Below are 122608 nucleotides of genomic sequence, written 5' to 3' on the forward strand. Positions count from 1 at the left end.
GATATACATGCCGTGTCGCCAAAGAACCAAGTATGTAATAATGTTTGGTGAAACATCAAATGCGTTTAAGGGTTAATTCATCTGCTGCTGTGGTTTGAGTCTGATGTTGAAACATTTTTTTCACTCTAGCTTTGCCATCTCTGCTGCCAAACATGTATTAACATGTAACAACGTCTTCAATGTTTAATTCTACATGTCATATGTAATTATACAGTGGTGGCCAAAAATATTGGCACCCTTGGTAAATATGAGCAAAGAAGGTTGTGAAAAAAAATATGAATTGTTTATCCATTTAATCTTTCATTCAAAACATTCATTAAAATCTACCCTTTAAATATCTCATTTTTAAATATTTTTCTCCAAAACATGTTGACCATAATTATTGTCACCCCATAATTCAAATATATCTGTAGTATGTTCCCATACATATTTGTTTTTTTTTTGTTTTTTTTGAGCACCTGGGTGACTAGGAATTTGAAAGTGTTCAGCCATGACTTCCTGTTTCACAGGGGTATAAATATGAGGTAAAACACAGGGCTAATTCCCTTAATCATCAATCAGAGTGGGTTAGACTAAAGAATACAATTCTGATGTGCAGTAAAAGGTTGTTGAGCTTCACAAAATTGCAATGGAAGAGGCTATAAGAAAATATCCAAAGCATTGAAAATGCCCATTTCCACCATCAGGGCAATAAACAACAAGTTCCAATCAGCTGAAGATTTTAAGAATCAGCCTGGAAGAGGACATGTGCCTATATTGTCTCCACGCACAGTGAGGAGGATGTTCAAGTGACCAAAGAATCTGCAAGGTTCACAGCTGGAGAATTGCAGAAATAAGTTGGGTCTTGGGGTCAGAAAATCTAAAAAAAAGTATCAGACATCACCAAAAGTTGTTTGGGAGGGTTTATAATAAAACATTTAAAAAAAAGCCTCATCCAACAACAAACTTAAGCTCTTTATATACACAGCATGTTTTTAAGACATTTCCCCCAAAATATGTATTTGTACTCATTACATTATTACTTATGTATAACCCCATTTAAGAGCTTTACAGATATAAATTCATACATGCATCATGCCATTTTCTTCAATTCTGAGAAGCAAAGGATGGGCTTTCGGTCACCGGTTTAGTCATGCGGTCAACTTTTGGGCCATGTGTAATGTTCTCACAAGCAGCATCAAAGACTTGTTCACAGAGTTAAAGATTTAATTATTGACTGAATATAGTCAAGCATGAATTCCTGAGAGAGGAGACCTTGCCACTAAATCGTTTGTGATGTGTAATATACAGTAGTTGGATATTAGGCCTGCTCTATTGACTAAGAGTGTGGATATAAACATAACATTAGACAATACGAAAGACCAAAACTGACTGATACTCAAAGCACAGAAAGAAAATGCCTGTAGGCTACAGAAATGAGAAATGTAACGGGGGTGTTATGAGGATAACCATTTTAAATCGTAATTTTCAGCCTGCAGCAAAACAGCTCTGAAAATAACAATAGGCATGGTGATCTTGCTCCTTTTCATACCAAATGCCATTGTCATGTCGAATTAAATGTTTACACGTTGAAACATGACCTTATTAAACGTACTGTACACTTACATTTTGGATACTGAGCAGCAAATGATTTCCAGCCACATGTATAACCAGGGTTTAACAATGGTTATTAGGTTTAATTCAGCGCTTCATCTCTAAAAGGCGAAATAATGACCCATTGAGAGTGCGCTTGCATGTTAAACCGTGTCTATGCTGCAAGGAGAGAGATATGAGAAATCCACGGAGAGAGATAGACAGTCCAACAAACATAACCAGTTGATTTCTTGTGTTCCAATGTGCGGATTACTCGTATTCACCAAAATGTTAAATAAAAAAATGTGGGAATTTTACACACTGTGAATAATGTGCGGGGATCCTTAAAATGTAGCTCAAGACGTGCGACCCCACTGCGAAATTCCTGAAGTGGGTTTTTTCCCCCTGCTATTTTGGAAGTGAGGACAGTTCTAGGGAAGCGTGCTCTGTGACTGCCAAGTATGTCACACTCGCGTGACTGTGCCTCTCCACGTCCAGTATATTATGCGCTCACGCATCTTTGCAAGCTAAATAGAATCATGATCTCTCATCTCAGAGTTCTCTTAATGCTTGGAAGACTTTGTTCACTCCATATATTTTTTGTACTCTCTCACTCGCTGTCTGCCAACACTAATGTTATACATGCAGTAAGTAACAGTTCTTGCAACTGGCCTGAACCCCTCTCACACTGGCTCCAGGCACTTTCAGCTACTCCTAATAAAAGCCATAAAAATTTTTTTTTTTAAAAAAAGGTAAATCAAACAAGAGAAACTGTTGACAATACGACAGATTTTATTTCCATCTTCTTTAATAATTGGAAACATTAAATAGAACTTTCAGGATGACCAGCAATAATATAAAGATACAATTTGTATTTGAATGTGACGTTACAAACCAAGTGTTCCTCCCTCTCATTCAGCCCATCCCTTACACATTAAAACAGACTATTACGAATGCTCCTCGGCCAGTTTCTCTGCCTTCTGGACGACCTCCTCGATGGGTCCCACCATGTAGAATGCCTGCTCGGGCAATGCATCGTACTCACCTAGGGAAAGAGAGAAGCAAAATGAGCAACAATGAACAAAGGCAAGAAAGAGATAGATCTAGACCATTATGTAACTATTACAAGTCAGAGTAAATGCTAGATATTATAGAAACAACAACAATACAAAATTAGAATATAAGACCAAGACTTACCACCAAGAATAGCCTTGAAGCCTTTGATGGTGTCTTTTAGGGGCACCAGCTTGCCCATGTGTCCAGTGAAGACTTCAGCAACCTGGAAGGGCTGGGACAGGAACCTCTGAATCTTACGGGCACGAGCCACAGTCAGCTTGTCCTCCTCAGACAACTCGTCCATACCCAGAATAGCAATGATATCTTGCAGGGACTTGTAGTCCTACAACAGACAATTAAAATTACGTACGTAAATTTTGAAATTGTACTTCAAAAATAGGGAAAATAAACTAGAGGAATCCCATCGTTTTGGCTCACCTGGAGGATCTTCTGGACACCACGTGCTACGTCATAATGCTCAGATCCAACAATATTGGGGTCCATGATACGGGAGGTGGAATCCAGTGGGTCCACAGCGGGGTAGATACCCAGCTCGGCAATGGCTCGAGACAACACAGTGGTGGCATCCAAGTGAGCAAAAGTGGTAGCAGGGGCAGGATCAGTCAAGTCATCAGCTGGCACATAGATGGCCTATTAAAAGACAACAGCATTCTCATGTCAATCTTTGACAATTGATTGACATTGATGCAATCTTAGAGCTTCCACAAACAGCATTACTAGTAAAGACAACAAGTGGGAGCTTGTTCAAAATGAAATATATACCTGCACAGATGTGATTGAGCCTTTCTTGGTTGTGGTAATTCTCTCCTGCATGGTACCCATGTCAGTGGCCAGAGTTGGCTGATAACCCACAGCAGAGGGGATACGGCCCAACAGGGCAGACACCTACAGATCAGAATTGGAAAGAAACCAATTAAACCCTCAACACAGATAAAGCAAAACAAAAAACACAAAATTAGACTTGCAAAGTATGCATTAGTCACTTGCCTCAGATCCAGCCTGGGTAAAGCGGAAAATGTTGTCTATGAACAGCAGCACATCCTGTCCCTCCTGGTCACGGAAGTATTCGGCAACGGTCAGTCCAGTCAGAGCCACACGGGCACGGGCACCTGGGGGCTCGTTCATCTGTCCGTACACCAGCGCTACCTAATGGAAACAATAAGGACCTGATAACTTCCATTCCAAAAGGTTGAGGAATTTTAAACTAGCATATTTTAAAAGAATATTGCACAAAACAAAATGTAAATTTTCTCAGGATTTACTCACCTTCATGCTATCCAAAATGTGTATGACTTTCATCAATGAAGCGGAGAAGTACCTCTACTGGTCCATTCAATGCAAGTGAATGGTGGCTAGAACCTTGAAGCTCCAAAAAAAAAAAAAAAAACACAAAGGCAGCATAAAAGCAATCCATACAACTCCAGTGGTTAAATCCATATCTTCAGAAGCAATAAGAAACAGATCAATAAAGACCTTTTTTTTTCTTTTCTTTACTATAAATTGCCCTCCCTGCGCAGCCGGTAGGCAATATGGAAGAATGATAATTGACAAAAACAATATCAGAATGTGAAAGTGAAGATTGACAGTTATAAAGGACTTGAATATTGATAGTTTCTTACCCACATCTTTAATATTGCTTCTGATGACAGATTTAAAATCACTGGAGTCAAATGTATTACATTTTTGTTACATTTATCGAATTCACTTGCATTGAATGGACCTAGAGTGCAGATATTCTTCTAAAAATCTTTGTGTTCTAAAGTCAGTCAGTCAGTCAGTCAGTCAGTCAGTCAGTCATACACATCTGGGATGGCATGAGGTGTACATTTTTTGGGGTGAACCATTCCTTTAAATGTGACTTAAGAATGAAGTACAACTAGGTACAAATGTCAAATGAGTTTTAGTCTTGGGTAAATGGAAATTGCAGGCGTAAGTTACCTTTGAGGTGGTGTCCTTCAGGTTGATGACACCAGACTCAATCATCTCGTGGTAAAGATCATTTCCCTCACGGGTTCTTTCTCCCACACCAGCGAACACAGAGTAACCACCATGAGCCTTGGCCACATTGTTGATCAGCTCCATAATCAACACAGTCTTTCCCACACCAGCTCCACCGAAAAGACCTAAAAATAAATGAAGGGGAAGGCGGTGCCACCAGTTAATTTGTAGCCATGATTGCTACAATCACCACAGATTTAAGAGTTCAGCAATAAAATGTTATGTGTGTAGAACAACATCCCAACCCTTTATTAGACAAGGATACACAAGTCTTTCTGTATATTGTTGAAAAGCCGTAACTTGTCAGAAATGTACAAATAGAAAAGCCTGCAGGTTGATTACGTACCGATTTTACCACCCTTGGCATAAGGAGCCAACAGGTCTACGACCTTTATTCCCGTCACCAGAATCTCCTGCTCAACACTCATGTCTGTGAATTCTGGGGCCTCAGCATGGATAGGAGCAGTCCTGTGGAAAAGATCACACTAGTCATTCACAATAGTCAACCAACAGTAACCGTTCGGTGCACAGTATACTTTGGTTAAACGCAAATGTAGGTGTCTACAGAAAGGACACATATACACGCATTTATCTAAGCATGCATACTCTGAACTTGACTTGCCACGATATCGTAATTTTCACACCGGTACAGTGTTCACGTTCAAACCGACTAACACTGGTTTTGCTGCAGGTTGGACACAAAGTGGTACAATGGGGTAATTTTCATTAAGCATTAGCCTATACAATAATGCAAGGCAGCTTGATTTCAAACTTGGGACTTTATTTTTAATTTATTTTAACTAAAAATTCATATGAAACTGGAAAAAGATGAAGAGCAGTTCAAAGTGTGGCGTTCAACTTTTTGAAAGATGGCTTTTCAACAGTTGTGAAGGGCAACATCTCTTTGGCAACAAGCCTAATTCTCTCCATCATGGACTACCGGTCAGGTATTTAGTTGTATGGGCAAACATCACTTATTGTGGGTTGTTGCGGGATTATGTTGGTGTTTTATTACCTTTCATCCCAGGACCCAGTTTAGCTGCTTCGGAAGGGCAATGACTTTGTGTGTGAATACATTTGTTTTGTTCCCTCCTGGGCCTGGGAGATATGCAAGAAATACGTTCACGATATTTTTATAAAAAATAAATCTCTCAATATCTAATTACATCGTCAACACCCCGGCTGATCAGGATCGGAGAATATTCTTGCTTTAGTGATTTTGCATTGAAAATTTTATTCATTTATAAAAATAAAAAAAAAGGAAAAAATTAAACCAAAAAGGCATTTCTAAATTCTAATAATGTGTGAAAAAGCTAATGAAATAAGTATCAGTCTATGACAACAGGAGGAAAATTACGAATACAAATTAAGATCTAAAAACATTATAATTATGATAATCATTGAAATATAAATCATGGTTCGAGGTGAACGTGTGTTTGTATTTAAATCACAGATAGAGATGTGAGTGTATGCATGTACGTACATATATATATATATATATATATATATATACATACACACACACACACACACACACACACACACACAGTACTGTGCAAAACTTTTAGGCACTTGTGAAAAATGTTGCATAGAGAGCACCTCTTCAAAAATAATGACAAATAGTTTTCATTTATCACTAAAATGTCATACAAAGTCCAGTAAACTTAAAGCTAAATCAATATCCGGTGTGACCACCTTTGCTTTAAAACAGCACCAATTCTCCTACGTACACCTGGACAGTTTCACTTGGTTGTTGGCAGATGGGATGTTCCAAGCTTCTTGGAGAATTTGCCACAGTTCTTCTATCTATTTAGGCGGTCTCAATTGCTTCCATCTCTTTATGTAAACTCAGACTGACATGATGTTCAGTGGGGGGCACTGTGGGGGCCAATTTCACAACAGTGTTGTCCCTTGTACGGAGTAAAACCGGTAACACTGTGGCAACCCTATTCTGAGCGCAAGAATGTGAATGCACCTGGAATTATTTGCACTAATTTGTTGGTCCACAAGGTGGCAACACAAACAGTAGAGCCATTGCTGTAAAGCTCTAGATGATGTAATCGCCACCACACAACAGGAGATGAAGGTGGCAACAACAACAGTGGATGTGCACGTCAAGAGCGCGTGTAAGGAGGTCAGTAGATACCTGCATTTTTACAACTTAAGTCTGAAGGAATATAAAGACATCTTTATTGGTCCAAACTCCTGAAGATAAAGAGTCCAGTATCACATGGAAGTCATAGCGCACATGGGTTAAATCAAGATCAATGAAGTATACTTTTGAAAGGCTAGAATTTGACTGTACACAGACGCCAAGCATTCACGTCCTAACTTTGTGCTTTACAACTATGCATCAGTTGGTATCTCAGAAGAGCAATGGTTTACTTTACAACTGGTTTAGTGATAATATTTGACTTTTGAAAGATTGTGAACTCACTGTTTTGTAGAAATTGGTCCCCTCTCATCAATGGGCTCACCGATGACATTCATGATCCTGCCAAGTGTCTCAGGGCCCACAGGGATTCGGATAGGGGCACCAGTGTCAAGAACCTTCTGTCCACGCACCAGACCCTCTGTACCATCCATAGCAATTGTGCGGACTGTGTTCTCCCCTATAGAAAAGCACAGAGATGACCATTATTGCAAGATCTATGCACAGCCTAAAAAGTTACATAATGACTTTCAATTGTAAACGTTCAGAGGCTAAGTGTTACCTAGATGCTGAGCCACCTCCAGGACTAGCCTGCTGTCACGACCAGCAACTTCCAGGGCATTGAGAATGGGGGGCAGATCCTCGTCGAACTGGACGTCCACGACGGCACCGATGACTGCGACGATACGTCCGCTGGCGGCGGCGACTGCTGCGGCAGGAGCGGCATAATCCCTGCCTGAGGAACAAACACAGCTCGCTGAATATCACAAGCAATTAGCACATTAGCCCATGATCTGTTTGAAACTAATAACTTAAAAACCTTTAAGAGACATAAATAATGAAACTGGAAAACCTTCAGGTTATATCAACAAATTGTTCATTCAAACTGTCTTGACTGATCAAGTAATCTTTCAAACAACAAACCAAGCAATGTTGTAGACAGTCATTCAAACTCTAAACGCGTCTGCATACAATATTTGCATTATATGTTTGTAGTTTAAGGGGGTAAAGAATCATTTATGAGCATAAATATCCCTAAAAGGTCCTTGCATTAACTTGTGATCTTATTCCACAAGTTTATCTGCACCATGACCTCGCGAGCTCAGAACACTGATTGCAGCGCTTGCCTTTTCTCCATGACACATAAAGGTCATTGCTATTTTATAACAAAACAGAAAATGTTGTCATTACATAATTGAGAAAATCGTTATGGTAATGCATTTAAAATTACGAATCAGCTTGCATCAAGTCATCACGCCGAAAATAATTATTGAAAATAGTGACGTTAAAACTTTGCGGCCTGTTCACGCTATCCGCATGCTGCCATTCTCGCGCCGGCGGTGACGTTGCTGTCAGAAGAGTGGCGTTAAACCCAACGATTTTAAAATCCAACGAATTCTACTTACGAGAAAACAATGCTGCTGGAGCTCCATTTAGAGCCTTCAGGGGGGTCACCCCGGGCTTGAGAACCTGCAGAGCACCGGTGCAGCAGCGTCCCACTGCTCCTAACATTGTTACAATGGCTGAAGGTGGAACGGGCCGTGGCTCTTTGGCGATATATAGTGCCGGTCGAGTTCAGCACTGCGCATGCGTGTCAGACATGGCGATACCGTAACTGAGCGTCTGCGCATGCGTCAATATTGAAGGACAGACTCTGCTCTGGACTGGACTAAGCATCGTTTAAAGTAGAGTGAACTGAGAAAGCATGTGTGCTGTGTGTATACGTTAAACTTAAACAATGAACCTAAACTATGACCTCGTGTATTTTGGTCAAAAGTATCTCGTTGATTCAAATATAATATTGCATTTACATAATATGAAACGCAACGAATCAATCGCAATGGCTCAGTATATTATAAAGCAGAACACGTTTCTTTTAGATGGCTACAGGTGATATTATTGTATGGTTACTATATATTAATTAAAACCGGAAATAATTTCAAGTGCAAACGATCTTATCACGTAACATTCAATAAAAATAATTCTCTTAAAATCCATAGGGTTATCATTGTCAGTGGCAATACCCAGCCTGTTTTGCATGGCTGTGACCACTAGGTGTCGTTGTTGTATATACTGATAACTCCGCTTTGGCAAAATGGCATTATGTTACAAAGGATATATCAGTACACTTATGTGTGACAGTTGTTGACCAGTTGCTGTTTCCATCAAGAAACTTTTTTCTTAATGTAAAACAGATGATTAATATACAGATTTTAGTACAATGTTGTGATTACTGTAACGATGGTCCACTATGATCTTAGAAGAATATAAACAGACATTTCTCTGATTGTGCACCCAGCCCTTAAATAAATATTCTTTTAGTGTAAAAATGTACTGTAAATTTAAACGGTATGTTGCATATCACACTTCCTGCTGACACCTATAAATTATCTGCCTTTGTAGATTAATGCTTTGAAGTGCAAGTGCAGTCTCATTAAGGCTATTTAATGATTCTGAAAGATCAATTAATAGGCAGTGAATTGGAATGAATGACATCTATGTGGCTGTGTACATGAATGTACAATGTCCATACACCCCAGATAAAGGACCACATACTGTATACTGTATATGTACAAAAATCTCTACTAAATTGGTTGTAAAATGTAAGATTTTGGATGATAATTACATGATAAGAGGGTTCATTTGCTGTTGTATGCTGGTAGGTCTTCACAAGAATTCAATGCATTGTTTATTTATGGGGACTCGCTAACTTTGAATGAACTGTCAGAAAATGTACTGTACATATCTATAACTGATAAAACAATATAAGTATGATTAGAATGAATATTGTGGCTCATACACACAATTTATTGAAAGCCTGTCAAAATCCACAACAGGAATATGACACAAATACATCACAGAGTATCACACCCTATTTTTTGTAAGCTTAAAGGGATAGTTCATCCAAAAATAGATATACTCTCATCATTTACTCATCCTCATACCATCCCAGATGTGCATGGGCATTTCTCTCTTCTGCAGAACACAAATGACAACTTTTAGAAGAATATTTCAGCTCTGTATATGACAGTTAACGCCCACTTTTATGATTGTCTCTCTGATCTTGACTGACCTGCTCTCTCCTTGCCATCTCACTTCTCACCACCACCAGGCCTACAGAAGTAATAAGGTAAAGTATGTGTTGATATGTTGTTGTGGAGGTGGTCAGATGCAAATGTCTACCACAGTGTGACATCACAATGTGGAGGAAGTAGAGACTGAGTCGTTTTGTCAGCTTGGTTTCAACAAATGCTCTTTTTGCAGTGAGGTGGAAGTTTTGAATTATGAAATATACAGTAAGATTTGATAGTAAAATGGCAAAAAAAAAAAATTATTCCTCATTTCATGACCCCTTGAAGTTTGTTATATTGGCTTCATCCTGATGCAGAGTAATGAAGGTGTAGCAAATGTTCAAGCATCTCAGAGACATCAGAAATTATGCTGTGTACACAGATGGTGCAGCAGTGCAACTGAACAAACAGGCCTGAACTGTACATATTTGCCCTGCACATACTCCTGTATGATAAGAGATCTCTCTTTTCTGTATGATATATATCCAATATGGACATGATCAGGGAGGTTTGATTTGATAAATCACTTATGCATCTGACAAAAAGGACACAAGCCTGCTTATACAGTTGTTTATATTCAGGTAGTAGTAACATCAGTCTCACACTCCACACCCAATCTGAACTTCACTTCACACAAACATCAACGCCTCCAGCGACCCCCCCTCCTCACCTCTCCTGCTACTCTACCCGCACTTAAGATATGTGACCCGATGTGTGGCAGGTCTTCTGGAAACTGAAGACAAGGACAGGCACAGGACCCAGACAGTGTTTCACCAACTTATCTAAAATCCTGTGCTGACCAGCAGACTATTGGTGCTCCCCTACCCACCCTGCTAGAACTGTATATACATCCAGAGTGATGAAAAGGGCTGTTAAAATCATTCTTGACCCCATTCACCCAGCACACTTCCTTTTCAAACTGTTGCCCTCTGGCCGGTGCAACAGAGCACTAAGAACCAGAACAGCCAAGCATAGGAACAGTTTTATCCTCAGGCCATCCACCTCATGGACAGTTAAAACTGCCCCCAAATACTTTCCTTTTGTCAGTAAAACCATGTGAAAAAATTAAATCCATATGTTCATACTTATATCCATATTTAATTTATATTTTTTAACATATCCTACCTCTTCTTCAATACATCACCTGCATATAACTGTATACCTGTGTAAGGGGGGTCCACCTATTGGTTCAATGGCGGCTTCCAACAGCGTGGATGAAGGTCTCCTGCGTGTTCTGTCTTATCAAGCACGTTCAGTTTGTTATTTCATTCCAATTACACAACAATATTATTCATTTTAAGATCCTCGTTTATTTTATCTGACTCCAATTATAAAAGTTTCTAAGGATATATTAATATTCTAATCTTAGTTATTACTATTAAATTTGATTTAATATTGAATCATCATATTTAACTCTATTTTATATTGTTCTCGTTCATTCGGATTCCTGTCGCTTAGAGAGTCTCGCGCCGGCCGTGAACGCGGATCTCATGGTCACAAATATGCCAGTTTTGGTCATTAAAACAGTAATTGACTAAATACTAATTAGATGGCTGCTCCTGCTTGCCCTTTTATCTACAAGTACTTTGTTTAGTCCCCTTAGATAGTAAACACTTGATTAGAGTAACATTTCTACCCCAGAGGTCACGACCACCACATTTACACAGATAGACCAACATACCCAAGTTAAAGTAGTTTTATATGATCATGCCATAGTTTCCTATGTACACTTTGCTAGAAAATATTACAATAACCAGAGGTTTAGGCTTCACCCTATTTAGGCTTGGTCGACACTAAACGGAAATTCCCTATTGAGCCTGTACACACTAAGTACACTAGAAATAATGCCTATTAGTTAGTGGGAGCTCTAAAGTCTCAGTCGGTGTGCCCCATGCTCCACTCAACCGGCTTTAGTCCGCTGCTAACCTGGTCAGAGATTTGCGGAAACAAGGACTTAACGTCATCTACTAGAGACAATAGTTTAAGAATCAATCATAATAAATTCAAATGTAACAGTTTATTTACCAGGTGACATAATACATTCATCAATCCAATTAGACAATAATAAGACGAATTTAAACAATTTATCAAGACATAAGTAATAAGGTTTGCATACCTGGTAGAGAGCCTACATAACAGTGTTGTGGGAGATCTGAATGCAGATTCCCTGAGCTACTTGCCAACCCTCCTTATGTACCAAACAATTCGATTGTTCTTTCAGGTGTGTGTGTTTCATGTTATTCAGAGTTGTATAGACCTTTGATTCTTGTGATTGATTAGGTCCTTTGATGTTTAAAAACAATCTACCTAATCTGCATACAGCATGTGGTCCCTGTGGGAAATTTGGGAGGGACATGTCTCTATTAGAGTGCAGGATTTTGCTAAGTTCTAAAATCTTAATGGAGATTTGTTTTTACTGAAAGGGAATGAGACCACTTTACCAGTTGCATTAAGACCTCTTGAATGACACCAAACATGTATGAACTGAAAACCTCTTACAGTACAGAAAAGGATTGGTCATTCTAACTTGCCCTTAGGTGAGATAGAGGTAAAATCTGGGATTTGCTTTTTATGGTCCTTCGCATGTAGGGAGTGTTATCTTGGATGGAGATGTTCATCTGTGTGAGAGTCTTTATGATGTTGGTTCTCGCAGAGTTCTTTGCTTTTCCCGGAGGTGATGCAGACAATTTGGTGCCAGTCTTACAACCTGTATATAAAATATTCAAACAACATTATTGCTCTATTGTATATTTATCGTTTTTCATCTGTTATATCTTATTTATTTATGTCTTATTTCATATGTCACTATATGTACATATGTTTAAATGTACGTTTGTATGTATACATGGTAGCATTTGCACTGGAAGCTTCAGTCACCATGACAAATTCCGTGAAATTATTCTGTTTGGAAAGTGTTGGCAGGAAGCTGTCATGTCTTCTTTCCTTATGTAACATTACAAATGCTTGAAATCATTTTTAATTTGCTAATGATTTTCATTATTTCCCTCATTACAGATTATTCAATCAGATAGTGGAATTCAATTTTGCTGTTGATGTCCCAAATGAGACTCATTTCCCTCAATTATTGAAGTCATCTGATAGTCAGGAAGGACAGTGGATGTAACTTGATGACATTGAGAAACACTGTAAAAACAACATGAAACAAACTACATCACATTTAGCAGTTGAGATTATAAGATTGTAAGGTAGGAGTGCAGCACCAGCAACCATTTGTTAACATTAGTTAATGCATCAATGAGTGGTGGTGGCGTAGTGGCTAAAGCACAGGGCTGGTAATCAGAAGGTCACAGGTTCTAACCCCATGGCCACCACCATTGTGTCCTTGAGCAAGGCACTTAACTCCAGGTTGCTCGGGGATGCATAAATGTAATGCATAAATGTAAAATGTAAATGCATTATATATAATGAACAAACAATTGTATATATTACAGCTTTTATTAAATGTTGTTAATGTTATTTAATAAAAATACAATTGTTCATTATTAGTTAACGTTAGTTCATAGTGTATTAATGTTAACAAATACAACTTTAGATTTTAAAAATATGTAAGTATATGTTGAAATTATCTACTAAATGCTGTAAAAGTATTTTTCATTGTTAGTTCATATTAACTAATGTTGTTAACTAATGTGAACAAATGGAAACTTATTGTAAAATGTTACCAAAACATCTGCTGTTTAAACATAAAAATGCATAACATACACAACGAAAACGTTTTTAAATATCACATATCTACAAATTTGAGATTTAAATACTTTATAAATTGTTCTTATCCATAGGATGTGCAGCAAAAAAAAAAAAGCAAAAGAAATTAACACTATATAAACACTAGTAAGCCTTTAAGTAATATTTATTGATAACATATTAAATGGCAAAACAAAAAAAAGAATATGAAATTTACATTATAAATTATTTGCATCTACAATATTCTTGTTTAAAGATTACTTATATATGCACATTTCATGAGTTTCAAGAGTCAAACAGCTTTATTTTATTATCTTCAAAAGCAAAACAATTCAATACATTCCACAATCACACATTTTTTAAGAGATTTTGCTAACCAATATAATAAATCATGTATAAATGTGGTATTCATGCCAAAAAAAAAAAAGTACATATTTGAGTGCTGGCTAAAATCAGTTAAAGCTGTACAACTGAACAAATCTATTCCCATAGCAATCTTTCAAATACGTCCAAATTTGTGTTATTTTTTTTTTCATAGAATCTGATTTCATCCCTTATTCTATCTGAAATTGTTCCTGATTTTCTAATACTGACGAGCTGACAGTCAATTTGCCATGTCAGAATGAAGGATAGGAGTGCAGGGTTAAAGGGATAGTTCACCCACACCAATTATATTTGAAGATGTAGATTTAACCACTGGAATCTTATGGATTACTTTAGTTTCCTTTATGTGATTTTTGGAGCTACAAAGGTCTGATCACCATTCATTTGCATTGTACCTACAGAGCTGAGATATTCTTCTGAAAAGTTTTGTTTGTGTTCTGCTTAAGAAAGTAATTTACATCTGGGATGGCATGAGGGTGAGTAAATTATTTGAGAAATTTCATTTTTGGGTGCTTCCCTTTATATACTTTAAAATGTATCCTCTAAAAATCCTCTCTTAGCCAGTCTTCCTTTTCATGCCCTTATCAGGCTAAAATGATAAAATTATGATAAGTTTTTCTTATTTTAACACCAATTTCTTCCTCCAAAGGTCAGACTGACCCTGAAAGCTGATAACACTGAATATAATTTGTTACTACCTCTTCTCAAATAATTAGCTCTGCTACATGTCTCATTTCAAGACCTTTGTGTGACTGTGGATGTTTTCAAAATCCAACGGACAGCTCCTTAATACTTGTTCAAGCTCTTTTGAGATTGTATTGGGGAGCTACAAGGGGCCACTAGATTTAGGACAAAGTGCACAGAGAGAAATTAAAGGTTTTCTTCAGCATGGCAGGGTCCAAACTCTGAGTTTAATTCATCCAGTATGGGGTTTAGTACATTCACATCATTTCTCTCTGTGGCTGACTGACAGTTGTAGGTTTGTAAAGGATGGGGTGGAGCAGCGGGAAGATGGGTGGGGCTACAGCGACGGGAGGAGCTTGGAGAGTTTGTTGGACTGAGATGAATGGCTGTGGTATCCAGTAGAGTGGGTTCACTAGTCTCCATCTCAAACATGGCTCCACCCATTCGCATTAATGGCCAGTGGTCCCGTCCTGTAGACAAGTGAGAGTCTTGGGCACTGGGTTGTCGACTGCAGATGCAACACGCTCCAAAAAATGAAAAGGCCACCAATAGGAGGATGGGTCCAATAATGATGGGAGGGTTGTTGAAAGGGAGGAGTTTAGTAAAGGCGAGAGCACCTACCAGGGTGATGTTAATGCCTGCCAGCATAATACAGAGACCGCAAGCACAGCAGAGCGCTGGGGAGGGCAACCCCTGCGAACGGACCACCCTCCTCTCACATGGCTTTTTCAGTACAGGCCGAGCATCCTCATTAGTGAAAATCATCCTCTCTAAATGGCACTGAACTTCTCACCCACCACAGAAAAACAGGGGGAAAAAGAAAGAGAATGAAAAGAGTCAAGAGAGGAGAAGAGTATGAGTGTTACGTTGATGTTCAGGAACAAAATTTGCCCCTCCTCAGATATCCGCCTGCCTGTTTGTGTGTGCCAATTTAACTAGTGCTGTCAAGACCAGATGATGATGTGAAAGCTTTGGGAGTGGGGAAATTATATCATCAGAGATTATTTAGCAGAGATGGGCCACTTCTGTTAAAATCAATGGGAGAAATTGGAACGCTCAACCAAGGAGCTTTGAGCACCCAACGGTCAAAGGATGTAGGAAGGAAGTCCCGCCTTACAGTTAAAAGGGCCAATCACATTTTAATTACAGACATCATCTCTCAATCAACTTTAGAACATGCATGCACATTAGCAGTAAAAGCCTGGAATTTTTTTTATTTTTTTATTTTTTGCATAATCTGATGTAAAGAATCACAATTTAGGATTTCAGTATTATCTATCTATCTATCTATCTATCTATCTATCTATCTATCTATCTATCTATCTATCTATCTATCTATCTATCTATCTATCTATCATTTACAGTTGAAGTCAGAAGTTTACCATGCACCATAGCCAAATACATTTAAACTCAGTTTTTCTGAATTCCAGACATTTAATCATAGAAAACATTCCCAGTCTTAGGTCTACTACTTTATTTTAAGAATGTGTCATGTCAGAATAATAGTAGAGAGAGTGATTTATTATTATTACTCTAACAATAAGCTGTTGTAATTTTTGCCCATTCCTCCTGACAGAAATTGTTTTACTGTGTCAGGTTTGTATGCCTCCTTGCTCGCACACACTTTTTCTATCGGATTGAGGTCACGGCTTGGTGATGGCCACTTCAATACCTTGACTTTATTGTCCTTAAGCCATTTTGCCACATCTTTGGAGGTATGCTTGGGGTCATTGTCCATTTGGAAGACCCATTTGTGACAGATCTTTAACTTCCTGGCTGATGTCTTGAGATGTTGCGTGCACCAGTCCATCCTGCAGCAAAGCACCACCACAACATAATGCTGCCACCCCAAAGCTTCACGGTTAAGATGGTGATCTGCGGCTTGCAAGCCTCACCGTTTTCCTTCCAAAAATAACAATGGTCATTATGGCCAAACAGTTCAATTTGTGTTTCATTAGACCAGAGGACATTTCTCCAAAAAGTAAAATCTTTGTGCCCATGTGCACTCGCAAACTGTTGTCTGGCTTTTTTATGTTGCTTTTGGAGCAGTGGCTTCTTCCTTGCTGAGCAGCTTTTTAGATTATGTCGATATAGGACTAGTTTTTTATTGTGGACATAGATACTTGTCTGCCTGTTTCCTCCAGCATCTTCAAAAGGTCCTTTGCTGTTGTTCTGGGATTGATTTGCACTTTTCGCACCGCACTATGTTCATCTCTAGGAGACAGAATGCGTCTCCTTCTTGAGCGGTAAGATGGCTGTGTGGTCCTGTGGTGTTTATACTTGTGTATTGTTTGTACAGATGAATGTGGTACCTTCAGGCATTTGGAAATTGCTCCCAAGGATGAACCAGAATTGTGGAGGTCCACAATTCTTGGCTGATTTCTTTTGATTTTCCCATGTCAAGCAAAGTGGTACTGAGTTTGAAGGTAGGCCTTAAAATACATCCACAGGTAGATAATTGTCTAAAGGGATTTTCTAGAATTTTCCAAGCTGCTTAACGGCACAGTTGACTAAGTGTATTTAAACTTCTGACCCACTGGAATTGTGATGTAGTCAATTAAATGTGAAACAATCTGTCTGTAAACAATTGATGATCTGTCATGGTAAATATATATATATATATATATATATATATATATATATATATATATATATATATATATATATATATATATATATATATAAAAATGTATCACCAACTACTCGTAAGACTATCTTAAGAATTAAAGGTTTAAGAAACTTAAGAAAGTTTTCATGACTCTCTAAAAACATTTTCTCCAGTGTAGATTGAATCAATGTTATCAATAAGAGCTTCAATCAATATTAATAATATCGAAAATCAATCACAAATTTATTTATTTGAGGGTAGCATCTTACTCTGATTGAACTATTATAAATAACATGCATTTAAACGATTCTTACCTAAAAAGGTTTGTCTGACTTTTAACTCACCTCAAGATGTGATTTCGAAGAGTTGACTGATGCCGTCTTTTTTTTTTCAATAAATCTCCAATTTGAGGAGAATTCAGCAGCTAGAAGAGCACATGAAGTCGAGGAGTGCACTAACTAAAAGAATGGCGCGACTGGTCCAGAACTCAACGCTTCACACCCATTATTCCCCTTCATGGAATTCAATTCACCTCAATACCGCATGGGGCGCTGTCCAGTTACTTTCAATTCGACATTTAGAGATCCATTGATGGTATGTTAAATGGCATAACAAAGAAAGTAGTCTATTTCAAGGATTGTCTGTCCTCTACTGACCAATGAAAAAGACTCGTCCTTGGACTGAATGTGTTCAAAAGTTCTAACGTTTGATTCAAGATAAAATCAATATTATGTTCGCTTTGAGCAAATAAGAAGCATTATGAAAGCTCTAATATAATGCATGGAAACCTTGAAAAATGGAATTAAATAGTTCACTCCTCATATATTGATCGTGGCTTACTCTCTTAGACCTATTCGTTGTTCTATTATCGTCCCTCTCTGAGAACTCACAGGACAGTATGTTGTGACAGCAGAAATAATTATCATCTTTTCAGTCTTTACAAGGCCTACATCTTAAGTTTACATTATGAGAATGGCCTAACATTGAATGGCCTAACATTAAATGGCTCAGTCAGATTATTTATTGAAGAGAATCATTTTCATTGTTTTGACCAGGGAGTAAAAGTGGAAAATAATGAGACTTTCTAATACTGTTCTTTGTCCTTTTTATAAACATAAAAGGATTATTCAGTTTATGTAAAGTATCTTCTACTTTATCTCCATTATTAAACGTTAATACCTTTGAGAGCTTAGTAGAAGGGAGAGAAAATTTTGCACCCTAACAGCTAAAATATAATAGACTTTTGGAGCCATCTTTGAATGCTCACATAATCGGAGAAGGCCTGGTTTAGTTGGCATGGGAATGAGGTGGCTGTGGCAAATGGAAATAATGTACAGTAAACATGGTTAAACTGTTAGTCATAAACTTACATCACAATGTTCAAATTCTAAAAAAGGAACCTGATTTTATAATACTGTAGATGATCATTATTTACTTTCTCCCTTTATTGGAACGAATCAAGCTTTCACCTAGTTTCAGTGCAAGTTTTAAGAAAACTGTATATCTTACCAAAACAAATAAGCAACACATAAGATGTAATGCCTTTATTCTTATTCCTGTAGGATGACATTCCTGAACCAAGACTGGGAAGCACTTTAGTTCATTAAAGGTATATCATACACACTCTGAGAACATAGACCATTTAAATGAGGTAGTGCGCTCTAGTTTCATCCCAGGTACATTGAATGTTTCCCAACACATGCTCATGAACGTACATACTGTAAAAAAATAAAATGTATTCTTCTCACCTCAAGCAGCATTTTGAGCAAGGGATAAGAGGAAAAATAACTTTAAGGAAGGTAATGTTTTATAATTTGTTAATACAAAAGGCAAATGTGAGGTCTTTTAGCAGCAAAGCTCCTTTAACAGTTGACCACCACATTTTAGGAGCTCTGCCCCAAATTCACTGAATGCAAAACATTTTAAATTTACAGCACCTATCAACTAGTCTATTAACAGAACATGCCCACTGCCCTGATTCATAGAAAATACTGCATGTTTGCAACAGAATATTCAACACTTTAAAAAAGACAGATATAATTCTACACAAAACAAAAGCATATAGTTTCATATATATATATATATATATATATATAAAATCAGAAACCTGAAAGACACAAAAATAATTACTGTACCATATTTACAAACCAGACAGTAATTGGTCAAATTTCTACCTCAGCACCTTACTGCATACATACCTCTTCAAGCTTTACACAGAGCATGCCACACAATATACATTTGTATAGATAGGCATGAAATTCTAAGGTTGATTAGTGTCAGGCAGCATGGCTTACATTGCTCAAATAAACAAAGACATTGTTTACTCAACAATAATGATGTACAGCTAGAAGTTTATAGGGCTAGATGGGTTAATATGTGTACATCTTGTTATAAATAAAAAGTAACAAAATGCAAGAGGTCCAGTAATTCACAGTAACTGAAATACCTTAAAGGAATAGTTTCAGTTCACCAGAAGTACATTTCTGGCATAATTTACTTACCCTCTATATGCCCTTCCATAGATCACAAAAGGAACACTTTGAAAAATCTTCATACTGCCAACCTGCACAGTAGTTGCCACATTTGATTTGGGCACTACTTTTGGAAGTTGATCAAAGCTTTAATTTAGGGGTGAATACCAACTCAAGTGATCTTATGGCTTTTGTATTATAGTCTGGAATCACTTTTCACTATACATTATATGGCAAGAAGACTTGGAAGACTTTCCAATCTTTTCCAATTGTGTTCCATGGAAGAAATAAAATCATACAGGTTTGGTGTGACATTGGGTTGAGTAAATTATGAAAGAATTCTCATTTTGTGTGAACTAACCCTTAAAAGAATGTTAAGTGAATTTAAAATTTTTAAAAATTAAGTTAAATCATTCCTAGAATAGAAATGCTAATGTTTAAAAGCTCCACTCAAAATCAATAGCTTTGCAAAATTCCCTTAGAGCTGGGCACCCTTTTTGTGACAGCAAAACACTTTGTCATAAATATTTGCTTATAAATATTTAAATATTATTAAAATACATATATATAGTTTTTGATACTTAAAAGACAAAACTCCATTACACTGAGAACTAGTTAAGGATGAACATGAACCTAAACCTGATGCTAATTTAAATGCAAAATAGAAATATCTGAGGTTTTTTTTTTTTGTGGTAAGCATACTTAAGGTTAGTAAGCACTGAGCTTGTGGTGTGCAATTGTGTTTGCCGAGGGTTAGTGCTTTAAGGCATCCTCAATAAGCTATTCTGTTAGGCAGAGAATGTATGCCTGTATGAAGCCTTAAAATGCACCATATGTGTTGTGTATGTGTGTTACTCAATTCCTGTGCTGTGGGCAGGTGTCAGGTATCCGTGCGTAGTGCATGCGACTGTGCTCTGCGACGGGCTAATCTTGAGTTAGAGGGAGGGGAGAGCCTCATAGAGCAGACAACGGCCCCAAATTCCTCCTGCTCTTCCTCCTGCTGAGACAGTTGTCGGTTGAATGCGATGGCTTCTGCTGCAAACTGTGTCAGGTCTTTAGTGCTGAAGTTTCTGCAGATTCAATAAGAGACGGTCAGAAACATGACAGAAAACAAAAGATTATGTAACGTCATCCACTGAATCAATATCAAATACCTTTGTAGAACACAAGGAGTTGGAAGAACTCTTTCGGGTGTATTCTGAAACACAAAATATATACACATTTCTAAATTCTGATTGAATGAGCTGTTCATTCAATAATAAAATGCCTAAAAGTTGCTGTGTTCCAAACTTCTACAGTTAGCATAATGAACTATATTACTTGGCAGAAGAACTGTTTTTTATGTTGGCTTAACAAAGCCAACATACTGTTAGTCTACAGACTGGTTTAGGATTTTTTTTCTAAATCCCTAAGACAAGACCAAAAATTCTGACTGCAACTCATCCTCAGGCATGGGGAGTAACGGAATACTTGTAATGGTGTTACGTAATCAGGATACAAAAAAAATATGTAACTGTAGTCTGTAAACTCATCAAATTCAGATGAAAGTTCCATTTGGTAAAAATTGGATTACAATTTTCAATATATAAAAATAAACAAAATATCCTCTTGACATAAAATTATAAAGACTGCTGCTTGCTTTATAGTGGTACATATATGAATAAATGCACGCTGGAGATCTCTTCTGGCTCTCTCTCGTAACGCACATGAATCTGGCACCACATACTATAATAACGCCTGTCTCAGACCAACATTGCACTCTCCAAACGAGGTCAAGCCATTAAAAGGTATGTTTCATAGCAATGGCCACTGAAGAAATTTGATTATTTTGGGGGAAATTCCAACATTCTTGTCACTTCAATGGATAAAAGGTAAACAACATTACAGTTCAGTGCAATTTATATCTTCCAGCAGTGAAGATGCAGTGTTTTTCCAAGGACCCAATATATTATTATAGAAGCATTTAAAAGGTAAGACCATAGGAAAATCATGTTAGCTAGAATAGTTCAAATTAGTCATAAGTGTTCCCTAATTTCGCCGCCAGGCCGTCTTTTGATTGTTTTCACAGGAGCAGGAATAGAAATGGAAAAACGACCTCTTTACATGAAAATAAAATGTATAATCAAATTAATTACATGATACGTTAATTACATGATATAGTTGAATTAATCGTATACATCATTATTTGTGGAGAAAGGCCCCCAAATAAAAATAAAGCCTTATTTGCATTATTCATGTAAATAATGCATAATAATTCAAATATGTATATAAAAACTGAACACTGAACTGAAATATGTCATTTCAAACTGAATTTAATCTTTATTATATATTATAATATATATATTATATTATAATAAATATATAATACAGATTAAATTCAGTTTGAAATTAATTGCATTACTATGGCAGGTGAAAAAAAGCATTGATTAAACAATACAAAAATCATCTTAAGAACTCAACATATTGTTTGTTTTATTTTAATATCATTGAACAAGCCTACAATTGACACCAATCTGTTTGCATTGAGTTTCTTACAGTAGCACTATGTACATGTGCATTTGTAGCATCGCACTGGTATTTAGAGTCATAAATGCCACATTTTAAGGATGCTTTCTCAAGCTAAAAGTAGTGGAAACTTTGAAAAAACATATCTCAAGAGTCCTGTATTCTGTTATGCTTCACCCATCTGTTGTGCTTCATCCTAAGAGAGCAGTTCTCATTCTGTGACTGCACTGCTATTGAGGTTTGTTGAGGCACGCTGCCACCTACTGACGCATCTCATAATAACAGATGTTACTTCAAGCTCGAATTGCTTATATGGTAGGAAGATCCATACTTTTATTACAGAATGTACATATGCATCAAGGGGACATGATTAATTGTTTACATTTAAAAAATAAATTATATAAATTATATAATAAATTGCACTAAATTATCACATTATATCGACAGCCCTATTAACTATATATCTGAATTTTTGTAGCCGCAAATTCAGAATAGTCTTAAGCCACTTGATGTGAAGGTTAAAAAAGATTGAAGAAAACTAAAGAGAGCAAAAGACTCACCCCTTGCACCCAGGGATGCTTTAGGACTTGAGCTGCACTCAGTCGTAAAGTGGCATCTCGCACCAGCAGCCGTGAGATCAGATCTTTAGCATCATCTGATATCTGAGCCCAGATTCCATCCCCAAATTCATACTTTCCCTCTTGAATCCTTTCAAACAGGTTGTTCTGAACAAAAGCGAACAGCTCAGGTCAGCAATGCTAAGTTCTCCAGGTGGATGAAGGGAATTTGGTGCATGTTTGAATTAGTGTGTGCCTTACCTGGCAGGCACGACAGGTCACTCCTCGTTCCCAGCCGCAGTTGGTGCCGCAGTGGCCAGTAAAGGGAGGGCTCCCGCTAAGAAGGATGTAGAGAATGACACCAAGGCTCCAGAGATCACAGCGCTTATCATAGAATGATGCTTCATCTGTAAAGACCTCGACAACCTCAGGAGCCATGTACTCTGCCGAGCCACACTAGAGTACAACAGAAGACACCTCTCAAACAATGCTACTTCATCCCAGTTATGGAGTGTGCCTGATGCATTGTGAATGCAAATCTAAGGTCGAGCTTACCGGTGTGGTGAGCTCAGGGGTAGTTATAGGGGTACAGGCACTGTTCAGCTTTACTCCACTGCCAAGGTCAAAATCACAGATCTTCACAGGAGACACCTGAACACAAGCGTATCACATTACATTACATTATGATTTAAGACTCCTAGATCTTAAAGGTCTTGTACTTACATACATGTGTTATCACTGACAAAGCAGATGCATTACCTTATCGGCATATTCACACAGGATATTTTCAGGCTTGAGGTCCCGATGAGCGATTCCTGTGGAGGGAGACGAATGTACATAAACATACTCTGAGCCATGGTTGGTAGCAATCAGAGTAAAGGCCCCTGCACACTTCATATGAAATCGAAGAACAAACGAGCGTGACGCTATTTTGAACATAATCTGGCCAAAACGAAGGTGTTTTTGAGTTTGCATCGGTGGTTGATTATGCTCCACCTACTTTGAGGCCAACAGCTAATTTCAGTTACGTTGTTTAGTTCAAATTAGTCAACATGAACACACCAGCATGTAGATTAATTAGCAAGCTGATGCAAACTTACCTACATCTGTATGATTTTCACATAGACACATTTTCAAATAACTTGTTATTTTTTTTATTAATTAGTCTAAAAAAGTAATGAGATCTACTTGAATACTTTTAAGTGCCCATTCACTCATTTGTTTGAAATGCTGCTTCACTCATGTGCCATCTGCAGCTGAAAGCCATTCAAACATCTGCCCAAATTAGGATATGCCTCTCTTATCACAATTCTTTTGTCTGTATTCTACCCATTAACTCTCTTTTGGGTGTAATCGCTGCATATTAGTGCATTAGTGCCATGAATGCAAAAGGTAAACATTGTAAATTACTCATTATCTACAGCATATATTACTTTTAATCTTCGAGTAGTTAAACAGCTTCTTTTACTGATCTTGTGTGAACTCTACTCATAGAATGAGTCATATAGTCATTGATAACACATTTTAATGTCACATTAGTTCACCCAAAAATGAAAATGTTCTCATAATTTACTCACCCATATGCAATTCTAGATGTGTGTGACCTTTTCTCTTCAGCAGAACACAAATGAAGATTTTTAGAACATCTGCTCTTTTGGTCCATACAATGCAAGTAAATGGGTGCCAAAATCTTGAGTCCATTGTATCTATAAATTCTCCTCCCTGCTCAGTCAGTCTCCTCTTTAATTTTCACTTTCACATTCTTCTTGTGCATATTCTTCCTGCATACGGGGTGATTACTACTGGGCAGGGAGAAGAATTTCTAGAAAAATTGACTTAAATTTTGATCTGTTTCTCACCCATACCTATCATATCACTTCGGAAGATATGGATTTAACCAATGTAGTCCTATGGATTACGTTGATGCTGCTCTTATGTGATTTTTGGAGTGTCAAAATGTTGGCACCCATTTACTTGTATCGTATAGACCTACAGAGCTGAAATAAAAATCTTCATTTGTGTTCTGCAGAAGAAAGTCACACATTTGGGATGGCATGAGGTTGAGTAAATTATGAGAGAAATTACATTTTTGGGTGAACAATTCCTTTAAACGCCTCCTCCTGCTGTGTGGTCAGTGTCTGAATGTTCGCAAACAGTATGTCATTGCTCAGCTCTTTCAAACTTCTTTTTGGCTCTGGGTGAAGAACAAAGCACTTCACTGTAAGTGTGCTGGGACCTTAAGTCTTGAGCATTTACCTTTGTTGTGCAGAAAGTTCAGCGCATGTGCTATATCTCTGACCACATGACTAGCCTCTCTCTCATCAAAGTATTTTCGACTCTGAATGTGTGTCAAAATGGAACCTGATAGAAAAAGAGATTTGAGGAAAATAAATAAAAATGCAAGAAACAAAGAAATAATCACAACAAATGATTCTAATTCTAAAAAGCATATGAGAGCATCTGTATTACAGCCCCTTACAAATGTACTGTACCTCCACGTAACTTCTCAAAAACAAGATAAAAACAGCTGTCATCTTCAAAAAACTGAATGAGTTCCAGAATGTTCCTACAGGAAAACACATAATAGTAGATGCAGGTAAAAGTGCATCAATCAATTACAGTAAATTCTATTATGATTTTATGGAGCACAATGATTAGGGAAAAAGATCATACTTATTTCCTTGACACTGATAAAGTGTCTCCACCTCTCTGAAAACTCTACTGCGACTGTGACCAGTGTTCTTCTCTATTATCTGAAAAACATGAACAAAGATTACACACAGACATTCATTATGTTCATATGACAAAGAACTGATGAGATATTCAAAATATTTGGTTGATTTCCAAACATTTCGACTGTAAAAATAAACCACTTTGATATTACTATTACTACATTATGGATATAATCATACCTTTACAGCATACTCATTTCCATTCTGTAAACTCACACACCCCTGGACTTTAGCATAGGCTCCCTGACCCAGCAGCTCATCGGTCAGCCTGTACAGATCTACATCACACACAGCTGAATTTTACTCAATTTCCACAACCCTTGCAATCAGGAAATACATTTTGAAAGACTGTTGCATTGGCTTTCAGAGAAGACCTCTAAATCGGATTATACATTTTAAATAATAAAGAGAGTAAAACAAACACAGAAAATGTTATGAGGTGTAATACAACAATTCCATGTTCTAAATTGTTGAGTACCACAAAATTTTCCAGTGAAACTGTCTGCGGCCCGAGATCTGCGTTTCTTCTTCCGACGTGTACTTGGATCGGTGATGTTGACTGGTTGACTGCTCTCCATTCCTAATACCAAAATAATAATAGACTATATGAGATCACATTTTCAATATTTTAAATCAGACATTCAGCGGTCATTAGACTCTATACACCTTTGCCCAATTTTTATTTGGTTTCAATCTTAGGCATGAACTGAATAGAGGGTTTAAAGCAGACATACCAGAGGGAGTTTGGGAGGCACTGTGGGGGGCATGAGAGAGAGGACCACGGCTCTCCACCTGGCCAGATGCAAGACTGCTAATGGTTATCTGCGAAAAAGAGAGAAAATTAAACAAACACAAAAAAGTGTTGGGATCAGAGGACAAAAGCATTGTTCTAGAGGCCCATATGGCAAGCTGTTGTAGATAAACACAGAGGATGTTGAGCAATTACAAAGTGATGTTTATATGATCCTTTCTAAAAATAGATTTACCAATGGGGTGAACAAACAGCCAGATGGTCACGTACATTGACTGAAGGAAAACCTATTCTAACAAACTATCCTGCTATTAAAAAAAACAATTCCATAAACAACTTTAAAAAAAATTACACTCCATAAAACGCTTGTTTGTATTATCAAAAATTAGCAGAGCACTATCAATGTTCTGTCTAAAAACATAGACTCCTACCAGAGAAAGAGGAGGCTTGCATCTACGAGTCTGGAATGCACTGTGAACTTAGCAGATAAAGCTGTGATCTCATCCTGATAAAGCCTTGCATGTATGCGTTTCTAAACGGCTTGGTCGTTTTACAACTTTTACAGTTTTGCCAGTACCTGGCGTGAGCAGTGAAGCGCCTGAAGGTCCGCGAGCTGAATAACACAACAGATACACACGAACACTCCAGAATCCGCGCGAGACGGATGAGTGACAGCTCGCGCGGCTCAAGGACAGCTCGTGACGTGACATGAGATCAGTTATCAGCAGTCACCTCAGCTTATTCAGAGCATGACGCATGCAGTTTCCTTCAAAGTAGGTTGAGTAAAATCTTGTGGAGGTTATTTAATGCACTAGTTTCCGTTTAGAGCGCGTTTATTACTGTCATGATTCATGACGTGCTTTACAAGTTATCAACCGAGAGGGGAAATCCACACAATATGTGTAATACCACTGTACAGATTAGGTAGATTTGTACTACATATGATATATTACTCTAGTTGTATTGCAAATGGAGTATAAACATTGGTCAGTGGTTGACGAGTCAATGGATGTGGGCGGGAATATTGGTTAGCGTCGCGGACTAGGACTGAACTGCAGAATTAACATTTAAAACAGCAGTACAAGTCAATACAATGTGTTAAGAGGACATTAACGGCAAAATAACAAGCAGTAAGTGTCACATAACTCAGTTAGATTTACATTGTCAGCAGCAGCAGTTATAGTGCTAACCGAATAGCTACAAGTGATTCAGTGGTAGCTGGGAAGACTTGTTTTACATTAAACATATGACAACGAGCGACCTGTGAATCTACTAACATTGGTAGAGACTCGGGAGATCTATTTAAGCGAATGTAAATACAAACGATATTCTAGTCAATCATATTTAAAAAAAAAATAAATAAATAAACAAACCTTGAAATTACTTCCGAATGAATCTAGCTGTGCCGTGACTGCCTCCGCCATCCTTGAAGTGAAGAGGAACAGTGAGTGAGGAGAACACAGAAAGACAACACGCCATCATTAACGCGCCAAAACCCCTCCTACTGAATACACTAGGGGTAACCCTTCTACGGTGAAATCTTGGGTCATTAATATTAATTCGTTTGCGTGACTGGACGCACGAGGACGTTTTCTAAGTAACGTAAAGATAAACTAATTCATATTCATGATTAGCTAATACTTCTTGCGGTCTCTGGAATGCTGCTTTTCTGGTGAGGAGTTTGGTTAACGAAGCAATTCAGCAATTGATGGTGGGAATTTAAATTTTAGGATTAACACATAAAGTAAAACTTGGTCTCTAAATGTTATGACTACAGTGTTCACGGTGGAGGGTGGTCTTTCAGAGAACCAAATGATAGTTACGCAATGGTTGGGTGAGGTGGAGTTGGTGTGTTTTTAATAGAGTATTAATATGATTTCACTGTATTCTCTTGCCTCTAACATATTCAGAATGTATTGCTTCCTTTTAACAGTTTTAATTTTCTATTAAAGGAATAGTTCACCCAAAAAAGAAAAATCTCATAATTTACCCTTATGCTATCCATCTCAGCTGTGGAGGTCCTCACAATGCAAGTGAATGGTGGCTAGAACATTGAAGGTCCAAAAAGCACACAAAGGTAGCAAAAAAAAAGAAAGAAAAAGGGATAGATTATTTTATGCTGCCTTTATGTGCTTTTTTTGACCTTCAATGTTCTAGCCACCAGTCACTTGCACTGAAGAAACCAACAGAGCTGAGATATTTTTCTAAAAATATTTGTTTGTGTTCAGCAGTAGAAAGAAAGTCACACATCTGAGATGGCAGGAGGGAGTAAATGATGAGATCATTTACAATTTTGGTTGAACTATTCCTGACAATTACGTTCACAGTTTCAGTTTACAAAAAATAATTACTCCTGGAAAGTGACATTTTACCTTTATGAAAAACAAGTAGTTTAATTTTTCCAAGTTTCCATCCAAAGATAAAATTTCTTAAAAACAGACAAGAGAAATGTATTTCAAACTTATTTGCATGCAAAATACAACAGGAAATGTGACACATTGTCAGAAAAAATCAATATCTAAAATGAGAATAATAGTACTATCCATCATCATCATCATCATCATCATCAGTTAATCGCTGTGGTCATTGTTACTGCATATTCCCTGCTTAAATAGAAGTACTAGCACTGGATTTGGCAGACACAAAAAGCAAGAATGCCACATCTCAAACTTGTTCAGGAATCTCAGCCGTTACAGACATTTTAGACATGCCATTTCAAGACCAGTTCCCCTGAGGGAAAAATATTTTAAAAGTATCTATATGTGGTCATTCTTGCATAAATAGTATTTGGAGCTATATGAGAGATCTATGGTTAAAAATTTACCAGTACTGCCCTTTTAGAATTATTGAACACAAAATACTTAAAAAACATACAAAAGTTTTATAGCGACTTTTAGCTCATTTGTGTCACTGTCTGTTCTCAGATCAGACATCAAATACACATTCATTTGGCATGAGAATATTTAAAGTGATTGGTCCACTGGCAAGTTTTATTTGTGCTTTTGGAGGCACATCCATTCTCCACATCCTTTCAGTGACAGATCCTCTCTGTCATTTCTTTCTGTGAAGATAAGAGAAGACTTTATTATTAATTGCATAATAAGTTTTCAATCTGCTGTCAGCATTTAGCTGTTCATATGAACTTGCTAGTTAGGTAAGGTGGTGTGCAGACACCCTGAGTATTTCATTATTTTGCCTCTAAGTGTCAGAATGTGTCAATCAAAATCAGTCTCCTTGTATTACCCTCCCCATTCCCGTCCTCATTGACACATGCCATTCTGATCCATAAATGTAATGAAAAAATATTACTCTCACCAGAGGCTCCAGCTCTGAGTGGTCGATGAGGCAAAACTCAGAAATAAAGAAATAGTAGTGTTTGTAGCAGGTGTTGATGTGAGCTTCAGCCCCCATACTACAGACAATGTCAAAGTGATGAATGTACACATGTACAAACACCCGAAACAACCGGCTCAGAATCTTCTTGCACACCTGCTGAAAGTTCTTAGGAAAGGGGACCCCTAAAAATAGAAGAGCAATTGAGTCATCATTTTTGTATTACATCATATGTATACAGATTTTAAGATATGCTTGTGCTTTATGCATGTTTTGATCATGCTATAATTCAAATGCTATTTCAAGAGAAAACATCTACTGAGTATTGCAAAAACGTTTCCTTGAATAGTTTAGCCTGTGGAATTATGAATTGTTGGCAATGCTTAAGTATTGCTTCTGTAACTCTACCCAGTAAGAAGACAGTAATCAAATCTAATATTACCTGTCTCCACAAATTATACAGAAATCATGTGAAATATTAGATAATCTCTAACCCATTTATCTTCCATTTATTATTATTTCTGATGCTGAAAGTTGTGCATTAACCTTTTCCAAACTTGCAAGATGGCATGCCAGTGCTCTTATATTACTAGACTAGCTTTTGTGAGGCCTGTTACTGTCAAACAAATAGCTTCAGCTGCACTAGTAGCTCTATCACAGCAGCACAATTTCCATAGTTGGTTGGAAGTTGGCAGAGGTTGACCGATCTATCGGTTTTGCAAATCAATCAGTGCCAATAGCTACTTTTGGAAAGATCATTTATCGGTAGTAATTAAAGCAGATAGTTTGCAGATAGGTTTTGTGTTGAATGGTCTTGTAAGACTGAAGTCTCTGGAGGTAAAATATTAACGATCACCAACACATCTTTGCTGTGTCTACAATTTTTGTTTTGTCTTCCTTGACAATATTCATCCATATTTATATCCTCACTTTCATGCACATTTTGTAGTTTTGACTTGATAATGGTCAAGTGTTCTAGTTTGAAGCTAGGGCATACTGTATGCACAGACAAATGTGAGTATATGGAAAATTGCCACATCTGCACATACATCGTGTCTCAACTACCAATCTGGTGAATAATAATACAAAAATGTATCTGGTGAATGTAAATGTATATAAAAACCCTTCATTTGGAAAATGCTTACATGAAGTGCATTTTTTGTCACCGTTATGAACTACTCGTGCTTGATTATTAAGACGAAATCACATTATAGAAAAGCCACTGAAGCATGGACACTATTTAACATGTATACATATCACCATTATTGATTGCTGAGTTCATGTTGGTTTTGATAGACAATGACCTTAGAGAAAAAATTAAGAAGTCTGTGTTATAAGAGCACCCCTTATATTTTGCAAAATCCAACTGTTGACCTCTAGTAGCACCCGTATGCTAGAAGTTTAACTTGATTGAGTGGCATCAACAGAAGAACCTGTCTAAGAAAACATTTTGGACTTCACACACACCTACTCGTGTAGGAAAGATGTCCTCATTGTTGATGAGTGACTCAATCCATTTCATCATAAGGTTCATGTATGTAAGAGCAGGCAGCTTGGTGGGCTTCTTGAACTGATCACCATCCTGCCACCTGTATTCATAACGTGGCCCACCAGACATGATGGGACAGCTCTTCTCAGTGCAGAACTCGCTTACTGTCCCATAGATGAGATTAATACGATTGAAGAAATCGACCACATGCACAGCTATCCAATCATTAATGTTCTCCCCCTCTGGCAGTTGCACAACTTTCCTAAGGTCCAGGCCAGATTTCAGAGAGGCTTGGGCTCTTTTGTACAGCTCAAAGCGTTGTGTTCCAGGTTCAAATCGCTTTCTAGGTCGAAATGTCTTGTCTTTGCTGAAAACCTGCCCCAAGCACAGAGCCATTACTGAACCGAGGAGGCAAATGGAGGAGTTAGCAACCAGTCAGGATTAGTATGGCTGTGATTGTTCACAGTTATGATTCCCTGGGCCTCAGTCCCATCAAATGGGGAAGTTTCTAGAGGGTAGAAAAAATCCATCAGAACATTGACCATAAGTAGTGCAGCACATTTAAGGGGCTCAGTTTTAAAGTACTGATTTGCACCATGAGTGTGTATAACAAATAGAACATTAATAAAGTGAAAATTCTCTTATCATTTACTCACCCTCATGCCATCCCTGATGTGTATGACTTTCTTTCTTCAGTAGAACACAAACTAAGATTTTTAGAAGAATATCTCAGCTCTGTAGGTCCATACAATGCAAGTGAATGGTGACCAGACCTTTGTAACTCCAAAAATAACCTAAAGGAAATATAAAAGTAATCCATATAACTCCAATGTTTAAATCTATATCTTCAGAGCCAATATACAGTAATAGGTGTGGGTGAGAAACAGAACAATATTTAAGGCCTTTTTCACTCTAAATCTACATTTTAAAAATGTAGCTTTCACTTTCAGATGTGGAAATAGAAACTTAACTTAGGCACCGCATGTGGCTTTCAGATGTGAAAGTGAAGATTTAGAGCAAAAGGAGCACTTACAATTTTTTCTCACCCACACCTACTATATTATATCGCTTCTGAACATATGACCACTGGAGTCTTATGGAATACTTATGGTTTCATTTATGTGATTTTTGGAGCTACAAGGGTCTGATCACCATTTAAATGCATTGTGAGGACCTACAGAGCTATATAGAAATATTAGTTTAAAAATATTTGTGTTCTGCTGAAGAAATAAAGTCACACATATCTGACATGGCATGAAGGTGAGTAAATGTTGAGAGAATTTTCATTTTTGGATGAACTATCCCTTTAAATATCTGTACACTATTGTCATGAGACTTGGAGCAACACTGAATGACTATTACATGCACCCCCCCAAAAAAACATTTAGCAATGCTAATTAAATTCAGGTGACTTTGAAACTAAGCAGATTATTGCCAGAAGAGATTTATCAGATCTGTGATTTGAAGAAAAAAAAGAATTAAAGCACAAGAATAAGAGTGAAAAAAAAAGGCAATAAACAAATATTTGAAAAATATTCAAAAGGAACATACATCTCAGGTGATTAAGCTTTGGGTTCTGCGCTAGTATTTTAGATGTCCATTTTTTTGTGGCAACACTGGTAAGTTTATGCCCCAATCTTGCCACTATATCATCCTGCAAATAAAATGATCTGGATATCCATTTAGTGAAAAGCATTAGGATGGTTAGATTGGTTTCATGTGCAAATAAAACCTGCAAATGGATTTGACATTTTCCAGATGATGTCAACAGGTTGAGAGGTCTATATCATATACAGCATACAACATTAAGGTAGATATTATAGTACCAAACATTTATGATAATGATCATGATACACTTAATATGACAATTTGAGATTAGTTTCTGTTTAATTATGTCATTTAATAACTGAATGCACTAACATCTAGACAGGTGATGTATAAGAAAGTTTTTGGTTGGTTTGATTGAACAAAGAACCACCACAAACAAACCATTAATGATGCATTTTATCCACATTTGCCATTTTCATAACTTCCTGTGTTTGATCTGCACTCTTAAGCAGCTGAAATATTTTGGATTTTATTGAGTCTGTTTAGTATGGAGCCTCTTAAGTGGCCTTTGCGGGGAGAAACACCGAGATTTATGCACGAGAAAATTGTCGCGCGGGCACGAGAAAGGTCGGGTGACCCGCACAGGTCACGTAAAGGGCTCCATTCATTAGACCTGCAATCAAATCCTGCCTCTCTGTAATCTTTAAACGTCCTGGCAGTGTATCTGCGTTTGAGTCCGTCCTCTCTTTGTCTCGTGGAAAGAAAAACAAGACTTATCTATCTCTCTTTTTTCCTCCACCCTTAAATGTATTTACAGTGTGGGTACTAGAGAACCAAACGGGACTTTTAAATCACTCATTTACATGACCTCATAGACACTATAAATACATTAATGTATTATCCAGAAACATTTTGAAGTTCTAATATTGCTTCTAGCACTTTGTAGAAATACTGATAAGACATGCATGCCTTTAGTAGCACCTCACTGGTGTCAAAGACACTAAAAAGCAAATTCTTATGAATATCCTTCATTCACTTGTTCTCTTATATATATATATATATAAATTGTTTAATTCTCTAAAATCTTTAAATCACTTCAAACTGTTTAAACCAAAGTGTTCTATCATTTAAAATCCTATAATATCCTTCACTTTGGAGTTTAAAGTGCAGATTTTATAATCAACACAGTTATGGAGGTAGGATTTAACTGTTATATGCATGCAATATGAATGGAGCTGTGGGATAGAGGAGTTTTTTGTCCACCCCCTCCAACAGTTATGTCAAATACTGACATGTATGATCACGCTTTCTCGGGGCCCCCACATCACATGAGTTCCAATGTTACAGCAATGTGCAATATGAAAACAAAAGTGTCATCTCTTAAATGAGAGCACTCAGAGCAGATGAAAGAAAAGAGGTGTGAGAAAAAGGGGAGACCTTTAAAGAGATAATACTGTACCTGGCTTTATTCCTTGTAGACACTTGGAATGTTGGGGGATCTGTGGGGAAACCTGAAAAGAAGTCCTCTTTTTTTTCCAAGAGACACAAAGCAAATCCGAGCTATCCTTTGAAGATCCTTTCTCTTTCCCTCTCATCAGCCGAACTTACCTCACCAAAAGTCAGAAAAGAACAAAACAAAAGCAAAAAAAAAGTTATTGGCTTCCCTTCCTGTGAATGATGTCATATCCTGATTTTGTATGATAGGCCCTGTCGTCTGTTTTCTGTGTGTGCTTAGGGGCAGAAAGATTTCATCAGTGGTGGGAGGAGCAGCAGTTTGTGAAGTCCAATCCCTCACCAAGCCAAATCCTTTGCTCAGCCCAGCACCACACCCCCTCAAACTCCATTATGTTTAGCTTTCAGTATGAATATAAACTTTAGTTCAAAAAGTGCATTCTGTCCTTTGTGTCTGGAGTGTTATGTTCAAAGACTATAACTTCAAACTCACTTTTTCCCCCTCCTCAGTTATACTTCCCCTCTCTCAGAACAAACTTTGGAAGATTTGAAGCATGTTTTCCACCTCAACATTTGTGCTATATACAGCAGATGTTTTAAACTATTAACTAAACTACTAGTTTAAAAGCTAATTAAACTTATTAATAATTTCATATGAAAATAGTTTATAATACATTTTAAATTGTAGCCTATAATTCAAGCTCCCAAACTTACAAAATATTTGATCAAAATACATTTGCAGACAACATGTGCTAATGCTATTTTTGTCAATTAAGTGTAAAACACTTTTTTAAAATGAATCAATGCTCTGTTTAAAAGCACAATATACACAAAAAATATTTTTGCCTATTTTTAAGATTTACGCATTTCGATTTTCAAATAACAAAATTCCATCAAATTGAACTGTTTAATTATTTACCAATTTTGAATATATATATATATATATATATATATATATATATATATATATATATATATATATATATATATATATATATATATATTTTACATTTTTATATAGACTTTAATATGATTACCACCACTAACCACTAGATGGAAATATTTCGTTTCCTAAATATTGACTGTTCATAATCAATTGAGCCTGTTGTAAGTAAAAAAATAAAAATAAATATATATATATATATATATATATATATATTTTTATATATATTGTTTACTTACAACAGGCTCAATTGATTATGAATAATAATAATCAATATATAATTATATAAATTATATTATTATATAATTATATTATATAATAATATAATAATATAATAATATTATATAATTATATTATTATAATTATATAATTATATTATTATAATTATATATATATATATATATATATATATATATATATATATATATATATATATATATATATATATATATATATATATATATGTGTATATATATATATATATATATAATTATAATAATAAAAATAATTGTTTGCCAATATGCATCATTTTGATTATATCATTGACTGTTAAGGGCTAAAAAGGGCTACTCCTCTTTGCCTCTTTTCCAATTTTCTGTAAAAATGTGTTTTCCAAATTGTCTGTAAGCTCAGTAAGGTTGGCTAGGGTAAAATATTTCTCAAACTGTAAGAAACAAAATAAGTAGCAGAACTACTGTGCCTGAGGGGTGTGACAATTTTTCTTGAGTATTTTGTTCATCTGAAATCGTTCAGAATTTCGACTTTTCATGAGATCGTGTTGAAAATATTTGATTCTTAGGTTGCTATTCAAATTACTCACTTTTAAAAAAAAAATATGAAATTGAAATGCTTAAATATTAATATTTTGAGTGTATCTCTCAGAAAGACTTGTGGGATGATTAGTTCTGAATCTAACTAATTGTATCACCACTGAACAAGCACAAGTACAAACACTCTCACATTTATTGGCGAAACAATAAAAAAGGAATTGGATTTCAGAGGAAGCACTTATTTAAGCATGCCTAGTAAACTATGTCAACTATTGCCCCATACTAAGCTTGCCGGATCTGTGCTGGTTATCCTACCTGTCAAGTGTGTGTAACAATTTCCCTGTGTTTAAATATATCTCATTCTGGATGGTTTCACTTATGTAATAGGAATGACAATTACATGTGCTTGTGCAAAGACACGCGTCTTGTATAAACTTCGATAAACACCAATCCTATGGAAGGGATTTAATTTGTTGTGCAATTCCTTATATTTAATCAATCTAAGAAAAGGGATCATATTCTTGCAATCAGATTACGGACTAATCTCATGTTTCACTTTCATATCAGCTGCAGACTTTGGCATTCCACTGCTTGTATAGTAGAAACAGGAGTTCTCAAGAATGTGCAACAAAGCCTTAAGGACAGAATAGACGGACACAACAAGCAGGTAACGTAGATAGCCAGAATAGATAGGTAGGTAGATACATAGATAGATAGACACACGCACGCGCACACAGACAGAGCAGATTGTGAGAACAAATAGAGCATAGAAAGACAGACTATAGTGATCTACAGTAGTGTTGCCTAGTAGGCTACTGCATTTTCAGAAGAGCACCACTCAGACCGCGCCCATGCTTCCCAAAACTGCTGCACATGGCTATGATGCCCAAAATTGTGGTGTAGGAAGGCAGCTCACTACTGGGTATTTTATGGAAGTACATTCATGTCTAAAGTCTTTGAAGCATAAAAGCATGTTGAATTGCTCTAATCGAAAAAATAAATGCATTTTATTAACAGTGCTTGCATTTAAATACATTGCATTTACAGTGCTTGCATTTTGAAAGGCTGAATTTTAACAAAGTTGTTTTTTTAAGCATTGAATATTTCATTTGGAAACATTTCACAACTAATTTCATTATTAAAAATTCAATAATAAATATTCACCTTCCAACCCTTGTCAAAAAATCCTAAAGGATTACAATAAGAAAATTTTACAGGATTCCAATTGGAATTTCTATCATAATTTGGAACCATTCCTATAAGATCTTAAAGGGATTTTTTTCTTATAGGATCACACATGAAAAAACGAATAAGTCTAATCGGAAATCATATCCTGTAGGACCAGTTCAATGGGATTTATTTTTTCTTTTGTTCTACTTTTTTTTTTTTTTTTATGGAATTGAGCCTGATTTCTATACAGATACAGTTATGGGAATCCAATAAGTCTTGAAAAAAATCTTAATTTATTTTTTCCACTCTGAAATAGATTTGTCCCTAAAGAAATGAATACTTAAACAGATTTGTTTAAAATGATGTACACTCAGTGTTGGGGAAGCTTCTTTGAAACTGTAGTTTGACAAGCTACAAGCTACTCATACTTTTAAGTAGTTAAGCTACAGTCAAACTACTCTTTTGAAAGAGAAGTTAGCTACACCACAAGTTACTATCAAAAATTAGCTTACTACATATAAACTACTTAATGAGGCAATATTTTTTAATGTTACTATCAAACCAATAATATTAATAACAAAAAGTACACTAATGACATTTATTAATTAACTAAATATATTAAATGTATTTAATAAATGTAAAGAATAGTAACATGAATACAGTTAATAATAGCCATAAAATATATTACAACATTAAAAAATATTTTACACACTTTTCAGTCCTGCTGTGGGCAAGGTGTAGCCTACTTCCCTAAAGATCACATTTTTATGACAAACTCTGCTTGGGCTAGCATTTTTTGTTCTTGTCACATAATATTTTGTGTGGATAATATGTGAATAAAGACTCAGGGCTTAAAATAATAGTTAATATAATGCTAAGAAATCGAGAAATCAAACAGCTCTGCATGATAGTAATTATTATAATAATTAAACTATATTGTATATTTATAAATATTATAATAATTCACTCACTTTTCCAAATAACGCACAGATGATAAGTGAAATAAACATATTTAGAACAGAAACAAAATCCCTCAAAAGGCAATAATTACTTTTTGACTTATTTTATTTAAAATAGTAAAGGTAAATATGCTATTGTGTGATCTATTACGAACAAAGTGTCTGAAATATTCTTTGTTACATAGAATTATTATTATTTTTTTTATATAATTTTCCAGATATAGGCTACCGGCATTGTAAAAAGTATTGTAAAGGTAAGAAACCTGTGGTTGCTCACTTTACATAACTATCAGACAATCTCTTTTTATCCAAGTGAGCTGTAATAAGCTCTCCGTAGATGGCAGTAATTCACAATTGTTTTGTGATCTACCATTACAAAAGAAGATGCCTGATTCTGATCAGCAGAATATCCTGCCAGATCATCGGATCATCTATTAGTTATAATCTAACCAACATGATGTAGCGTTTGCACATGCTACACTGCTGCTTGCTTGAAAAAGTAGTTTGCTACTGGAAAAGCTTCTCTGTTTTAAAAGTGCAAACAACAACAGGCTTTGAATCACAGGGAAATTCTGCATTCTGGAAAAAGTTTGTTACAGAAAGTAAAGTGATTTCTGGGTTACTACATTGATTATTTCCTTTAATAATGATCAGAAATTCTAAAAATTAGTCTTGGGAGTGAGATATTGATAACTATTACAAACTTTATCATTGAGAAATCTTATGCTACATGAGGGTGAAACACTGTAACACTCAAATGCCAATTAATCTACACGAACAGAACGTAAACCCCAAAGTGTAGCAATAAATTCCTTAAAGAAATAGTGTATAAGTACATTTTTCTATTGATTATTCTATCATTTTTTTACTCACCCTAATGTCGTTCGTTCCAAACTTTTTCGAGGAACACAAAGGACAGGTAAGAAAAATCTTCACCCAGCTTTTCATCATGTAATGAAAGTTAACTGTGACTTCAAGCTGTGGGGGAGTAAAAGTTTTGGAAATACATGATAAAATGTATTTTTTTTTTCTTTTAATTTAATCACACAAATGTTAAACATAAGCAGCAAGGGAAAATGTGTAATATTTTCTTCAAATAAAACACATTATGTTAAAAAGATATGCATTAATGAGTACTGTATGTTGGAGTTTCATAGTATTTTATAGTATGCATGACATAGTTTTGTTGCAGAAAATGTGTAACTTTCTTTCATGCCCAGCGTAATCATAGATTGAACTTTGTCTTGCGTTGTGTGTGGTTGAATATTTGGAAGAATTTGACTCTTATCCTGCTGAACTTCTTTGCAGTGACTGGTTTAATCCATATTATCATTGCCACTGCATACATCAACAATCTAACCTACCTCAATTTCCTCACTGCTCTCTGAACCTGAGAAAGTTCTGGGGTTTTTCTGGTGCTGCCCCCTCCCTAATGCTCCATGCTTTCATGGACTTTTACTGTTGGACTGGCTGTTCTCTACACTATAAAGCCATTTCAGCATTGCAGATCTACCTCTTGGTATTATTTATTTATTTATTTTTTCTCCCCAATTTTGGGATGCCCAATTCCCAATGTGCTCCATGTCCTCATGATGGCATAGTGACTCGCCTCAATCCGGGTAGCAGAGGACGAATCAATCCATGCATCTTATCACATGGCTTGTTGAGCGCATTACCGCGGAGACCTAGCGTGTGTGGAGGCTCACGCTATACTCTGTGCCATCCACGCACAACTCACCACGCGCCCCACCAAGAGCGAGAACCACATTATAGTTACCATGAGGAGGTTAACCCAATGTGACTCTACCCACCCTAGCAACTGTGCCAATTGGTTGCTTAGGAAGCCTGACTGGAGTCACTCAGCATGCCCTGGATTCCGACTCCATGTGTGGTAATCAGCGTCTTTGCTTGCTGAGCTACACAGTCATACAAGTTTAAGATGGCATAAGTTGAGTAAAAGACAAGAGAATTACCATTTTTGGGTTCATTATTCCTTTAAAATAATAATTACCATGATATGTACAGTATACAATTCATAATTAATTTTAACTCTGCACACTAATGCACACTACACTACATTGCACATTTACCAATGTTTTAATTGCTGGGCTGGTTTCCTCTTTGTAAGACACATCGCATATACTTGTTTCATAGTGGCCGTTTAAAATGTTTGTTCAGAGCACATCTCATGTTGAGGGATACTCAATCCACTGGATCAACATGAACATTGTTTTTTTAAACAAGATGTATATATATATATATATATATATTTTATAAATGATGATAATTCACAGGTGTGTTAAACATGTGAGGATGTGCATTCATCAACCTGTTACATGTCTGACATGATCACACAGGCTCACTGAACCAATATACTTCTTAATTCTTTATTTTAAAAACCCACATACTTTCTTCACTGTAAACACAGATACTAATTTAAATTAACTTTTATTAACAATAAAATACATTTTTACATTCTATAAAGCTTAAAAGATTATTAAAGGTTCTATATATGTAAGATTGGCAATCAGCGTTTGAAACGTTTACTGCAGTCCAAATGCAAAATATTTTTGCATTTGTCTGCCCCGCCCCAGACTCGAAGCTCATGCGGGTTGCCTGAATGTTCACATGCAAATTTGCCAACTCAACATCCGTTTTAAAGGATTTCTGGGCTTTAAGCTGTCTCCATCTTCCAAAGCCATCTCCAATATTTATCAGCGTTTTACTACGCCTCTGGTTATGGTGGTTTTTAGACAGATGGCGAGGCTTTTTAGGTCAAGTGGAGTCTGTTATCTCCGATCCAGTTCGTTTGCTGGCATCCATGGCTGCAGCACACAGTGTTGTTTGCCTGCAAACTTGTTCCAATCTGGCAACCTGGCGGTGTCGAAATACTATTGGTGAGTGGGCAGTGGGCGGGATCACACAGGCCAAAACATAAACAGAAATTCCAGCCCGGAATGGAAATGTAAGAATATACTGACTCAAGGCTGGATTGGTAATCTGGCGCACAGGTAATTTCCCAGTGGGCCGATGCACTTTTGGGCCAAATGGGGCGGATTGGCCATCGGGAGAATGGGGCCGGCCGGGAAATGGGCCAAATTGGCCACGATAAACTGATATGCAGAACGGGCCACAAAATGGCGCTGTGATCTGCTGAAGGGGGCAGCGATATGCAGAAATGGACAGCGACAGTTTTAGGCACTTGTGAAAAATGTTGCATAGTGAGGATTTCTTCAAAAATAATGACAGAAATAGTTTTCATTTATCAATTAACATCATACAAAGTCCAGTAAACCTAAAAAGCTAAATCAATATTTGGTGTGACCACCTTTGCCTTTAAAACAGCCTAGGGACACCTGGACACTTGAATTCACCACAGTTCTTCTATCTATTTCTCAATTGCTTCTGTCACTTCATGTAATCCCAGACTGACATGTTCATGTTCAGTGGGGGGCTCTGTGGGGGCAATGCCATATATATATATATAATTGTTTTAAAATGTTGCTTTAGTCTTTCTTTACTGTTACCAAATGGACCAGACACGCAAGAGTGCAAATTGAATGAAATCACAAATGCAATTTATTGTGCTACCCCAATCCCAATCAATAATTACCCAAAGAAAAAAGTGGTACACTATACAGGACTTTTAATTATAAAGAAGCCCGAAATACACATGAGACTCTTATATTGAAATATCTGCACTCCCAGTTGTGAACACAATGACGGAATTATGATTTGCTGAGAAAGTGAATCTGATTTCAACTACTAACCTGAGCTGAGTTCAAACCATCAGTTATTTTCGGGTGATTCATGAAAAAGACCCGGTTCAGAAGAGTCAACTGGTCACGGCGAGCTCATCAGAAACAGAACGGGTGAAAAGCGGCATGAGACACACTAGTGCATGCGCTAAAGATGCATTCAATAACTCACGAGATGATATCTGACGAAACCGTATATGAACGCACACAACCCGACTGTCGCCAGTGGCGACTAGATTTTAAATTATTGTCGTAATCAATTACTTTTGGTTGCATTTGCAACCTTTTTAGTCGCAGTCTGGAGCCCTGACATATAGCACATTTAAAACTGCAGTCAAAAAAACCTGGAAACGTGGTTTACTGAGGGGTGATGTCAGAGTAATATCATCTGTAAACATCTAGTCAGAGGAGTTATGTTGATATGATGGCAGTCGACAAAATAAAGTTTATAAAATGACAATTAACCCATTTCTGTTTGTGTTGTAAGTATCTTACAAAGTTTACCCTATAAACAGTATGTGTATAATTCCTAAATACAAAAAACAAACATGATTATTGACGTGATAAGGACGTTACAGATCAAACAGACAAGATGTTTGCAGAAAATAAATAATACTTTACACACATTTACACATGAATATGTCTAGATTGTGTGAAATGAGTTGATATTTACAGAACCTATTGTTTGTTTTGTATGCCACTTCTCTTCGGAGTCTTTTCCAAACTCGTCTCCACCGTTACAAGTGAGAATGCATTCACACGCAAGTCAAATGATCCCGTCTTCAATGCGTGGTGCACGCACTCATATTATAGCAATTAATTTCCTAAATATTTATACATTTTTATTGATCATTGTTGTGGAAATAATAATAAGCATGTAAGATCCTTGCAAATGCATTTAATAGCACATGTCGTGATCCAACCTTTGAGATTAATTTAGGAAAAAGTGATTGTAAAAGTACGATGGCTTACAACTTTTGACCAATTAGTAGGGTTGGGCTGTTAGAAACTTGATGTGGTATCATCAGGACAGTGTTGCAATGACAAAGTTTCATGTCAGTGCAGATCCCTTTTGGCTTCTTGCAAATTAAATATTTAATGCTTAAAAATAAAATTTTGTTATAATTCAGCCTCTCAAAATGCAAGCACTGTAAATTCAATGCATTTAAATGAACGCACTGACAATACATAGCATTAATTTTTTCGATTAGAGCAATTCAACATGCTTTTATGCTTCAAATACTTTAGTCATAATTTTAGCTCCATAGTATTTAGCACTAGCCTGCGTCAAAGGGCTGGGCAGTCTACTAAAGATCTGAAAAGTTAACACGAAAATGCAATTGTATTCATTCATTCCCACATTAACTCACCTCGGGAGAGGTGCATGTGATAAAAGAAACGAACTGTTAAGAGTTTAGAAACGCGTGAACTACTTTCTTGTAGTATAGAGGTAGTTAACATTAGGAGTAGGCCTAGTAGGCTACATTTCCGATTGTTAACAACAACAAACCTAATTTAATCGTCAAACACCTAATTTATAAACAATGTGAAATCGGCCATAAATTAGTACCAAAAGTCAATTCATTCTTTCATTTTGTGCTCATGTGTAAACTATAAAGAATTTACGTTTCAGGTCACACGTGGATTTACACAGAAATGTGACATTTTGATTGAAGTACAGAGTGTCGTTTGCCCCGCCTCTGATCTCGGCTCACGAAATCCCTTTTGTTTCCCGACTCCCTCTCAGGTGTGTCGCAAGAAGTTGAGATCCGAGGAACCTGCAGTGTTTGAACGATCTGATACCTGAACACGAGCACTGGACTCTACTACACAGGTGAGTCCACAATAATGTCCCATCTTGTGTGACCCGTTCATCATTTATTCGGGATACGTCATACTTTCATGTCTCTTTCCAATTCTGCTAGAGATGGGACTATCCTTCAGGTCAGACTGATATACTTTTGTTCGTCAAATTCATAGGCCTGTTCCTTTCTGCACTTCAACATTCATGTATGGTTTTAAGCATCGCTTGATGTGAATTGTTTAGTATGAATATGCAGGGTACTTTATTCTGCATATTTTTTCAGGTGGCAAATTTACTTTACTCTTGTCTTGGGAGATTCTTGGCTCTTATCTTACCCCAAATCTTTGACCTGTGTTAAAGACGACTCTTCCCTTATAGTAACGTTTCAAATGAAACTTTAGTAACTCGTTTACTAAATTGTTTATAGTACAAACTAACTGAAGTGTGAACTATATGTAACAACTTTTACCGGGAAAAGTTGTGCTGTGTCTTCTAACACAAACAACTCACTCTTTCAGGCTGATTGTATGAAACGTTGAGATCACAGTTCTGTGAGTTAGATTTAGTGCATATGCAGTGCCACGTTCTCCATGGATCCTTAGAGTCACTAAAATGTTTAACCGAACCTGCAAGAAGAGATCGAGCACTGTTGTTAATGTGTTGATAAATTTGCTCGATACACTTGCTACGTGTATTGAGTTTCATCTTAACGGTTGTGTTCGCTTGTGCCAAATGGGTAGATCACATCTGAGACGCCAAGACGGTCAGGAAATACCCATAATCTATTAGAGGTGTTTCTCGATTGATTTTACACATCTCTTAACGGTTACTGCTCTCAAAACAATTAAAGGGATAGTTCACCCAAAAATGGTCATTTTCACACACCTGTGCCATCCCAGAAGTGTATGACTATCTTTTTTTCTGCAGAATACAAATATATATTTTTAGAAAATATCTCTGCTCTGTAGGTCCATACGATGCAAGTGAAAAGTGAGTGAAACTTTGAACTCCAAAAAGGCACATAAAAAGGCAGCATAAAATAATCCAGATGACTCCAGCAGTTAAATTCCATGTCTTCTGAAGTGATCCAACAAATTTTTCATTTATAAATCTTGATTTAAGCAGTCTTCTTGACGATCATGATTTCAAGCTTGATTACACTTCATAGTGCCACCTAGCGTTCTATGCATGCATCAAGCACTAGGAAGTGTAATCAAGCTTGAAGTCATGATCATGCCTTGAGACTGTGATGGCAAATTCTCACTCAAAACCATTTAGATCGCCTCAGAAGACATGGATTAAATCACCAGAGTTGTATGGATTACTTTTATGCTGCCTTTATGTGCCTTTTGGAACTTTTTGGAAGTTTTGCTCGCCATTAATTTGCAGTGGGTGGACCTACAGTGCTGAGATATTCTTCAAAAAGCTTTTGGGTTATACAGAAAAAAGGAAGTCGTATACATCTGGGATGGCATGAGGGTGAGTAAATGATGCGAGAATTTTCATTTGGGGTAAACTATTCCTTTAACACATCTGAACACTTTGCAATTGTCCTAAACATATTATAAGTTTTCATTATTTTCTTAAAAATGACACAATTCTCCAATGTTTTCACAACAGTTCATACAGCCAACCAAAACTTTAATATATATGGGGGAAAATACAGCTATTTTTATTGGATTTACAATTCACAAAAATTTATGTACCACTTTTCCAAACACAACAAACATAAAAAAAGAAGAAAAAAAAGACATTTGCTGGGTTAGTAGTACACACAGCACAGGAAATGGAGTTTTCCTAACTGCTTTACACAGCTATCAAAATTGCAATAACTTTAAAATGTAAAGTGGAATAAGAATGGGAAAAGGAAGAGGTGTAAGAGGAAGGAGTGGAATGAGATTGAGAGGAAAAGAGGTAGAAAGATACGTGGGGAGAGGAGAAGTGCAATAAAAGGGGAAGATGTAAGGAAAGGAGAGAGCATAAGAAGAGTAAATGGGAGAGGGAGAAAAGCTTAGAGTGGAGAGTACTGTGTAGTGGAAAGAGCAAGAGGAGAAATTGTAGGAAGATATGATCTGAGACATGGGGACAGCAGGGTGGAAGAGAAGGGAAAAGATGTAAAGGGATACGGTACAGACAATTGACCATGTAATAAATCATGGTCTCTTCTTAAAAGAAGCTGGGCAGAGAGTTAAGCCCAACATATACAGATCCACAATGGCTTCAATTAACCGGACAAAACAGAGGGAAAACCGGTAAGCATTTTACTTCTGTGTTTATCGGTATTGTTGATAGTGTACATATGTAGTTCTAGGACAGCCTTATAGTAGCTAGTTCTCTAAATGTACCTACTTGTCCAAACATTTTTCAGAATTGTGCTTCGAGAACATTCAGGTGGATGATCAAGGTTCTTTTCAATTGAACAAGAGCATGCCATTGTTGACAACATTGTCCCGAACAACACCCTCTGCCTCAAAGAAATTCATCAAAGAACAATACAGGACTAAACATTTTTCCATAATATTCACCAATGCATGTTTGCCACAATTGATTGTGTTGAAAGGAGAAATATCATCTGCATGAAGCAGTTACACAAAGTGCCCTTTTAGAGGACTCTACAGAGTGAGAGTTGTGATTCCAGTTTGTTCAAGTAAGTGTAAGCCACACAATTACTGTACATTACAATACTAAACTATTGTAATCTTGATTGTTATGTGTCTATATACCATTCCAATGTAAGTGCAAAAAAATGCAGGCCTCTCTATACCTAGTGCTGTTCAAAGAGTAAACCCGAACTGTTCCGCAACAGTTATCTTTACTTTGAAATCAATGCCATTACTGTAATAACAAAACAGTAACTTACTGTACCTTGTGTTCTTTTTACTCTAGAGGATTTTGGAGTTGGATGGCAGTGAAACACATTAGGAGTACTTGTAAATTGATTAAGCTTGTGTTAATCTTAACAAAAAAAGGAGAAGAGGGAGGAATGTGAATGGGCAGCGTGCTACAGTCAATGTCCCTGTATACTTGGGAGGCAATATCACCACGTGTGCTCCAATTTCAACCAATTGTGGCTTACAATGCTTTATTCAGGGCCATACAACAGAAAGGTTTATACATTTTTAAAATTCCCTCAATAAAATACTCTTTCTACTGGATGAGATGAGCAAATGGAGTGCAGTGTTGTAGTTGTTTGTGACAATGTCCAATTCATACTACCGGTAGTGCCTGTGTGGTTTGAACATTACCTGCATTTTGGTGTAGAGTTCCTTTGCTCTTGGGGATGGAAAGTGTTTGATTGCAACCTTTATAACCAAGTAAGTCTTACTCGAGGCCCGTGTAGATCTTGAGGCAGAAGCTTGTTAAGCATGAATTTAACATTCACACCATTTTTTCTTGATAGAATATATTCTGTGAGGTAAATTAAATTCTCTGGCCAGATGTAAATGAGAGGCATTATCAATAAATTTCAGTGACTGCAGTACACATTTGTTGCATGTTCTTTTGTGTATGTGTGTGCATGTATATATGTATATATACTGTGTATGTGTATGTATGTGTGTGTGTATATATATAATATATATATATATATACACTCACCTAAAGGATTATTAGGAACACCATACTAATACTGTGTTTGACCCCCTTTTGCCTTCAGAACTGCCTTAATTCTATGTGGCATTGATTCAACAAGGTGCTGAAAGCATTCTTTAGAAATGTTGGCCCATATTGATAGGATAGCATCTTGCAGTTGATGGAGATTTGTGGGATGCACATCCAGGGCACGAAGCTCCCGTTCCACCACATCCCAAAGATGCTCTATTGGGTTGAGATCTGGTGACTGTGGTGTGGGGGCCATTTTAGTACAGTGAACTCATTGTCATGTTCAAGAAACCAATTTGAAATTATTCGAGCTTTGTGACATGGTGCATTATCCTGCTGGAAGTAACCATCAGAGGATGGGTACATGGTGGCCATAAAGGGATGGACATGGTCAGAAACAATGCTCAGGTAGGCCGTGGCATTTAAACGATGCCCAATTGGCACTAAGGGGCCTAAAGTGTGCCAAGAAAACATCCCCCACACCATTACACCACCACCACCAGCCTGCACAGTGGTAACAAGGCATGATGGATCCATGTTCTCATTCTGTTTACGCCAAATTCTGACTCTATCATCTGAATGTCTCAACAGAAATCGAGACTCATCAGACCAGGCAACATTTTTCCAGTCTTCAACTGTCCAATTTTGGTGAGCTCTTGCAAATTGTAGCCTCTTTTTCCTATTTGTAGTGGAGATGAGTGGTACCCGGTGGGGGTCTTCTGCTGTTGTAGCCCATCCGCCTCAAGGTTGTGCGTGTTGTGGCTTCACAAATGCTTTGCTGCATACCTCGGTTGTAACGAGTGGTTATTTCAGGCAAAGTTGCTCTTCTATCAGCTTGAATCAGTTGGCCCTTTCTCCTCTGACCTCTAACATCAACAAGGCATTTTCGCCCACAGGACTGCCGCATACTGGATGTTTTTCCCTTTTCACACCATTCTTTGTAAACCCTAGAAATGGTTGTGCGTGAAAATCCCAGTAACTGAGCAGATTGTGAAATACTCAGACCGGCCCGTCTGGCACCAACAACCATGCCACGCTCAAAATTGCTTAAATCACCTTTCTTTCCTATTCTGACATTCAGTTTGGAGTTCGGGAGATTGTCTTGACCAGGACCACACCCCTAAATGCATTGAAGCAACTGCCATGTGATTGGTTGATTAGATAATTGCATTAATGAGAAATTGAACAGGTGTTCCTAATAATCCTTTAGGTGAGTGTGTTATATATATATATATATATATATATATATATATATATATACTATATATATCACACACACACACACAGTATCTCACAAAAGTGAGTACACCCCCACATTTTTGTAAATATTTGATTATATCTTTTCATGTGACACTGAAGAAATGACACTTTGCTACAATGTAATGTAGTGAGTGTACAGCTTATATAACAGTGTAAATCTGCTGTCCCTTCAAAATAACTCAACACACAGCCATTAATGTCTAAACCGCTGGCAACAAAAGTGAGTACACTCCCTACGTGAAAATGTACAAATTGGGCCCAATTAGCCATTTTCCCTCCCTGGTGTCATGTGACTCATTAGTGTTACAAGGTCTCATGTGTGATTGTGCAGCAGGTGTGTTAAATGTGGTGTCATCGCTCTCACACTCCCTCATATTGGTCACTGGAAGTTCAACATGGCACCTCATGGCAAAGAACTCTCTGAGGATCTGAAAAAAAGAATTGTTGCTCTACATAAAGATAGCCTGTGCTATAAGAAGATTGCCAAGACCCTGACACTGAGCTGCAGCATGGTGGCCAAGACCATACAGCGGTTTAACAGGACGGGTTCCACTCAGAACAGGCCTCGCCATGGTCGACCAAAGAAGTTGAGTGCACGTGCTCAGCATCATATCCAGACGTTGTCTTTGGGAAATAGACGTATGAGTGCTGCCAGCATTGCTGCAGAGGTTGAAGGGGTGGGGGTCAGCCTGTCAGTGCTCAGACCATACGCCGCACACTGCATCAAATTGGTCTGCATGGCTGTCGTCCCAGAAGGAAGCCTCTTCTAAAGATGATGCACAAGAAAGCCCGCAAACGGTTTGCTGAAGACAAGCAGACTAAGGACATGGAACCATGTCCTGTGGTCTGATGATACCAAGATAAACTTATTTGGTTCAGATGGTGTTAAGCGTGTGTTGTGGAAGCCAGGTGAGGAGTACAAAGACAAGTGTGTCTTGCCTGCAGTCAAGCATGGTGGTGGGAGTGTCATGGTCTGGGGCTGCATGAGTGCTGCCGGCACTGGGGAGCCACAGTTCATTGAGGGAACCATGAATGCCAACATGTACTGTGACATACTGAGGCAGAGCATGATCCCCTCCCTTCGGAGACTGGGCCGCAGGGCAGTATTCCAGCATGATAACGACCCCAAACACACCTCCAAGACGACCACTGCCTTGCTAAAGAAGTTTAGGGTGAAGGTGATGGACTGGCCAAGCATGTCTCCATACCTAAACCATATTGAGCATCTGTGGGGCATCCTCAAACGGAAGGTGGAGGAGCACAAGGTCTCTAACATCCACCAGCTCCGTGATGTCGTCTTGGAGGAGTGGAAGAGGACTCCAGTGGCAACCTGTGAAGCTCTGGTGAACTCCATGCCCAAGAGGGTTAAAGCAGTGCTGGAAAATAATGGTGGCCACACAAAATATTGACACTTTAGGCATTTACACTTGGGGAGTGTACTCACTTTTGTTGCCAGTGGTTTAGACATTAATGGCTGTGTGTTGAGTTATTTTGAGGGGACAGCAAATTTACACTGTTATACAAGCTGTACACTCACTACTTTACATTGTAGCAAAGTGCCATTTCTTCAGTGTTTGTGTGTATCTCAAGGTATTATTTCTAGCTGGCTAATTGATGAAGTTTGATGAGAGAATGGAAAAATTATAAACATAACCATAAGGATTTAAACCGGATGCCATCTTTTTCCGGTAAAAGTGTGTATGAATTTATAGTTGTTAATTTCAGCTGTTGTTGTGAATTTAAAACCTATAAAATTTTCTGTTTAAAAAAACAAAAAAAAAAACAAAAAAAAACAATCCATTGTGGTGAAAACTTAACCATAATTGGAAAAGCATGTCTTTCTGAGAAATGTTTCTAAAATTACATTAATCTATTTTGTTTCATACTGTATGTCAGATTCACAAATATTATTTTTGGTGATAATTGTCCTTTTAGCAGGGTTTTTAGTATCAAGTATTCTATTAGGCTATAGGTGTTCAAACCTTTTTGCCATTATCTGCAAGAGTTCATTCATATTATCTAATGTGAAACACTCTGTTGCCAATTAACAAACTCTAAATGATACAAGATTTGTGATCAACAAGTAGCTACTTCAGAGAGTGGGAATGAGAATGTTTAGGCCATGTGTCATTAAGGTTTAAACTCCACACTCCTGCGCTTTAAACATGTTGCTCGGCCTTGCTGAATCAATCACATTGTAGTGTAATTCCATTCATTCTTGAATGAAAACATTCCTGTGACATACTTGCTCTTCACTCGTTCCTGTCATAATACAGCACTGAGTAAGTCTCTTACCCAATGTGACACAATTTTCATACTCCAGCTGTCTTGTATATGGTTGATCTTTGGGGAAGCACCTATTTAAATATAGCCAAGTGCTTTATTTCTATTGGATGATAATCACTGGTCGAAAAATCGGTCCAGTTTTTTAATGACCAATAATGATATGTGATATAATTGCATATATAATGCCTATATATTACACATAATTCAATTTAATGGTGGCAAATTGTCTGCAATGAAACTTATTTTAAACAATAATAAAAAACATACTTATTGCCAAGGCTGTGGGCATGTTTTGGAACTGGCACTTAATAATTTGCTGTAAAGAAGCGGAGTCGCTCTCGACTACAGCTCTCATTGCAAGCTTTATCCCCTGCCCACCAACACTGCGATCACCAAGAGTTGGGCGGGATAATTCACTCTCCACATTGGCCAAAACAGACATGGATAATGTCAAAATGGCCAAATATTGGCTGATTAATCTACAAATATACTAAAAATTATTATTATTATTTTAATGGAAAATATGGGTTTTCCAATGACAAGGTTTTCCGAAGACTTTAGAACTGACACGTGGCGGAATGACCTCTTCTGTTAAACAGCCAATTTGGCACAATTATCGGCCATTATTGATAATTTCACAAATATTGACTGGTTGATATACCCCTGGCCCATATAGCCTATTGGTCTATCAATAATTATAAAAAAGATTAAAGACAGACTGGTTGGTACTACTGCATTTAATTTGGACTGGATTACACTGGCCTTTAATTAGATTTGTATTTTTTTATACATTTCTATTTTGTCTAATGTGAGATGGCTGTTATCTATTTATTTTATGATTACATCCATTTAGGGATGTATTTTAACTTTTTTGTTGTTGTTGTTTTTTGCCATGAATATAGCCATGGTGTGCATTTGATGTAAACAGATGTACTGTAAAAGTGAAAGTGGAGATTTGGAGGGAAAAAGTAATTATATTGTATATTTTTCTTACCCACACCTATTAAATCGCTTCTGAAGATATAGATTTAACCACTGGAGTCTTATGGACTACTTCTATGTTTCCTTTGAGATTTTGGTGCAACAAAGGTTTGATCACTATTCACTTGCATTGTATGGACCTACAGAGCTGATATGTTCTTCTAAAAATAGTTTTTTTGTGTTCTGCTAAAGAGAGAAAGTCATACACATCTGGGATGACATGAGGGTGAGTAAATGATGAGAATTTTCTTGTTGGGGTGAACTATCCCTTTAAAGTTGTAAATTTTTGTATGAGACAAATCACACGATTTTGCCAAGTAATGGCACACCATTCCTCAACAAGTTGCACAATTTGAGATGGCTTTTATGTCCGTAGCATAAATATGCAAGACAAGTTACCCTCTGAAGTTTACTTGTTGTTAGGGTTTTTTTTTTCCAAGAATGAACAATAGTAGTAGTGATGCTTGCCTTGCAAGCATGACTAAACTTCAGCAGCAAAATGCACATGTGATACATTCTTTATATTTGTTTGTTAAGCCATACATTTATTTTCAGGTTTTTGTTGCATGCCCCATATAGTCCAGTGCAGCAGTAATTGCTGGTTCTTCTGCAGTGGAATCTATATCAGCTCAGGCCTGAGTCCTTGCCTAGTCAAAAATGAAACTATGGAAAATATCCGAAACCTGAGCAACGGAGACCCAGTTATGGCTTTATGACGGCATTTTGCGTGGGTGTGCGAGGGGTGAATGATTGTGTGAAGTTTTGTGTACACGCTTTCTTCCTTGTAAGCTGTCAGGCCAGTAAGAGTGGTTTTGCCAACAGCGGCTGCACTAATTAGTCCTCCCTTAATTCAAACTCGCAATTTCCTCAAACAACCCCCTTCTACCAGTACAGTGCCCTCCCTGTAGTCCTGCATGCATGCTGTCAGACTACTATCACGACACCTCATATTTATAAAACCCCTCTGCCAGCACATACCTCTTGTAAAAACCACTGCTGTAGACTGAGGAACTAACAGACAGATTTTCTCATTTACCAGTCTTGTGTTATTTGAGAGGAAACGTCTTGTCACTTGTTGAGCCGTAAAAGGAGCTTGCAGAACTTTCCATTTACTGACAGTAATAAGCCAAAGTTCAAATGTGTTGAGTAATGCCTTCTTTTCTGTCAAGTTTTTGGTCTTAACTTGATGGAATGAGAGTCATTTCCATCTCTTAATACTATGACTGACACGGCTCTTGCTTTATTTGTTTGAAGATGAGCTGTACCGTCTTGTTTTTCCCATAGATCGACTATCTGATAGTAATTTTATGTATTGTTTTGTTCAAAAGAATGAAACTTGTCTTCTTAGCTTGGGGATCTCTGGGAGTGTGAGTGTAGAAATTGATTTCATCAACAGCTCTGGTTAATTTCACGTAGTTAATAACACCAACTACCAGTGGTCGATCGATATGGCTTTTTCAAAGGGCATTACCAATATCTAGAGTGAAGGGGGTGGGCCAAGGGTTGTTATGCTGATATATACATAATATAATTTAATTATGGCAAATGATACATAGAGTATATGGGTCTAGATTTTGTTCAGTAGATTTTGCTTCTGTTAATTGGCCATCATTCTGTCACTACTAAATTAATGTCTTCTAAAGGGACGTAATTGCTTTTGGAACAAAAAGATAAATATTTAAGTACTTTTTTTTTTAACTCTAAATCATGCAGCAGTGAGCAGCAGTACGCACGTGTGATGTAATCGCATTTGAATTTTAAACATGCAAGGACTGACGTGAGTGCGTCACAGCCGGAAGAGTAGCGCTATACATTGTACAAATGTATGGTAAATTACCAGCAGCTGTGGTTGCTAGAGGTTTACCTTGAAAAATATAGTAACTATGTTTCAGGCTTAACGGGATGTAATTTTGATGCCTGCATATTTTAAGGTGCATTACCGTTTATGTCATATAATGATAAACTTGATACAGTAACCTTTTGAAACTGTAAAAATCTTCTTTTCACTTTATAACATATTGTTAATCACTGTAGTAATTACAGAAGGGCACATAATGACATGAAGTGCATCAATAGTGGCCCATCCAAGAGCAATAACCAATAAACATGTAGAGACCGTGCACAGTGTCACTCACACAAACACTAAACACCATCAGGGTAACACATGTGAAATCATGTCACTCTGTCAGTCTGGGTTTTTGTGTGACAGGACCGTGACATCATCGTTCTTTGTCTTGTTTCATTTTCTGTCTCTGTGTAAGTGCATGGTTTCGTTTGTTATTTCCCTGAGTGTGCTGCTCTGTTGGTCTCATGTTTCATGTTCAGATCATGGTGTCTGGATCCTGACTCTACCCTGTCTTGTTCAGTTTTGGTTGGTGTCGGGATATGGACATTCATGCTCCTTGTTCTGTCAGTTATTGCCATGAGTGCTTTGCGCTTCTGTCATCTTTGAGGCATGCACTGTTCATTTTTTATGTTTCATTTTGTCGCCTGTTGCGTGCATCACGTGGTGTTTGCCTCGTGTCGTACACTCAGGCTTTGTCTAGTGTGGGAATGCGTGGCGTCGATTTGTTTGGCATTGCTACGCATTCTTAAATTAGTCTGTTGGTTGTCATAAGCATATATAGCCTTATTGACTTATACATTTTTGCAGTATATTTCAAGTTAACTACCCGTTAACCAATTAAACCCTTTTTACTGTAGCATTTTTGCAGTCTTTTGCCATTAAAATTACAGAAATGTTTCACAGTGTACAGTATCTTAGTTGGTTTTGTTTAGATCTGTATTGATCTGTTTCTTTGCTCACAATGGTGCGTTTGTGTGCTCATCCTAGATGTCTCAACCAAGTGGAGAACATGAGATTACATCTGTATCCATGGCAACGCTTGTACTCCACCATCTTGTGAAGCGTTGGATAATAGTTAAAAAGTACTTAAATATTGATCTTTTTTCGAAACCAAAAGCATTAATTTAACCACTGGAGTCATATCGTTGACGTTTATGCTGACTGTCATGCAATGTATTACCGTACTTTTATAAAAGCCGGTTAATGCGTTTACATGACCACACACATTGTCGGCTTATTAAGCATAATCGGTTTATAAAATGCATGTAAACGCGCTCATTGTGAGTCATATTGATTTGTATTGTTAAAAATTCCATTGGATAGAATGGACAGTTAACATCATAACTTAAAATTAACCGATTTGTCAAATGAATTAAATGTTTTAACATGAAATGTTCCACGCCAAAGAGCTACATGTCCATGAATTGTTCTTGGAATTTGACTCTTTGTGGATGCATCTGTCACGTGTGTGTGTGTGTGTGTGTGTGTGTGTGACAGTCACAGGTTAATAGAATAGAATGGAGGAATAAAAATAGGTTAATAATAAATCAGGACATACCCAAATAAGACCGTATGAATGAAGTGATTTAACCTGAACATTCTGAACATACAATTCTAAATGAAACTTTACGTCCTGGTGTGGGGTTGTTAAATTTCTATCTCCTGTGTAAACATGCATCAGCATTTGTCTTATAATTGTGGTACTGACAAGAATTATTTAATGCTTGAAGGTTCACATTTTTTACATTTTGCTGTGATGGAGGGAGGAGAGAGTGAATAGTTAGATGAGCATTTCCAGGAGGGCTTGTTTGGCCAGCAGGAGGTGCTGAGATTTTTTGAGAGACTCTCCCTCTAATACACTTTCAAACAAGTATTTTTATTTTTTTCTGCTTACACACACACACACACTACCTGCTCATCCTTAAGCGGGTAGATGGACCGGTCCAACAGGCTTGAAAGGTAGACAAGTTCAACACAAATACTAGATATCCGAAGACTGAGAACTCGGGCATCTCATCTTTCACCGACTCGACAACCTTGGGACCCACAGAGAAATTGGTGTCCGTTCGATCTGTGGTCACCGGGAATGGAAAAGTAATCTGAAAAATCGTTGTGCCTCTGCTAATGTGTAAAACAATAATGATTACCTAGTAGACCATCTGTAGGCCATCTCCTGTTGGTCGTTAATGTGTTAATGATTACTCTGCAGACCTACACCTGAGAAACAAGACTAAACTTGAACACATTTTGAATACAGTCTTTGGTCCACAGTCACTCTCATGGACTTTGATTTGTGTGGACTTGTTGAAAGTTTGATGAATCACAAGTCTGTTTTATCACTGTGTTGTCTTTTGTTAAATTAGGTGACAGCATGGAAATCCAGTATAGTGTTGGTTCTTATACCTCACTTCTGAAAGCAATTCAGATATGTTTTTCAAATCCCATTTTAAGGATTGGTTTTCTGCGCTATTATATGCAAGTGATTCAGTCTGAACAACTAAAAAGCTGAGAGTGGCAATTACATGTATTTCCCTGTATTCACAGCTGGATAGGTATTCTGGCATACCGGGCATTTTCCCGGTGGGCCGACGCACATTGGGGCCGATCAGGGGCAGACTGGCCATCGGGAGAACTGAGCGGGAATATTTACTTTTTTTACTGTGTCAAGTCATTTTATGATCTCTTTGACAAGACTTTTAGCTACAGCTGTGATTTGTTGCATCTAATACTTCATAAAATCAGTGTCACGTATTTTAATCATGGCCAAAACAATGTGTTGGTAGTGTAGATGGCAGTTCAAGAGCATTTTTTCTAGAATCAAAATGTTATCCGTTTTAATTGTTACTTGGTCTGTCAAATAGATGTTGCAACAGGATAATGGCAGGTCTTTAAACCACAGGCCTTGTGTCAGGAGATCACAGACTACAAACAGAATTGAGAAAAGTCTGTGTCTAGTCATGATGTTGTAAGATGACTTATCTAAAATATCTCAAATCCACTATGGTGTTGAGTGCACCCCATAACATGAATGCAAGCTTGACAGATGTTTTTTTTTGTATACCCTACAGTTTTGCTTGTATGCAAATGGAGACTTGACATTCTCCAGTTTGATATGTTAGTGGGCCATCTGTTTGTTCCTTTGTGTAGATAGATGTGTTACAGCTTTTGTAGAATTATTTTACTGATTAAGTAGTTTAGATTATTTGCTTAGTATTCATGGCATTGAGTTAAGATAAGTTACAGGCTTTATGCTAAAAGAATGCAATGTGTTTCTAATAACAGGCTGTGTTTGGTAGCCGAAGGCTATGCTCTTGTTGGTCTAGAGGAGGGTTTTGTGTTTAAATGAGGGATAGTGATGTTATAGATGCCGGCTTTGTGTTGCAGGGTGTGTTTCTCTGTTGTCCTTCTGGTTAGTGTGGGGTGTGTAACAATAGCCCCCTTCATGATTACAGAGTCTCTTTGATTTCCTCACCTCAGCTTTTGAATAATATTTTGGGCACAGAGCAGGGTGAAACAAGGGTACCAGATTGCTTGCCGTTCAGTTGAATTCTCAGCATTAAAACGGAGTGGGTGGATCCACTGCTTACAGAATAGGTTGTTAGGAGTGCAACTGCTACACTGTTTCTACAAGCACTTTTTTTATGCCCTTGGGGTTTATGTATTTATCAGATTTCAACTTTTTGTTATATGAAAGTAACTTTAAAATGGTCCTGCAAATGTTTAATCGTGCTTTTTGTATCATGTATTTTTGCTTCCATTTTATAAATATTTTATTTTTTTGTCCTTGAATCAGAATTTAAATCTTAAAATAATGAAAATTCATCATTAATGTATGCATTTTAAAAACAGTTTATGGGAATTTTATTGTATTGTATGGGAATGTCTCAACATTTGTGTCATTCCATGAAATCGGTGCCCCCTCCACTCATTAACTTGAGACTTAAACAATGAATAACAGATGCCAACTTTTAAGATGCTTTATAAGCAATTGTCTTAACATATCACCAAAAATCCAGAAACTATTTTTAAGTAAATATATATATATATATATATATATTAGTGTTCATAAAAAATGAAAAGAATTTATATATTGTTTTTTTACTTAGATGTGTTATCTGTCAACCCGGTTAACATCCTAACTCCCCTATCAAAATAATGTCAAATTATGTACATTATCATAACCGTTACCATGTTTGTTTGTTTTTGTTACAAAGACATTATTAAAAAGTGGATATTTTATCAAATTTTTTAATTACTAATCAAAAGTAAGTGTACTTGGTTGCCATGGAGACAAGTGTCATTGAACAGCATGTTTGATGAGATGTGAAGATAATAAAAGGCAAATATCACCTGTAAACAGAATTTGTTTGTGTGTCATTTTCAATCAAGCTGTATGTTAATGTTGTAAAATTATGGAAAAATTGTGATCCTATTTAAATTTGATATTTAGCACGTGGTGGAAATGTTCATGATGTTTTCTAAAAAAATTACTGATTTCTTCTGTGATGCATGTTCATACACTTTTGGAAATTGTTAGTGAATACATTAATTAAACTATTGAGCATGGGAAAAATGTGTTTTAAGGGAGTTTATTTTCTAAAAGTGCACAGGGCCAAAAGTGTTCATAGTTGAAGCTTTAGAGTTCTATCTTACTAGCATTAGGGCACACAGAGCATTCTCTCTTTCACTGTCTCTCCCACTCCCGTTTTCATTATCCCTCCTCCAGTTTGGAGCCTCAGAGCCAGTTATTCATCCACAGAGTGAGTCAGGGTGGGAGGGACCAGGAGGCCAGCCGTACCAGTCACACCGTCATTTCTCTAACATATACACACACACACACACACTGATACTCTGTCTATATTTCCTTCCACTTCTCCTGCTCTCCCCCTCTCTTTCTCTGTCTGTCCCTCTTCACTGCCGCTATCCTGGTTTCTTTCTCTAACAGCTGTGAGAGGCCAAACGCTGAAGTAAAAGAGAAGAGGTGGGTCGCCGGCACTCATCAGGACTCTTAAAGTAGGCAGGAGTTTATAAAAGGTGAGCCATTGGGATCTTAGCGATTTTCAAAACTAGACTTTTTCGGTCAGTACTTTTCCGTACCTTCCTGTACAACAATAGGACTGTAGTTGTTCTGTTGGTTTGGTTTTGATAAAAGTGTGGTAAAGTGCAATCGTTGCCTTTTTCTAACAGCTTTTATGGTGTGATTCTTCTCTTCCTTTGTTTATTATTAACTCTAAACATGTTCCCTTTTTCACGAATGATTCACACACAGGATGCCTGTTGCCACAGCCTGCGTGTAACCCCACCCTAACTATTGGTCAAATGCAAGTGTTTTGGTTAAAAGGATAAGGGTGTCAGTTACTCATTCTCATGTTGTTCCTAACCCGTTTGACTTTCTCCCACTCAACACAAAAGGAGATGTTAGGCAGAATGTAAGCCTCAGTCACCATTCATTTTCATTGCATCTTTTTTCCTTACAACAAAAGTAAATGGTGACTGAGTTTAACATCTCCTTTCATGTTCTGTTCAAGAAAGTGAATCATACTGGTTTGGAACAACATGAGGGTGAGTAAATTAGTAGTAGTTGTTGCTACTGAGTGACTGTGCCTTTTCACTTGATGTCAAGGAAAGCAAGGATAGATTACAGAGCTATTACCGTTTTATACCTTATTTCTGTTTGTTTTAAATGTCTTTCTGCCTGTGGCTTCTGGCTTGATGAGCTCTAGTCACGTGACTGGCGGGCTGAGAGCAGGGTGTTTCCCCGGTCTTTGCTAGCAAACAGTATCATTTTACGTATGCCCGCTAAGTCTCACAGAGCACATTTAAAGGGCCGGATATGGCCTTATGCTTTCCGTATGTTGAAAGATGGAGAGAAAGAGGAAGAAGGAATTTACAACTATGAACCTAAAAGCCAGTGTACAATGGCATGTTTTTAATTTTTCTATTTGACAAGCTTTTAAGAGGGAGATGTTACCATAAATGTTCAATGTGCTTGTCTTGTTTTTCCTGTCTAATCTTCAGAGACCAGTAATGTATTGTGATATTAGATTTTAACTTTCACAAAACATTCTTACAATTTTTTTTCAAACTTAAAGGATTAGTGCACCCAAAAATGATCTCATCATTGACTCACCCTCATGGCATCCCAGATGTGTATGACTTTCTTTCTTCTGCAGAACACGCATGAAGAATTTTAGAAAAATATTTCAGCTCTGTAGTTCCAAACAGTCCAAGTAAATGGTGACAAAAACCATTTGAAGCTCCAAAAAGCATATAAAGGCAGCATAAAAGTAGGGATGTGCGTGGTTAGTTTTTAACATTCCGTTAACATTCGGTTTCATGAACTGTTAATCGGTTTTTCGTTGGGACGTGGAAAATAATGTTTAGTGCGATGGAATCTCCTCAAACACTCAAAATAAAATAAAGTGCAGTGAGCTATGAGCCTAAATATTAAAACACGTTGATCTTCAAATGATGAAAATCTCACATTAAACTTGAGCAAAAACAATCAAATTGCCACTGCATGTAGTACGTGCTCTGCCTTGAGTCAGTTTGTCAGAACTTGTCGAGGTCAGGTTGAAGACCTATTGCACATGTAGAATAACTGAATAGTGATTTTGGTATTTGAATAGTGGTGCATTGAGTGGTTAAATGAATTTCAACTATCCGGGCACATCCCTAGACTCTAGTAGTCCATGTCTAAAGCAATGACTTCTAAAGCAATCCAATTGGTTTTTGGTGAGAAATGACCAAAATGTAACTAGTTTTTCACTTTATATTTGGTGCTTGACACAAGCTTAATATCATGATCGTCAAAAAGATTGCTGAAGTCAAGATTTAAAGTGAAAAAAAGATTACATTTTGGTCTGTTCTCATCCAAAACTGCTGAGGAATTCTTCTAAAATCTTTGTTGGTGTTCTGCTGAAGAAAGAAAGTAATATACATCTAGGATGCATGAGTGTAAATTATGAGGGAATTTGTTTTATTTTGGAGTGAAATATCCCTTTAAGAATATACAGTATTCCTGAAAATACTTCTTCAGAAGTGTTCTTACTTTTTTCTTTAGCTGTTAACGGTCACTAGGTACATTCTTACAAACTTCTCATAATTAATCCTAAGAAATTTCTTATTTCTAATTTTTTTCTCAAGATTTTTGTAAGTCAAGCCCCAGATCTTGAAGATGAATGACAACTTCAATAGCGCTGAAAGTGCTTTTTTTATTAAATTTTTTCATTCTGAGCCATGGAATGAACGTTTTCACACAAACGTGTTTATGTAAAATATTACATTACAGTGTATCCAGTAGGAACAGTGACACTGGTGCTTTGACCCTGATTGGAGTGAGGTTTGGGGGGGTGAGTGTAATGGTAACCAGCTGGTACGTAGCTGTACAGTGTAAACCTCACTCTCATGGCCTTAAGAGGCACACTAGCGACAGAAGCTTTTATAGCCTCCTTGCTAGCACTTGCAGGTCAATATGAAGCAGTAGTTTGAATTCTTACATTTTACAGGCATAGCCTGTAAAGGAATGTATCACATACTCTATGAATGTGTGTGGTGAAACAAGTTCCAGGATTCCAATCAGCATCTGTAGAAACCATCAGCGAGACTTGTCTGATAACCTACAGCAGCTATCCCTGTATCACAACCATCTCAAATGACATCAATGTGCCCCAATTCAGGTATTTATACAGTGACTATGCAATGGAACCATTCTTCCTGTCTAGGTGTTCTAAGATTTACTCTGAAATGTTGAGGACATGTTTAGTGGTATTTAAGAGAGTTTAAGCTGCTGCTTTACAGCTGATGTTGACCAGCAGGGAGGTAGAGCTGTTTGTTTGAACAAAGCCTTCAGAAGATAAAGACAACATTTATTGATCCATAATGTTCTATTTGTTCCTATAGTTTCCCTTTGCATTAAGTCATTATTTTGGCCGATGAGAGTCAGTTAGTCTGGCTCTCTGTGTACTATTATCAGAAGAATCGAGTTCAGAAGAGTCGTTAGGTTCTATTTCCCAACTGATACAGGTAAATAACTTTATCACTGGTTGTAAATGAGTAATTTACAGCTTAATCTTATCTAAATGCATGGTTATAACCTAATATCCTTATGTGTATGACTACTGAATGGGTCTACATACTGTATTTGTGTTTTAAAATATATCTTTTTTCAGTGTTTACTCAGCTATTCATTGTAATAAAGTTAAATGTTAATATTAAAATATTTATATTTGCATTGGGGTTCAAAAGTCTGAATCTGTTTGCTTGGATTTTGCATATTTCTTTCTTAATATATGGCACGTCCCCATTTTTCTTTAATGACAGCATTCAATTGGGCTGGCACAGACTAGTATGAGCAAAAGCTGATGATCAATGTTATCACAGCATGATTTGAGTTTGTTCCAATGAGCATCTTGTGTGTTTAAATGGAAGCAGGAGGTTAAGGAAATCAAACCTTTTATACAAAGGGGTTAACGTGGTCAATGTCACAAACTGGATAATTTGATAAGGTATTTAGAAATTGTGCAGAATCTTATTTCATATTCATTTTACATCAAAATTGTTTTTGATATTAATATATTTCTGTAATTTTTCCAAATCCTAAAACTTCTGTTTCCAGGGTTTTTTTTAAAGTAGTCAAATATGAAAAATTTACTTTTTAATAATTTATTTTAGTCTTTGTCAAATCAATTTAATAAAAGGTTTAATTGGTTTCCTCAAATGAGCACAGAGTTTGCACCATCTTTTCACAGCATTTGTAAATATGTAACTTGGTGAATAAACTGTTAATAATGGGGGGTGGTAATGCTGAAGCAGTCTCTATACCATCATTGTACAATCCTACTACATGTCCAACTTTAGTTATTTTTGTTTTATTGAAAAGGAAAACTTCAGACGGAAATGCTTTTTGCCAGGGAGGGACTTTGATGCTGATGGCACATACATTCCTCTCTTTTCCAGCTCACTGTTTTGTGAGACACACCTGAACCCCACCTGTATTTATCCCACGCTCTGTTGGGACACAGATAAAAGCAGACTCTCCTTCCTCTCGGTGGATGTATAAATCCATTGGTGTGTTTATAGTGTCGAAGCTCAAGCATTAATACATTGGTATAGGTGACAGAGTGTTTCACAAATGTTAAGGTGATTGCCTCACTTCTGCTGTTCCACTCCCTCCTGTGACCACACCCCTAAACATCAGATTATATCGGCCAAGAGAAAGAACACATGTTCAGGAGGAGGAAAAAAGGGACATTAGGTATTTTGTATTATTTTACTTCTAAAAGGTTTTATCCCTAAGAAATTATTTTAAACAAATTTTTCAGAAGTACTATTCATGTACACTGATTTGAATAACTGATATGACTTTTGGAACTGGCTGCCTCATTTTGGAACTGGCTGCCTCATGGGGACCACCACGTTGAGATCACATGACCAGCCAAATACTGCTTGCTTTATTTCAGTAACCCTTCTATTATCTGACACTTTAATCATGGCTGACTACAAATAATACTTTGCTACAATGGTATTGGTAAGCAAAACATAAACCGATAAATTACTGTGTACACCTTTAATGGATAGAAAATGGACTTAGGAATGAAGCATTTTGAATTATGAACATTTATTAGGTTGGCTTGATGCTATTCTACAAACTTTGTTAAGGTTTTTTTTTTTTTTTTTTTTATAAATCCTTAACCGACATCTACATTTCTAACACTAACTCCTCTCAGAGCTTTCAACTACATCCACTAAACTTGGCATAGACCTTCAGATTCTTAAGGCATAGTGTGCTATGTCTTTTGTAACTGATTCGCAGAGCTTTAGGGGAGGTTGCACACTGGACGCGTCTGGCAGACGACATGGCGCCTGTACCGCTGTTCCCTATATGCATATTATGCAGTCTGCGTAGGGCACCAACTCCCTAAGGGGGCACCAGAAACTCCACCGGCTGCCCTTACTCGCATGTTATACATTATAGCAGTCACGAAACACAGTCTTGCGCTCGCACTTTCTCACTGCACCAGCACCTTCGCACCTTGCCTCTTACTTCATGCACTAACTTGCAAACTCATCAATGTCACTTTGTTCATTCTTGAAGAAGTACAAATACCTTTGGAAATGTTGTGTATATCTGCAGTGCACCTGCCACCTGCACTGTACCGCACCAATGCATCCTGTCCTAGACACGACGTGATTTGGTGTAGCCTTTCTCATCCGGTTTATACTTTGGAAGTAGCCGAATTTTTTTTTTATCCTGGATGAACTAAAGCACCCTAGGTGAACGAAGCCGCCGTTTATACTATGTGCAATGTCGTTTTACAATTAATTCGTTTAGGGTGGTCATGTGTTTAATTTACTGTTCCATCCACAAGTAAAACCAATAATGCAAGTTTTCCACTCAGTGGACCGCAGTTTTTATCGCTGTGCCACTTCTAGCTCTGCGCCGCTTCTTTGCTTTATTAATTTTGTCATGGCTGTGCTGTGCTGTCTTTGTAGAGTTTGTGTTGCAAATAATTTAAAAAAATTATACTTCTTATCTCTAAGTGATGGGGTTCAAAGTTTTCAATTTTAATGACAGTAAACTAGGTAACAACTCCTCAGCTGGCATGCACGATTGTAAATAAAAAGTGTCACGTCCAAACCACATTCACATAGTTTTAACCAAGCATCAGCGCTCTTCGACCAGCCGAATTCTCTTGGAGAGTTTCAGAGATTTACGCGAACAGAACAAATATCACCAAACGAACACCTTGGCAGAACAAAAACAACACTGCATTTCGTCATCATTTGTAGCGAACTAAGCGAAGCCTGTTCACCCAGTAAGTATAAATTAACCTTTAGACTTACATTGATGGATTGCTCCAATGTGTCTTCAAATGTAAACAATTTAAATGTAAACAAACCCACAAAAGATGTGCTTTAAAAAAAAAAAAATTTAACTACAGCCATGACCAAAGGTATTGCCAGTAAAATAAAGTTTGTGTTTTGCAAAGTTTGCTGCTTCAGTATTTGTAGATTATATTTTCACATGTTTCTAAGGTATACTGGAAAACAATGATAAGCATTTCATTAGTTTTAAAGGCTTTTATTGGCAAAAACACTCAATTTATGCAAAGATTCAATATTTACAGTGTTGACCCTTGTTCTTCATAACCTCTGCAATTCGCTCTGGCATGCTGGATATCAGCTTCTGGGCCAAATCCTGACTGATGACGATCCATTCTTGCCTTATTAGTGCTCGGAGTTGATCACAATTTGTGGGCTTCTGTTTGTCCACTCTGCTTTTGAGGATTGACCACATGTTCTCTGTGGGATTAAGATCCGGGGAGTTGCCTGGCCACGGATCCAAAATTTCAATGTAATGTTCTCCGAGCCACTTCATTATCACTCTTGCCTTGTGACATGGTGCTCCATCATGCTGGAAAATGCACGAATCATCACAAAATTGCTCCTGGATCATTGGGAGAAGTTGCTTTTTCAGGACGTTTTGATACCATTCTTTATTCATGGCAGTGTTTTTGGCAGAATTGTGAGAGAGCGCACTCCCTTGGATGAAAAGCAACCCCACACATGGATGGTCTCAGGATGCTGCACTGTTGGCACGACACAGGACTCATGGTAGAGTTTATCTTTTCTTCTCCGGACTATCGATTTTCTAGATGTCCCAAACCATCGGAAGGGGGCTTCATCAGAGAAAATATCTTTGCACCAGTCGTCTGCTGTCCAATCCTTATACTTCCTGCAGAATTTCAGTCTGTCCTTGGATGTATTTCTTGGAGAGAAGTGGCTGCCCTTCTTGACAGCAGGCCATTGTCCAAAAGTCTTCGCCTCACTGTGCATGCAGATGCACTCACACAAATATTGAGCAAGCTCTGCACTGGTGGCGACATGATTCCGTAGCTGGCTCCTCAGGAGGGGATGGTGCTGGCACTTGCTGGACACACTGGGACGTCCTGAAGCCGCCTTCTCTGCTGTTGAACCTCTTTCCTTTAAGTTCTTGATGATCTGGTAAATGGTTCTTTCAGGTGCAATATTCTTTGCAGCAATTTCCTTTCATGTGAGGCCATTTTGATGCAAAGCGATGATGGCTGCACGTCTTTCTTTAGAGGTCACCATTGCTAACAAGAAAACAATGATTGGAAGCACTTCTTTCCTCCTTTTATAGCAATCAGTCTTCTCTTATAATCCAATCAGAATGATGGAGTGATTTCACCTGACTAGTACTCATTCACACTTTCCCAGGTGCTGCTGATATGATTAGTGAAATGATGTTGGCTGGTCATTTTGTGCCAGGACCAAAAACTGTGAAAGTTTTTTGTAACTATTTAAAATGCATCTGATCATTCTGCACAATAATCTAGAAACAATGTGAATCAACACCACAACAACTGAAGTAGAAAATAAATGTATGTCACCGCCAATACTTTTGGCCAAGGCTGTACTTTAAACTTTCAGAAAAGGCTTTGTCAAGCAAGCATCAAAGTGTACTTTAGTTCTACATGAGATGCACCAAAGTCTTTTTTTAGTAAGCCTGTTCACTTGTTGGCCATCTTTGAAATGATGCTGGGCAGCTATTTTCTATGTAAACAGCAGCATGACGGTGCAGCTCCTATCTACTTGAATGAGGAAAAACCATGTGGCAGGGCGGAGGGCGGGGCTGGGTTGTGATTATACACACCCGGTCCCTTATCAGGCTAATTAAGCCTCCGAGAGGGATAAACGCCGACTGCGGAAGGTGGTACAAAGAGAGAGAGAGAGAGAGAGAGAGAGATTATTTACGGTCAGCTGACTGTCATGTGTGTGTTTGTGTCATTTGTTTAAGTTATTCATTAAACTATTATTTATATTGTCAAGCCGGTTCTCGCTCTTCCTTGCCCGTCTGAACTCCTTTACAGACCGAAATCTCCAAAACGGTTGGTCAAGATTTCAATCAAAGAACATGTTTCAAATCAGCAGTAAAATCTGACAACACTGGTATCATAAATTGTGCTTTACCTTTTAGGTCACACAAAAAAATTTTACAAAATAAATTGGTGTAGCTAATGCGTATGCTCGTTCTTAGGTTTATTGATAGCTGATTTCAGTATCTTAAAGGTGACTGACTCTTTTACCTTTAGGCCAGGACTTCCTTTCCCTATCCATTGACTGTTCCAATTTCTGCCATTCATTTTAATAGAAGTGTCCTGTCTCTGCTAAATAGTCTCTGGATACACACAAGACACAACCCAGCCTAGTGTAAAGGGGTCATTAAAACATAAAGTCTTTTATTTTTTTCAATGTCAAGAAAAATATTATAAATATTATAAAAATTATAAATATTAAAATGATCTATTTTTGCTTTAACTAGTTCATTTTCACTGGTCCGGCAGTGTGACAAATACATTTGAGAAGTACAAATATTCCATGTAGTCTCTGAATCAATATGAGGACATCCAAAGCTGCATGCACAATAATTATTAAATTATTAGCAAAATATTGTTTAAAATAGTTTTAGATAGGACATGTCAACTTCTCAAAAATATTTTGCATCAACTACATAAATGTGTCTGGTTGTTCAGGCCACATATTGTAAAGTTGACCACAACATCCACTACTTGAGGTCACCTGATCTAGTGAATCAATTCCATTCCCTTACAAACACTGGCTGTTTTTTCTGACTGGCATTAACTCAAGGTAACTGTTGATAGATAAGCCAGTGTTTTTATTAGCATGTTTATTGTGTGTTTTGTACCACATGACTGTTACTGAAGACTGACAACTACTCTCTCTTGTCCCCTCACTATTGTGTAGTTAATTGTGAAGCTGACATCAGTGAAGATGCTGGAGACATTGAGAGACCGAGTATTGGAGGTTTATGATGGCCTGTTAGCAGGAAGAGGTAAAACAAACAATGCATATATTTTACATTTACACTTTGGAATGATCACCAAGACACATATTAGCAATTGTCATGAATTAAATTATGTGGTTAATCAGACTTGTGATCGACTGATAGGGTTTTTCCATTTTATTCACATTTTATAGAACTTTAGTGCTGATGAGCAACGATTGCAAAGTGCAGGTCACAGCATGCATAGTTAGAAGTGTTCACCTTCACATACATATACCCCCAATTTTAAACTATGTACTCAAATTCAATAAAAAAAATTGTAAACTGAAATTGTTCAATATCAGTTGAGAGTAGCCTTTTGGAATAAAAGGGGAACTAACAATTCTGTTAATGGGCCAAGCAGGCATGTTATCTCAAAAAGACAGAGTATCAGCTAATATACCAATCTGACACTAATTTAGACCAGAACTCGTTAGATTACGTTTGGAATCTTTATACAGTCTTAGCTTGACACATGTGAAAGTGCTGTATTTTTGTGTGTTTCTCTAGACAACCGGATGAAGGATTACCCTCTTATGGAGAGTCCAGTTAATATGACTGCTATTCTGCTTGCTTATCTTTTCTTTGTAATTTATGCTGGCCCTAAGTTTATGGCTAACCGCAAACCTTTCCATCTGAAAGAAGCCATGATCGTCTACAACCTGTCCTTGGTTGCCCTGTCTGTGTACATTGTATATGAGGTGAGAGTGAGCAGATTTGTGCCCCATCACACAGCCAAACGAAATGTAATGTTTGTGCATTGTTTGAACTTAAATGAAAAGCTTGTGTGTGTCTGTACGGAGGCAGAAAGAGGTTTGTGGATTTATTTTTAATCCATTATGAATTAGCAAACACTTATCCTAGCCCATGTTTTTGATTCTGTATGAAATTACAGCTTCTCAAAAGCAAACTAAGCAAAGCGTTATGGTTTATATTTTTATTAGATAAATTAAAATAAACCATCTTTATGTGATCTCTAGTTCTTGATGGCAGGGTGGGCCACAGGATACACATGGAGATGTGACCCATGTGATTATTCTGACAGCCCTAAAGGGCTCAGGGTAAGACTTACTGTGTGATTCATATAGCCTAATCTTTATAATGAATATTCACATTCTTTGTATTAAAGACGTCTTTTTTCCCCCAGATGACAAAGGTAGCCTGGTTATTCCTGTTCTCAAAATTCATTGAACTTATGGATACGGTAAGATTTAAATGTGCTACTCAAAAATTGCTGATTTGAAACAGTTTTTTTTTTTTTTTTTTTGTGTTAGTAAGTTCATTTAGTGATTGTTGTCCTTGTTCAGGTGTTTTTTGTCCTGCGTAAGAAACACGGTCAGATAACTTTCCTGCACATCTTCCATCATTCCTTCATGCCCTGGACATGGTGGTGGGGCGTGAGCTATGCTCCAGGTGAGTCAATCTGCTGAGATATCTGGGTCACATTTACCAGAGCAATTAGAAATTGTTCACATGATTGACACGCTCCGTTACTGGAACCTGACAAACTTGTATTCATGTCGAACGTGGTTTTAACAATTTCCCATATGCTAAGAAATTCTGCATGTGCTGATGGGTTTTGTAAATAAGGCTCTTAGCTTTGTGTCACAGTATTTTGCCTTTTTAATAGAAGTTAAATATACCACTAAAAGAAAATATTTTTCTATGCGATACCTTGCAATTGCATGGCTGTGAGTCTGACATATTGAGACAAATAACTGAAGTCCCCCCAACTAGACCGCGGTGTCACGTGGTGCCAAGATGCATGAACACAATAGTTTACTATCACTGGATGAGGAGTTTTAAAAATGCTTTTATAAATAATGTGGAGGTGGATTTTATTCACAGGTATGAATCCTTGCAATTATCAGTTTTTGTTCAAATGAACTATCCAGTGTAAAATGTCTCCAAATGGATATAAAGTTAAATGCAGATGAATGGAGGATTCAGTTTTGAAGGTCAAGCGCCCCCTGCAGGAATAAAACACTCAAAACAGTCTGTGGCTGACAATGTACAATTTCGGTCTGGAGATGTGCTACCCACACAAAACTTTTGCATGAATTTAGAAAACATGAAATACATCACATGAGTCACAGCCAGGTCTCCTAAGCAACCAAATTGGCACGGTTTCTATGGCGGGTATAGACACATGGGGTAAATCCTCGTGGTTGCGATTAGTGGTTCTCGCTCTCAATGGGGCGTGTGGTAATTTGCACGTGGATCACGGAGAATAGCATCAGCCTCCACATGCGAAGTCTCCGCGGTGTCATGCATAACAAGCCACGTGATAAGATGCGTGGATTGACTGTCTCAGAAGTGGAGGCAACTGAGACTTGTCCTCCGCAACCCGGATTGAGGTGAGTAAGCGCACCACCATGAGGACCTACAAAGTAGTGGGAATTGGGCATTCCAAATTGGGAGAAATTGGGATTAAAAAAACAAACAAATGTGAAATGCTTTATTTACACATGGCAAAATATTATATATAATGTATAAATATATAATATAAAAGAGTTTTTCGTAAGATCTTGTAAGCCTAAATGGGAAAACTCTTGTGCCTGTGTGGGTACTGGAGCTGTTGCTATGGTTACGGACAGTGGCTGCATTGTGCTTTAATGGCCAGGTGTTGGAGACTGAACATGAACTTTCAATTCATGTGAAACTGAAGCTTAAACACACAAATTCCAAAATATAACAGAGGAATTCGATCTACCAGACTCGTATCCATAAAAAAAAGCAACTTAAATCTGCTGTTTGGCAGCATTTAAATGACTGAATGAAGATGATGGGTGTGAAACATGCAGACAGTCAGAAGTCATAGAAAGATACATGTTCTACAAATGAGACCGGAAGCTCCATTAGTCGTCCGACAACAAACTAGTAAGTAAAATATTTTTAGATGTGTTGGTTAGTGGTTGACCGATATAGACCGATAATTACATTTACATTTATGCATTTGGCAGACGCTTTTATCCAAAGCGACTTACAGTGCACTTATTACAGGGACAATCCCCCCAGAGCAACCTGGAGTTAAATGCCTTGCTCAAGGGCCCAACAGTGGCATCTTGGTGGTGCTGGGGCTCGAACCCCTGACCTTCTGGTCAGTAACCCTGAGCCTCAACCACTGAGCCAATGAGTTTTCATTGAGACATGAAAACGACCCGTCACTGTTAGTTTTGTTGTTACTACAATAATAGACCGGTCTGCAACACAGTCTCATTTAAACGGTCCGCATATCAGAGACGCAGCACACACATTTGATCTCATACTGTTAAAGTACTCACCTGTTTCATTCTCCCTCACATCTCAACAGTTCACTGTAACTTTTAACTGTCTTGTCTAATGATAAAAGGCAAATATCAATCAAACTAATATAAATCTTCCTCTGAAGCACTTATTATAACAGTCTCTCCTTAACAGTTCCCTGTCACTTTTCTAATGTTAAAAGGCAAATATAAATAAAGCTTCTATTACATACCGTTAGCAAATATGCAGATATCTCGTTTAAACGTGTAATTCACGAATATCATGAAATTCCAGCGTTTTCTTCCCGTCGAGCGCTCATCTAATATCTTCCTCTAAAGCGCGTATTCCATCAGCCAGAATCAAAACGTCAGGATCAAAAAAAGTTCCTCTGATTCACAAATCCTGACGACTAAAGACTTTCTAGCAAAAGGACTGGGTGGTTTTATCATTATAGGGTGGTTGTGTGCACACACTGCCAACACACATTTATGTTCAAACACCATGTAAAAGATAATTTTGCATGATAGGTCCCACCTCCTTTTTGTGTTTGTGCGCGTTTATCAGTTTTCCTGTTTTAGGGCTTCCCTTAGCATCCACATATCCCCCAGAAATGCATCCACTTAGATGTTTACACAGTTTTTATATGATATGCATTTTTGCATCAGTCCTGTTGCATAATAAGAAAATAACTGTAAAACCGGATTACCACAATTTTGTTCTCAGAAGGTAATCTAACTGTCAAAACTCACACCGTGGCATCCCTACATCAATTTGAACTGTTATTAAGCATTATGTAATGTGTTACCCCCCCCTTGTTTTGACTATAAAAACTCTGCCAGTAAAACAAAAAATACATTCTCTGAAAAACCTAAATATCTTCTGCAGTGTTGTTTCTAAAACAATATACACTCACCTAAAGGATTATTAGGAACACCATACTAATACTGTGTTTGACCCCCTTTCGCCTTCAGAACTGCCTTAATTCTACGTGGCATTGATTCAACAAGGTGCTGAAAGCATTCTTTAGAAATGTTGGCCCATATTGATAGGATAGCATCTTGCAGTTGATGGAGATTTGTGGGATGCACATGCAGGGCATGAAGCTCCCGTTCCACCACATCCCAAAGATGCTCTATTGGGTTGAGATCTGGTGACTGTGGGGGCCATTTTAGTACAGTGAACTCATTGTCATGTTCAAGAAACCAATTTGAAATGATTCGAGCTTTGTGACATGGTGCATTATCCTGCTGGAAGTAGCCATCAGAGGATGGGTACATGGTGGCCATAAAGGGATGGACATGGTCAGAAACAATGCTCAGGTAGGCCGTGGCATTTAAACGATGCCCAATTGGCACTAAGGGGCCTAAAGTGTGCCAAGAAAACATCCCCCACACCATTACACCACCACCACCAGCCTGCACAGTGGTAACAAGGCATGATGGATCCATGTTCTCATTCTGTTTACGCCAAATTCTGACTCTACCATCTGAATGTCTCAACAGAAATCGAGACTCATCAGACCAGGCAACATTTTTCCAGTCTTCAACTGTCCAATTTTGGTGAGCTCTTGCAAATTGTAGCCTGTTTTTCCTATTTGTAGTGGAGATGAGTGGTACCCGGTGGGGTCTTCTGCTGTTGTAGCCCATCCGCCTCAAGGTTGTGCGTGTTGTGGCTTCACAAATGCTTTGCTGCATACCTCGGTTGTAACGAGTGGTTATTTCAGGCAAAGTTGCTCTTCTATCAGCTTGAATCAGTCGGCCCATTCTCCTCTGACCTCTAGCATCAACAAGGCATTTTCAGCCCACAGGACTGCCGCATACTGGATGTTTTTCCCTTTTCACACCATTCTTTGTAAACCCTAGAAATGGTTGTGCGTGAAAATCCCAGTAACTGAGCAGATTGTGAAATACTCAGACCGGCCCGTCTGGCACCAACAACCATGCCACGCTCAAAATTGCTTAAATCACCTTTCTTTCCCATTCTGACATTCAGTTTGGAGTTCAGGAGATTGTCTTGACCAGGACCACACCCCTAAATGCATTGAAGCAACTGCCATGTGATTGGTTGATTAGATAATTGCATTAATGAGAAATTGAACAGGTGTTCCTAATAATCCTTTAGGTGAGTGGAAGTCAAACTGATCTTGTTTTAAGGATTTTTAAAAATATTTTTACAGGAAAATAATAAAAAAAATATTATCAAGAATATGATTTTTGCCCTAATATCAAAGGTCTTAATAGAAGAAACTAAATTATGATCCAACATGAATCTTCATGATAAAAAAATATGATAGTGTCTGGTAACCGTTAAATGGTCAGAAATAGCATTTTAGCTTAGAGTAAAGCTGACAATTTACACAATGTTTAATTCTATTTCTTCTACTCAAAACATATTTAGAATTTATTTCAAACTTAATTCTCTGTCTGCTCGTATGAATGTAACATATCATAAGAAAGTGTTTCACTGCTGTTCAAATGCACTTTGGATCATTTATATGTTTAAATGTTTTCCATCTAAAAGGACTAAATATTAAATTAAACAAATAACAATAAAATACAAAGTAATCTCTTCAGTAATCAAAATAAATTTTGAATGTAACCATATTCTGATTTATTAATTATTTAAATTGTAACTGTAGTGGAATACAATTACTTATATTTTGTATTCAAATAAGTAATCCCGTTACATGTATTCCGTTACTCCCCAACACACACACACACACATATATATATATATATATATATATATATATATATATTAAACCCGACAGCAAACACACTGTTGGCCAAAGCACTGTTGCTTATTTCACATGCAAATTGACCATTTCTTAAAGGAAAAGTTCACCCAAAAATAAATCATTTACTCACCCTCATGTCATCACAGATGTGTATGACTTTCTTCTGCAGAACACAAAATAAAGATTTTTAGAAGAATATCTCTGTAAGTCCATACAATGCAAGTGAATGGTGACCAAAACTTCAAAGTTCATAATGGTAGGATAAAAGTAATTCATAACACTCCATTGGTTTAATCCATGTCTTCTGAAGTGATCTAATTGATATTGGATGAAAACCGATCAAAATATAAATCCTTCACTATAAATCTTAATATCAGCAGTCTCCTTGGCAATCATGATTTCAAGTTAATCAAGCTTGAAATCATGATTGTATCTAGAGACTGCAATGGCAAGATTTACAGTGAAAAAGGAGTTATGGTTTGGTCTGTTCTCATCCAAAGTCAACTGGATCGCTTTAGAACAAATGGATTAAACCACTGGAGTTTATGGATTATTTTATGTTACCATTATGTGATTTTTGGAGCCTCAAAGTTTTGATCACCATTTAATTGCATTGTATGGACCCACAGAGCTGAGATATTCTTCTAAAATTCTTAATTTGTGTTCTGCAGAATAAAGTCATACAAATCTGGGATGATATGAGAGTCAGTGAATGATGAGAGAATTTTAATTTTTGAGTAAATTAACCTTTAAAGGCACATCAGCAGAAAATTGACTATTTATTTTGAATGCCAGAGAGTGGGTGGAAAACTGTGTGTTATAAATTTATGTGAAAACTAAATGGACTCTGTTTGGTGTAAAACACCAAAATTACATTTATCATATGACCCCTTTAAAGTCTCACTGCAGCGAGAGCTCAGTATATCTAATTATGATCTAAATGTGTCTTCCAGGTGGAATGGGCTCTTTCCATGCTATGGTCAACTCTTGTGTACATGTGATCATGTACTTCTACTATGGCCTCTCTGCCGCTGGACCCCGCTTCCAGAAATTCCTCTGGTGGAAGAAATACATGACCGCAATCCAGCTGGTATGTTCATTTGATTTGTAGAGCAGCTTAAAACTTGACATTAAAAAAGGAAATGCCTAAATAGTACATCCCAGTGTGCTTGCTCTATCTTGAATCTTAGTGAAGTAATATCATGTGATCAGACCTTCTAATCTTTCTCCATAGATTCAGTTTGTACTGATATCCCTTCATGCAACCCAGTGGTACTTCATGAAGAGCTGTGACTATCAAGTGCCTCTGTTCATTCACCTCATCTGGATGTACGGAACCTTCTTCTTCGTGCTATTCTCTAACTTCTGGTACCAGGCGTATGTGAAAGGCAAGAGGCTACCAAAGAATGACCAGCAGCCCGCCCAAAACAGAAAGGCCAATGGAAGCACAACTCTGGCCAATGGCTCAACGGTGGTTTCAAACGGCCACAGCATGCACAATGAAAATGGCTTGAGCAATGGGCAGAAACACCATGAGAATGGTAGCACTATCAATGGCAAGATGAAGAAAGCCTAAGCGCTTATGGATGAGAAGACCCAAAACGGATGACCAGGAGAACCTGCACTTATCACTATGGAGTTCAAAGAGTGTTTTGGGACTTTTTGTTTTCAGATTTTTTTTTTTTTTATATGTACATTTAATTAGTACACGAGAATATGAGTGAGTTTGATACCTGTTTGTATATTGTTCTTTCCATAAGTTAATCTAAAAGGAAATAATTATTAAGCACAATGTATGAAGAGAAGAGGAAGTGTAGTGACTGGTGGCATCCTCAAATGATGTTGTTCATGACGTCATAGTTCATCCAAGCAGAATGAATTCATAGACGCACACCTGTGCCTTTCATACTCCCCCATTAGCACACACTGTACAGTCAACATAAGTAAACTTGAATCACATCTGTAAATATTTTTACCTTATAAACAAATGGAATTGATGTGGAAAAATATATATATTGTTGCTCTCAAAAATGTTGAATTAATTTCAATAAATTCCATTTTAAAATGCACCGTTATCTGTTTATTTTGTGTAGTGTAGTAATGCTTTTAATGACCTGCATGAATATTTATGGCAATTCTATTTTCTTAAATGGCATAAAGGCCAATTCACACCAAAACTGATTATTTGTTTGAAAATGTTTATTGCGAACAAGACTTTAAATAGAAACCATGTATTTTTACAGACATATTCACATAAGGTATGAATATTTGTTCGCTAAAATATTAGCCTGTCATCACGTTTCCCGAACATCCAGTGCATTGGTGGCACTAAAACTGTTTGGCTAACCGGCAAAGGAACGTCTCGGTTACGTATGTAACCTCGGTTCCCTGAGACGAAGGGAACGAGACAATGCGTTTACCAACGCATATGGGAGTGCCTTCATACACGACCTATTTGAAACCTCTCTACAATAACACCTATATTCTAATATTGGCTATGGTGTTTGAGCCCCACCCTTTTTTGGCACGAAACTGACTTCAATATGCGTACACCGCTCAGTCTCAGAGGGGCAAGAACTGCATCTATGCACTTCGTGAATGTGCGAGGAGCCAGAGACCGTCTGAAGGGCAGGACTTTGAATTGATACGCTGTTCCCTCGAACGCGAATCTCAAAAACATCCTGTGGTGCTGTACAATTTGGATATGGAAGTACGCATCCTTCAGATCTATCAACGCAAACCAATCGTGTGGGCGTACATGAGATAGATTTCGTTTCGGAGTAATAATTTTGAATGGGCGCTTTATAAGTGCGCAATTTAAATGTCTCAGATCTAGGATTGGCTGAAGTCCGCCATCTCTTTGGGACAAGAAAATAATGGCTGTAAAACCCTTTTTGGGCTTGACAATTTGGCACAATCTCTATCTCGTTTTTCACGATTAGATTGTGTATTTTGGCTCGTAACACTGGCGCATCTTCGGACGAAACCGTGGAAGACAGAACGCCATTGAAACGGGGTGGCAGTCGAGCAAATTGTATCGTATATCCATGTTCGATCGTTTTTTGCACCCATTCTGAAATGCCAGTGTCTGCGTAATGGGACAGAGGGCACTTTGGTTTGCTCACCGTATGATATAATGCGTCGCTTACCACAGGGAAGCGGTTGTGCATAATGTGTGTGCTGTATTTATTGCATTTTTTATTGCATATGACACAGAAACAACATCTTTTAAAACATTGTGAACAGCAATATTCCTCTCCCGACAAACAGCAGTGGGGAGGTGGGAAACAGTGTTCTGTGTCTCCAATCGAGCCGCCTTTGGAGCACCGGAGGGAACAACAGGCTCCATTTTCCGCTTCAAAGCGCTGCACCTGTCAGGAGCGCTTCCGCTGCGCGGGGAGTTCCTCCCGTCGGTGCGAGGTGGGCGCTGAAGCAGATGCTTTCGTTTGGGCCAAGGCTTGCGTGGCCTCACTGGTGGCTTGGCGGGGGCCGGTGCAGGCGCTGAGTTAGCGGGCACAGTTCTTTTAGCCGGGCGCTGGCTTGAGAGAGCGGGGGCGAGTCGTCTGAGGTATTTTCCGTTTGGGCATAAAGTGCCTTATGGCTTGTGACTGCTGCTGAGTCGTGACGTAGCGCTCAGCAAACGTACTCACTGCGCCGCCTAAGAGGCCAGCTGGAGACACTGGGGCAGCCAATAGAGATTTCTTCTCTCTATCACTCATTTCCGTGAGTGTCAGCCATAAATGCCTTTCCAGAACGACCCGGTTACCCATGGACTTCCCGATGGTCCATTTGTCTGAGGAGCTTTGCTTTGAACACCTGGAGCACTACCATTGCATGTAGTGCTGATCCAGCTTGTCCTGCCGCTGAGTAGGCTTTCCTTCCAGTGTAGACTTCTGCCTACATGGCTTAGAAGGATGAATGGAGTGTGATTTCCATGCCCTGCTACTCGTTGGGCAGAGATGTGCTGCTACCGCCGCCTCCACATGGGATAGTTGAGCATAGCCGTTCTTTTCCCCGTGGTCCACGTTCGAGAGAACGTAGTCACTGTGCGTGCTGAGAGGGGTGCGTGCCAGGACTTAGTTCGCTGTGCACCTCGGGGAAGAACGGGGCAGTTCTGCGGGGCGTGGCCGCTTGACGGTATCTGGACTGCAAGAACCACTCATCAAGGCGAGACTGTCCAGGTACCTCTGGGTGAGACCACTCGAGATTGAGTTCTTCGACTGCCCTTGCAAGGACGCGAAGCATTTCCCTGTCAGTGGTGCGTACACGGTCCTCTCCCTCGCTGGGGGGAGGGGCGGTAGCATCAAACATTGACCAGTTGGCTGATGTGGCGAGAGACATGACATCGTCATTATCATCCTTATCATCCCCAGCGTCAGATCCACCGAGACGAGGCCGCACGCTCCTTCAGAGGGCCGGAGCTTGTCGCGCACATAGCGTATGGGGAAATATGCGCTTCGTGGAGATTGAGGGGCTCGTGGGGTGTGTGCCGGCACGAAATCCACCTTAAGTTCGATCCCACTCGACCTCGCGGCCCCGCCGTGCCTCCTCTTGTGAACCCTCGGGAGTCACGGAAGAGGCGGGTGGGAGGGCGCGAGAGGCTGAATCGTCCCTCAAAATGAGGGCGATTTGTGAGAGAAGCGACTTGAAACTCATGTGCTCACAGTGAGGACAGTCTGTCTCCATGAGAGCTGACTCTGCGTGGGCACGGCCCAGACAGAAAATGCAGCGCTCATGCTTGTCTGATGGCGGGATGTGTCTCTCGCACAAGGAACACTTACGGAACGACATCTTGAAAAAGACACTAACATGTAAGTGGCTCTTCTAGATATATACATATAAATATAAATTTATATTTATATAACTTATATAACTTCTATTTATAACACACAACAAGTATTTGCTTAAAAAGGATACTCTACACCTGCCGACGCGCTGCGGAGAATCAGGATGCTGAGGTATACCGTTCACCAGCGAAGCGTCAAGTGGCGAGGTGGAGTGATGTTCACCAGAGCACTGCAGGGGAGCGGAGATTCTTCTCTGCTGTGAAGATTCCGTCCGCTGACTGGTGTGAATCGACGGCGAAGATGGAGGGCTTCGAGACAAGAGGTAATCGCTGTCTTGAAGAAATTCTGAGGAAATGGTGTGTGTGCACCTGTTTTATAGTGGTCAGTTCACGCCGAAACGAGCAGTCAGTTTCACGCCAAAACAGGTGGGGCTCAAACACCATAGCCAATATTTGAATATTGGCATTATTTTAGAGAGGTTTCAAATAGGTCGTGTATTAACTCTTTCCCCGCCAAACACAGAATTTTCCGGGTTTCCGTGTTTTAGGTGTTATACGGTAAGGAAGACCCCTACGCATGTTTTGAAAGAGTACGCAACTCTTTGATCAAAGAAACAGACTGCGATCATCTCAAACATGAAGACGTGGAGTATGAGAAGCTCAAAATATCAAACATAAACATGCCTTTTTCTCAGCTTTTTGTCTGAAATGTTGTTTATTGACAAAACCTACCTCTGTTCAAGTCGCAATAAAAAAAGAACAAATGAAGATAAAATAAAATCGTTTTTTTTTTTGCCTAAAAGCAGAGGCCCAGATCTTTATTTTGATATATAGCATCTTCATATATTCATGGAAGAAAATATTCTGCGGGCCATTAAAGTTTAGCGAAAATGGTCAAAAACCCTGGCGGTGGCTGGCAACTTTTTTTTAAAACGCTGGCGGGGAAAGAGTTAAGGCACTCCCCATATGCGTTAGTAAACGCAATGTCAAGTGGACTGAAGTCGTAACAGAACATCAGTATTAGTCATTGACAGCCCCAAGCTTAAAAGGCTGCACATCATCTATTGTACAAATGAGTTCATTAAGCTTGATGAATATTTGTTTTGGTCTTGGTGTGAATTACATTTTATTCGCATTTAGTGTGAATAGGCCTCAAGTTCATGGAATTTTACCTACAGTTCCAGCTGAAATGTTATTTGGTATCTCCAATCCAAATGGATGACATATTAAAATCAATTTTTATAAAATTTTTACATAATCTACAAGAATGCAGCAGTAATGTTGGGTGTTCACTCTCTTTGTCATGTTTTGGGTCTGTTCAGTCTTTGGTGGGCAGCCAGGGAGCTTCCAAAATATGCAGTCTATTTTGCATTTTCAGTGTGTGTGTGCTGCATTTCTCCTGCATAATCTGCATTCTTTGTCATCTCAAGTATGTTCAGCATGTAGGATGTAAACAAAAAGTCCATTCTATTCCTGAAAAAAGCTACAGAGGAAAACCAGCAGTCATCCTACACTTTGTGTGTGACAGAGAAAATAAGGCCAGAACAAAGTTCAATGAGGTGCTGTACGAAATAAATAAATTCAAGCTCAGTGCATGAGAGTTTGTGTGTACAATTTCCACTCCTGTTTATCCAAGCATTGCCTTTGGCTGAATTCCTAGCTCTGTTTCCCAGCAGGTGTGCTTAAATGTAGAGCAGAGGTCAGGCCACTCCTCACAGCAAAAGGGCGGAACATGGGATTTATACAGTGAGGAAGTCATCTGCACGCCTTTATTGGGAAGTAAAACAGAGAACCGCAATTGCTACAATGAGTTCTACATGTGGAAGACTGAGGAATGCGCAAAAAACTCCAAGATCAGATCATGCTTATTAAAGTCATTCACTCAAGCATCATGTTGTCTGTTGCACTTTGGATCTTTGTTGTAATGCTCAGCAGATATTTGGCCTTAAAAAGTTTTAAATCCTTGGATCGGGGCAAGAAAATAAAAAAAAAAAAAAAAAACACTAACCTGGATGCATAACTGACTGTGAGCAAAGATGGCAGATTTCACATTACATACTTCTGGGGGTCCAGCTCCAGCTGAGCAATTGCCATTGAGATGAATGCCAATGCAGACAGATTGCTTACTCCTGGTATTATAGACCTTCTTCGTCCAGACTATCAAATAAACTACGGGTTTGACTGAGGGATGTTTTCCCAAACCCTTTCACAGTGAACAGTAGGATTGACTAAACGTTCCTCAAATAATTATTGGGTTGTCTACTATTCTTAAAGCTCTCAAATTAAAATTAAGTCAGGTTATGCTGATGAGATTTCTGGGAGTTTTGGCAAATATGACAGTGGATGGTCTGTGTGGCCTGTATTTATGATGTATCCTCAAGAATATAGAAGATAAGCTCAAGCTGGCAGGCGGCGAGACCTTGGTACTGAGAGTTACTCTGCACCACACGTCGTAGTGATTGGTTAAGACAGTCCTGGTATGGTGCTGGCAGGCGCTGGCCATTACTGCCTGCCAAAAACTCAATCTAAAGATAAAGAACAAATGGCATTAGGAAACCTTTGTCTTTTGAGGTTTAGAAATTTGTTGACAAGAGATCCAATTAAAACAGCACTTGGTATACAGCAGATGTTGTAACTGTAGAGAAAATGAGGCAAATCACACACACAGTCCTGTACTCCTGTCCGACCTTTACACTGTATTGGACTACAATTAATACAACAATTGAAAGAATTATGTGATACTTGTTGAATCTGAGAGCTAAAAATATAGTTTTGAGTAAAATGCCTAAATAAGTGCTATATGTGTGCTGTATTTCTCAATTCTGAAAAATATAAATATTACAAAAACATATTTACAGTAAATACCATCACAGATTGTAAACTGGGAAATATCAATAGATGAGTATTGCATATAATGGAATTTATAACTTACAGAATAAACAGTTGGAGGAAAGATGGCGGAAAATTGGTAGAAACAAATAATTGACTAAATCCCAGGTCATGGTGTATTAGAACATAGTACTTAGACATATATATATATATATATGAGACAGACATTTTCTAATACACTATGACCTGGGATTTAGTCAATCATTTATTTTTAAGTAAAAGGAAAATTGTACGAGAACACAAAATGAACAAGAGTTTGTGATGCGTTTGGATAGATTATGCACCTCTTGAATGTGTGTTTGTATGAAGATAAATATTATTTAATATATGAACTAGATATACAGATGTGAACTTGTAAATGTATTAATTTATATAAATAAATAAAAATATAGAACTAAATATACAAAATTGTAAGTAAATAATGAATTGTCCTGTGGCACCACAGCTGTGGAAGTAACAGTGCTCAATATCTCACCTTCTGCCCATCCAGAGTCACTCTCAGTGCCAGTTTGGTCATGCCATCCTCCTTTAGCAGACAGAGAGACTGGCACAGCGCCAGGCAGAACGCCCGTGCAAGACGTTCTGTTAGGCGGTTTTGGCTGGTCTGGTTATAAAGACCATTTGGATGCTGTTTTTTCAGCAGGTAAAATACCTGTGAATTTCAAAAGTGTGTTAGCCAATCAAATGTGTCCTATATAGTCTGGAAAAATAATATTAAATGCATTAGCCTGACCAGCCTGAAGCAAATTGCATTTTTTGAGTGATCTGAGTTAAAGAAGCTCAATTTATGACACACCAGTGTTGTCAGATTTGACTGCTGATTTGAAATATGCGATTTGGTCCTAATCTTGACCAACTGCTTTGTAGATTTTGGTCTTTCCCCATTCATCCAGATAGGAGCTATACATGTATGCCGGTGGTATCAATAGGAAATAACTGCCCAGGTGTGTTCTCAAGATTCCTGTCGAGAGGACTGACTTGGCTTGAAAGGGTATCATTCATGTCCATAGCACAAACTGTAAAAAACTAACACCACACAAGTTACTTAATGCTTAAACCTGTTTACCTCCGTCCAGCGTATGACCTTCCCATTGGCTCTGTATTCTAATCGCTGTTGGTTCTTGATGTTTGTGAGAGACTCCATAGATTTGCTATCAATGGGGCTGATAATGCTGTGAAGATATACAGTAGAACAGGAAGAAAAAAAACAGTACAGGTTTAAAAACCTCTGTGGCTAACTTTAATCTGCTCAGATGAAGTCACTAACTGAATATGAATCAGTTGTTTCTGTCTACACCATGGGTTCTCACCCCTGTTCCTGGAGGCCCCCTAACGCTACATATTTTGGATATCTTCCTAATCAAATACACCAGATTCAACTTATCAGCTTGTAAGTGGAGACTCCAAGACCAGAATTGGGTGTGTCAGAAAAGGGAGATATACAAAATGTGCAGTGTTGGGGGGTGGGGTCTCCAGGAACAAGGTTGAGAACCCATGGTGTAGACAGAAACATCTGATGGCTCACAATGTGCAATTGAATGTTGTTTCTAACCCTTTATTAAAGCGTGGCTCTTCATCTTGCCACACAATGTGCACGTATTCCTGCCTCTCTGCTGGGTGGAGTTTTCCACAGGTGACTGTGAAGTCTTTCATGTCCATCAGGGATCTTCTTAACTCAGCCATGATCTCCATGGTTACCTGCACCATCAAACCATCTGTAATGACAAGTAGATACAGAATCTTAGCATATGTATACCTACGCACACTCACAATACCTACACACACAATCTCTCACACAGAACAGTCATTCACATTAAATCCCTGTTGGAGTGTAAATTTACACTGCTGAAAAGGGCAGCAACCTGGTCAGATGGCTGGTTTTAGAGGGGTTTTGAACACTTTTTAGCTAGTTAGGCTGGGACAAGCCTGACCAGCTAAAAAAGTGTTTAAAACCCCTCTACAACCAGCATGACCAGGCTGGGCTCCCAACTACAACCAGCCAACCAGCTTAGGCTAGTTGTAGCTGGTCCTTTCAGCAATGTAAAAAAAATGGAGATTTTCCGCTGAAATGAACAAATAGGTAACCTTCCACAATGCTTGACTTGGCCAAGTATCCTGACGAAGGTTTCAGTGCTCCACTGAACACAAAAAAGCACGAGCCAGTGACTGAAAAATGAACATAAACAGATTTAAAGTCAGTGAGAAGTACGCTAGAGAATTCCAGTCAACAACAACTGTTTTCAAAAGTCTGTCCGATAGCGCCCTCAAGTGACATTTTCAGAGAAGACGCCACCTTATAAAGACATTGTTCATGATTTTCCATATATTTCATATAGGTTTCTCTTTTGTTTGTGTTATATTAAACAATTAAAAATTATTAAATAAATAATAATATATAATATTGTAATTAAACATAATTATTATATTGTAGTTCTATTCTTTATGTGTCCATGTCCTTATATTTGTGCAAAGGACTTGAATGAATATGTATGTGTGAGAATTCACGCTCTCACCCCTGCGTGGCTGGCTATGGATGCTGATGGCCTGCGTCTGGTATTGTCCATCTGCTGTCTGTACGCAGATTAGATGAGAGTCGGCCAGCTCATTAAAGCAGGCACCCAGAGCAAGCACCCTCTCGTTAGACTTATTCAGAGCCTTTAGCAGCTGAAACACCAGCAGAGAAAGAGGCAAGATCCAGTGACACCTGTTAACAACTCTGCTGCTCATTATCCTAAGAAATGAAGGCTTTACTTTGTTCATACTCATAGCTCGAATATACTTAAAGGAAAAGTTCACACCAAACTGAAAATTCTCTGATCATTCACAATTGGACTTTCTTCTTCAATGCAGAATTAAACAAATAAAATAATTAAGAAGAATATTTCAGCTCTGTAGGTCCATAAAATACAAGTGAATTATGGCCATAAATGTGAAGCTTCTAAAAGCACTTAACGGCAGTATATAAATCATCAATAAGACGTGTAGGGTCTAAATTTCCCTTAATGCCATTATTGTTGTGCATAAAACATATTTAAACAATGCAAGAAATGCAAAAAATGCAAAATAAGCAGGATCACTTGACACGTCATGTCCTGCACAATAGAGCAGGCATGGGAAAAGTTTACATCACGCTTAAAAAGGAATAATTCACCAAAAAATGAAAATTCTCTTTTCTTCTGCAGAACACAAACTAAGATTTTTAGAATAATATCTCAGCTCTTTTGGTCCATACAATGAAAGTGAATCGGTGCTAAAATATTGAAGCTCCACAAATCACATAAATCAGCATAAAAGTATTCTAATCTGTGTGCCTCCCGTGGTTTAATCCATGACCTCAGAAGTGATATGATAGATGTGGGTGAGAAACAGATCAAAATTTTTGCTCCTTATTTACTATAAATCTCCACCTCCTCCACCACCCCCAATCACTAGGTGGTGATATGCATGAAGAATGCAAATTGCCACAAAACAAAAGAAGAATGTGTAAGTGATAGTGGAGATTAAAAAAAAAATCTATTATATCACTTCTGAAGACATGGATTCGAGTCGTGTTGATTACTTTTTGCTGCCTTTATGTGCTTCTTGGAGCTTCAAAGGTCTGATCACCATTCACTTGAATTGTTTGGACCTACAAAGCGGAGTTATTTTTCTAAAAATCTTAATTTGTGTTCAGCAGAAGAAATAAAAACATAAACATCTGTGATGGCATGAAGGTGAGTAAATCATGAGAGAATTTAAATTGTTGGGTGAACTATGCCTCTAATTGTTGTCTTATGATAACCGTTGTAACTTTTTACAGCAAAAAAAAATAAATGTCCATGGTATTGGACTTTAATCCATGGTAATGCCATGGATTTCTGGATACATCCATGGTATTCTCTTTGACTTTCACACTACAATTAACCCTATGTTACCACTTTTTAACCCTGTGTTAAGGTCACTTTCAACCCTGTGTTTCACACTTAAAATGGCTGTTTCACTGCTTTTGAACCCTAGGTTACAAAGCCCAGTTCCAGAACAGTGTTTGTGCCACTTTTTAGGGTAGAGAGGAACATTTTCACTCGATAATCATGGACGGTTTAGAAGTTGCGCACCCTCTCTGTGTTTACACAAGAGTCTAACCCGTTTACATACGTGCCCTCCCGAGAACGTCAACGGGAAAACATACGCCCCCGGGAGTTCGGGGCCCTCCTGCTGCCACGGGCCCCGAGGCTTAAGCCAAGGGAAGCCCGTACATTAATGCGACCCTGCATGTTCCGATGTTTCAAGCGTTACATTCGTATACTCAGGGTTAACATTCTTATTTGCATATTTACAGTGTCGATATGATGATTGGATGAAAACAGCTTGCGCACAGACACTCAGTCTGTCAATGGAGCTGCTCTGCTCTTCTCTGGAAATGTCGCCAAGCAAATCAGATCTGTTTGTCTTTCGTCTTCTGAAATATGCCACGAAAACTTGGATTACACTCTCTTCAGCATGCCAGTTATCGTGTTTGCCACCACTGTTGGACACTTTACCGGTTTCCCTCAGACAGAGAACGTAAACAGCACATGAAAGATTCAGCGACTGTACAAAACGCATGCAACTTTAATGATGCATTGAAGTGATATGTTGTCTGTTGCTGAACAACTTTCTGAAACTTTCTAATACCACATAGTTTCATTCTGTACACCCCTGCTATGGAGCAGGGTTTTATAACCCCCGCCAGTGTGAAAAGCAATGCTAAACCTGAATTGTGGTGCAAGAACTTTACAATTAATTACTTGGCAACAATTTCAAGTGTGAAAATCCAATTCAAGTACCATTTTCCTTGTAGATGATAGTATAGTGTGGTGTTATTGTTTATTACCTCAGGGTGACGTGTTTTAGGGATCCTTATACAGGTGCTTCTAGCCTCAAGATCGACCACAAGCCCTGGCACTGACGGGAGTGTGTAACGGTAAAAACGGAAATCCTTGAAGAGTCAAAACAGAACAGAAATCAAGTAAAAACATCTAAAGAGGGAGCAGTGTGTCAGCAATTTATAACAAAGAGAGACAAGAACATGAAATGGGTCAGAAGTAGTCTCACCACTAAAAGCCTCATGATGCTGTTGTTGACAGGTCCAAAAAGAGGCTCTCTGAAGCGCACACTGAACAAGGGACAGGGATAAACTAAAAGACAGTGGGAGACACAAACAACTAAGTCAGTGCTTCCGAAAGGTTAGAGGTAATTAGTGATATAATTATTTGAGTGCGTTCAGAGATTGTGAATGAGATCAGAGTTTTTAGATCATAGCAACAAATGCTGCATTCAAATGAGCATACTTTTTCCCTTAATAGCATGCAAAATCCAAGTTTATAGTATGTCCAAAATAGTATGCCGAGGGTGTCAGATCATATACTAGTTCCAGTAGATTTTGTACATCCATGCTGCCTTAGCAGTTTATAAAAGTGTAAATAACCTAAATAAACTAATAATTAATTTTAAGTAGGTTTGTCAATTCACTGAAAAAAAATTGTGCATCATGCATTAGAAGGAGAACACAACTATTTCTGGGCTTAAAAGATACAAGAACTAAATCAATGTGGAACATCGTATCGCAAAAAGAGGACAATGTGTTCCCCCATGTGCTACTTAAAAAATAATTCACACAAAAATGAAAATTCTCTTATCATTTACTCACCCTCATGCCATCTGTCTATGACTTTCTTTCTTCAGAACAAAAATTTAGATTTTTAGAAGAATATTTCAGCTCTGTAGGTCCATTCAATGTAAGTGAAGGGGTGCCAAAATTGTGATGCTCCAAAAAGCACATAAAAGTAGCATAAACGTAATACATACAACTCTAGTGGTTTAATCCACAAATTCAGAATTGAATGATGGGTGAGAAACTGATCAATATTTAAGTAAATTTTTGCTAGAAATTGTTCTCTCTGCCCAGTAGGTGGCGATATGCATGAAGAATGGGAATAACCTAAAACACAATAAGAAAGTGAAAGTTAAAGTGGAGATTGACTGAGCAGGGAGGAGAATTAATAGTAACAAAGGAATTAAATATTGATCTGTTTCTCACCACATCTATCATATCGCTTCTGAAGTCATGGATTAAACCACTGGAGGCACACGGATTAGAATACTTTTATGCTGTTTTATGTGATTTGTGGAGCTTCAATATTTTAGCACCGATTCACTTTCATTGTATGGACCAAAAGAGATATTCTTCTAAACATTTTCCTTTGTGTTCTGCAGAAGAAAGTCGTATGACTTTAAAAAATGTGTGTTAATATATGTGTATACATATAGGATGACATGATGGTGAGTAAAAGATGAGAGAATTTACATTTTTGGGTGAATTATTCTTTTTTAAGCATGATGTAGCCCCTGTATCAAACAACTTTTCCCATGGCTGCTCTACCTCTATTGTGCAGGACATGACGTGCCAAGTGATCCTGCTTATTTTGCATTTTTTTGCATTCCTTGCATTGTTTAAACATGTTTTATGCACAAAATAACACTCTGTCGGCATTAAGGGAAATTTAGACCCTACACATAAACTAATTTTAATGTAATTGTTTCATACATTACAATTTAAAATGGTGATCAGTGTATTGAAAATAACTGAATTTTTTGGAATCAGATTCATGTAGTGTTTATCATAGATAAGTGATGTATTTGAAAAGTTGGCATACAGTGTTCATTATAAAAGGTTTTGCAACACAGTACTCAATACTCACTACTCATGAGTACTTTTAAATGAGCTACTCTCTTACTCTTACTTGAGTATTTTTTAGGACAGCTACTTTTACTCTACTCACAAAAAAACAGTACTTCTACTTGAGTATGATTTTTCAGTACTCCTTCCACCCCTGGTTAAATCAACACCCCTAATTTTAAGGAAATACATATTGCTAGATGCTAATGCTAACTTGTTAACACAAATAGGGTGTCTCCCTAGCTCCCTATGTCATGAATCAATATATTGTGAACACAATTTCAGGCAGTGGCACGGGTGTTCATACACTGAGCATTGGGACACTTATGACTAATTTACCTGCAACACGATAACAAAGTTGTATGTTTAAATGCAGCTGGAATTAATCAGCATCATCGCTGTACAAACGACACTATAGATATTAAAATGTATGGTGTTATTATGTAAGATAAATTAAATAAATATTCAAAGGAGTGTTATTTATATTTTTCTAACAATTATATTTAAAAGATTGTTTCCCTTTCATGAACATTATGGATGATAAATAATAGTCTTTTAAAGAGAAAATAAGAAGACTTCAGAAGACCTGACAACGTTTCTGGTAAAGCAATGGTGCTCCATGTTTTTTTTTTCTTTTCTGTGCATTCTGGGAATTTTTAGGGTGTGAACATTTCAGTGCACTGGAATGATTTTGCAATTGAGTCAGCCCTAGAAATGGCAGACTCCCTGGTCAGTGCCCTAACTAGTGATCTACAGAGGTGATTGAGACACGCACACACAGCAAAGGGGTCTGTGATATAAAGACACAATACATTGAGTATAGCTTATAATATCTGCCATAAATTAATTATCAGGAGTGCTAATTTGATCGTTGGGTAATTGAGTTTGGAAGAGGAACAGAACCCAGACTCCAAAGTGTAGCTATAAAATACTTAAATTAACTGGATTCATTCAGGTTTACTGAATAACAGAGTTTGTTTGTGTACCTGTCACTGCATGTGGAACTTGCATCAAGCCTGACAGACAAACTTTTTCAAACAATGTGTGAGTAGTTCATTCCAGTATTTTATATTACTACATAAAAGCCTATATTACAAAATATTGTGCTCATAAATAGATATTAAATGCATTTTAAAATAAAAAAAATATATCTTTGTATGTCGAAAATACTCAGTATGAATGCTGTAACCTGTTAATATGGGCTGCTTTTGCATGCGGGATGAAACAAGCCTAAGGTCATTCATAAATACAGGCACTTTAAACTGTTTCCTTACATCTGTACTCCGCTCCTAAACGTAGCATGAGTCTCAAAGGAAAGGCTTTGGCCCAGGGTGTCTCAGCACGTAGCAAGAGGAGTCCAAACAGGAATGGTGGTGCAGGTAAAGGCAAGCCCTCCAGGGACTGGAATGTGGGATGCACGTACAGAAAGCCAGCATGCTCATTATTACCCAGAAAACCGCGGGATACCAAAGAGTGACTTAGGTGATTCAGAAGCTTTCCTGCTGCTTGTAGAAACAGAAAGATTAAAATGTATCAAGCCATTGCATGTTTTTTTAATCATCTCAGTTCAATGATTGGTTAATTGCTGGTGTTTGAAATGTCACCTGTCTGGGCGTCCCAGTAAATCTGTATGAAATGGTTGAAAATATCTGTCGGGAATCGCTTCTCCTCGGGCAAACATTGCAGCAAAATTACCACCTCTGGCTGCCCAACGGCGTGCATTCCCTTCGACATAACACACCAGCATCGGCGGTTCACATCTAAAGGAGGGCACACACACACACACACACACACCTTAACCATCCACATAGACACACTATTAATTCAATATTTTTAACTAAAGTGCAGAACATGCACACAATGGGGGTTGCACCAAAAACTTGACTAGTCAATTTGCTTTGCGATTAGTCGATGCAATGGGTCTGTGATGACTTGTTGTGCTTATTCTAGATGGCAACAGCAGGAGGAAAATTCCTGTTGTATTTGCGAGCACATATATTTGCATACACTGGCAGCCAAAAGTTTGGAATAATGTACAGATTTGACTCTTATGGAAAGAAATTGGTACTTTTATTTATCAAAGTGGCATTCAACTGATCACAATATATAGTCAGGACATTCATTATGTGAAAAAGAGTCCTCATCAAAAAATCCTCCACGTGCATCAATGACAGCTTTTCAGATCCTTGGCATTCTAGCTGGCATTGGCATTCACCCCACACTTTCTTGCCATAGATGTGGCTGTCTTGTTGAGCACTTCTTACGCACAGTCTAGCTGATCCCACAAAATCTCAATGGGGTTAAGCTCCAAAACACTCTTTTCCAATGATCTGTTGTCCAATGTCTGTGTTTCTTTGCCCACTCTAAAATATTATTTTTGTTTTTCTGTTTCAAAAGTGGCTTTTTCTTTGCAATTCTTCCCATAAGGCCTGCACCCCCGAGTCTTCTCTTTTCTGTTGTACATGAAACTGGTGTTGAGCAGGTAGAATTCAATGAAGCTGTCAGCTGAGGACATGTGAGGCATCTTTTTCTCAAACTAGAGACTCTGATGTACATATCCTCTTGTTTATTTGTACATCTGGCCTTCCACATCTCTTCCTGTGCTTGTTAGAGCCAGTTATCCTTTGTCTTTGAAGACTGTAGTGTACACGTTTGTATGAAATCTTTTGGCAATTTCAAGAATTGTGTAGCCTTCATTCCTCAAAACAATGACTGACTGATGAGTTTCTAGAGAAAGCCGCTTCTTTTTTTTGTTGCAATTTTTGACAACAAAAACAAACACAAAGACAATGTTAAGCTCCATTTAACAAACCAAATCGCTTTCAGCTGTGTTTGATATATTGACAAGTGATTTTCTAGTACTAAATTGGCAATTTAGCATGATTACTCAACGATAAGGTGGCTGCTGGAAATGGGGCCTGTCTAGATTGATCAAAAATGACTTTTTTCAAATAGCGATGGTGCTGTTTTTTACATCAGTAATGTCCTGAATACACTTTGTAATCAGTTGAATGTCACTTTGGTGAATCAAAGTACCAATTTCCTTCCAAAACAGCAAAATCTGTACATTATTACAAACATTTGGCCAGAAGTGTATCAATAAGAAAATATAATTGTAAATCCGCAAAAGACTACATGAATCTGGAGCATTTTGCACTCACAAAGCACGTCGGAATTCATTCAGAGCTTTCAAATATAAGGAAAAATTCTTGCAGACCACCCTGAAATTAACCCAGAGGGTGACAGAAATTATAAGTGTGTGGGATATAACTGGATTTTTGTTTCTTACCTAGCTGTGTGGACATTCTCTCCACTTACTTACAATACGACACTGTACAAGCCCTAGCACACTTATAACTCTTGCTTACATTCAGATTACAAACACATATGCGCTCACACACAATGGATTTGAAACAATTGACTAGACAGACTATAAAACTGCTTTAATCACAATATAAATGTACCATACCGATTTGAACAGGTTCCACATGTCAAATCACCAAAACCATAAATCCATCAACTGCAGTGTGTCATTAGGAACGTACAGCTGACAATCTTCACCACAGCCAGGAGGTTTGCGTTGAGCACAAACACCAAAGGCTCTGCAAGACCTCTCTCCAGCTCTTCTAAGAGTGATGACTCCGTTCTCTTCTCCTCCAAAGTGTAGTCTGAACAAGAACACAAGAACAAAGCTCCAAATGCTTTACAATCACACATAAACAATCATAAAGCGATTGTTAATTAGTTTAATATGGGTAAGTTGGAGACCCTCTGTTTGAGAAACTTTTGTGAACTATTCCTTTAAGCTTACTTTAGTCACCAGAGCTAACGTTTCAGATTGTTTATTATGTGGGAGAGTGACTGCATAGATGCTTTCATACCTCCTTTGACCCCTGTTGATGTAAGAATAGGGGGAAGGTCCTTTGGTGGAGTTGGTTTTGTGGAATTTCCATTAAGACCACTGACTTCATCTCCTGCTCTGAAGTCAGACACTTCCTACAACAGAGAAATCAATGGATGTTATTGTGGTTTTGTAATAAAACTTAAATTAGTTTTTATTAATAAATAAATAAATTAATACATTTTAATCCGATTAAAAGGCATATATAGTGTCACGTCACCCGGAGCAAGATGGCCGCTTGAGATTTCACTCTGCTCCAGGCTTGGGTTAAATCCTTTTTTTTTTCTTCAAGTAAACCTGAATCTATCAATTCATCACAACCGCAGAGATGCCTAAGCAGCAGCGCGACAAAGGTGTTCCTATTTTTTCTTCGACTGAAGACTGCGACTCAACAATCGGCCACATGCACTGCCAATGAGGGCCAACATGGTGAAGCTAGCGCCTCAGAGCTAATTGGTACGGCAACTATGGATCAGATTCTGGCGGAGGTAAAGTCTGTTGCCACTTGTGTAAATAATATGGATGAATCAGTTAATGCTAATTTGGATACAATTGACAGAGCTCTGGGTGATATAAAAACATGTGTCGCCTCGGTCGAGCTCTCTCTTTCTAATCTCTTTAACCAGGTATCCGATTTAGAAAAATGCATATAGGAAGCCAAAATTCTGATTTAGTAACCACGACACCCAACTAACCACTATGGAGAAAACAGTGGAGCTACTACAGTTGAAAGTTGACGACCTGGAGAACCGCGGCCACTGGAAAAACTAGAAAATGTTTAATCATCCAGAGGAGGAGGAGGGTGCTACTCCCCTTGCAGACTATCTCCATGCAATCCTTCTGACTTTTGTCACCTTGACTGTTGACTTTCCTACATTGGAGATTGAACATGCCCACCAACATCTGGCTCTCAGCCTGACTCTGAATAAACCTCTGAGAATTGTTCTGGTGCGTTATCTTCGATATTCTCAAAAAGAGGCTTTAGAGGCAGCTCTAAAGAAGTGTGATATTCTTCATGACGGCTCCAGATTACAGTTTTATCCTGATCTGTCTGCAGAGGTTTTATCGGAGACTACGAGAGTTTGACACTGTTGGGAAAATGTTGGTCCGTTGCAACATGTACCGTGGTTTTGCTTATCCAGGTCGGTTCCGACGCATTAACTAAGGGCAGATTCACCTTTTTGACAGTCCTGAGTCAGCTGCTGCTTTCATGGAAACTCTTAACTGAGGTAGTCTTCTACTCTCCACCGGTTATGATGGAGAAAGATGGACTTATACACAACAAAGCCCCCACTAATCATCTTTTGTTGCAATGCTGAAAGATTGTGTAACAGAGCTAAACTTATTTATTGTGCCTTTATTGATAATAAGAAATTATTATTGGTATTATCATTATTATTATTGTTTTTTTTAAATTAATATATTATTTAAAAAAAACTATTAATATGTATGTATGTAAACTCAGCAAAAAAAGAAACATCCTCTCACTTTTTTTTCTTTTTTTTTTTAAGCAAACTTAACATGTGTAAATATTTTTATAAACATAAAAATATTCAACAACTAAGACATAAACTGAACAAGTTTCACAGACATGTGACTAACAGAAATGGAATAATGTGTCCCTGAACAAAGGGTAACAGTCAGTATCTGGTGTGGCCACCAGCTGTATTAAGTACTGCAGTGCATCTCCTCATGGACTGTAAAGGAATTGCCAGTTCTTGCTGTGAGATGTTACCCCACTCTTCAAATTAAATCAAATCACTTTATTGTCACACGACCATATACACAAGTGCAACAGTAGGTGAAAGTCTTGTGTGCAGTTCCGAGCAACATAGCAGTCATGACAGTGACGAGACATATACCAATTTACAATAAACAACATATTTACACAACACAATTTACATATCAAATGTACACATACTTACACAACACAATAATAATATACAATGTACAGTAAACAATACACACAATATAGAATACACATACAATAAAAATAAAAAAATAAAAAGTATATAAAAAAAATACATATATATGCTGTAGTTGTATATTGGAGAATATAATTATGACAGTCCAGTGTGAGATAATAGATTAATAAAGTGCAGTGCTGGTGTATATTGATCATGAGAGATCAAGTGTTCAAAAGTCTGATTGCTTGGGGGAAGAAGCTGTCATGTAGTCGGCTGGTGCGTATCCTGATGCTGCGATACCGCCTGCCTGATGGCAGCAGTGAGAGCAGCCCATGACTCGGGTGGCTGGAGTCTCTGATGATCCTCCGAGCTTTTTTCACACACCGCCTGTTATATATATCCTGGAGGGAGGGAAGCTCACCTCCGATGATGTTTCTGGCAGTTCGCACCACCCTTTGCAGGTCTTTGCGGTTGTGGGCGGTGCTATTGCCGTGGTGGTGATGCAGCCAGTCAGGATGCTCTCTAAAGTACTGGTGTAGAACCGTATGAGCGGAGTGGTGGTGGCGTAGTGGGCTATAGCACTTAACTGGTAATCAGAACTGGTAATCAGAAGGTTGTGTCCTTGAGCAAGGCACTCCAGGTTGCTCCGGGGGGATTGTCCCTGTAATAAGTGCACTGTAAGTCGCTTTGGATAAAAGCGTCTGCCAAATGTAAATGTAAATGTAAATGTGGGGTTCATTCCAAACTTCCTCAGCCATCTCAGGAAGAAAAGGTGCTGGTGAGCCTTCTTCACAACGGCCTCAGTGTGATGTGGACACCGAGGAACTTGAAGCTGCTGAATCTCCACCGGTGCTCCATTATTGGTGATGAATAATGGAGCGGAATAATGGAGCGGCATTTCTGGGGGGAATGGCCCTCACCTTCTGATCCAACAGGTCCCAGATGTGCTCAATGGGATTGAGATCCGGACATTCCTATCATGCACAGAACGAGCAGTATGGCCCTGTAATGCACAGAGTTGATATTGCCTGTAATGACAACAAGCTCAGTCCAGTGATGCTGTGTCACACTGCCCCAGACCATGACGGACCCTCCACTTCCAAATTGATCCCACTCCAGAGTACAGGCCTCGGTGTAACACTCATTCCTTACACGATAAACATGAGTCCGACCATCACCCCTGGTAAGAAAACCACGACTCGTCAGTGAAGAGCACTTTTAGCCAGTCCTGTCTGGTCCAGCGAAGGTGGGTTTGTGCCCATAGGTGACGTCTGGTAATCACCTGCCTTACAACAGGCCTACAAGCCCTCTGTCCAATCTCTCTCAGCCTATTCCGGACAGTCTGAGCACTGATGGAGGGATTGTGCATTCCTGGTGTAACTGTGGCTGTTGTTGTTGCCATCCTGTACCTGTCCCACAGGTGTGATATTTGAATGTACCGATCCTGTGCAGGTGTTGTTACACATGGTCTGCCACTGCGAGGACAGTCAGCTGCCCTTCCTGTCTCCCTGTAGTGCTGTCTTAGGCATCTCACAGTATGGACATTGCAAATTATTGCCCTGGCCACATCTGCAGTCCTCATGTCTCCGTGCAGTATGCCTAAGGCACATTCACACAGATGAGCAGGGACCCTGGGGTTTTTCAGAGTCAGTAGAAAGGTCTCTTTAGTGTCTTAAGTTTATAACTGCGACATTAATTGCCTACCATCTTTAAGCTGTTAGTGTCTTAACGATCATACAAGCATGGAAAATATTGTTTAAACCCTTTACAATGGGATCATATTACACCAATCCTGGCCTCTCTGCACTGGCTTCCTGTTTATTTTAGGATTCAATTGAAAATACTGTTGTTTGTTTTTAAGGCTCTTAATAACCAGGCCCTGTCATATATTAGGGATTTAATACAGCCATACTTTCCAACTAGAGCTTTAAGATCTGAAGACAAAATGTTATTGCATATTCCTCGTCACGTTGTATACGTAAGGGTGATAGAGCATTTGCAGTTGCTGCCCCTAGGCTATGGAATCAGCTATTGCTTGACATTAGACAAGCTGTCTATTTTTAAACGTAGGCTTAAAACACATTTTTATATATATATATGACACAAGATCTATGTTTAGGTTCAAATATAGATTCAAGAATTGTTTTTATTTCAGGGGGATTCTGACAGTGTTTATTGTTCAGCCTGGAGTTTGGATGTTGTCTCGAGTGACTATGCGGTTACTGTGGTCTCTTAGTTGAAATAGGATTTGTTTATGTTTAGTAAGCTTGGTGACTTAATTTAGGGTATTTTTATCCTGTCGTTTGTGGACAGGATACTGAAAAAACTAAAATCTGACACAGCTCTGTTCCAAGAAACTAAATTATCCAACACAGATCATTTTAAGCTTAGGAGAGACTGGGTAGGTCAAGCGTACTCCTCTTATTCACAGAAAAAAGGTACTGTCATTCTTAAAAAAATAAGAACCTCCCTTTTATTCTGGAACACGAAGAAACAGATCCTGAGCAGTAATACATTCTGATTACAGGCTCGATCTTTAAACAACACATAATTATTCTTAATGTCTATGCACTGAATTATGATTCACACGATTTTATATCACAGATGATTTTATTGTTCTTTTTATACTTCTCTGGATAAATCCTCCTCTGCAAACATATCAAATCCCTGGTCATCCAATGTTCTTAATAATTTATGCACAGACACTGGCTTGATAAATATATGGCGACAGATGAATCCTAAAGTGAGAGAATATACGTTCTACTCACACTCTCATAATTCATATTTTAGGGTCGACAATGTTTTATCCCTAAACAATTTGTACATGCAGTTCAGGCTTGTCATATTGACTGTATTTTATCGGACCACGCATTAGTACATTTGCATATTGATCCAGATTTCAGCATCCTTAGAACTTCAAATTGGAGGTTCAATATGTCTCTTCTGAATAGTGATCCTTTTTGCAATTTTGTTCTGGAGAGCCTATCACAATTTTTGCTTGACATTAGATTCTCCAGTGTCTTCTGCTATGATAAGGGATGCAGCTAAAGGGATGCAGCTAAAGCCATCCTACGTGGACATCTTATCTTTTACACTTCCCACCTGAAGAGAGCAATAGGGAAAACCTAGGTTCGGGACAAAAATCCATCCAATTCTTATGCCTGCTATGTTTGCAGAGGAGGATTTATCCAGAGAAGTATAAAAAGAACAATAAAATCATCTGTGATATAAAATAGTGTGAAGCATAATTCAGTGCATAGACATTAAGAATAATTATGTGTTGTTTAAAGATCGAGCCTGTAATCAGAATGTATGATTTGGAAAGGTGTTATTTACCGAATTTATCAAAATTGGAAGAAGCCACGATCTTAGCCATATCTCTCAAAGGGATTATTTAAAAGTTTTATGCTCTATTGTTGTATTGTGATTCTTCAGTTTACAATTCTCTGAAGCCATTATGGGAGCAGGATCTGGGAGTAATATTCAGTTTTGCAGATTGGACTAAGATTTGTAATGGAATTTTTCCAAAATGTACTTTAAATTCTATTCAAGAACAAATAATTTTCATAGGATTTATTTCACACGTGTTCGCCTCCATATAATGTTCCCTAGTTTCTAAAATCTTTGTTTTAAATGCAAAACATACAAGGGTACATTCTTCCATTTATTTTGGTCATGTGATCGCATCCAGTCTTTCTGGAAAGAGGTTCATTCTGTGATCCAGGAGATATCCGGTAAACGGTTATATCATCCCCTTCATTTTATTTAGTGAATCACACTTCTGAAAGCTTTTTTGATGCAGACAATCCTTCTATTTCTGGCTAAAAAAAAAAATTTTTTTGCTGCAGTGGTCTACACCCCAGGTTCTCACGGCTGACATGTGGATATCACAGATATCAGCCTTTTGCCTGTTGGAGAAATTAACTCGTGACCTCAATCGACAAATTCTGGAGACTCTGGATGCCTTATATAATTTAACTTATTTGTCAATCAAATAAAAATGTCATATATATATATTATCTGCCTTTAAATATGATTACAATTTCTAAGATTTATAAACAAAATGTAATAAAATTGAAATAAATAACATTTGTTTTATATATACAGGTATATTTAAAATGTATATATAAAATACTATAAAACTTTAAATAAATAAAAAATATGGGTCACTTAAGACTATCAGAAAGATCTCCCCTCATACCGCCTGAGCGAGCTCAGCCCTCTGTGTGTGGGACACACTCCTGTGAGTGGGAGTGCTGTTGGCACTTCTAATTTCAGACTGAGGAAGGAAATTATCGGCAAACCAAACTTTTTTCTGGTCCTTACGCAGCGTACCTGAAAAAAGTTATAACAGTGTAATTCATGTGTAATAACAGTGAAATTCAAAGCACATGTAATACTGCAGATTAAGAGTGGAATTCTATACAACACTCACGGTTAATCAAAGTTGAATGACAGGTAACACATACACGTCCCTCTTTCCCACCAAGATGAGTCAATCTGAACCTTAGATCACAACACACCACACAAAAAACCTGTGAACCAAACAAAATAAAAACTAAATCATCATGCATAGACACACTATTGTTTTTTTCTCTCACTATTATATTAAAGACTAGAGAGAATTTTATTCACCCAAAAAGCAAGAAAAAGATTTGAGAGCTATAGTGCATGGGATGATTTTCAGATAATAATTTTGGTCTATTCCTCACACAAAGCTATCGCATGGCCTCAGAAGACTTGAATTATCGAGCATGAGTCATGTAGACCACTTTTGTCCTTAACAGTCCCAGTTACTATTCACTTTTGCCTTTTAGTATAGGGCAACCTTGACATTTTGCTAACTCATTTTCTGCTCCATGGACATTGATAAGTGTGAATTCATACAAGGATAGAAAGTGAGTAGATGATGACAGATTTTTCCATTTTTGGTAAAAATGTCCTTTAATGCAGGTTAAAATGTCACAGGCAAATGTCAAGGCTATTTTACCCTCCATCTCCTTTCACCAAAACACAATCATCCACATGTCAATTTCTTTCCATTGAGTCTAACACAGTATCACACACTAACAAATAACATGATTTAGCATCTCTCTCTTACCTTCCCACAGGCTCTACAGTGATGACGTCTTTTGGTGAAGGAGAATTTAGACCCACATTTCATGCATGCTGGTGCCTGAGAATCCGGGACCCATTGAGGGGCAGTGGTACCCAGAGAACTGCAACGCTGCATGGGCAATGCCCCGAGAGAAACCTTCCTTCCGGCAGAGTCAATGTTCTTAGGGCCAGATACTAGTGGTCCTTCCATTCCTCTGCTCTTACGCTCGGGAAATGACTCTAGTGTGGGGTCCGGGTGCACCGGGCTCCCTGTTTGGTGGTCTCCTGCAGTGTGTGTGTCATCCACAGGGGGCGGAGAAAGTCCCAACACAGCCTCTAGTGGTTCCTGCTCATTCTCTGCCCATTCTTTCTCCTCAATGACAGAGTCCTCTTTCAGACCAGGCCTCAGTATATGCTCGTCCAAGAGAGACTCACTAGAGTCCTTGAGGGTGGAGTACCCAAAATGGCGCTCACCCCAAACAGACAGAGTGGCAGTTACTGCTTGCCTCATAGTCTCAATGATGGGAGCTCAAGGTTAGTGGGTTACTGATCATACTTTAGCTAACCTTGAGCTTAAATTTATCTTCAAACCAGCATGACATGGCCCGCACAAAGTCCTGCCAAAAGATGAGTAAGATATTAGTTCCCAATAGGCCTGTGGATTTGTCACGAGTCACAACACCATTGCTCTCTAATTTAGATTAGAAATTTAGATTAGAAAAGATAGGAAAGACCAGGGATTATAGTAACACTCTGATCATGGTACTGAATGACAACTACATATTTGCCATACTCTAGGTAAAGAATACATGATGTAAAAAAATGTAAATAAATATACGTGGTAAACACTTAGCAGTGTCATGAACTTGAGCGCAAATTTAGTTTTCGGTAAATTAACTGTAAATTTGTAAAGCTTGTTACCTTAAATATTAATAAAAGCAATTTTCTTCTAACATATCAGCAACAAAATCCATTACATTTATTTTATATTTAGGCATTTTCTCTTCATAGTCTTTCTTTTTGAGGATGCCTTTCGGCCTGTTCAGCCCCAGCCCAGAGTTTCCAACTTCTCCTTAGATATTAACAAATACGCACATTTTGATTAAAAAAAAACAAAAAACTGCAGCCTCAGCTTTCATCACTTTTTTATCACTAGCCATTATATCAAACACAGTTGAAAGCTATTTGATTAAATGAAGCTTAACATTGTCTTTGTTTTTGAGTTGACACAGAATGAAATAGACTGGCATGTCTTAAGGTCAATATTAGGTAAAAATGGCTTTCTCTATAAACTCGTCAGTCAATCATTGTTTTGAGGAATGAAGGCTATACAATGCTTGAAATATTTGATACAGAGGTGTACACTACAGTTTTCAAAGAAAAAGGACAACTGGCTCTAACAAGGACAGAATTACCCGCTCAACACCAGTTTCATGTCCAACAGTAAAGAGAAAAATCAGGGATGCAGGCTTTATGGGAAGAATTGCAAAGAAAAAGACATATTTGAAACAGAAAAACAAAAAGAAAAGGTTAGAGTGGGCAAAAAAAGAAACACAGACATTGGACAACAGATAATTGGAAAAGAGTGTTATGGATGTTAACCCCATTGAACTGTGGGATCAGCTAGACTGTAAGGTGCATGAGAAGTGCCCGACAAGACAGTCACATCTATGGCAAGTGCTACAGGAAGTGTGGAGTGAAATGTCACATGAGTATCTGGACAAACTGACAGACAGAATGCCAAGGATCTGCTAATCTATCATTGCTGCACATAGAGGATTTTTTGATGAGAACTCTTTGAAGTAGTTTAAGAAGTTCTGTAAAAACAAAATCAAATTGTAATAGTAATTTTTCACGTTATTAATGTCCTGACGATACATTGTGATCAGTTGAATGCCACTTTGGTGAATAAAAGTAATTTCTTTCCATAAGACCAAAATCTGTACATCATTCCAAACTTTTGGCCGCCAGTGTGTGTGTATATATAAACAAAAAAGAAAAAACTATGTTTAGTGCATAATTGCATCATCATCCTCTCAGGATGTAAACTCTACAAATAAGTGGAAACTACTCAGTTAAAAAGTGGATATTTGTAGAAATATCAGCATTAAATTCTACTAATAAAAACTAACAATAATCTAGAGTGCAAATCTAGTTATTGCTAAATTAACTGTAAATTTGTAAACCTTGTTATCGTCAAAACTGGTACCTACTGTATATCCCAATATTTGTTTTTGGTTAAACATTTTAAATTTAGCTCACAATTGAAGTGTGCAATTGCTTAACTCTTAAAGTTTGATAGAATGAATGTTTAAAATACTTACTAAAAAAAATCTTAAAAAAAAAAATAAAAATAACAAAAATAAAATGGAATTAGGACTGATTTTTGAATGAATGACCAAAAAACTAGCGTGCTACAGAGACTTTGTTTTCCTTAAAGCCATTTGTTGGCAACCATACACACACACACAGCTGCAGAAACACAGTGAGGAATTGCTGAGTGGTCTGAATGCGTCTTTATGAGTGTATGTAGATAACCACATTCATAATGGTGCATTTGCTTAACGACCCTAAAGCTAAATGATGTTAAGTGTAAAACAAATTCAGAGACAGAAATAATAAAATAAAAACAAATAAAAAATTGCTCAGCATTCACATCGCCCAAGGCTTCTGATTGGGAGATTGGGAGCACTGTCGCCTCACACCATGTACATCGGTAGCGACACGACCAAACAGAAAGCATCGCGCGCTTGCAGTAGACAGCTATGTTGATTAACAGGAGCGTTTCAGTTTGTCGAGAAGCGAGCTCAAGTGTAACAATATTAAACATTATAGTTTTTTTCTTTGTCCATTCCGATATTGTGTTTTTTTTCTAAATCAAAAAAGTTATTTCAGGGTCTGCTAACGCACGCAGGAATCTGCGTTTGGTTATTCTCCCCGGACAGTAGGCTACTGCATTGCAGCAAGCTTCATACGCGACAAAAATCTCCTTTGTATTTTACATGAAAACACTATCTTGTTATAATGCAATATCACTTCTGGTTGTCAATACAAATGTGCTGCAAACGCATGTGTTCATATGGCTAATGCACATCACACTTGCTTGTGGTTGCCTGCTGGTAACAACAGCAATGCGACAGTAGCCTACCATCATCCAGAGCCAATTATCACACCCCCTTTAAAATGATGTCTTTTTCAGAAAAAAACCCGACCGCTGTCTGATAAATGAGGAAATAACTAAGAGCTCAATATTAATAGATTGCATGAGAAAATGTTGAATTTAATTAGTTACCAGCACCACTGCATCCCCTCGCCACCTCATTGAACGCGTTGTCTTCTGCTCATCATCTGAGGCTGCAGTGGCGCTTCTGATGACGTGCAGCGTTACCTGACGCCCTCAGCATGACGACTCGGTCCCTGCGAGTTAATATTCCTTCATAACACTGTGTTTCTTCCATTTCGGGTACTTTCCTGTCCCAGGGGTTCAGTAAAATATTTTTAACATTGCTTCTTTGTTTATTTTTGGTACTTCTCAAATCATTTTACGTAGCCTATTTATTTAACTATTTTTGCCGTGTCCCAGCAGCCTTTTAATATTAAACTATGAAAATCCATAATTAAAAAGTTATTATATGTTTAAAACAATGACCATCTAAACAAAGTCAACTTAACATAAACCATGTCAATATTTATGCTGACAGTATCTCTATCAATCTTCAAAAATTAGGACTGTCTAACAGTTATACCATAATTTCAACCACACCAAATAATTTTTTGCCTAACCAAAAAACAATGTTAGTGTACTTTAACTACATGGTTGACAAAAAAAAAAAAAAAAAAAAAAATAAAAAAAAAGTAAATATCACTTGAGCAGATAATTTTTATTGAGTGTAATTCCCAATAAAGCTGTTTTTTTTTGACAAACTATTAAAAAAAATTGAAAATATTAGTTGTGTATTTACGATACGTTATCTATGAAATTGGCCATAGCAAGACAAAGGAATCATTTTATTTCAAAATTTAAAAAATGTCACAAAAATGTCATTTTTTTGTTCTCACCATCATTTCCACCTTGTAATATATTAAACACCGTACAGAATTTGAGATGAGGTGGAAATTTTCATGAAAAAAAAATAATAAAAATTCAACACCATACATTATTTCCTGTGGTGCATGCGCATACTTTTGGAAATTTTTTAAATACAAATTAACTAGAGTGTGAAAAATGTCCAGCACTTTCTAGAAGTGCACAATAATGGAGAGTACTTTTGAAGAAACACCCAGCATATGTAAATCAATTTTGTGCACATAAGCGAATAAAATGAATACAAATGCTGGGATCGGATTGTTTTAGCATATGTAGTGGTTATCCAAGTAACGTTTCCACCAAAATGTCAGTTAATAAAGTTATTACCACAATAAACTACAATAAACCTGTGGTAACATGGCATTTCCCACCACTACATAAAGAAAAAAGTATATAGTGTATGTAATAATAGCATACTGCATGTATAAAACTTCCAGTTTTTCATGATTACAGGACTTTTAATAATAATTTTGTTGCGATTGCATTCACGAAAACGTATCTAGTCAATTAAATAATTTAGAGCTGATCATAACTAACTGCATATTAACTACAGACTTTTTCAGACCTGGAAATTAAACCTTTTAAATGAATGTACTTTTTAAATGCATATTTACTTATTATTGCTTTACAGTAATAACAGTTATTTTTTATTAAAGTTTATTATAAATATTTTAAGGGAAAGCCCATTTTAGTCTTAGGGGACGATTATGTAGACTAATTAGGATTGTGCTGACCTTATGACAAATCCCTTCAAACTTTTTTAGTAAACCAAAGAACCACATAGAAAAGTTTTATTTATCTTTAATTAACAGGAAATAATAATTAAGACTATTTTTCATAGCCACAGCAGTCAAATGATCAACTAGCATTTTGGTTTAGACTTATACCCATTAAGCTTGTAACCATCCGTCTTTCTGTATAAGTGCAGGAGAATGGTCTGGAAAGGATCTGGACAGCCAATTCATGATATAAAATTTTATGGTTTGCTGGATAGTGTTGAAATGATATGTCTGTCACTCTAGTTTAAAAATACTGCAAGTGTCTTCATCCTGAACTGAACTACTGAAGGTCCAATGATCAGTTCGCCTCATTCTTTGATGCCTCGTCAAAGTTCTCTACAAGATCTGTGCAAATATAAAATGACTTAACACTCATCCAGAATTAACATATAATTTTATGTTCATTAACAAAAGAAAAGAGGAACATCAAATTTTATACCTGGCACATCGTCATCTTCTTCATCAATATCTTCGGCTTTTGGAGCTTTGTTGTCAAGAACTTGAAATATAACAAGGAAAAACAAACATGTAAATGTTTATGCCTCTCCAATAAATTCCCCCATATTAAAACCACCTCTTTACTCACCTTGTCTGGGGAACTGCTCAGCGAGTTTGCGCAGACTCGTGAGACTGTCCGCACCGAGTTGACTAAGGATTCCTGGAAGCATTTCTGTAAGCTGCTTGGTCTCTGCGTGGCCTGTGATGGCAAAGGTATTGGCAGAGAGAGACGCCTGCACTTTGGGGTTATTGAAGTGAATGACTGTGCCATCATCTTTAATCATATTCACCTGTGAGGTAAAAAGATCAAATTCACAATGCCTTCTCAAACAGGACAGAGGGAGACCCAAAAAAAAAAAAAAAAAGAGTGAAGAGCTAATTAATCTACCTCTTCAATGCCAGCTATGTTATTAACTGCAAGTTTCTTTAATGAACTCTGGAGTTTCTTGTCATCAGCTGTTGCTGTTCTGTGCACCACCTTCTTCTTTCTACGTGCTGTGCCCTATTGAAAGCAAAATCAAAACAGAGCAAATAAGACAGAAAATATGAATAAATAAACATCTTATATCAATGACATTGTAGAGTTCAATCAACAGATCATGGATAATATTGTCTGGTCCAACATGATCGTCAAAATATTTGTGGTTACAAAAAAGAATAAGATTGCTTTTTAAAATGAAATGTACAGCACTTACCTTGCCCCCTATTCGGACCTGGGCTTGAAGTTTAGCTAATTTCTCTTGGTTCATTTTGACTTCTGAAACGATGACAAGCAAAAACTTTATTTTTCACCAGGGGAATTATCATCATTGCATGACTGGTTATATGGTTATGGTATTACCATCTATTGTTTGCTTACAGCATTCAGTTTGAATGATAATTTAATATATGCATGCATACATACACTCTTTAGTGCATAAGTTTGCATTCGCTTTGCAGAATCTGCAAGATGTTTATAATTAATAAAAATAAGAAAGGATCATAAAATTGCATTTTGTTTATTTAGTACTGCCCTGATTAAGCTATTTAATTTAACAGATATGCACATATAATCCACAAGACAATTACTACGTGTGTGTGTGTTTGTATTTATACAGAGGGCTGTGAATCGATTAAAAATGTTAATCTAATTAATTACATGGTGTCCCGATTAATTAATCACAATTAATCGCATATACAAATATTTGGTGAGAAAGCCCCTCATATGATAATAATTCGATATATAATGATGAAAACATTATACATAGTTATCTTTAAATATTAAACAATTATATAAATAGAATATATAATTGTTAAATAATATATATATATATATAAAATATTCAGATAATTAAAATGCATTACATTCTTGTGGCAGAGGAGTTAATCATTGATAAGACAATACAAAAAGCGGCTTTAGAATACAATGTATTGTTTACTACCATATTATTGATCATAAGTCAATCACTGGCATACAGTTCACAGCAATCCATTTCACAAGTGAATTTGTCAATCAGTTGGAGATTTATTATGAGGGCTGGTTTAAGGACCCATCAATTTACACCTGCGTCAGACATGCTTGTGTAGCGTCTCGGGTGCGTCGCATCATTAACACAACATTTTTTGGTCACTGTCAAGTTAAATATAGTTTAATACTCAATCTTTAAACACATCTTGAGATCACTTAGTTCGGATTTGCACTCCAAGTGTTTTGAACGCAAGAACGTAACGTGTTGTTGCTGCTGAAGGTTGCTTTCCTCACTGTATAAACTGTGCATTTTCACACAGCTGAAGTTTCACTTACTGCCCTCTGGAGTAAACAGGTGGTACTACAAGCTTGCATTTCTCAGGAATCTTCCTTATACGGGGGCATGCGATTAATTGCGTTAATGTTTTATCAAATTAATCGCACTGAATTAACGCGTTAAATCGACAGCCCTAATTTATACATGAGACTGCTCTTACAAAGGGCAATTTCTTTCTGATGCAATATTTCAGAGCTGGGTATAAGTAGAAGACCTCATAGTTACTTTAGAAATGTACTCAACATTTATTTGCATCCAGTAATTTTTTCCTTATTCAAAAAGTTTGACTCCTTAAGAAATTAATTGTAATTTCAAAACACATGTATAAAATCATGAGCACTGACATGAGATGAAGACTCATTTCAGTAACCTTATAAAAGCTTTCTACATGAAGAGGGTCCCATCATGAGGGCTGCCATGTTTGGATCACATGACAAACCGAATACTTACTGCTTAATCTTAGCTACCACCCTGTTTTTTTTAGAAACTTCACATCACAAATGGATTGAATTAATCATGACTGACTGTGAATAGTTTGGCATTTTTAACTGATAGCTATTGCATTTCAATACGCTGCTAGGTGTCACTGTAAGTCCAAGGTTACATGGACAAAAATCTAATGAGCACAGCTTTCAAGTATGGCTTGGTTCATTGCACACAAATTAATATTGGAGATGTCAACGAAAACAAGTAAAATAAAATTTCTACAATGGCACCAGTAAATAAACTATTGCGTTTGAATGATGCTGCATTCACTCCACAAGGTGTCAGTGTAAGTAAAAGACAACATACAAAACAAAACAAGATTCTTAATTACTATATTTTACTATTCAGGCATGTAAATCACAATTTGAAAATCCCCTAATACCTTAAAAGTTTTAAAAACAATATAATTTATCCATCTAAAAGAATTACATATAAATATGACTTGCACATTGATACAGAATGGTACAAATATTACACGACAAAGCAACGACACATAAATCTTCACATTTTAACCAACTACACCAGAACAATCTACTGAGTTGAGCTGAGTATCAGTGCAGCCCAGCGGGTTTATTACTGCTGATGCGCCTATCAGTAGGCTACAAAGCCTCAACATCACAGAAAAAGTGATGAAATACAAAGATAGAGAAATATAAGTTTGCAGTGATGTCCTTCACAGCGCCCTGGCTTCATAGCTGGTGCATTGAAAAGAATAAGCCGTCTCTCCCTCACATACATAGCATCACATGTCGTGGTGTGCTGGGGGAATAAAGCAAATCCTGACAGTGCATAATCTGCGTGAGTGTGAATGCGGCGTCCGCTGTAGAGATCAGCTAACATCACAGCGACCATAACAGCGCACACAACTCAAAATCTCATAAAAACACGACACAATAAAACTACAGCAGATATGAAGAGTACATCTTAGTCATCGTGGTTCAAGTAAATTTGAACTAAACACGAAACGATATTCATTACTGACCTGATAAACACAGCTGCACAGAGAAACATGCGTTGAATGGACAAGGCGGAAGTGGTCAGACTAAAAACGTCACGTTGGTTTTGTTGTTCTTATGGCGCATAACTGTGATGCTTCCCCCAAGCGGTTCGGCCTTAAATATTCGAAAGGTACAGCTACGCGTCAAACATTATAGATGGTAAGCTTAGTTCGTTTTCTTAAATAAGTAAATATAAATATCTTGATTTAAAAGTATAAATAAAAAAAAAGCTTCCATTTGGTGCTGTTGATCTTAAACTCATTTTATTACTTATTTATAGCCAAATAATCAAGATTTCTCTGAGTAGGCTACAAGCAAAAACATTTGCGGCTAAAAGACAAATAAAAGCTCAGTATTCTCTCTAGAAACTTCTCAATGTTAGTGACTCAACTTTATGAAAACTTTTAGAAAAACACTGAAAAGTTAATCCTTCATAACATCTTAAAACTTAAAAAATCAATACAAGTTGAAAAATGTATTACACTTCCTAGTACTTGTACTTGACTCATGCGCAGAGCACAAGGAAGTGTAATCAAGCTTGAAATCATGATCGCCAAGGAGATAAAAATGTATGGTGAAAAAGGAGTTATATTTTGCTGTGTTCTCAGTCAAAACCGGTCGGATTGCTTTAAAATGAGTCTTATAGATTACTTTCATGATGCCTTAACATGCTTTTTGGAGCTTCAAAGCTTTAGTCATCATTCATTTGCATTGTATGGACCTACAGAGCTGAAATATTCTTCTAAAATATGATTTGTGTTCTGCTGAAGAAAGAAAGTCATACACATCGGAGATGGCTTGAGGATAAGTTAATGAGAGAATTTTCATATTTGGGTGAACTATCCCTTTAAGCTGTTATAGGTTGTTTTTTTTCAAGCAGGGGAAATTTGTTTATTTATTTATTTCCATTTTAAAATGGCCAACTATGTTAAAAACCATAGGTACTGTATGTTAAAATGCATGCATTATGAGATTAAGTCAAATATATTAACAATGATATGTAACACCTTAGACAAAAATGTCAATATGCAACATTTATGACCTTTATGAAGACATTATGTCACAAGGTCAGTAGTGCTAAGACCGTGTAAGAAAAAAAATAAAAACAGCTGCAGCAAACAACAAAAATTCATCTTAAAAACTGATCCATGAATTCACTGTGAGTGTTTAAGTAAGCATTTCAGGACACACAAGACAGTAATTATATATACAGTAAACTGTAAATGAGAGGCAATGGAACCAGCACTTAACATAACATATATTTTTGAAACATTTAACCATGACCATTTTTTTATTTTGTTGATAACCAGATTTTTTCTTTTTTAATGAAGTCTCAAAAGCAACATAGCTTTCCTCAAAAGCCTAAAGAAGATAATTTTGTTCTCCCCTCATTTAAACAAATGTCTTGGGTTGATTTAGACTTCACTGTGCAAAAGACAAAATGCAGTAAGCTCCTTTTCTCCACTAATGAGAACCCCTCACATAAGACTGTGACTGAACTTCTCAGAACTTCTCTAGGTCTTAGAATGGACATCTGAAACAGTCTTATCCCCTTATTATCCTCATATCCTTTAATCAAGGTCTCATATCTCTCATTGAGGCTCAAGGTAGGTGAGCTGATTGGATGGCTGTATCTGGTAAGAAAGGCCCATCCAGGCAGATTAGGTCTGGTCTACTGATCACTGAGCTACTGGCCTCTATGGAACTACCCAGAGTGCTGCCCTGCCACCCGAATGTGGGTTTGGGATGAGTATTGCAAAGTCTCAGTGCCACCTGTAAAAGCCTCTTCAACACAGCTTTCCGAAGTAGAATGTAGACCCACGGGTCGAGAATCTGGTTCCATGTTGCCATGCGCACAACCAGCAGCATATGGGTGTATGTCTGATCCTCATCATGATCCTGTAGGCTTAAGATGATGCTTGTTATCTGTGGACCAAACCAAACCACACAGTGCATGAAGCATCTCACGCTAAATTTATACATCTATATGCTTAGACCTGAGCAGAAAGCAATATTGGTGAGATAATGAAGAATTGTTTTTCACTGTGTAGATTTTTGTCTACAATTTATTAAAAATAATGCTAATTAATGTATTTGAATTAAAGAAAAAGTTCTCCCAAAGCAGCTCTTTTCAATATAATGACATAGTGACCATGGCTGTCAAGCACCATAAAAGTAGTTTATACAACTTGTCTCCTATTTTTCAAATCTTCTGAAGCCTCCTGATAGATTTGTGAGTAACAGACAGAAACTTAAGTTGTTATTCGATGATAATTTTCTTCAGCTGAAACTCTGAAATGTTATTTGTGTTTAGATTACAAAATGGTACGTCCAAGCATCATGCAGATTTGATGTCAATGATGCACACTATTGGTTCTTGTGTGTGTCGTTGAGAGGGATAATGAGATTTGAGAGCTTCAGTGGAGGTGAGGATTTCCAGTGAATAACAACATAAATATCTCTATGTTCTCTAAATTCTGTTCTAAATATCTGTCATATCAACTATTTTTTTTTTTTTTACCATTTTGGAGGTTGGCAACTGCATGTGTTCACTATAAACTGTTGTGTAGAAAACAGCTGCAAGAAGATACTTCAAATCTTTCCTTTCATGTTCCATGGAAAAATGACAGTAATGTGTTTGGAAAGTCATGATGTTGAGTAAAATAATAATTTATCATTTGACAAGATGAAACAAGTACTTTAAAGGAATGGTTACCCAAAAATGAAAATTCTCATCATTAATTCACACACATGCCATTCCAAATGTGTATAATTTCCTTTCTTCTGCAGAACACAATTAAAGAGTTTTAGAAGAATATCTCAGCTCATTAAGTCCATACAATGCAAGTGACTGATGACCAAAACTTTGAAGCTCCAAAAAGCATGTAAAGGCAGATAAAAATCATTTATCACTTAATGTCATACAAAGTCCAGTAAACATAAAAAAAAAAAACATAAATCAATATTCAGTGTGACCACCTTTCCCTTCAAAGCAGCACCAATTCTCCTACACCTGGACACAGTTTTCTTGGTTGTTGGCGGATAGGATGTACCAAGCTTCTTGGAGAATTTATCACGGTTCTTTTATCTATTTAGGCTGTCTCAATTGCTTCTGTCTCTTTATGTAAACTCAGACTGACAGGATGTTCAGTAGGGGGTCTGTGGGGGCCATGACATCTGTTGCACAGCGCACTGTTCTTCTATTCTAATCTTTTCTATTTGTAAAAAGAAATGTTTTTGATAACATTTATATTTTCTATTGACACACTAAAGTAGCAGATAAAATAACCATCTTAATACAAATGCTTTTGTGAAATATCTTATGTGCCTAAGACTTTTGCACAGTACTTATATACATATACAGTACTGTGCAAAAATTGCGTAGGTCCATACAATGCAAGTGAATGGTGAAAATTTTGAAGCTCCAAAAAGCACATTCCCTTGCACAATCTGTATATAACAGATTTGTACTTGTACATGCATATATATAACGCAATGAAATTCATACACATCTGGGGTGGTATGAGGATGAGTAAATGATGAGCAAATGTTACAGTTTTGGTGAGCTATTCCTTTAAGAATACTCTATTAGCCAGTGTTAGAAATGATAAATTTTTTCTCACCAGAATAGGGCCCCAACACACACAGGAAACCAACATAATTGCCAAAAGCTGGCAGATCATTTCAGAATGGTGTGATGTGTTTCGGCCATGGCAATGTTGATCTCGGTCAGGCTTTACCTGACACTGCAGGAGAGTGAGACAAGTAACAGTATTACAAACTAGTGACACCAGTAGTGCAAGCAAGCCCAGGACAGAAAATAATATCGGGAGAAGCACATCCACCCAGTCACGTGGCCCATGCAGGCGGAAGAAGCACCAGCTACGGGAACGCTGCACCTGGTATGGCCGCTGAAACAGTATGGGCAGTAGAGCCACCAGCAGACCCAGGAGCCAAGTCAGAACCAGCAGCCTCTTGACACGATGGGACCCCAGAGCTGTGGTGTGGAAAAGAGGATGGGTCACTCCAATGCAGCGTTCCACTGCCATCAAGCTCCCGAGCAGCAGAGGACTCAAGCCAAAGAAAGCCATACAAACACCAAAAAAGTCACATAGAGACTTGTGGGGGTCAAATCTTTCGCAGTCTTTCTGGAAGGCATAAACATAGAGAGCCAAAGAGCCATTGATCAGATGTCCGAAGAAATCAGTCACCACCAGACCTCCAGCGGAGAGGAGAAAGGCTGCTTTAGACTTGATTCTGAACCTGCGGTAGGCTTTGATTAGGATGAGTAGGGCCAGAGTGTTGCAAATGATGCCTACTGACATTGAGATGGCAGTTGAGGTCACAGACACTTCCCTTTTGGTACAGTTCCCATTACACACATAGCTCGACGCCAAGCATCCAACATTTGCTGACCCATTGTAAGTCATGATTTGCACTGCAAATAAACAAAAACATTAGTGACATCTTTTAAGTAGCACAAAATTAAATCAAAATGTTATATTTCTTTGTTCAAAAATGACTGAAAAAAACTAGTCCTATGAAATATTTGTATGGCATTTATATACACATTAAATTAGCAACACTTTAGAGACCCAGAGTGTAATGAGTTAAAATCTCTGTTTTGTTCCTAGTGTAACCAAAAAAAAAAAACTTTCAAAAAGAACAAACCTATACAAGATCTGTCTGTAAATTGCATAGACACAATGTTCTGCAAGACATATTTTTGGACTTGCATAATTAATTTCGTTTTATTAAATGCATGAAATATGATTATAACGTTTACAATTTATTAAATATGTAACTGTCCGATTGTCACTAAACATACTCAGGTTAATCATTTCTTTACAGACAATTCATTCAAAATTGTACTCACCCGAATCAATTATCAGTGAAGTTTCAGATTCATTCGTTCCTCCGGCGGAAATACCGGTTGAAATGCACTGGGACATGCGGCGTTGCGATGTTAAATCAACAGTCTGTGATGCACACACTATGAATTCACCATAGTAAACTGGCCATCAGGTTCCCAATCACGTATCAGTAATGATGTGGTTTGTTTAACATTTCTTGAATATAGCAGTCCTCAAATAATTGGCAGAATATTGCTAAAGAAAATATCAGTTTCTTTGATTAAACCTATTCCAAGTCCTACTGGTGCCAAAATGAGCAAAAACAACATTCACTGCATCAGCCAAATTGTGCTATTACGCGCGCGACGTTTCCTAGATTAACCACACGTACAGATTCACTTGCAGACGCAGGAACATTTATATTTAGACATCTAAAATACCTCGTTAAAAAAAAACTAGACCTTAAACTAGAATGATTACGTTTTAAATCGGTTCAGTGATTATTATTATAGTTTTGGATTTTTAATTTAGTTTTTATTTACATTTTATATTCAATTTGCCATTTCAATTTAGTTTAGTTTTCACAGTTTGTCTGTTAGTTTTAGTTTAGTTTTAGTATTTTTTATGTCTGCCAAATCTGAACATTAACTGGTTTAATTTAATGTCTAACTGCATTACATTTCTCAGGGCAGTCTTGTGTTACCTCAATCTAGTGGTATTTTCATGTTTAATGTGGATTGTAAATGTTTTGCAAATTTTATAATATAGGATGAATATGGGTAAAGTGACAAAGGACATTTAGCTTGATCCACATTGTATGCGTATTATTTCCTTAAATGATTATAAATCATTGCTAAACTAATCTCTGGGGAGTAAACAATTAAAGGGATAGTTCACCCCAAAATGAATGTTCTCTTATCATTTACTCGCCCTCATGCCATTTTAGATGCTGAAAACCAAACAAAGATTATTAGAAGAATATTTAAGCTCTGTGGGTCCATGCAATGCAAGTCAATAGCAGCCAATACTTAAATCTCCAAAAAGCACATAAAGGCAGCATAAAAGTAATGCATACAACTTCAGTGGTTAAATCCATGTCTTTAGAAGCAATATGATGTGTGGGTGAGAAACAGATCAATACTTAAGTCCTTATTACTGTAAATATGGACGTCTCCTTGGCAATCATTTCATTGATTTCAGCTTGATAATATTTCCCAGTGCCATGTAGCATTCTGCACCCTGTACTAGTAAGTGTATTTGAGCTTGAACTCATGATTGTTCCTGTAGACTACAATTGCAAGATGTAGAGTGAAAAAGTAGTTACATTTGGATCTGGTCTCACCCAAAACCGATTAGATCACTTTAGAAGACATGGATTAAATTATTTATGGATTACTTTTATGTGCTTCTTGGAGCTTCAAAGTTTTAGACCCCATTGACTTGTTGTATTGAATTGTATGGATGTACTGTCACAGTCCTGTCACTCTGTCAGTCTGAGTTTTGGCAGGACAGGACCGTGGCATTATCATCCCATGTCTGTCTTGTGTTTCGTTGTCTGTCTTTGTGTGAGCGCGCCAACCCTATCTCATGAAAAGTCGTGCATCATTTACGATTTGGCTATTTTGTATGGTCTCGCACGATGTTGTTAGCATAAACTCGAACGACTTCATCACATGCAAATTCTCAGATCTAAAGCGGAAGCGTGAGTTCCACGCACGAGGAGTTATGGACATACTTATTCATATTTTGCCCTTACCTAAACCCCTTATCTAAACTTAACCAATCAGTAGAGTGTGGAAGCATGATAGGAAGCTGTTGTGTGTGACAAGAGAAAGTAATTGTTGCACATTAGATGGAAACGATGTCCAGCGATGCCATTGGCTGTAGAGAAAGTCATAGCAATTCAAAAGAGTGCAGTCACACAATGTCATACGAATTAGCCAAATTTAGAAAAGCCGTACAAATCCTGACGATTTCGCCGTAAGATTGTGTTGTGTTGGTTTCAGTTGTATTCCCTACCATGCGCTCTTCGGTCCATCTTGTTTCATGTTGGGAGCACTGTGACTGGATCCTGACTTCCTGTCTGGTTCGGTTTCGGTCTGTGTGGGGATCTGATGTCTGTCTGTTATTGACGTGGGTGCATTGCACTTATGTCATCTTGGCAGGACTCTCGTCAATAATTTGTCTGGCTAGCCTAGCGTCCCCTGTCATTGCCAGTGCCCCAGGTCATGGTCAAAGAGCCAGCACCTATGCCTGCAACAATCAATGAGCCAGCACCCACTGCTGCCACAATCAACAAACCAGCACCCACGCCTGCCACGATCAACGAGCCAGCGCCCACGCCTGCCACGGAGGCCGTTCCCCAGTCCCTACCAGCACTCCTGGCCACGGAGTCCGTTCCCAAGTCGCTGTCAGAGCTGCTGGCCATGGAGGCCGTTCTCCATTCGCTGGCTTCACTCACAGCCACGAGGACATTTTCCTGTCACTGCCAGTGCCCCGGTCAATGAGCCAGCACCCACGCCTGCCACGGTCAACAAGCCTGTTCCTGAAGCCTCATCCGTCCCAGAGCCAGTGTCCTTGGTTACGAAGGTTGTTACCACATCAGTGCTCCTGGCCACCTAGAAGAGTTGGTGGAAGAGGAGAAGGGCTCCTGGTCCCCAGTCGCTGGCAGCGCTGCCAGCCATGGAGGCCGTTCCCCTGTCATGGCCAGTGCCAGAGACTTCCACAGCTCCACCCCCTGAGGCGCTCCCTCCTGAACTCTGTCTAGTAGTCACCCTCCTGTTCACTGCCCCCTGGCCAGTGGCCAGCATACAGTTCACTGCCCCCTGTCTTTCTTAGCCATGGAGGATGTTCCCCTGCAACTTCCAGTGCCCCCGGCCATGGTCAAGGAGCCAGCACCCACACCTGCCACGGTCAAGAGGCCAGCACCCATGCCTGCAACGGTCAAGAAGCCAGCGCTCCAAGCCAAGGAGGCCATTCCCCTGTCGATTCCAGCGCTCCCGGCCACGGAGGCCATTCCACTGTCGCTGCCAGTGCTCTCACAGAGGCCGTTTCCAATTTGCTGCCTATGTTCATAGCCATGGAGGCCATTTCCCTGTCACTGCCAGTGCCCACGACCACGAAGGTTGTTCCCCTGTCACTGACCTCCTGGCCACGGTCAATGAGCCAGCGCCCACACCATCCACGGTCAACGAGCCAGTGCCCATGCTTGTCATGGTCAACAAGCCAGTGCCCACGCCTGCCACAATCAACAAGCCAGCGCCCACGCCTGCTACGGTCAGTGTGAGAATGCGTGGCATCGCTTTGTTTGCTGTCACTATGTATTCTCTCTTCTATGTTTTTTGCCGGTTCGCATGGGCATATATTGTCTTGGCGATGTGCGCTCATGCCATTCGGGTGTTTTGGGGTCTTGTGGAACCACCTCCTTGTTTGCTTATTATTAGTTAATTTCTCCTATTAACCCGTTTGATTTCTCTCCCTATTTTATTCTCCTTATGTTTGCTGTCCAGTGCCAGTTCGTCTTGTTTGTTCAGTTGGTGCTTGTCTCATGTTCAGTAGATCTAGTTTGTTTCTTATCAGTCTGGTTTCCCATCCCTGTTCGGTCCAGTCAGTCCTGGTCCCTGTTTTGTCTGCTCCAGCCCCTCTTCAGTTAGCTCTACCCTGGACTTGTTTTTTGTCTGCCTTGAGGGAGTTTTAATTAAAATTTTGATTTATTTTTGTAAATAAATAAATTCATTTTTTCACTCTGCATTTGGGTCCTGAGCCTCAATCTCTTCGTGACACGTCCAGAGCTTAGACATTCTTCTAAAAATCTTTGTTTGTGTTCAGCAGATGAAAGAAAGTTATGCACATCTGGAATGGCATGAGGGTGAGTACTGTGAGACTTTCCTTTTTTTGTATTTATTGTTTTAGGTTTTAAATGGATTATTTCACTTTGAGATGTGTGGCATAGCTCATTTCATAACCACTGGTGGGAAAAGTAATCGTAAATAACATTACAGAAATTTGAGGTAAATATTTTTAATTTTATACAAAATTAAAAGTTAACTTAAAGTTATGTGTGAGAAAGTGTGATGAACCAAGGTAAGTCAAATATTCCACACATAACACGTAATTGTGGCAGGACGGAGGGCGGGGCCGGGTCGTGATTATACACACCCGGTCCCTTATCAGGCTAATCAAGCCTCCGAGAGGGATAAAGGCCGACTGCGTAGGATTGTGCGGGAGAGAGAGATAGTTTACGGACATGTCCGTCATATATGTGTTTGTTGTCTTTTAAGTTTATAATTAAACTATTATTTATATTGTCAAGCCGGTTCTCACCTCCTCCTTTCCATTGAACTGCTTTACAGTAATGTATTTTTTTATAATTTGAACCAAATATATATGTTTAGACCATGAAAAAACAGAGGTTTACATGATAACAAAATGGTATCTATCCGACAAAGTCTCAGAATATCTTTTTTTTGACCAGGCAATATTTCTCTCTCTGCAGGTTGTACTGAAAATACTGAAAATTGCTTACAAGTATAATCAAGAAAACACACACAAAAAAAGGAAAGCAAATCTGTTAAGGCCACTTTTCAAAGTGAGGTCATTTTAAAACATGAGCTTGTAATTACTCAGTGTGCTTCTGGTAGTTAAAACTGAACAAAATGTGGCTAAATACAGAATAGACAGGTGGGTGAAATGGATGGAATCTCCATCATATATTAATATAACTCATCTGATTGTACTGAAATACAGATGTCTAGCACAGATTTGCACTATAATAGAGAGCAAAGAGAGAAGAAAGAGTACTTCTGCCTCAGCAGAGAACAAGGTTTTTAATACTGAGATGTATTATGACCTGAGATGAAGATGCAATTTTCAGTATTTTCAGTACAATCTGTCTCTGTAGTGAGATGGAAAGTGTGCTTCAGTAGTGTGTAATGTAGCGAGGACATCTTTGTCAGGTCAGAAAGAATCTTTGCAAGAGCAAAAGTACACACTGAGATTTGTAGTATTACTCTTTGTATGAAATAGAAAAAGGAAAATGGTCTCTCTCTTTCTCTCTGTGTGTGTGTGTTTAAATTACAGAGCATTATGATCAGGTTCACACTGGGGAAAATAACAAAATATAATGTACTTCTTGTAAAAAGAATAATTGCTTTGTGATTTTTTTTCCCACATCTTGTAGAAATTAAATGAGATGCAAATAATATAGTTTTTATTTTGAGGTGTTAAAAGTCCTTTAAATACCTCAAAATATTACTTTACGTTATCAGCTTCTACTTAAATTAAGAAAAAAAAAAAAATGTCCATGCTGAGAATTTTTTATTGGTGCACAACCATTGGTTGTTTGGTGTGTTTTATTTTATTTCTCTGCAGAGTATTTTTGTCTGGGGTCAAAATTGACCAAAACAACATTTCTAGAACTAAATAATAAATTAATTAATTAAAAAATTACAATTATTGAATATGTAGTTTTGCCAGTATTTATCTACCACTACATGTTAGCTCAAAATTAAATAGTTAAGTTATTATCTTTGTACATTTATTATGCTGCACCTGTGACTAGCAGCCTTTGTGTTAATAGTGTAAAATTAGCACCATAGCACTTTCAGTGTTGAAAATTGTATTGGCACCTTGAGCAATGTAAGGGAGTCAAGAGCCACTAGAGGGCAAAGTCTGTCTATATAACTCGAACCCCTGCTTCTTGATCTCACGTTCACCACATCATTTCACTGTGATTCAGTGATCACATTTAAGGGACCAGCAGATATAAACAGTTTATAAGTGATGGGTGAATTAAGTTTTGCCAGGCAGGAAATTAGGAAGATTTGTCCTCTCACAATGAAACTTAAACAGAGTAACTGTACTGTATAAATATTTATGTGTTTATGAGTTTATGCAGAGCAAGAGTTGCACCTTATCCTTCTTAAAGTGTGACATTTAGATTTTTGACTGCACCTTTAAATGGTCAACATTTTCTGTGCTTTAACTTGCACATCGTTCCAAAACAATTTTTTTTTATCATTTTATTCATCATTAAAAAAAAAAGGTTTATTAATACTATAATTTTTTTTTAGTTATTTCGTTCTTCCAGTGAAAAAACAAATCTTTAAACAATGTCTTAAAATATGAGGTATATACATAAACTCTGAGTTGTGACTGGTAGTAGAGTACACTAATACATCATTTGATTCAGAGTGTATCTCCACATTATTCATGAAAAGGAATGCTTCCATCCAAAAACTAAGCTGCCTCATGCATGAGCTCACATAACAGCGGAGAATTCAAAGAGAATTGGAGAATTCAGATGTGGATGTGACAATGGTTCCTGACTGGCACTTGTGGAACAGATTTGTAGTTCTTACAGTATATTCTGTTCCAAACACGAAGCAGATTATAGACGTGTGTTTTTAATGTTTGTGTATTGGACCAGTTTACTTCAATTATTTTACTTTTACAATTATTCAACTGAATGCAATTTTTTGTTTAGAAAAAGAGATAATGAGTCAAAATGATTTTCTGTGGTAATCAATATTATGCTACAAACACTGTCAGTAGAGTTTAACTTGTATTAAACCCAAAACATTCCTTGTAAGAATACAAATCTTTGACTTTCCAGTATATAAGGTTTCTAATCAGTCCTGGTTTTAGTGGCAATGCTTGATTTTACTTTATTCTCAAAAGTTTGAACAAAATATCCAAATATTTGATTTGCAATCTGTTCTATCATCTACATTCTTTAATTCCTAATTATTTCATGTTCATGCTTTTGTCCCATGATTTTTGCGATTAACATTTTTTATTGATTCATACAGTAAAAAAAGAAAAAGAAAAAAAAAACATATTTAAACAGAATCAACATTTAACCCCCACAATTACCCCTCCCAATCCCCAACCCCACCCTGACCCTCAACAAACATTCCTGTGGTCACACATGAGTATATACAAGTGGTATATATAATATATATATATATATATATATATATATATATATATATATATATATATATATATATATATATATATATATATATATATATATATATATAAATGGGGCGCTCCAGCCAAATTCCATTCCCTTAAAACATTTTTTCTGGCGATCATAACACTGGTGAAGAACCAATTTTTTATTTGTTTATTTCCTATATTGATGACCACCCCATTGCCTAAAATATAGAGTCTGGGTCAAAATTAAATTTGAGTGCCCAATACATCACACATAAAACTCTGAACATCCAGCCAAAATTCTTGGATCTTAACACACCACCAAAAAACATGGGTTGTGTCTCCATCCTCTGATTGGCATTGCCAGCAGGTGGGTGTATCTTTAAGACCAAGCCTATACAATCTAGAGGGGGTCCAATAGAATCAATGTAAAATATTGAATTGCATAAGACAGACCCTTGCATATCTACGTGATGTTTTTTTAGAATCCTAGCCCACACTCCTTCCTCCAATACTAAGTTTAAATCTTTCTCCCATAATCTCTAGATAGAAGTTAATGTTCCATCCCCCAGATCTGAATTAGCAGGGAGTAATGCGCTGATGCCTCATGACCTTTTCCAAAAGCAGAAATCACCACTCCCAGAGTATCTGCCTCTTTAGATGGGTGTATGCTAATTTTTGTACAAAAAATTGTACAGAGCAGGTGGCACAGCTGTAAATACCGAAAGAACTGAGATCTGGGAATCCCACAATGTTTGAAAAGTTTGGAAAGGATATCAACACTCCACTTTAATATAGGTCACAGAGCATATCAACCTCCCTCACAATCCACTCCGACCAGCAGAAAGGGGACTTAATAATACTGTACATAATTTTGGGTTCAGCCATATACTCAAGTCAACATTTAAATAAATGTCTGAATAAAACACTCTGGACACTTTTGTCCATACAGAGTGCAAATGCGAGATATCTTGGTGTAACTTAGAAAGGCTTTGCAATGTGAAATAGGGGCAAGACATTCCTGTTCAATACAAAACCAGGGAGGGGCTCTCTCAGGTGGAACCGACCAATGAATCTTGGGTTGGCCTAGCCCACATTTGTCATTCGTCCTATACAATTTTTAAAATGTAATCTGTGATGTTTACCATTCCAAATGAAGGACTTCACTATGCTATCAAATTGCTTGAAAAAGAGAGGCGAACATCTACAGGGAGAGAATGTAGCAGGTAGTAAAATTTTGGAATACAATTCATTTTAATAACATTAGCCATCCCAATCATAGAAAAATTTAATGAAGCCCACCTGCCCACATCGCTCGAAAACCTTTTTTATTAAAGAGTCAAAATTTACTGTAACTAAATCACACAAATTTGCTGGGAATAAAATGCCCTGTTTGGGCCACTATTAGGTGCATGGCTGAAAACCCGTTACTGGGCAGTATGCTGTCAGAGTCAAAGCTTCGGGTTTAGACCAATTAACTCTGTATCTCGAGGAATATATCTAAAAGGAATGAATAATTCTGTGGAGGCAAGGCATAGATCTAGTAGGGTCGGAGACAAATAATAAAATATAATCTACGTAAAGCAAAAGCTTATGCACCACACCTCCCGCCACTACCTAATATCATCCTTCTTTCTTATCATGGCTGCTAATGGTTCCAGGGAAAGACAGAACAATAATAGGGAAAGGGTGCCCCTATATAGAGTAAAATAATTTGAAATTAATTCATTTGTTAGTTTTCGCAGCTACTGGGTGTCTATAACGTAACTTAATACAACCAATAAAAGTATTCCCGAACCCATAAACTTCCAAAATCTTAAAAAGATATATCAAAACATATTGATATAAAGCCATTTCGTCGTCAAGTGAGATGGCAGCTGCCAGAGAGCAGGCTTGCGTCATGGTTGGTGGAAGCTTTCCATTCTTTAATAATTCTGTATAATCTTCTAGCAAAAGTGGAGCCAATTCTGTAGCATAAGATCTCAAAAAAACTCTGTGGCAAAGCCATCTGGCCCCTGAGAGAGAATCAAGACTCAGAGAATCATTGCTCAGTCATCAGTTTAGGGAGTTCTAATGGTTCAACAAAGTTTCTAATATCCTCATCAGTTGACGAAAACATGGAACTACAGAGATCAAGATAGAATTCTTTAAAAGCATTATTAATATCAATGGCTGAGGTAAATATTTAACCACCAGCAGATTTCACTGAGGGAATGGTAGAAAAATACTCTCTCTGTTTTATATATATCTATTTCCTGCCTTGTCCCCCGACTCAAAGTATTGCTGTCTTGCCCTGAATAGCCAAAACTCCACCTTCCATGACAAAATAGTATTATAGCTGTATTTCAATCGGGTCAATTCTCTGAGGCCATCAGACGACATTCAGCGCTTCAGCTCTGCCTAGGCACTTTTAATATTCCCTTCCAACTCCACGAGTTCTTGTGCTTTGGAGTTTTTGGTGAATGAGGCATAATGTATGATCTGGCCTATAAGAACCACATTAAGTGCCTCCTAAGCCACACCCACAGAGGATACTGAGGACCATTTGGTCTCCATATAAACATTGATTTTGGCCTTTAACATTTGTTGGAATTCAGGATTTTGCAAAAGGGATGCATTAAAGCACTAACTATATGATTTATTTTTCTCCATATGTGGCAACACCTCTAAACTAACCAGGGTGTGATCTGAGACTAAGATGTTTCCAATTGAGAAGACGAGGGACTATATATATATATATATAGTCCCTACCAGATGGGTTCAAAAGTCTCCAAATATATATAAGACCAAGATTTTTACTCATCCTGTGAAGCATCAATGATGCTCTAAGGGACTTGCACACTTTTGCTTCACTATGATCAAGGACACTTGGGGTGCCCCAACCCATTCACATTCCAAGTGGAGAGAGACAATTCACTCAAATTAACATTTTACATTTTGGCAAATTAGAAAAAATAGATTGTGTGTCAAAAACTAAATTATAAAGACCAAAAGTCAATACACATTCTGAAATGAAAGGAATATCCCTTTTCACAGGGCAACTTGAAGTTTAACATGGCATTGTGCACAAATCTATATACAAACAAAGCAGCACCGTTTAATATTGCCATTTAATTGGATCCTGCTGAAAGTCATATCATGAGAAAACCATAAAAAGGAATTTTCTCAGAAGCAGCATCAGTGTGGATGTGCAGGTGTTTTCTCTAGATTTGTTAAAAAAAATGATAAATAAATGTCACACTTTTGATCTGTGGGTGGCCAGGTCTTATTCACATCTATTTTGGTTTCTTATTAGGGCAAGGAAAGAAGCATCACACTGAGAAATCTGTCACCACTGTCAAATCCACAAGGGCAAAGAAACACCTTTATTTGTGTTGTCTGGTTTCTGCCTTTATTGGCACCTGTAGAAAACACGTTCTGCTTTCTGAGTCAACTGATGCATTTTTCAAACCAAGCATCTTACAAATCAGCTGTCCCTCAATTCATCTTTCCCATCCACTGTCCATTACTCCTCTCTCTGTCTGCATGTGTCTCATTTTATTACTCTCTCTTCGTCTCTTTTTCTGTCACTTAACGCCCTTGCTGGGTCAT

General features: G+C 37.8%; 8 protein-coding genes across 11 annotated transcripts; 1 reads left to right on the forward strand and 7 right to left on the reverse strand.

Annotated features, from left to right (window-relative positions):
* Window positions 1-2351: 2351 nt before the first annotated feature.
* On the reverse strand, window positions 2352-8372 carry LOC127632740 (ATP synthase subunit beta, mitochondrial). Its single transcript, XM_052111486.1, has 10 exons — window positions 8206-8372; window positions 7362-7535; window positions 7085-7259; window positions 4994-5115; window positions 4588-4772; window positions 3637-3795; window positions 3412-3534; window positions 3067-3279; window positions 2770-2971; window positions 2352-2617 (listed from the first exon to the last, which is right to left on the reverse strand). Exons 1-10 carry the CDS (start codon window positions 8309-8311, stop codon window positions 2520-2522), a joined length of 1557 nt encoding a protein of 518 aa, XP_051967446.1. The 5' UTR covers window positions 8312-8372; the 3' UTR covers window positions 2352-2519.
* A 6322-nt stretch (window positions 8373-14694) lies between these two features.
* On the reverse strand, window positions 14695-17622 carry LOC127632316 (transmembrane protein 275-like). The gene is made up of 2 exons (XM_052110839.1): window positions 17596-17622; window positions 14695-15428 (listed from the first exon to the last, which is right to left on the reverse strand). Exon 2 carries the CDS (start codon window positions 15406-15408, stop codon window positions 14830-14832), a length of 579 nt encoding a protein of 192 aa, XP_051966799.1. The 5' UTR covers window positions 15409-15428; window positions 17596-17622; the 3' UTR covers window positions 14695-14829.
* A 1173-nt stretch (window positions 17623-18795) lies between these two features.
* Window positions 18796-27766, reverse strand: LOC127632605 (MAP kinase-interacting serine/threonine-protein kinase 1-like). Of its 3 annotated transcripts, none has more exons than XM_052111290.1 (13): window positions 27641-27766; window positions 26251-26338; window positions 25995-26096; window positions 25697-25794; window positions 25458-25537; window positions 25277-25350; window positions 25041-25145; window positions 23544-23599; window positions 23340-23435; window positions 23046-23240; window positions 22788-22952; window positions 20877-20920; window positions 18796-20792 (listed from the first exon to the last, which is right to left on the reverse strand). In XM_052111290.1, exons 1-13 carry the CDS (start codon window positions 27689-27691, stop codon window positions 20603-20605), a joined length of 1344 nt encoding a protein of 447 aa, XP_051967250.1. In that variant the 5' UTR covers window positions 27692-27766; the 3' UTR covers window positions 18796-20602. The 3 variants fall into 3 exon arrangements, with proteins under 3 accessions (XP_051967250.1, XP_051967252.1, XP_051967251.1); XM_052111292.1 differs by lacking the exon at window positions 27641-27766 and adding an exon at window positions 26845-26964; XM_052111291.1 differs by lacking the exon at window positions 27641-27766 and adding an exon at window positions 26699-26838.
* A 702-nt stretch (window positions 27767-28468) lies between these two features.
* Window positions 28469-34365, reverse strand: LOC127632776 (MOB kinase activator 3C-like). Its single transcript, XM_052111537.1, has 4 exons — window positions 34097-34365; window positions 31068-31597; window positions 29583-29785; window positions 28469-29328 (listed from the first exon to the last, which is right to left on the reverse strand). The coding sequence occupies exons 2-4, from the start codon at window positions 31483-31485 to the stop codon at window positions 29299-29301; spliced, it is 651 nt and encodes a 216-aa protein (XP_051967497.1). The 5' UTR covers window positions 31486-31597; window positions 34097-34365; the 3' UTR covers window positions 28469-29298.
* Window positions 34366-43406: 9041 nt separating this feature from the next.
* On the forward strand, window positions 43407-75385 carry LOC127632519 (elongation of very long chain fatty acids protein 1-like). 2 transcript variants are annotated; one of them, XM_052111139.1, is made up of 8 exons: window positions 43407-43523; window positions 67255-67342; window positions 67844-68034; window positions 68314-68394; window positions 68481-68537; window positions 68641-68746; window positions 74270-74406; window positions 74551-75385. In XM_052111139.1, exons 2-8 carry the CDS (start codon window positions 67282-67284, stop codon window positions 74890-74892), a joined length of 975 nt encoding a protein of 324 aa, XP_051967099.1. In that variant the 5' UTR covers window positions 43407-43523; window positions 67255-67281; the 3' UTR covers window positions 74893-75385. The 2 variants fall into 2 exon arrangements, with proteins under 2 accessions (XP_051967099.1, XP_051967098.1); XM_052111138.1 differs by lacking the exon at window positions 43407-43523 and adding an exon at window positions 58279-58500.
* LOC127632518 (zinc finger FYVE domain-containing protein 9-like) lies at window positions 74990-101941 on the reverse strand. Its single transcript, XM_052111137.1, has 16 exons — window positions 101886-101941; window positions 98598-99210; window positions 97932-98031; window positions 97698-97831; window positions 91570-91684; window positions 91234-91356; window positions 89293-89448; window positions 88963-89190; window positions 86065-86147; window positions 85844-85948; window positions 83505-83655; window positions 83077-83157; window positions 82544-82706; window positions 82058-82163; window positions 81467-81643; window positions 74990-80627 (listed from the first exon to the last, which is right to left on the reverse strand). Exons 2-16 carry the CDS (start codon window positions 99102-99104, stop codon window positions 80466-80468), a joined length of 2391 nt encoding a protein of 796 aa, XP_051967097.1. The 5' UTR covers window positions 99105-99210; window positions 101886-101941; the 3' UTR covers window positions 74990-80465.
* Window positions 101942-102471: 530 nt separating this feature from the next.
* Window positions 102472-107259, reverse strand: LOC127632765 (transcription factor BTF3 homolog 4). Its single transcript, XM_052111524.1, has 6 exons — window positions 107210-107259; window positions 104653-104714; window positions 104346-104459; window positions 104046-104247; window positions 103899-103958; window positions 102472-103804 (listed from the first exon to the last, which is right to left on the reverse strand). Exons 2-6 carry the CDS (start codon window positions 104704-104706, stop codon window positions 103758-103760), a joined length of 477 nt encoding a protein of 158 aa, XP_051967484.1. The 5' UTR covers window positions 104707-104714; window positions 107210-107259; the 3' UTR covers window positions 102472-103757.
* Window positions 107260-108827: 1568 nt separating this feature from the next.
* LOC127633078 (prostaglandin F2-alpha receptor-like) lies at window positions 108828-111655 on the reverse strand. The gene is made up of 2 exons (XM_052111956.1): window positions 110849-111655; window positions 108828-109151 (listed from the first exon to the last, which is right to left on the reverse strand). The coding sequence occupies exons 1-2, from the start codon at window positions 111653-111655 to the stop codon at window positions 108828-108830; spliced, it is 1131 nt and encodes a 376-aa protein (XP_051967916.1).
* Between the last annotated feature and the right edge of the window lie 10953 nt (window positions 111656-122608).

The sequence above is a fragment of the Xyrauchen texanus genome, chromosome 39 (assembly GCF_025860055.1).
Source record: "Xyrauchen texanus isolate HMW12.3.18 chromosome 39, RBS_HiC_50CHRs, whole genome shotgun sequence".
Taxonomy (NCBI): domain Eukaryota; kingdom Metazoa; phylum Chordata; class Actinopteri; order Cypriniformes; family Catostomidae; genus Xyrauchen; species Xyrauchen texanus.

Bases quoted from the DNA above. Each gene is read 5' to 3' on its own strand.
- LOC127632740 (XM_052111486.1), bottom strand. From the start codon at position 8,311: ATGTTAGGAGCAGTGGGACGCTGCTGCACCGGTGCTCTGCAGGTTCTC. The intron at 7,536-8,205 runs GTAAGTAGAATT...TTTGTTCCTCAG, and splicing joins TCCAGCAGCATTGTTTTCTC to GCAGGGATTATGCCGCTCCT. The intron at 4,773-4,993 runs GTACGTAATCAA...ATTTATTTTTAG, and splicing joins TGCCAAGGGTGGTAAAATCG to GTCTTTTCGGTGGAGCTGGT.
- LOC127632316 (XM_052110839.1), bottom strand. From the start codon at position 15,408: ATGATTTTCACTAATGAGGATGCTCGGCCTGTACTGAAAAAGCCATGT.
- LOC127632605 (XM_052111290.1), bottom strand. From the start codon at position 27,691: ATGGCGGAGGCAGTCACGGCACAGCTAGATTCATTCGGAAGTAATTTC. The intron at 23,600-25,040 runs GTAAATGCTCAA...CTCCCTCCACAG, and splicing joins GAACTTTCTGCACAACAAAG to GAATCGCTCATCGGGACCTC. The intron at 23,436-23,543 runs GTAATGCATCTG...GCTTGTGTTCAG, and splicing joins TGTGTGAATATGCCGATAAG to GTGTCTCCTGTGAAGATCTG.
- LOC127632776 (XM_052111537.1), bottom strand. From the start codon at position 31,485: ATGGCTCTGTGCTTGGGGCAGGTTTTCAGCAAAGACAAGACATTTCGA. The intron at 29,786-31,067 runs GTGTGTGTGAAG...TTCTATTTTTAG, and splicing joins CATCTTTCCTACACGAGTAG to GGGTCCCCTTTCCTAAGAAC. The intron at 29,329-29,582 runs GTGAGAGTAATA...TTATCTTCACAG, and splicing joins ACTCAGAGCTGGAGCCTCTG to AAAGAAATGACAGAGAGGAT.
- LOC127632519 (XM_052111139.1), top strand. From the start codon at position 67,282: ATGCTGGAGACATTGAGAGACCGAGTATTGGAGGTTTATGATGGCCTG. The intron at 68,035-68,313 runs GTGAGAGTGAGC...TGTGATCTCTAG, and splicing joins CTGTGTACATTGTATATGAG to TTCTTGATGGCAGGGTGGGC. The intron at 68,538-68,640 runs GTAAGATTTAAA...GTCCTTGTTCAG, and splicing joins TCATTGAACTTATGGATACG to GTGTTTTTTGTCCTGCGTAA.
- LOC127632518 (XM_052111137.1), bottom strand. From the start codon at position 99,104: ATGAGGCAAGCAGTAACTGCCACTCTGTCTGTTTGGGGTGAGCGCCAT. The intron at 91,357-91,569 runs GTATGAAAGCAT...GTTCTTGTTCAG, and splicing joins ATCAACAGGGGTCAAAGGAG to ACTACACTTTGGAGGAGAAG. The intron at 82,707-83,076 runs GTTACCTATTTG...TTGTCATTACAG, and splicing joins CAAGTCAAGCATTGTGGAAG to ATGGTTTGATGGTGCAGGTA.
- LOC127632765 (XM_052111524.1), bottom strand. From the start codon at position 104,706: ATGAACCAAGAGAAATTAGCTAAACTTCAAGCCCAGGTCCGAATAGGG. The intron at 104,460-104,652 runs GTAAGTGCTGTA...TGCTTTCAATAG, and splicing joins AGGTCCGAATAGGGGGCAAG to GGCACAGCACGTAGAAAGAA. The intron at 103,959-104,045 runs GTGAGTAAAGAG...TTATATTTCAAG, and splicing joins TGAGCAGTTCCCCAGACAAG to TTCTTGACAACAAAGCTCCA.
- LOC127633078 (XM_052111956.1), bottom strand. From the start codon at position 111,655: ATGACTTACAATGGGTCAGCAAATGTTGGATGCTTGGCGTCGAGCTAT. The intron at 109,152-110,848 runs GTGAGAAAAAAT...TTTGGTCCACAG, and splicing joins TGTGTTGGGGCCCTATTCTG to ATAACAAGCATCATCTTAAG.